The sequence below is a fragment of the Mobula hypostoma genome, chromosome 7 (assembly GCF_963921235.1).
Source record: "Mobula hypostoma chromosome 7, sMobHyp1.1, whole genome shotgun sequence".
In the NCBI taxonomy this organism is placed as follows: domain Eukaryota; kingdom Metazoa; phylum Chordata; class Chondrichthyes; order Myliobatiformes; family Myliobatidae; genus Mobula; species Mobula hypostoma.
The window spans coordinates 73,011,104-73,130,677 of record NC_086103.1 but is presented as its reverse complement, the minus strand read 5'-3'; the positions used below and the strand labels follow the sequence as shown (position 1 = coordinate 73,130,677).

General features: G+C 40.7%; 1 protein-coding gene across 3 annotated transcripts; it reads left to right on the top strand.

Moving 5' to 3' along the window:
* The first annotated feature begins 13,593 nt into the window (after positions 1–13,593).
* Positions 13,594–118,184, top strand: fam193b (family with sequence similarity 193 member B). Of its 3 annotated transcripts, none has more exons than XR_010018661.1 (11): positions 13,594–13,862; positions 43,822–44,058; positions 77,817–78,044; positions 81,806–81,911; positions 89,403–89,919; positions 93,245–93,437; positions 95,396–95,626; positions 98,548–99,691; positions 105,565–105,804; positions 105,906–105,983; positions 107,109–107,150. XR_010018661.1 is itself a non-coding variant. In XM_063053590.1 (11 exons), exons 1-11 carry the CDS (start codon positions 13,677–13,679, stop codon positions 113,516–113,518), a joined length of 3,090 nt encoding a protein of 1,029 aa, XP_062909660.1. In that variant the 5' UTR covers positions 13,594–13,676; the 3' UTR covers positions 113,519–118,184. The 3 variants fall into 3 exon arrangements, 2 of the variants coding, with proteins under 2 accessions (XP_062909660.1, XP_062909659.1); XM_063053590.1 differs by lacking the exon at positions 105,565–105,804 and adding an exon at positions 113,425–118,184 and having other exon boundaries at positions 43,822–44,052; positions 107,109–107,190; XM_063053589.1 differs by lacking the exon at positions 105,565–105,804 and adding an exon at positions 113,425–118,184 and having other exon boundaries at positions 107,109–107,190.
* The last annotated feature ends 1,390 nt before the right edge of the window (positions 118,185–119,574 follow it).

Sequence of the window (119,574 nt, the reverse complement as noted above, 5' to 3'; positions counted from 1 at the left end):
CGCGAAAAAAAAATCAAAATCAAAGTCCAAAACGTAAATTAAAGTACATCAAAATATTAAAAGTGCAAAAATGCACGGTCTAGTAGTAGCTAGAGATAATAAAACTCCTAAATGCAAAAACTAAATATCAAAATTAAAATTAAAAATGTGAAATTCCGCGGAGCTAATTTTGAATGCTGCGGCCTTCGTGGTCAGCTTATCAATTCGTTTTACTTTACTAATCACCTGTCTTTCTATTCTGTTGACTCTCCTTTTTTCTTCTTGAATTGGCTGCTGGCTCTTCCTCTTTTCCCCAAAGGTCACGATGAGGTCTGTGTGACTAGTTAATGGAAGAGTACAGCTTGCCAACAGCCCTGTCAGTGCCGTCATACCACAGGTCCAAGAGAGAAGCAAGGCCCGTTCTCCAATCCCACCCTTAATGATGGATGGCACCTTCTTGATGCATTGCCTCTTGAAGATGTCCTCAATGATGGTGAGGGTTGTACTTGTGATGAAGCTGGGATGAAACTATAGCCCTCTGGAGCCTCCTGTGCAATCCTGTGCTTTAGAAGCTCCCTACGAGTCTGTGATGTAACCAATTGAAATGCTCTCCACTGTACAACTATAGAAAGCGTCTTCCGTGATATACCAAATCTCCTCAACGTCCCAATGAAGTAGAGCTGCTGACGTGCCTTCTTCGTGATTGTGCCAATGTGATAATGGGCCTAGGATAGCTCTCCCAAGATGCTGACACCCAGGAACATAAAACTGCCTTTCCACTGCTGACCCCTCTGTGAGGATGTGTGTTTTCTGCTAGTTTTCCCCCCTTTGCAGTCCACGGTCAGGTCCTTGGTCTTGCTGACATTGATTGTGTGGCTGTTGTTGCAATACCACTCAACCAAACAATTTATCTCACTCCTGTGCCTCTCCTCATTGCCATCAGAGATTTTACCAACAGCACAGGTGTCAAATGTAAACTTATGGATAGCATTTGAGCTGTGCTTAGCCACACAGGTATAAATGTGGAGAGGCAGGAGCAGTGGGCTAGGTTTAGAAGCTTGGTGATTAACACTGAGGGGATAATGATATTGAACACCAAGCTGTAATCAATAAATATAGATATTGCTGTTGTCTATGTGCTCTGAAGCCCAGTGGAACGCCAATGAGATTGAATCCACTATAAACCTGGTATGGCGGGAGGCAAACTACAACACGTTTTGACCATAACCAAACTCTTGAGGGACTTCATTATGGTAGATGTGAGTGCAACTGGTCAATAATCATTTAGGCAGCTCTTCATGCTTTTTTTGGGCACCGGTATAATTGATGTCTTTTTGAAGAAGCTGGGAACCTCACATCACAGCAGTGAGAGGTCAACAATATTCTTGAACTCTCCAGCCAGTTGGTCACCACAGGTTTTCAGTATTGAGGCCTGACATCTTGTGAGGGTTAGTGCTTAAAAGGTTTTTCTTTTATTTTTATTGGATAATATTTGCTGTGAATTTATGATTAACAATTTCTTGAAATTCCTGGTCATTCCCAACCAGCTCTGGGATTTTCTTTCAAAGGTGCCAAGAATCTTGAACTTTAGAGCAGGCCTGTCACTGAATATTCTACAACTACTGTTAGTTGGAAATCATCAAGTAGTCTCTGGACTGACTGGAATTTTCTCTGCAATTACTTAATATTGCTCCTCCTATGTAGTTGTTCCTGTTGCTTTACCATTTTGGGGCCAATTTGATGGAGCTATCTGAACAGATAATATAGAGAATGACCCAGCAGTCTCTAGTCCTATTAATAAGTCCTTGCTTCAAAATGACAATGAACAATCTGTAAGGTACAAATGCCTGAACTGACGGAGTTGCTCTGAAGCCAAGACTTGTTTCTCTAACTGAAGTTAGTCCACTTCAATGTCTTCCCTCTTCCATATTAAAATTATTCTTTCTCTGAGGTACAGATTGAATTACACTGTGACTTTTTAAGGGCTCTCTAAGGTCATACCTGCTGGAAAGATATGACTAACATGGAAAGTGTGATGAAAACTTCATTGTTTCTGAAACTATAAGTGCTGTTACAAGAAGCAATCTCAAGATGGCGCCAATAAGTGGTGATGGTTTATGTGCAGCTCCAATGGGAATCATCAAGTATTCCCATTTCAGACTACTACAACTGAAACACCCAGTCACAGGCAAGGGTACTGCAGTTATAAACATAAATTGAAGATGTATCGATCCTCAAAATCAGAAACCCCAAATGGCAGATTCGGTTTGTGAACGTAGTTCCCCTTTAAGAGGAAGGCATGTTGGTCTACAGGTACGATTGAAACACAGAGGCCTTACACCCCCACCCCCAATGTACAATGAATGTACAGTCTCTGAAAAATAAAATTGAAGAAAACAGATCAGGATTCCAGTATCAGAGAGACATCAGGGGCTGCTGCACTTTGCTTCATGGAAACATGGTCACCTCCACCATTTCAGATGAGTGCTGCAGCCTGCAAACTTCACCATCCACTGAAGAGACAGGACAGCTGACCCCTTAAAAGGTAGATGAGGTGGAGTACGTTTCATAATTAACTCATCATGGTGCAGATACATGGCAGTTCTGTCTCAATCCTGCTCAGATAACCTGGACCATCCAGTCAAGTGCCATCCATTTTATCTGCTGAGCGAGTTTTCCACCATCATCCTGGTAGCGATGTACATTGCACCTCATTCTAACGTTGGCCAGGCATTGGGGGAGCTGAGCACTGTGATCAGCAGTCGCAGAACAATGCACCCTGAAGCCTCCCCAGTAATTACAGGAATTTCAACCAGGCCGACTTGAAGAAGTCTCTGAACATCTACCACCAACATATCACCTGTGGAACTAGAGGGGCCAGCACTAGTATAACCACTGTTATACTCCCATCAAGGACACTGAGTCCCTCGCACTTTGGAAAATCCTATCACCTGGCTGGACTTCTGCTCCTGGTACAGTATACAGTCAAAGACCAAAGACTGCAGCACAAGTGGAGAGGACCATAAAGGTATAATTAAGGAGGGTGGAGGAGCACATACAGGACTGCTTTGAGTTGGTGGACTGGACAATATTCAAGGATTCATCTTCAAATTTAAATTAATACGCCAGAGGTGTCACTGACTTCATGAAGACCTATGTGGATGAGCATGTACCTTCGAGAACATATTGGTCATACCCAAACCAGAAGACATGGATGAACCAGGAGATTTGTAGTCTGCTGACGGCTAGGTCTGTGGCATTCAAGACTGGTGATCCAGACTATACAAGACCAGGTATGACTTATAGAAGGCTATTTTAAGAGCGATAAACAACTCTGATTGAAACTAGAGATGGAATTGGGTACATGTTAGTTCTGGTAGGTTTGCAGGCCATTTTTTACAAGGTGAAACCAAACATATCTGTGATGTTTCACTCCCAGATGAGCATAACACCTTTTGTGCATACTTTGAAAAGGAGAATAAAACCACACCTGCCTGAATCCCTGCTGCATCTGGTGACCTGTCTCCAAGGCCGACGTCAGAACATATTTCATGAGGGTGAACCCTTGCGAGGTATCAGGCCCTGATGGTGTACCTGGTAGGGTGCTGAAAACCTGTGCCAACCAACTAGTGGGAGTGTTCAAGGACATCTTCAATCTCTCACTGCTGCAATCAGAGATTCCCACTGCTTCAAAAGGGTGACAAACGTATCAGTGCCCAAGAAGAGGAGGTAAGCTGCCTCAATGATTATTGCCCAGTTGCACTCATATCTGTTGTGATGAAGTGCTTTGTGAGATTGGTCATGGTCAGAATCAATACCTGCCTGAGCCCGGACCTGGACTCGATTTGCCTAAAGTCACAATAAGTCTGCAGTGGATGCAATCGCACTGGCTCTCCACTTGGTCTTGGATCATCTGGACAATAGTAATACCTACATCAAGTTGTTGTTTGTTGATTACAGCTTAGTGTTCACTAGCATCATACCCTCAGTACTAATCAGCAAGCTGGAAAACCTGGGCCTCTGTACCTTCTTCTGCAACTGGATACTTGACTTCCTCATTAGGAAACCACAGTCAGTAGATTGGAAATAACATCTCCTCCTTGCTGACCATCCACACTAACTCACCTCAAGAATGCATGCTTAGCCCACTGCTCTACTCTCTCGACACTCACAACTCTGTGGCTAGGCACAGCTCAAATGCCATCTATAAATTTGGCAGTGACACAACTATTGCTGGCAGATTTATTATTGTTTCAGATGGTGATGAGATGTGAGATAGATCAGCTGTTTGAGCCCTGCTGAAACAACAACCTTGCACTCAATGTCAGTAAGTCCAAGGAATTGATTGTGGACTTCAGGAAAGTTAAGTCAAGGGACCAGCCGTGGAAAGGGTGAGCAGTTTCAAATTCCTGGGTGTCAACATCTCTGAAGATCTATCCTGTGTCCAACATATTGATGCAATTACAAAGAAGGCACAACAGCAGCTATATTTCATAACCCGTTTGTGGAGACTTTGTATGACACCAAAGATTCTTGCAAATGATCTGTGGAGAGCATTGTCATTGCTTGCATCACCATCTGGTATGGGTGGGGTGACTGCACCAGATTGGAGAAAGCTGCAGGAAGTTGTGAACACAGTGAGCTCCATCTTGGGCACTTGAACTCCCCAGCATCAAGGACATCTTCAAAAGACGATGCTTTCAAGAAGGCAGCAGCTATCATTAAGGACCCCACTCACCCCAGACATGCCCTCTTCTCATTGCTACCATCAAGGAGGAGATATGTGAAGCTGAAGACACAGACTCAACTCTTTAAAACAGCTCCTTCCCTCCTGGCACTTATCCGTGTAAGCGGAACAAGTGCTACACATGCCCTTACACTTCCTCCCTTACCACCATTCCGGGCCCCAAACAGTCCTTCCAGGTGAGGCATCACTTCACCTGTGAGTCGACTGGGGTGATATACTGCGTCCGGTGCTCCCGATGTGGCCTTTTATATATTGGTGAGACCCGACGCAGACTGGGAGACCGCTTTGCTGAACATCTACGCTCTGTCCGCCAGAGAAAGCAGGATCTCCCAGTGGCCACACATTTTAATTCCACATCCCATTCCCATTCTGACATGTCTATCCACGGCCTCCTCTACTGTAAAGATGAAGCCACACTCAGGTTGGAGGAACAACACCTTATATTCCGTATGGGCAGCCTCCAACCTGATGGCATGAACATTGACTTCTCTAACTTCCGCTAGGCCCCACCTCCCCCTCGTACCCCATCTGTTACTCTTTTTAATGCACACATTCTTTCTCTCACTCTCCTTTTTCTCCCTCTGTCCCTCTGAATATACCTCTTGCCCATCCTCTGGGTCACCCCCCCCCCCGTCTTTCTTCCCGGACCTCCTGTCCCATGATCCTCTCGTATCCCCTTCTGCCTATCACCCGTCCAGCTCTCGGCTCCATCCCTCCCCCTCCTGTCTTCTCCTATCATTTTGCATCTCCCCCTCCCCCTCCAGCTTTCAAATCCCTTACTCACTCTTCCTTCAGTTAGTCCTGACGAAGGGTCTCGGCCTGAAACGTCGACTGCGCTTCTTCCTATAGATGCTGCCTGGCCTGCTGCGTTCACCAGCAACTTTGATGTATGTTCCTTCCCCATTACGATCAGATTTCCAAATGAACAATGAACTAATGTACACTGCCTCAACTTTGCGCTACTCAATTAATTTAATTTTTAAAAATATATTTCTTATTGTCAGTTATAGTTTTAAAAAATTACAATGTATTGCAGTGTATGGCGGCCACAAAGAAACAAGTTTCATGACATATGTCAATGATATTAAACTTGATTCTGAGGAAATTGTTGGCTCATATATGGAACTGAAGCTAATAAATGTTGTCACTTTATTTTAGAAGCAGAGTACTGGAGGCTGCTACTGCTGTTATGGCAGATGAATATTTTAGGACACAATGCTTATTGGCATTATTTGCATCGCTTCTTTCTGCTAATTGTTGATTGCTCATGGCTGCTTGTTCTATTGTTTTGTAAGTTGTTGGTTGCTATTATGTTGTCTGTTATGGTATTGTCCTGTGTTTTATGTTTGGCACCAAACCACAATCAATTCCGGTAAGTTTCACATACTGTCAATAAAGCGATTCTGATTCTGAAGAAGTTAGTTTAAGTTAGATGCCTAGAACACAGATAAAACAAATCCAAATTACATGTTTTTGAATGGGGATTTCACCCTGAGGTAGCACTGGGAGCTAATGTTTTTGAATGGAAATCGTAAGTGCAGATTTAGAGTACAGGGGTTCAAGAAAAATTCAATCAAATTAATGAAATCTACCAGAGCAATGTAACATCAGATAGTCTGAAATTTCCTAGAGGGCTGTGGAACTGTGGAACTAGTTTTTAGCTTGTCTGGTGAATCCTGAATCTTTCAATGAGCTTGCTGTCTCCCATATTGGAAATCTGTTTGAAGAGGTAACTAATCTGTATCATTGAACAGTTATCTCTTAGCTCAGCTGACTTCCTTGGGGGATTAGAAAAGAATTACGTTTTTTTTAAATCTCTTATTGGTCTTGATGTTCTTTGTTTTTACTTCAATATGTTCAGAACTTTTAGTCAGGAGCAATGTGATCGTGTTTGCCATCGGTTTGAAAAAAAAACACTGATCTAGATCATAGATCTAGTGATGTTCGATGAAAATTCATTGACCTGAAACATTCACTTTGTTAGCACAAGAGATTCAGTGGGCGCTGGCAATCCAGAGCGACGTATACAAAATGCTGGAGGAGCTCAGCAGATCAGGCAACATCTACGGAAATGAATAAACAATTGACATTTCAGGCTGAAACTCTTCATGAGGACTGGAAAGGAAGAGTGAAGAAGCCAAAATAAGAAGGTGAGGGCAGGGGAAGGAGAACAAGCTAGAAGGTGATAGGTGAAGCTAGGTGAGTGGGGAGGGGGAATGAAGTAAGAAGCCTGGAGGTGATAGGTTGAAAAGGTAAAGGACTTTAAAGATTTTGCATTAAGAGCACTTATTGGTTTAGTGAAGCTCGAGCTGATTATATCTCATACGATCTCAACAATTGCCACGTGAACGGTTAGAGACATTCTTTAATTTTTGCAGTTTTGAAGTTCTACTAACATGCCAAATTGGGGGGAGAAAAGCAAATCTGCTTTGTCAAATTTAATTTGCAAGATTTTGTTTTAAAATATGCAGAATTGTAAACACAATCTTCTGCTGATGGCCACATTTGGATTAGCTGCATCATAAATTTCATGCCTACGACATATATAATTAACATGACAATAAGGAAAATCTTCGATGTTTTCCATTACAATTTATGAAAATTATACTGGGAATAGCTTCTAATCTAAAGCAAGCTTGATGGAAATGCTTCGTGCCAGCTTGGTTAACCCAGGGGAGCTAATACAATGTCTTCAAAACAGTCATCAATATTAGTGTGACATGCCACACTTGAACGGCTGACAGAAAGCATTTGGTTCAGAACGTTGAACACGTTCACCTTGATTCTGCGGTTGGTCCAGAGCAATTGTACCTACTGCTGACTGTGAAGAAAGTTAATTGTGAAAATCCTGCTGCTGACTGTGAAGAAAGCTGCCTTTGAATTTCCAGACATTTCGACAGTAAGGACCTCCAGTTGAAGTGCCACATCCAGAAATGGGAAAATAGCACAGAGGATTCAGAGATTCCAAGTACATTTATTATCAAAATATGTACAGTATGCAGTATACAATCCTAAGAACATAAGAAATAGGAGCAGGAGTAGGCCATCGGGCCTGTTGAGCCTGTTCTGTCATTCAATTAGATCATGGTTGATCTGACCCATGGACTCATCTCCAACTACCTGCCTTTTCCTCATAACCTTTAATTCCCCTACTATGGGCAACGATGGACCAGTAGGGAACTCAGGAGTCCAAAGGGCCACTGGTTGGAGGAAATGGACGGGGTTCATTGAGGGCAGGTAGTGTTGAATTGACGTACACCTGCGATAATGGTGGGTCCCCAGAACCGTGTCGCTGAAAATCCAAAGTCTATCGTGCTCCTGGATGGCTGGAGAGGGATGAGGAGTGGGCCCATTAGAGTGCACGGCCATAGGCACGTATGTGTGGTTGTTAAATGTGCTGGCTGGAGCAGCTGGTGCTATAGGGCCTGGTTCTCAAGATCCCAGGAGACCAGGGTGAGGATGGAATGACAGGCTGAGTGTCGATCTCCGTTTCGTCTGCCTGGAACTGTTGCAACAGGTTGTCTGCCTTGATGTTCTTGGAGCCAGGTCGGTAGGAGATGGTGAAGTTGAAATGCTGGAAGTACAGGGCTCAGCAATTCTGATGTGGGTTGAGTTGTTGGGTCTGTTGTATGGATATGAGGTTCCCGTGGTCAGTCCAGATCAGGAAGGACTCGATGTTTCCCCCATCAGCCAACGTCTCCATTCCTCTAAGGCCCATTTAATGAGTAGCTCCCTGCCTCATTCTCCATAATGGTGCTGTATAGAGTTGAGTTTGTGCCAGAACGCACAAGATTGTGTCTCTCTGTCCGGTCCTTGCTGGGAGAGAATGGTCTTGGTGCTCACATCAGATGCGTCCACTTCTACTACCGAAGGTCCGATGGGCTTCGGAGGGTGAAGAATGAGAGCGGTGGTGAAGTGTCTCTTGAGCATTTTGAAAGCCCGGTCTGCGGCTATAGACCAGCTTATTATTGAGGTGGGAGATTTAGTGCAGGAGATGAGAGGAGTGTCGATTTGGCTGTAGTTCCTGATGAAACAGCGTTGGAGAAGCCCAAAAAACGCTGTATCTGCTGGAGGGAGTACAGTCGGGGCCATTCAGCAACGCATGTATTTTCTCTAGGTCCATTGCCTTAAGTTGAAAGGACGCAATCCAGGAAGGAAATGACTGGGATGTGGAACTGCTATTTTTCTAGTCTGCAGTACAGTTGGTTTCCAAGGAGACACTGAAAGACCGAACGGACGTGACAGACTTGGTCTTGGCTGCCTGTGGAGAAGATAGGGATGTTGACGAGATAAATGAAATTGACCTGTGTGGCATGTCTTGGAGGATCCCATTAATGAAGATTTGGAAAATGGGTAGACTGTTGTAAAGTCCAAAAGGCATCACTAAGGATTCCTGAAGGAGAGTGGGCCTTTCGCTCACCCCCCACCCCCGTTATGGATACGAATCAGGTTGTCTGTGCTTCATAGATCCAGTTTGGTGAAGATCTGGGCCCTGCTGAGTGGTTTAAATGTGCTAGCCAACAACGAGAGTGGGTAGCTGTTCTTAATGGTGACATTGTTGAGTTCTCAGTGGTTGAAGCAGGGATAGAGACCCTCAACTTTCTGCACCGGCTGGGGACAGAGGTAGTTGGACGAAGCAGTGCTGGAGCACTTTGTCACTGCAGCCATTCAGGAGGAGAGAGGGAGAACAGACAACATCGGTGAGGGGTGGTACCCAGGTGGAGATCGATCGTGCAGTCTTCTGGTCTGTGATGGCTTCCCAAGTCGTGGTATCCCTGTGTGAGTTTGGTGAGGTTGAGGGTTTCCTCTGTCTCTGTGGATTTATGGGGTGAAATCAACTGAGGTTACGGACAGGTGCGTCACCAACTCAATAGTAAACCAGATGACTACGTGAAGTGAGGGTCCTGAATGGAGAGCCAGGGGAACTCAAGATGAGAGGAGTGTTGGAAAAGGAGGAATCGGATGGACTAGCGGTGCTCACACACAGACTGTGTGCATGCTCTCGCCATCCCAGGCCCCAAGGGACGTCCGTTGATGGCCGTGATGTAGAAGGGATGAGAGATAGGTTCGGTAGGGAGTCCAAGGTGCATACAGAGCAAGTCCAGAAATTTGTCTGCTGCGCTGAAATCCAACAGAGTCTCCTGTGCACGTGGAGCCGTCAGCGTGTGAAGGAGGACAGGGAGAGTGAGTAGGACTATGGCGGTGGAACGAGGGGCGGGGGTAGCGTACAAGATTGAAGACCGCTCCTCTCTACCTGGGGGTGCTGCTTCCCGAACACAGAGGACATCTGATGCCTGAGTGATTGGCTACTTGGCAGAGAGCCCGCAAGTGGCTTCAGCACTGACGCTCACGCTCTTTGGGGTGTAAGAGAACTCTCCCTAACTGCTTGGGCTCTGGGGGCATTGCTGATTAGGGTCCTGCAGCCTGGAACGGATCTGGGGCTCTGGCTTGTGATCTAGAGAGTACAGTAATTCCTTTAGATGCCTGTCAAAATGGTGATGAGGCTTTCAAAGTTGATGCTCATGTCCCGGGTGGACAGCTCGTCTTTCAATCGCTCCGACAGGCCCTGATAAAGTATCCGATCCGCTCTTCACCACACCCCCCCAACTTTCACTTCCCTGACAGTCAAAACCTGTGCGCATCTCCGCGGCCAATTCCTCATTTTACCTGAAATCAGTAAACTGGCAAAAGCTAAAGCTATTAATAATGTTCGCTGTGGTCGGTACCCTGAAAATGATATACGTTGTCTCTAAACATGTTGATGAGTGTTAAATTAAGTTGGTTAAGGTGTAAGAATTCAAACACAAAGGAGAATCTGAGATTATTGAACTACTGTGCTTGCAGAAAGCACCACAATGAGAGAATGCATTGCAGCAATTGAATTTTTCATCTGCCTTTTGAGAATTAAGGCAGTCAGATTATCATATGTGGAAAATGCTTCCTACAGCAGTGAGGTTAGATAGAGCGATCCAAGATATCATAAAATTTGATGTGATCTTCCTTATCATACAACAAGCTATCCCACTGGTCATCACTATCCCATCTTTGTCTATCTTAGAAGACAAAAGTGAAACCATCTTTGAGGCATCCATTAGTCTTGCAAGACCATGGATCTGTGCCTGGAAAGTCTTCACTCTCCAGGGCGCAGGCCTGGGCAAGGTTGTATGGAAGACCAGCAGTTGCCCATGCTGCAAGTCTCCCCTCTCCACGACACCAATGTTGTCCAAGGGAAGGACATTGGGACCCATGCAGCTTGGCACCAGTGTCGTCGCAGAGCAATGTGTGATTAAGTGCCTTGCTCAAGGACACAACATGTTCCCTCGGCTGGGGCTCGAACTCACGACCTTCAGGTCGCTAGTCCAATGCCTTAACCACTTAGCCACATGCCCACATGAAACCATCTTTACCAGATCTTAATTAAATAGAGGTTATTTAGGTAGGTCAGAGATTATTTAGGTAGCCTAGATTGGATCACATAGTCCATGGTATCTGAGTAAACAGTTGATGTTTTGGGCCGAGACCCTTCATCAGGGCACAATTAAATTCTGATGAAGGGTCTTGGCCTGAAACGTCAACTGCTTACTCTTTTTCATAGGTGCTGCTTGGCCTGTTGAGTTCCTCCAGCACTTTATGTGTGATGCTTTGGATTTCCAGCAACTACAGATGTCCTCACGTCCATGGTGTCTGTTTGAAATGTTGGTTGCATGGGTCGAGTAATGCTATTAACTCAAATAAAGGAATGAAAACATCAAAACTTCCGTGTTTAGCCAAGGAATGCTTCAATATGGAAGAGCCTCAAAGCATTTCACCAGAAACCAGTAAATTGACAAAAACTCAAGGTTTAATAATGCTCACTATGTTAAGTACCCTGAAAATTATACACTTTCTCTAAACATGTTAATGCATTTCAAATGAAGTTGGATAAGGTGTAAGAATAAATACATAAAGGAAAATCTAAGCTTATTGAACTGTTGTGCTTGTAGAAACCTGAATTAATGAGAAAATGTCAGCATTGGCATCGCAGCAATTGAATTTTTAGTCTGCCTTTTGAAAATTAAGACAGTCATATTATCATAGGTGGAAGATGCTACCTACAGCAGTGAGGTTAAATAGAGTGGTAATCTCTTGCCCTGTGCAATGTTGGCCATGTAACAATACATGTGATGAGCAAAGGCCTTGTGAGAAGATTTTTTATTCAAAGTATCTTGGAGTAGATGAAGGTGCTCTATGAAACTGAGTTTTCCAGCCAATCAAATGGGACCACAATTGCATGATTAAATCCATGACTGCCCATGCAAAGGGAAAGTCACCAACTATGGCCTCTCTCCCAACTCCTGCAACATCTCTGTCTCTCCCAAGTATATATAAATTTGCACCATTCTATTTTTCACCTTTACCTTGTCAAATGGAACTGTTTTTTGATTGCTAGGGAGCAAACCTGCTTCTCTCTCGGTCTCAATTCATGACTCTGGTGTCACTTTTGAATTTGAGATGTTTTTCCATCCATCTGTCATGCCACCACCAAGGCTGCTAGTTTTCACTTCCTTAACCTCTTCACCCCACATCAGTTCATCTGCTGATGCATCCCTCAATCTCCTCTTTGGCTATGCCATTACAATGCCATCTGTTCCCCCGTGTTCTGCATGGTATAAATTAAAAATAAACAATCTGTTGATTTTGTCCAAACAACAAACCTCACTCACATTTCACCTATCATGTCATGTTTGTTACAAACATTGGCCCCCTGTAGTGATTAAAAAGTAAAATGGGATTGATATGTGTGAGAGAACAAATTGCAGGGATTATGGGAAATATGAAGAGACTGCTTCCCTGACAGCCCACATGAACTCAAATGGCCTCCTGTATTCTTATAAGATGAGGTTGTGGTTGGGGCTTGCCTGGACTTGCACAGTAGTGTCCAGAAGATTTTGCACCGGCAATTGAATGACTCTATAACTCAAGGTATATACTGTGTAAATTAAAGTTATTGCTGTTGCTTCTCTCTGTGTTAAGTAATGACATCTCTTAATCACACAGTTTGGAGAGCAAGGTCACAGGAGTTGTAAAGCACAGAAACAGGATCTTTGGCCCGCCACGCACCCAATGCATAAAGTCGTTTATTCTACCCCTACTCCCGTTAACTGCTCCCACATTATACCACTCAGAGCATATCACTGTGACCAATTAACTGATCAATTCTCGTGTAGATAGAAGAGATTGTGGAATCTGGAGCAGAAATCGAACTGTCTGGGGAACTCGGGGCCAGTTGAGACTTTTCATTTGTACTGAAAGAGCAGAGGGGATATAGCGAGTACAAAGAGGTCAGGGGAAGAGATGAGGCAAGAGCAAGTGGACCAGACGTGTATTTGGGGTGTGGAAGAAAACCGAAGCACCCCGGGAAAACGCAAACAAAGAGAGAATGTGCAAACTGCACACAGAGAAGGTCGGAGGTCACGACTGCACTGCACAGTGGTTGTGAAGCAACAGTATTACTAGCACAATGTACCACTTCAGTGACTCAGTTCCAATGACCACTTGCGTGTATCGTTGAGTTCTGCCAGACTACTCTGTGTGCAAAGTGGCTGCAATTCTTGAAACGCAGTTGCAAATACGCCGCAAAAGTAGTCCATTGGGTTACAAAACAGGCCGGGAGGTTCTGAAAAGGATAGAACCGGACGCTACATTAACGTAGTTCTAACCAGGCGCCGATGAAGATTGCAGCTTGATGGAACCCTCGCCTTGGCCACTGCCAGCATGAAAGATGGTGGGCGCCGCTATGTGCATGTACCTGTGATAGATGAGGTGTTTTTTGCCTGCTTCCGGCTGACATCGTGCCCCCCCCCCCGGGCAGTCCCCGTTGTCGGCCATATTGGAGTGTGTTTCCCTGGAGCGCGAGCGGTTTGTGGCGGAGCGATTGGGAGCGGGTCGGGTCGGGTCGGAGCGGAGCGGAATGAACTGTGCCGAGGAGAAACGCGTGGCTGGCCGGAGGAAGAAGAACAAACGGGGATCTGGCAGCGCCAGTGCAGTCGCCGGAGAGAGCCGCAGCCCCAGTCCGGCGGAGGGGACGCCGAGCCCGGCGCACGGCGAGCAGCCGGAGTCGGGGACCGGGACAGGCCCTGGCGCGGTGAGGGAGCAGGTAAAGCCCGGAGATCCCGGTGTTGGGGAATCAGAGGACTGTACGCTTGCACGGGCGCTTCTTAACGGCGAGGGAGCAGACCCCTAGGCCATGTTTGAATTTCTTTCAGTGTTACTGAGCGTGTGGTGGGAGTGCGGAGCTTAGGCGGGCTGTCAGGTGCTGGCGAGAAGCGCGGGGTGGGGGGGGGGATCTCCATTAAGTTGCCTGCGGCAGGGGTCAAGCCCCGGGTTTTTCCGCTTCCCTGATAGAGATCTTGCAGCTTTCAGCCGTTTCGGCGTTTGCATCTGTTAGAGTATGTACTGCTTAAATGGCCTTTCGATTGTTAGCACAGTTTAAAAAAAGAGGATATGGTGCCGATGACTGGTGGCTGTCTGCTGTGTGTGTGAACTCGAGCTCTGTAAAGTATAAAAGAAACTGTCTCAGCTTCAAGTGCACCCTTGGTGTCTGTGCATCTTTTCAATATGTGAAAGGATGTCTTACAGAAAACATCAGAAATAAGACATCTATAATCACCCAATGATTATTTTCATTGCCTTTGCTTTTATGTGAAATTAATCAGATTTATTATCACTGGCATGTGACGTGAAATTTGTTAACTTAGCAGCAGCAGTTCAATGCAATACATAATCTAGCAGAGAGAAAAAAATAAAGTAAATCAATTACGTATATTGAATAGATTTAAAAAAGTGCAAAAACGGAAATACAGTACATTTTTAAAAAAGTGAGGTAGTGTCCAAAGATTCAAAGTCCGTTTAGGAATCGGATGGCAGAGGGGAAGAAGCTGTTCCTGAATCTCTGAGTGTGTGCCTTCAGACTTCTGTACCTCCTACCTGATGATAACAGTGAGAAAAGGGCATGCCCTGGGTGCTGGAGGTCCTTAATAATGGACGCTGTCTTTCTGAGACACTGCTCCTTGAAGATCTCCCTGAAAATGAGCAAGACTTGTGTTTTAAGCAACACACATCAAAGTTGCTGGTGAACGCAGCAGGCCAGGCAGCATCTTGGGTCTCGGCCTGAAACGTCGACTGTACCTCTTCCTAGAGATGCTGCCTGGCCTGCTGCGTTCACCAGCAACTTTGATGTGTGTTGCTTGAATTTCCAACATCTGCAGAATTCCTGTTGTTTAAGACTTGTGTTTTCTCATCTTTTCTTCTCATATAAAAAGGGACTTTTTGGCCTATCCAATTTCTGCCCGTGTTTCAGAATCCCTTCTTCAGTCCCATCTTTCAAATGGCAGTTTATTATTTCTCTCCCATCCTGGTTCACCTAGCAACTATCTGCACAAGAGATAACTTACAGTAACAAGTTAACCTTTCACAATTAACTCCTGAATGTAGGAGGAAATCAAACACACAGGGGTCTGACACTGTCAAGGGGAGAACGTGCAAACTGCACACTGTTAGGATTGAACCCAAACTGCTAGAACATCACTCCTGTCTGTTGGAGTAATTAGTTGTTGAAACAAATGTTGTTTGGTGAAATCTAGGTTAGTTAATGTTTTTATTTATTTTGATGTGTTTGATCCACTTGAGCATGGCTGCCAAAGATTGTTAGTTATCGGCTGAATTAGTGCGTTTGTAAATACTTCTTTGTATGTGCAAGGTGGAAACCGGAAAATAAAATCAGAATGCTGCAGATGATCAGATCAAGCAGTATCAGTTAGGGAGTCAGTAAATGACCTTTCATTAGAACAGTCGTTGCTTTGCAAGTTGTAGTCTATTTTTAATAGAAATGTGCATCTTGAGTTCAGCCTAAAATACTTCTTTGGTTCAATTGAACGTGATAATTCATGACAGAAGATATAAAACAGGTTAGAAATATTCACTAGGTTAATTAGCATCAGAAAATGTTGATGTTTTTTGATTTTGGAATCACCAATTGTATTCAAGTTCTTTGTAAAACTATTAAGGATTTGTGATCTTGGACACACTGGTTCCATTTTGTTGTGAAAGAGTATTTTTGTTTTACCTTTTCACATTTATTTGAATGTTGGACATTTAAACATAAAGAATATTTGGCAGATTATCAGTGGTCAAATACACATCTTTTTTATTGTTTGTGACAGTATCTAGTCTGTCAAAGTATCCCAGTACATTTATTGTAGATGAACTGTGCACAGAGTCACTGTTTAAAGGGGTAAGTTGCCACAGATGGCACCTTGTGCTGATCAGGTGTGCAGAAGACCCTCTGAAGCATATGCAGTCCGTTCTCCCTTCATGCACCATTCCTAAGCCTGCACAGCAGCATGTATTTACCATAATCGTTAGCACAAAGCTTTATAGTACCAGCAGCCTGGGTTAATTTCGCACTGCTGCCTGTAAGGAGTTTGTCCGTTCTCTCCTTGGTCACGTGGGTTTCCTCCCACAATCCAAGGATCTGTTGGTTGGTAGGTTAATTGGTCAAATTCTCCTGTGATGAGGGACAATTTACATTGCAGGGTGGACTGGTTTGAAGGACCTACTTCATGCTGTATCTCAATAAATTTTTAAAAAATTAATTTTTTTCCTCTTCATCTTTGCAAAGTGCAAATTTGTGTCTGAAATGTGGCTTTCCTAAGTGTTGTGTGAATGCATATTATTGATGTGATGTAGGACATAGAACAGTAAAGCATAGGAACAGGCCCTTTAACCTGTTCCTGTGCTGTGCCAAACCAATTAAGCTAATGACATTGAATCCCTTTGCACAAAGTCCATATGCATATTCTCTGCATATTCATTTACCTATCTAAGAGCATCTTAAATGCCTCCATCCGCCTCTGGCAGCACATTCTCAGCACCAACCTCTCTCTACGCAAAATAACTCTTGCCTCACATATCTCCTTTGAATTTTCCCTTCTCACCTTGAATGCACATTCTCTAGTATAGGATATTTTGATCCTGGGGTAGAAAGATAATGGCTGTCTATTTATGCCTTATAATTTTATAAACTTCTGTTTGGTTTTCCCTCAATCTGCTACTTCAGAGAAAGCAATCCTAGTTTGTCCAACCATAGTCTCTACTAATAGCACATGACTTCTAATCCAGTCAGCATCCTTATAAAAACCCTCTGAACCCTCTCCAAAGCCTCTGCATCCTTCCTACAATGGGGTGCAACCAAAACTGAAAGCAATACTTCAGCTGCAGGATGGTTTTGGTTTTCTTTTTTTCCCTCTGTTCATTTGGCTGGTTCACATTCTTGTCACCTTGGAAAAAAATCTGTTGTTTTTATTTTGTTTAACATTTTGTCATTCCTTTCTTTGTCATGGTCTCCACCATTTAATATTTTTATTTTATTTCGACCCTTCCGTCTGTCTGGAGTCTGTTTTACACAAAAATCTGGAAGTACTTATCAAGTCAGGCAACATATATGGGGGGGGGGTGGGGCAATGGATTGTTGATATTTTGGGTCAAGACTTCTTCATTGTCCAGATACTTGACCAACTGAGTTCCACTGTTCTTTGTGTGTTGCTTCCTTTTCCACGATCTGCACAAGAAAGTCTGCAGAATGTGGAAATCAAATCAACACACGCATACACAAGATGCTGCAGGAAGTCAGCAGGTCAGGCAGCATTTATGAAAATGAATAGCCAATCAATGATTCAGGCCAAGAAGTAGGGTCTTGGCCTGAAACATCGACTGTTTATTCACTTTCATAGATGCTGCCTGACCTGCTGGGTTCCTACAGTGTCTTGTGTCTACTTTTTTTGGAGTCTCTGTTCTATAACATCTATGTTGTGAATATAACATCCATGATGCGCCTTACTGTTAACTTTTTATGACCAAATTCAATTGGTAGCTGCAGATATCAGCAAAATGCTTCCATATTTTCTTATGACATAGGTGAAGGCTTTATGGCCCATTGAGTCTCTGCTAACCATAAGTTAATTACATCAATTCCATTTCTCTGCTCATTTTCCTGGACTTGTTCTCTCTCGCATGTCCATCAACTCCACCCTTATTCCCTTATCACCAAACTGAATTAGGGGTAATTAAAATAAAAGGTTAGCTTATTTGTCAAATGTACATTGAATATACAGTTTTTACAGTAATCAAGATGCTTACTTGTCAGCATAAATTTGGGGTGTGGAAGCAAACCTAGAGGTAACCCAAATGCTCACAGGAAATTCCATAGTGCTATAGGTCAGAATTGAAGGGAGTTGGAGAAGCTGTGAGGCAGCAGTACTACCAGACATGCCACTGAGCCGCCCAAACAAATGAGAGGAATGGTTGCCTTCCTTGTCACAGAAACACCACAAAGCTACTTGATGTGGTATTAATTGTCCAAAATTAAGTTAGAATGTGTAACACGGGGTGGGGGGGGCAACATTTGCCCCACCTGTTCAATGTGGATGGAATGCTTCACTTTCACTTAGATTTTCAGTGTAGCGCCTTCAGCATTTTGGGCATCGAGGGAGAGAGGAAGAGGAGAGCCATCCGCAGTACCACTGATGCGGCAGAGAGGGCCTCAAAATGGCTGTGGCTCAAAAGAGGGGAGCCATGGAGGCATAAGTAGCTAGCCATCTGGACACAGGCTAGGGTCTGATCAGCCCCGGGTGGGTCACCTGGAGGAGGTTGTATGATGTTGAAAGACCCGAAACACTCGATGATTCCAGGAACATCACTGAAGATGTGTCCAGAAGCATCAATAGATGTATGTACATAGCTCCTCTCCTGTTTACTTTAGAAAGCATCCAGACTGTTTTGACAACCAGAACGTAAAGAAAGAGTATCGTGGAAAATTCTGCTCATTCCCTCTGATAGAGAAAAAAATAAGAAAGCAGAGTAGTGATGAGAGATTGAGAAGTGTGATGTTTCGAGAGACCTGGGTATCTTGTACACATTGCATGTATAATTTCAGCAAGGAACTTGGAGGGTAGATGGTATGTTGGCTTTTTTTTTGCAAAAAGGGTTTGAGAACAAGAAGCAATTTGTTGTGCTACAGTTAGTTGGGATGTTAATAAAACTGAACTAAGAATATTCCGTCATGTCCAGCTTACCAACCTAAGGAAGGAATTCTGAGAATAAACATGGATTCACCCAGGAGGTAGTGGATCTTTGGGCTTCTTTCACCAAAGAGTTCTTAATGATTCAGTCTTTCAGTATATTCTTGATGGAGATTGATAAACTTTGGACCGGTGAGTAAAACTAAAGAACATTGGGTTGTTACAAGAAAGGTAGTATTGTAATTGATTCATTATTGAATCGTGGAATCGACTTTGGGGCTGAATGGCCTACTCCAGTTTCCTCTTGGGTTATTAACTAATCCTGTAGCACATTCCACATCCTAACCACTGAGAGTTTAAGAATCTAATTTCCCATTAGGTTTTCTTTTTAGTAAACCTAGTTTTCATGACTCCTGATTTTTTGAGTATCTTTCTCTACATCTGTTCTGAATGATCCACAGATCACCACTAAATCACGTTTCAGAAAGAAACAAAAACAAATTTTCCAAGTTTTCTAATGATTGAAAACTCAGCATGAATTTCAAACTTCCTTTGTGCTTCCCCTTTGTTCTCCTGTAGCTTCATTTATCTAATGTGTATTTGGTAGTTAGCTCTGCATTTTGTTACTTACCCCGTAACTGGGTTGCCAAACCAGCAGAAATGGATCACTCAGTTGGAGTCTGGATTACTAGAACTAAGAAAGTTTTATTAAAGAAACAAGCAACACAGTACTCTAATCAAAAGGATAATAAGTGCAACAGTTCAGCAATGATAAACACACATGTACACAGAATTAGAATAACAGGATCAGTCAAGCTCTATCGTCGTCTAGGGGTAAATGACCAGTTTCAAAGTGACGCAAAGTTCAGTTCAATTGAATTCAGTTTACTTCGCAGTAATCACTACCGTAGGAGATGGACAGTGGGGGGAAGGAGAGAGAGAGCAAAACGAATGAATATTCAAACGGCTTCCACACAGACCTTCGATATTCTTCGCAGTCAGCTTTCGGGCGAGCCCTTTGTGATATCTTCTGAGGTCACCGACCGTGACCCCTCCGTTTCCAGATACGATCGTTTCTCTGCGGTGAACCTGGCACACAGGCAAGGGCGGACACACACCAGGTTCCCACTGATCGTGCCTTGCCACCCTGTGCGTCTATGGCTTGGTCCCGCGACCAGCCTTCCAAAACTTCCCACCGACTTGTGGGAGACGCACTGCTTCCAGGGTCTTGTTACCTCGGGGTGTCGTGTGTGTTGCCTTAGCGAACATAGAAACATAGAAACATAGAAAATAGGTGCAGGAGTAGGCCATTCGGTCCTTCGAGCCTGCACCGCCATTTATTATGATCATGGCTGATCATCCAACTCAGAACCCAGCCTTCCCTCCATACCCCCTGACCCCTGTAGCCACAAGGGCCATATCTAACTTCCTTTTAAACATAGCTAATGAACTGGCCTCAACAGTTTGCTGTGGCAGAGAATTCCACAGATTCACCACTCTCTGTGTGAAGAAGTTTTTCCTAACCTCGGTCCTAAAAGGCTTCCCCTCTATCCTCAAACTGTGACCCCTCGTTCTAGACCTCCCCAACATCAGGAACAATCTTCCTGCATCTAGCCTGTCCAATCCCTTTAGGATCTTATACGTTTCAATCAGATCCCCCCTCAATCTTCTAAATTCCAACGAGTACAAGCCCAGTTCATCCAGTCTTTCTTCATATGAAAGACCTGCCATCCCAGGAATCAATCTGGTGAACCTTCTTTGTACTCCCTCTATGGCAAAGATGTCTTTCCTCAGATTAGGGGACCAAAACTGCACACAATACTCCAGGTGTGGTCTCACCAAGGCCTTGTACAACTGCAGTAGTACCTCCCTGCTCCTGTACTCGAATCCTCTCGCTATAACCTGTCCCTTTTTATCCCCCTGCTGGGGTATCGCCTGTCCATCACTTCAAACAGTTCAGGGTTCAAAGGGGGAGCCGATCTTGACAGCTCTCCTTCCGTTAAACTCTCCCATCCCTTCATTAACATCTTCAAATGCTGCTCCATTGTTTTCCTTATCTCTCTCTCTCCCGAAGACAGGTGGCAGACCAACTGCTGATCCCACTGGTGCCAGCACAGGACAGTTAACATCTTAATCTATGTGTATTCTCGTCACACCTCCCACCTTTAAGGGTTTTTACCGGGGTAAAAACTACAAACATGAATACATTATTTGATACACACAAATATACATCTTTATCAGTTATTTGGCTAATACAGCGAATTTGAAGTTGTCAACACCTGACAGACAGTCAGCCATCACATTTTCTATTCCTTTTATATGTGTTATTAAGAATCCCTTAGACCAGGCTCCAACATTGCAAACTTCATAGTGGCCAAAAACACTGATGAATTGCGATCAATGTAACCTCTCATTGGGTTTCGTCCCGGACCACAATAACAAGGGTCGTCCCATCCCGACTTAGTTTTCTCTCGCAAGGGCTTAGTAGGAGGGGGAGGGGTAGTAACCGCAGAGTTATTGCAAAACTTCCTACAGTACCCCACCATCTCCAAGAGCCTTCTGAGGGCCCTCTTGTCTGTCGGGGTTGAGATGTCAGAGATAGCCCGCACTTTAGCTTGCATCGCTGCCAGCTGCCCCTGTGTCACCACAATTCCCAGGTAAGTGACCTTCGTGTGGCCGAACTCATTTTTTTCAAGGTTCACTATCAAGCTGGCTTCAGCCAGCCGTATTACATCGCCAATACACACCTCTGTGTTCGTCAGCCCTTTTGTCACTGAATTACTCATTGTATAGGGGTGTTGCTCACTAGGCTGGCCTAGCGTAACAAACACCACCCAACGTCCCAGTTCTTTGCATCGCCTCGGGACAATCAAACACACGTGTGCGAGTCGTTTAATTACTTCTCCTAAAGAGTCGCTTTGTTCGGGGATTAAGGGAGAGACCTTATCAGCAGAGCTGGCCAAAACAATAGCCTTCTCCCATCTGGTCGGTACCATACTCATCTTTTCAAAATGTTTTTTTTTCTTATCGGGGGACCCTAGCTTCATTGATTTCCGCGCTAACACCAACTAGGTTTGTTAGCATATCAAAAGCCTGTGACCGTCTCAGTTCGCGTCTGCCATGATCAATAACATCCTTCCTCCCGGGCAGCTGGTAAACCTCTTTCATGATTCTACCAACTGTTTCCTCCAGCACTGCAAAATGTCCACCGGGGGGTACCTTGGGGCCAGGTTAAAAATCTCATCCCCATAGCTGTTTTGCACCACCCCCCATTCCTCATCTGCGGGTACGGTACTTAGTCTCCCTTTCTTCCTTAGCACTTCCTCCTCCACACAATAGCCTACTGGTTCCCTTGTTAATTCTGCGTCAGAGAGATCTGTCTCCGCCAAAACCATCAGCCCCTCGTCTCGCTCCTGCGCCTGCACAAATTCTTTCCTGGCTAATGCTAAGTCTGTCTCAGCTCCCTCACTACCTCTTGTTTCACTACACTCCTTCCTTTCACTTTCTACCCCCTTCTCGTACAAGGCTGGCAGAAATGTCTCAGCTAAATTTACTTCGGCAGTCCCGTGATGAACCTGTGAGTCCATGGGCGGGGCCTCAATGCTGGCAGGCTGACCTGTCAATCTCACGGCTGGGAACATGATTCCCCTGGCGAGGTCATTACCGAGCAAGACTTCCACGCCTTTCATCGGTAATTCGGGCCTCACTCCGATCGTGACTAGTCCAGAGACCAGGTTGCTTTGTAGGTGTATCTGGTGCAAAGGGACTGCCTCTGTCCCTTCCCCAATACCTTTGACCTTGACCTCCCCGGTCTGGGTCTCTGAGCTAAACTCTAATACACTCTTCAATATCAATGACTGACACGCTCCCGTGTCTCTCCAGATCCGCACTGGAACTGGGTTTACTCCCTCCTTCACTGACACCAATCCGGCCGAGATAAACCTCTCGCGCCCTTCCTGAACTTTGGCAGACCTTTCCTCTCCTAGTGGTTCGTTTACCAGCTCAATACAGCCAGTCAAAATCGCCGTTTTTCCTTTTCCCGTCTCCTTTGGGGCAAAGCACCTGGACGCAAAGTGTCCGACTTTCCCGCAATTATAACAGACGACCCCAGGAGACTTCCTACCAGACTGCTCCCGGTCTACCTTATCCTTCTCACTAGTCCCCGGCTTACTTTCTGACTTTTCTGGCGGACTCTTCCCGCCGTCCTGACTACCCTTCTGGTAGCCTTTACTTGGGGCAAACTTCATTTTATGCGTCAACGCATACTCATCCGCTAACTTAGCAGTTGCGGCTAACGTGGCTGCCTCTTTCTCATCTAGGTAGGGTCTCATACCCTCAGAGACACAACCTTTAAACTGCTCAATCAGGATCAGCTGTAGCAGTCTGTCATAATCCCCCTCTACCCCCTTCGAGGCGCACCAATGCTCACAATATGTCTGCATCTCACGGGCAAACTCTAAATACGTGCAGTCCCACTGCTTCCTCTCATTCCGGAACCTCTGCCGGTATGCCTCCGGGACCAACTCATAAATCCTGAGGATGGCCTCTTTCACCACCTCATACTTCTGGGCATCTTCCGCGGATAAAGCGGAGTAAGCTTGTTGGGCCTTCCCTTTCAGTACACTCTGAAGTAAGACAACCCACTTATCCCTCGGCCAGTCCTGACTTGTAACAACTTTTTCGAAATGGAGAAAGTACCGATCCACGTCGGTATCATCAAATGGGGGAACCAGCCTAACCTCCTGGGTCGCCCGGAACCCTCCACCTTGGTTCGGCACGGGCCCCTGCTCTGCCCTCATCTTTAACTTCTCCAGCTGGAATTCCCTTTCCCTCTGTTTCTCCTCTCGCTCCAACTGTCTCTCTCTCTCTCTCTCTCTCCTGCCTTTCTAACTGCTTCTCTTTCTCTCACCTTTCTAACTCTTCTCTCTCCAACTGTCTGTCCCTCTCTTTCTCTTTTTGCTCCAACTGCCTTACCCGGAACTCGTGCTCGAGTCTCAGTTTTTCAAACTGCACCTGTACCACGTCTCCAGCAGGTTTTTCAATAGACACCACCTCCAGCTCCCCTTGGGGAAATACACCTTTAGATACATAGTGCTCTACGATAACTCTGTGTATCTCCTCTCTCCTCATTGTCAACTTCCCCTTTGCAAGATTCAACCGTTTGGCCATAGCTACCAATTCCCCTTTCCTGGCATCCTCTAATGCCTCCAAGGTCGGTGCCTTTATAAATCCCTCAACCTCCATTTCTGCTATTTGTCTTTTCTTTCTTCCGGGAATTTTAACCCAATCAATTTACGCCGTCCCAAATTTAGCGTTCAAAATCCCGGAATAGCCCCCACTTATGTTACGTACCCCGTAACTGGGTTGCCAAACCAGCAGAAATGGATCACTCAGTTGGAGTCTGGATTACTAGAACTAAGAAAGTTTTATTAAAGAAACAAACAACACAGTACTCTAATCAAAAGGATAATAAATGCAACAGTTCAGCAATGATAAACACACATGTACACAGAATTAGGATAACAGGATCAGTCAAGCTCTATCGTCGTCTAGGGGTAAATGACCAGTTTCAAAGTGACGCAAAGTTCAGTTCAATTAAATTCAGTTCAGTTCACAGTAAGTCACTGCCGTGGGAGATGGACAGTGGGGGGAAGGAGAGAGAGAGCAAAACGAATGAATATTCAAACGGCTTCCACACAGACCTTCGATATTCTTCGCAGTCAAGCTTTCGGGCGAGCCCTTTGTGATGTCTTCTGAGGTCACCGACCGTGACCCCTCCGTTTCCAGATACGATCGTTTCTCTGCGGTGAACCTGGCACCCAGGCAAGGGCGGACACACACCAGGTTCCCGCTGATCGTGCCTTTCCACCCTGTGCGTCTATGGCTTGGTCCCGCGACCAGCCTTCTAAAACTTCCCACCGACTTGTGGGAGACGCACCGCTTCCAGGGTCTCGTTACCTCGGGGTGTCGTGTATCTCTTGCCTTAGCGAACCTGTCCCTTTTTATCCCCCTGCTGGGGTATCGCCTGTCCATCACTTCAAACAGTTCAGGGTTCAAAGGGGGAGCCGATCTTGACAGCTCTTCTTCCGTTAAACTCTCCCGTCCCTTCATTAACATCTCCAAACCTCCATTGTTTTCCTTATCTCTCTCTCTACTGAAGACAGGTGGCAGACCAACTGCTGATCCCACTGGTGCCAGCACAGGACAGTTAACATCTTAATCTATGTGTATTCTCGTCACAATTTGTTCAGTGTGACTGAGGGCAAGCAGGACCTGAGCTTGTAGGTAGTGACACTGCTGATTCTGTAACTGCTGGAACAATTGTTGATGGCTGTGAGGGACACTGGTTCTTTAGGTTGAAGCAGGTATTGGAAGTTTCAATGCACAATGTTTTGATATGTAAGAGTTTTAAATGTAGCATTTTATGGAGAAAAAGAAATATTTTCTTGATCTTAAAAACAAATTGCTGGAGAAACTCTCCAGGTCGAGCTGTATCTGTAGAGGGAAATGACACTAATGTTTGATCAAGAACCTTCACCTGGACTGATAGAGCAGAGTGGTGATAACTAGTATAAAAGGGTGAGGTGGATGGTTTTTCTTGTCCACCTCTCGTCCCTCACCTTTTCATTGTAGCAATCACTCCTCTGCTTTTTCATTCCAGAGCAAACATCTCAACCCAGATCATCAATTGTCCATTTCTCTTTACAGATGTTGTTCTGCGTTCTGTTGTCTCCAAGACAAATGGAGACCTTGTTATTCAAATGTTTTTTACAGCACAGAATATTCTGGAATGCCTCCATCTTTGAATGGACGAAATGCTCCCACCAAATAATACTCAGCAATGCCCATCATATGAGCTAAAATCTGGTTGTCAGTTTATCGTAACTTGGTTGTAGTTTAGCCATATACCAGAAGACCAAACATAACTCCTTTGCTTTTCAGAATTGTACCATTGGCTGGTTTGTGCCGATTTGGAAAGATATCGTGCAGTCTTGATATCCCACTGGAATATCAGAAAATATTTGGGGCATTGCTCTTTAGAGTGGAACTTAAACAATAAAACTAGTATTTGTATGTTGTCTTCACGAAGTTAAACATTTCAAGGTCCTTGCTAAGTAATTGCCATTCTTTTGGCCAAGTTAAGTAAGAACAATTTGGGAGATCACCAAAATATCTATCAAGAAGATAGGGAGGTGGTGAGCATTAACGAGGAAGTGATGGGCAAATAGAATTGATGAGACTTGGGATGTAGGGTTTGGATAAGCCTATGTTGATGGAAGCTGGAGAAGGATGGGTTAGATGAAGCCTATTGAAAAAATCTGAAGTATTTCAGCAGCAGATGAGCTAATGTAAGAATGGGATCAGTATGTTCAGGCTGTAAAGAGGCTTTGGAGTTGGGACACTAATCTCAGGATCAAATTTGGTTCTGGACTTTGCATAGTCTGGTTTAGCCATTGTTGATGGCCAGGGTTTGAGTTGCTCTTGGAGGCATTGGATTTGGTTTTCCCACCAGTTAATTGAAGGAAATTTCAGCTTCTTTACTATTGTATTTTTACAATAGTGGGGAGTGGGGTTCTTGAGTTACATTTGGCCTTGGCTGAAATTGCTGCCAGAGATGACTTAAAACCAATATATGATACATCAGTATTTGTGCATCTTTCTTTTTACCATCTTATTTATGCAAGGAAAAATAGCTGATTAGAACTGATAACTTGTGTTAATAGAATGTATAATGTGTAGATAAAAGGTCAGTCCATGGAAGGTTCGGCTGATAACCTCCAGCCTGCTCAACTGGAATCTAATTCCAAAATGAGGAATTCATGTAAGTCAGAGTTGCAGTTTCTATAAATATCAATTTGCAGTAACCGCATGAGGAGTCAAGATCTCGTACCCTTTCCACCCTAAAAAAAGTCATATGATTGTTGCTTTTAGGAATTAAATGTCCCCGAGCTACGTACTGAATGTGTGACACAAGGTATGATAGCTGGAATGACTGCAGTTAGGTACAAAATTATGGAGGAATTTTAATAGAATGGTGAGAATGTTAAAATTGAGGCAATGTTATAAAGAGGCTAATACTAAAGTGATTGGTGAATGGAATTTGATAAAATTTAGAATATAATAGGCAGCAGGATTTTGGGAAAACGTTCATAGGGGGTGCAAGTCAATTTATAAATCTTTCAGAATGATGTCATCAGAACTCTTTGTGTTATGGGGAATAGTCATTTAATGTGTCTGGTCATTGGTTCAGCAGTTACTTTAAAATTTCACTCAGGCTTTTCTCTTTTTGTTTGCAGTACACACTGAAATCAGCCAGATTACCATGTATATGGTTCCATATACACTCAGTGGCCATTTTATTAGGTAACCTGTGCACCTGCTCGATCATATCTAATCAGCCAGTCACGTGGCAGCAATTCAATGCATAAAAGCATATAGACATGGTCAAGAGGTTCAGTTGTAGTTCAGACCAAACATCAAAATGGGGAAGAAATGTCGTCTAAGAGTCTTTGACTGTGGAATGATTATTGATGCCGGATGGGGTAGTTTGAGTATCTCAGAAACTGCTGATCACCTGGGATTTTCATGCACAACAGTCTCTAGAGTTGGCAGAGAACGGGGAGCAAAAAACAAAAAAAAAACACATCCAGTGAGCGGCAGTTCTGTGGGTGGAAATGCCTTGTTAATGATGGAGTTCAGAAGAGAATGGCCAGACTGGTTCGAGCAGACAGAAAGGAGACTAACTCAAATAAGCATGTGTTACAAAGGTGATGTGTAGAACAGTGGTCCCCAACCACCGGGCTGCGGACCGGTACAGGGCCGCAAAGCGTGCTACCGGGCCGTGAGGAAATGATATGATTTGGCGATATGAGTCAGCTGCACCTTTCCTCATTCCCTGTCATGTGCTGTTGAATTTGAAATAACCTACTAAATTATACCAAATAACACATAAAACCTAAAGTAACACTGACCTATAGTAAAAGCAGGATTGATATGATAAGTGCACAGCCTATATAAAGTAGAAATAATGTATGTACAGTGTAGTTTCACTTAACAGAATCGGGAAGATTAAACCAAAACTGATTTGTGGGAAAAAGAATTGGCACGTACATGCATGCGCACACAGGTGCCCACGCAAGGCTTCATGGTCGCGGTAGTCTTTCTCGGGGTAAACACAAGTGTCCCGTATTTGACTGCTACTTTTGACCCTTATTTGGGAGTGAGAGAGTTGGCAATCCTACTTGAACACAACCCCCCCCCGCCCCCCCGCACCTCGGTCGGCCAGTCCGCAAGAATATTGTCAGTATTAAACTGGTCCGCGGTGCCCAAAAGGTTGGGGACCCCTGGTGTACAAAAGCATCTCATGATGAACCTTGAGGTGGGTGGGAGCACACTGGTATCTCATAAATAATACTGAGGCTCCTAATAAAGAGCCACAGAATGTATCAGCCAGTGTTCTGTATCTGGTTGCAAAGATGCATCGGCTAGCTGCATGGTGCTAATGTAGAAAAGATGTAGAATGGTGCACGATAGCTTCTGATGTGATCATCTTAATATTTCTAATTCCATAAAATATTGTAGGCTGTCTCCTTTTCCTGATCTTGAAGCATTTGATACCTCGCTTTAATGGAACTTAAACCCTTTGGGGTTTGGATAATTGTGAGTGGTGGTTCATATCCCAGGTAGAATACTGTGTACTTGTCTTCCTCATAATAAAATGATATTAGGAAATTGATGCCAATAGATAATTTGTGTTTTTTAACTTTAGTTGAAAAATGGTGAGGTAACATTTTAGAAAAAGATAAATATTATGGCTGCTAGAAATTAAAGCAGAATTACTGGAAGTATTCAGTATCTTTGGAAGAGAAACTGAGGGAATATTTCAAGTCAATGACCTTTCATCTAATCTCACTTCCGTTGTTCCAATTACTTTGGCTGCTTTCTTGTTTTATTATTGAACTTGAATGATTGGCTCACAACTTGGCATTATGGTTGTTTACAGTAGAAAAAGTCTGTTGTAATTACCTTTCTATGTGCTGATATTGCATAAACTGAACTGAAGGATGTGCTGGTTACTTGCCCAAAAGTTAGGGTGACTATTGCTTACAAATTTGGGTTTAGCTGAAGGGTGCTGTCCGTAGCTAAATAGAGCCAGCATTAATATATATTGATTTGGGAGAATCTGGTTTATAAATTATTTTGTGCATTAAATTAAGTATATTTCTCATCTTTTGATTTTTGAATCCTGCCTTAATAACCTAACTGGAACAACTTCTGGTACTGAGTTATAGTGTGTAGTTATTTGGCAATGCTATTGCTCTGACATTGAATCAGAAAACTTATCTGGTTCAGGTTGGGTATGTTTTTGTGAACTCTTTGGTAACTATCCATTAAATTAAGCTAGTGACAACACAGGTATTATTTCTATTTAACATAAAACCACTCTGCAGGTAGTAGAGTTGTTATTTCAGCTCCAGCAGTCCTAATCTTTGATGCTGTCTATGTCATTTATAAGTCTCCCTTTGATCATGTGGATTTCCTCCAGGAGCTCTGCTCTCTGCCCAATGAGGTGTGAGTTTGTAGGTAGAAATCTCATCGTGAGAGTTGAATTGAAGGGGGATTGATGAGAATATGGAGAGAATAAAAGGATGGGATTCATGTTCGTAGGTGCTTGATGATCAGTATGACTCAATGGGCCGAATGGTTATTCTGTTTGATAGCATTTGCATCAACTGTAATGAAGTACTCTGTACTGCTCTTTATGGTGTGAATTATCTCCGGCCTCAGAGATGACCTGGATAAACTCCAATTTGCCTTCCGTCACAGAGATCAACAGCAGTTGTGATTTCTCTGGCTCTTCAGTCTGCTCTGGACAACAGGAACTTTTATGTAAGACTGATGTTCATCACATACAGCTCGGCATTTAACACAATTATCCCATCCAAACTATCAAGCTTCAAAACATGGTTCCACTGCAGATAGATACTCAACTTTCTTATCATCAGACTTCAAACATAAGGGATCAGTAACAAAATCTTCTTGCTGACCATCAACGCAGGTGCATCTCAAGGCTGTGTGCTTAACCTCTGCTGTACTGTCTATGTATGTAACTGTGTGGCTAAACACGGCTTCAATGTCATCTTCAAATTTGCTGATGATTCTGTTGTTGGACGAGCGACAGGTGGCAATGAATCAGTTACTGGACTGAGATAGGTCACCTGGTAGAATGGTGCCACAAAAATGATCTCTCATTCAGTGTCAGCAAAACTGAAGAGATGATTGTTGACTTCAGAAACGGAAAGGAGGGTGATTAAGCACTCATCAACACTGGGGGATTAACAGCGGAGGGAATCAGTAGCTTTTAAATGACTGTCAATTAACATATATTAAACGACAGGTACTGGTCTCAGCATAGATGCAATAGTAAGGAAAGCATGCCAGTGTCTTTATTAGGAGGTTAAAAAGATTTGGCTTGTTACTGAACTCTACAACCTTGTACACTGGTAGTATCTACAGGAGGCACTATCTTAGGAAGTACGTGTTTATCACCAAAGATTCACACCACTTGGGCCTTGCCATCTTTTTCCAGCTACCATCGAGCAGGTGATACAGAAGCTTGAATTCACACACTGCCAGAACAGTTACTTTATTTCAATCACTCAGTTCTTGCACCAGCCATCAAAGCCCTGACCACTATAGCTAAGCAACACTATGACCACTTTGATGGCTTTGTACTAAAATGACTTTGACTTTTCTTGTTTCAAATTGTCTTGTGAAAATTGTGTATACACTGTTGAATTTGTTTTTCTTGTGATTGTTGCTATGTATCTGTAATGTGGCTGGAACTAAGTTTTGCATTGCACTTGTGTGTATGCAATTAAACTTGATTTAGATTTTGACTTTGACTTTTCATTGTGCTATGTAACACTAAATCTAGCCAATGCTGTAAATTTTCAGTAGGTTAGGCAGCTTCTGTGGAAGGAAAAAAAGGAGTATTCTATGTTCTAATGTTTTGAGACAGTGATCTCAAATCAGATTTCTGTACCTGTAGTCATTTGCTTTTATGCTCTGATTTTCTGTTCGAGCCTGTTGTCGTTATGGCGAGAGATTCTTTCCCGGTCTTCACACAACTGTGGAAATTTCATAGCACTTTTCCTCTGTCGCCCCCTCCTCTCTCTAATCACTGAGTGATAAGTGATGCAGTAGAGTGACTAAACACCAGCTGGTTAACACAGCAGCTGGGCTGGCAGACTCCACTCATTTTGCAACACAGTTTAATTCAGACTTCAGTTTTGAAATGCTGCACTGAGTTGAAATATCTAAAGGGCCTTGAAGTTTTTTTAAATTGATTGGAACTTGAATTCCAGCTACTGATTTTTGACAGTGCTGCAGTTTAGACTTTGCTGATTGTCAGCTCACTTCTTAATTGTAGCTAGCTGGTATTCTTTTCCTGCTTTGGTTGGCAGGGAGATCCAAAAGAGTGATGCTTTGGAACAAGCTTCTGATTAACATGATGATGCAAGTGATTGGAGAAACTGACTGATACTTAGTTATATCTACAGGAAATATCAGCTGCTTTTTAGGTTTTGTCTTATTCTGCTGTGTAAGTCATTTGGCCACCACATTGGCCTTCTTTCAGAACTTGGTGCTTGTCAGGACAGTCTGTTCAACAACATGGACAATAATCATTTGATTTATATAATTTAAAAAATCCTTTTGCTGTGACGTGGTGATCTATTTCTTTAGGAACTACTTCTTCCAGGTGCTGCAGTTTCCTCCCACAGGCCAAGACGTACCAGTTGGTAGGTTGATTGGTCGTTGTAAATTTTCCTGTGATTAGGCTCAGATTAAACCGGAGGATTGTTGGGTGGCTTGACTCGAAGGGCCAGAAGGGCCTACTCCGTGCTGTATCTCAATAAATAAATAAATAAAATTAGAAATCAACTGTTTTGCAAAACTTGTTTTAAAATATAAGCTACATTTATCTCGTCTCAAGTATGTGATTGAGCTATTACATTGAGGTTAAGAGGCCAGTCTCATCCTTAAATTTCTTCAGCATTGTTATATATGCAGTGCAATCCATGATATATTGGTCAGTTTTGGTTTTATGGAAAGTTTAAATTCTATCTTGTTGACAAATTGTATCATTTGTACTGAAAGCAAAGGAGATCCTTTTTCTTCTGCTGGGATTTAAAGAAACAAGAGAGCTATCTATGGTGACATCATTTTGTGAGTAAGCATCTTGTCTTTCTGTACTTCAGCTGAAACCAGACAGCTTCTTAGGTCCTCCTATCTGGTATAGCTTGATTCTCCTTCATTCTACTGTGCCTGATTCTGAAGGTGTATCTTGAATGCTAAATTTTGGAAAGTAATTATTGAATTATTATCTAACATTTGAGGACGGAAGTAACCTAGTTTGTGTTATTTCTGGTGTGTGGGTTTGATTTTGTGGTGGAAAATGTCCAATCATCTGTGGAGGAGGATTCAAATGGTAACTTTAGTACATTTATTTCTAGAGATTGAAACAAAAATTGGCTGTAGGTAATTGATTTGAGCCTGGTGAGTTTATTTTTTTGGGAAAAAAAAGCAGAATTTAAAGCAAAATTTGATCAAATTCTGAAATGACCCATTTGTTGACTGAGTGAAGGTTTCAGGGGAAAAAAATCAATACATAAGTTAGGTTTATATTGAAGGCTTTCCTCCAAAGTCAATATTATGAAATTATGTTTGTGTGTTGCAATTCAGAATATCTACAGCTTGGCTTGTTCCTTGCAGTCATAGTTTCTCTGTCACAAGGACTGGTGCAACCTGATCTTGAGTGTGACCACATTATTTTAAAGCTGTTGTACTTCTGAATAAACAGTGGGATAAGTCTATCTTGCAGAGAGCCTGTGGTTTCTTCCTGGGTAAAATAGACCACCTCACTTGTTGAATTTCAATTGCTGATTGAATACTCAATCTGCCTTGTATTTGTCACTGTTATCTATATAATTGTCTCCACATTGTAATTTGATGTTGTGCTTTTTTCTCTCTATTGAGGTTTTGATGTTAAAAATTTAGTCTGTGTGATCTCACTTCAATCTTTCACTTTTCAAAATCAGGTCCTTCCCTGGTTACGAATGCCCGACTTATGGACAGATTGTATGTACTTTGAGATGCTGGCAGGATGGATTTAATGGCAGCTGTGAGTTTGAAGACATCTGCAGTGTGGGAATGCTGTTTGCAGTAATATCAATTGTATCTTGCAGAGAACTCTGAATGATTAGAGTTAAGTGCTCTGGTTTTTGCTATGTCCTTGGCTTAGTTTGTTTAATATGTTGCCGGGGGGCTGAATATGTGTCTTGTGAGCTATTCGGTTTGTGAACAGTTCTCAGAATGGACCCCTCTCTAATCTGGGGAGGGTCTGTAGTCCACAGTGTGCTGTGTAATGAAGAATTTTGGTGAGACTTGAGTTTTCTTTTAACTTGTTGCAAAGCCAGTGGGGATACTTGTCTCATCTATTACCTATATAATGCCGGTTGGTGGTGTAGGGGCATCCACATCGGACATCGAGGTGGGTGGTCCTGGCTTTGAATCTGGTCGGCTCCTTGCACACTTTCCATCCATGCTGGGTTGAGCGTTGAACTAGCAGCTCGGCCTCATTTAAAAAACAGACAAAAATGCTAAAGAACCTCAAACGCAAGGAATTCTGCAGATGCTAGAAATTCAAGCAACACACATCAAAGTTGCTGGTGAAGGCAGCAGGCCAGGTAGCATCTCTAGGAAGAGGTACAGTCGACGTTTCGGGCCGAGACCCTTCGTCAGGACTAACTGAAAGAAGAGCTAGTAAGAGATTTGAGAGGGGGAGGGGGAGATCCAAAATGATAGAAGACAGGAGGGGGAGGGATGGAGTCAAGAGCTGGACAGTTGATGGCAAAAGGGATATGAGAGGATCATGGGACAGGAGGCCCAGGGAGAAAGAAAAGTGGGGGGGGGGACCCAGAGGATGGGCAAGGGGTATAGTGAGAGGGATAGAGGGAGAAAAAGGAGAGAGAGAGAAAGAATGTGTGTGTGTATATATATAAATAAATAACAGATGGGGTACGAGGGGGAGGTGGGGCACTAGCGGAAGTTTGAGAAGTCAATGTTCATGCCATCAAGTTGGAGGCTACCCAGACGGAATATAAGGTGTTGTTCCTTCAACCTGAGTGTGGCTTCATCTTGATAGTAGAGGAGGCTGTGGATAGACATATCCGAATGGGATCTCCCAGGGGCCGCACATTTTAATTCCACGTCCCATTCCCATTCTCCAAGGTTGTTGTCCGATGTGTCACAAGACACAGAAAGGAACAGTGACAAAATAAGTTCCCATGTAGTTTTAGCTATCCTGGCAAATGGTCTTGAGGATCACTGGTAATCTATTCCTTATTTTTGTGTTGGGTATTGCACAGCTTGTGGACAGGCCAGATCTTGCTGCTGGTTTTGAATCTTAATTGTGTTAACTATTGACTTGATCTGATCCTAAAGGATGAGGTTTTGCATGGAGACTAGGTCTTGAATAACATAGCCCTGTCGTGTAAATCAGCGGTCCCCAACCACCGGGCCGCAAAGCATGTGCTACTGGGCCGCGAGGAAACGATATGAGTCAGCTGCACCTTTCCTCATTCCCTGTCACGCACTGTTGAACTTGAATATAGGGTTGCCAACTGTCCCATATTTGCCGGGACATCCCGTATATTGAGCTAAATCAGTTTGTCCCATATGGGACTGCCCTTGTCCCGTATTTACCCCGCTAAGGTAGAGTGTTCCTATGAAACTGTTCGTGCCGAAATGGCGTGAAGCGAAGAAGCAATTATCGTTAATTTATATGGGTAAAATTTTTGAGCGTTCCCAGACCCAAAAAATAACCTACCAAATCATACCAAATAACACATAAAACTGAAAATTAACATATAGTAAAAGCAGGAATGATATGATAAATACACAGCCTATATAAAGTAGAAATAATGTATGTACAGTATAGTCGGGAAGATTAAGCCAAAACCCATTTGTGGGGAAAAAAATCGGCACGTACGCGTATGTGCACACAGGTGTCCGTGCAAGGCTTCATAGTTATGGTAGTCTTTCCTAGGGGTATACGCAAGTGTCCCGGGATTTGACCGCTAATTTTGTCCCTTATTTGGGAGAGAGAAAGTTGGCAAACCTTACTGTAAAACTGTAAAAGACATGTTGAGATGAGTTTAACCCTACTTGAACACACTCCCCGCCGCCCCCCCGGGGGTCGACCAGTCGGCAAGAATATTGTCAATATTAAACCGGTCCACGGTGCAAAAAAAGTTGGGGACCCCTGGTGTAAATGAATCAGATCAAGACATAAACAACAGGAATTCTGCAGATGCTGGAAATTCAAGCAACACACATAAAAGTTGCTGGTGAACGCAGCAGGCCAGGCAGTATCTCTAGGAAGAGGTGCAGTCGACGTTTCAGGCCGAGACCTTTCGTCAGGACTGCGTTCTCAGCCTGAAACGTCGACTGCACCTCTTCCTAGAGATGCTGCCTGGCCTGCTGCGTTCACCAGCAACTTTTATGTGTGTTGCAGATCAAGATATAAATTGCCCAAAAAAAGTTGACAACCATCAAAGCCATGCCACTAAGCTGTGCTGGCTGTCAAAGGTTTTGAATGTATCTGAATATTCTTGCTTCAAGATTTATCAATTTACAATAAATTAAATCACTTAAGCTACTTAAATTTTAAACATGTAATTAGAGCAGTAAAGTAAGTTATCTTAAACTCTGAAACTTGCCTTTCTGTGTACAACTGGCCTTTTGGCGTTTCAATGAGCAGATTCTCTAGTTCACGCAGAAGTGTTGGCACTTCCCACTAAGTTCTTGCCAATACCTTTAACTGCCCAGTTTCTGTTTGTCTCTATTTACTGAGAATTTCTTGGGTATTTAAGATGCTCAGAATTCTCAGCATATCTAAGTATTTGACTACTTGGACTGATTTTTACTTGCTTTCCATGATCATGTCACCGGAATGGAAAAAGAAATAACACGCTCATGCTAATCAGCCTTGCTATTATATTAGTATTGCTAATAGCCCTTTGTTTATTCTCAAACTGTTAGATATTTTACTTAAAGTGCAGAAATAATCTTTGTAAATAGTTTCATCCAGGTACCTAAATAGTTTAAAACAGGGGTTCCCGAACCCCGCGCTTAATGTCCATGGCATAACAAAGGTTAGGAACCCCTGGTTTAAAAGCATTAATAACATTAACTCAGATAGACATCTTTTTTCTTCTTTAATGACTTCACTGGCTGGCTGGCTGAGGGAATAGAGAAAAATAATAGCATCCTAGTTGTTGGCTGGACAGTTTGATCGTCAAAATAAAAATGGTAAGTTATGAAGGTAGCTCCAGTATATTTCGCAAACAGCAAAAGGAGTTTAGCCCCATAGTATTTCATCAAAGGCGAATTACACCCTGTACGTTGACTCTTTTTTTTGTTGAGGTTTGTTGAAGGAGACAACACTGCCATAATTTATGTGCCGACATTGCTTGGACTTCTTGGAATTAGATTTTAAAATTCTTTGCATTGCTAATTGCTGAAGATCCAAACCAAACCGTAGCAGGGAAAATTGGGACCAGGCTGAATATGGCAAGCAGCTCTGTGCTAAGCTCTTTCAAAAGTTGCGAACCTAACGACTGAAGGACTGGGAAGAAACTGCAAATTCTATTGTGTGGGCCGAGTGGCACTTTTAATGTAACAAATATCACATGATAATTCACAGTATTATCAAACAAAAACCGATGGTACATTTGATGGAAAAACTTAAAAGGTGAGGTGATTGAAAACTTGGAATGGAAATTTTGGAGTTTAAAGCATTCTTTCAGTGACAGAAGAATTAAATTATGTGATAACAAGAAGGCTGGATTTCTGAGAGTCTAGCATTCAGTCAGGCTGTGATTGAAGGGAGGGGCATAACCATAGATGAATATGAAGCTAAATGTATTAATTATTTAAAAAGTATGACATTGTCAGACCAGGAGCCATTGTGGATTGATGAACACCTCGATAATGGGTGAATGGATCTTGATGCAAACTACAACCAGCAGAGTTCTGATAAACTCAGGTTTATCATCAGTGGAGGGGCTGTCAGAATTAGTGGCTGCATATAAGATGGGAATGAAATGTTGAGCAGCAGGTGAGTTGACAGGGATGTAGAAGGTCATTGTTATGGAGGTGGCAGTAACTGAGTTTAGCAAGAGGATTGCTAGGTATGAGGATGATGTTGTCCAGAGGTTCTTCAGAAGTCAAGAATGAGGCATATATCTGTGGTTACAGCCATTTAATTCAAAGTTAATTGTAGTGCCAGCCTGTACCAGCAAGTTAGGCAAGTACCGAGACATATCACAAGAACTTGAACACATGCTTTCCTTTTATCTTGCAAACTGGTTCTGCCATGCAGACAAGGAAACTCATAGAAGTATAGAACCAAGTATGCTACAACTAAAAGTTTACAGCCAACAGTTAATTATGCAAACATGCAAGCATAAAAACAGTAAAACTGCGAAAAAAAAAGAAACAATGATCTGGACCCTAATCCAAATATTGGGTCTTTTGGAGCTGTTTTCTGGATGATTTATAGCTCTAAGTTTGTAAGCAGCCTGCTTCATCTGAAACAGTTGCCAGACAAAGGGATGAAATTGAAGGTTCTGTGCCAGATTTAGATATTGCTAAAGAAAATAAGGAGAAAGAGAGAATGAAAGAATTGAGTAAGTGGGGAAGAAAATTTAATTTTGTATTTGTACAATTAAAATATTAAAAAATACCAATTTTGAAGTGTATAGTCTTATTTTCTGTTTATATAGGTGCAGAATTAGGCCATTTGACTCGTTGAGCATGCTTCATCATTCCATCATTTCATTTCCCTCTCAGCTCCATTTTCCTGCCTTCCGTCACCTTTGCCCTTACTAATCAAGAACCTATCAATGTCTGCTTTAAATTTACCCAGTGACTTGGCTTTCTTAGCCATCTGTGGCAATGAATTTCATAGTTTATCACCGTATGACTAAAGAAATTCATCCTCATCTCTGTTCTAAAGGGTATTCTTCTATTCTGAGGATGTCCCATGATTGGAAACATCCTGTCCACATCCATTGCATCTAGACCTTACGATATTTAATAGGTTTCAATGAAATTCTCCCCCCCCCCACCCCATTGTTGTAAGCTAGTGGTCGTCAACCGGTCGATCTTTGAGACTTTCCCAGTAGATCCCGAAAAAAAAAAGAAAAATAAATACACAAATACTGTTGTAATGTGAGCATTATAAAAATAAATAATACTAATTAGGATAATGGTGATATAGCAATACTTCTGCTACTGAAAGCTGTTTGTGAAGAGAGATTGTTTCCAGGTTGCGGGATTTTTGTTCCGTTCTTTCTGACCAGTGCGCATGTCTGTAGCTTCCCCGCTATGCACCACGGTAGAAAAGACCGGAAGTAAAATCCCGCAACCCGGAAATACTACCATAATTAGTATTACTTAATTTTACAATGCTCACATTACAACACCTTTAATTCTATGTTTCATTATTTAGTTTTGTTTCAACACGAAAAATAAATGACTAAAAATTGACTGTTGCACTCAGTGTGATGACTGCGGTTGAATACTTTCTGCTAGTTCCCTGAAATTTGGCTCATAACTACAGACAGCCAGTCTGTGAGGTGACTGTCAGTAAGACAGCTCCTGTACTTAGATTTCATAATTTTCATCTGTTGCAGCAGATGAAAATAACCTACCAAATCATACCAAACAACACATAAAACCTAAAATAACACTAACATATGGTAAAAGCAGAAATGATGTGATAAATACACAGCCTATATAAAGTAGAAATAATGTATGTACAGTGTAGTTTCACTTAACAGAATTGGGAAGTTTAAGTCAAAACTGAGTTGTAGAAAAAAATTGGCACGTACACACATGCGCACACAGGCGCCTGTGCAAGGCTTCGTGCTCATGGTAGTCTTTCTCGGGGTAAACACAAATGTCCCTTATTTGACTGCTACTTTTGTCCCTTATTTGGGAGTGAGAAAGTTGGCAACCCTAGACACTAGTGTAAGTTTCAGAGGTACGCAAGATAATGACACTACTGTTTTTTGTTTCCCAGTTCTTTTACATTTGGGGAATGTTGGAATTTAAAGGGGGAGAAGTGTTGTAAAGTGAGCACTATAAAGTTAAGTTAATACCAATTAGGACAATGGTAATATAGCAATGCGCCTGCTACGGAAAGCTGTTTGTAGACATAGGTTGTTTCCGGGGTTGCGGGGTTTTACTTCTGGTCTTTTCTGCGCATGCGTGTATAAGCCCCTCCATTGGTTTTGCCGTCCCAGATAAAGTTGTTCCTTTGGACGTGAAGTTGTCGAGTGGTCCTTTTTCAAAGTAGAAGTTACTACAAAAGGTATGAAGTATTGTAATATTCTTAAAGAAAAACAGCTATGGCTTGTTTGATATGCTAGTTACAATGTTTTCTTGGTTGAATTAATTTGGAAGTTTGACAAAAGCATTTTATGTAATTCCAATACAATTAGCCCAAATAAAAGCCCTCAAGTTGGAAGTACAATCTGAGTTGTTTTTTCTCTAAACGATTTAGTGGGTAGATCTTGCCTTTCACTAAGGCCAAGTTAGGGGTTCTTGGGCTTAAAAAGGTTGGCGACCACTATTCTAAACTCTACTGAGTACAGGCTCAGAGCCATCAGACACTCCTCAAACATTAACATTTTCAATTCTGGGGTCATTCTTATAAACCTTTGAATGTTCTTCAATGCTAGCATTTGGCACCCGGAAAACTTTGGGGATTACTACCCTTGAGGTGCTGCTTCTTAACCCTCTATACTCATTCGTTTGTACTTCAACCCTTGTTCTTCCTTTGTAATTTGTACCAGCATGTGCAGTGACCTCCGGCTGTTCTCCCATCCCCCTTGAGTCTTCTGCACCCACTCAGTCTTATCCATGACCTTATCACCTAGGAAGTAGCACAGCATCCTGGTGTCTCTTCTGTGGCCTCTTTGTCTACTTCACTGTCGAGTCTCCTGTCAATATCACTCTATCTGAATGTTCCCTTTCACTATGAGCCTTACAGCCAGTTGTGCCAGAAATCTGACTGAACATCCCTTTAGCAGTATCCAAGGGATATCCCAGTTAGAGAGGGAAATAACCACAAGGCAACACTGCCTCCTTTCCTTACTTTTCTTGGTGGCCACCTGTATATCTGAAGCCTGTACGTTGGGTGTAACCACCTCAGTCTTATCTATGAGGTTCTCAGCCTGTCAGATGGACCTGAGTACATCTAATTACAGTTTCACTTCCTGGACCTGGTCTGTCAGGAGCTGCAGCTGGGTGCACTTTCCATACATGCAGTCATCAGCAAAACTGAGGCTCCCTGACTTCTCAGATGTTGCAGGATGTGAAGCATTTGTGAAGCTTAGGATAGCTTTTGCAAATTTTTCCCATTTTCATCTGTTTTCCTGGATGTCATTAGCTCACAAACATCTGTAAGTCTGTCTCATTCTTGAGAATTTATATTAATTTAGAATCCAAGAGTTCCAAGGTAGAGACAAGTGCTTTCTGATAATCTCACTTGAATGGCCAGGCTCTTATTTTAAAGTTGCTTCCTGGTTTAGTGTTCCTTTTTCTAGAGTGTATATTCGTATTTTATGAATTTTTTGTTATTGTTTTGGATGTTTTGACAGGATTATCCCTTGACCTAAGCTCACTGGTGAAGTTCTACAGCTTCTTGTGTTGAGGATTGTGATATTTATTGAAATTAAATGTTTTAATGCTTTTGGATAAGAAAAAGTACTTAAGGAGCAAAATTACACTGATTATTGAAGTAAGCAGCACAATACACAATAAATGGCCCTAAACATTACAAAAGGTGCTGTATTAGGGCTTTTAAAAATTTTATTTTGGGGCTTTTTTTTTATTATTAGTGCCTGTCAAAATTGGGAGTTTTAGTTATTAAGGTGTTTCCTGCAGGAAGTGCATCAGCTTTTCATCTCTGGGTTGTAACTGACTTGGAAATTGATAACAGCAGGAACAGCAGATTAGTTCATTGTCTACAGATTATCTCAGTTTTGTTTTAAATCATTTCTGCTTGTGCTTATACTGTTCTAGCCTTTTCCTGCAGAGTCCACCAGGACACAGAAGTAAACTGGATTGATGTTTGTATGTGCATTTTCAAACTCATATGCAGTTTTCTTATAGCAGAATATATTCTTAATTGATATTAATTGCAAGTACAGAGTTTAATTAATGGTAAGGAAGATTTTACCGGAGTGTAGCATTTTTCCCCCAGAGTGAGAAACTCAAATTCTAATTATCATTACACAGTCTATTTCAGGTGTGTCAGTGCTTCCTACAATATTTATTAGTTATTTAAAAAAAACATTTATAGGACATGGTGGGTGTTGTTGGTAAAGACACCATTTATTACTCATCGAGTTATTAGTGATACAGTGATAGTGAACCACCATTTTGAACTGCTTCAGCTTTGTATTAAAATATCATAACTTTTTAAATTTGAATTCTGGACCATATCTGTATGTTTTGGATTACATGGAACAGTACAGCACAGGCCCTTCGTCCCACAATGTTATACCAGACCAATTAAATTAGTAATCGCACAACACACTGGAGGAACTCAGCAGGTCGGGCAGCATCCGTGGAAATGAACAGTCAATGTTTTGGGCCAAGACCCTTGGTCAGGACTGAAGAGGGAGGAGGCAGGGGCCCTATAAAGAAGGTGGGGGGAGGGTGGGAAGGAGAAGGCTGGTAGGTGCCAGGTGAAAAACCAGAAGATAAAGGTGTAGGGGAAGGAGAAGCAGGGAGGTGATGGGCAGGAAAGGTGAAGAAGGAATAGGGGAAAACACAATGGGTAGTAGAAGGAAGTGGAACCATGAGGGAGGTGATAGGCAGCTGGGGGAGGGGGCAGAGTGAAATAGGGATAGAGGAAGGGAGGGGAGGGAATTACCGGAAGTTGGAGAAGTTGGTGTTCATGCCAAGGGGCTGGAGACTACCCATATGTTATATGAGGTGTTGCTCCTCCAACCTGAGTTTGGCTTCATCGTGGCAGTAGAGGAGGCCATGTATGGACATATCCGAATATATACATTATGCATAGACAGGGTCTCCCGGTTGCCCACAACAGACAGGATCTCCCGGTTGCCACTCAGTTCAACTCTGTTTCACATTCCCATTCAGATATGTCCATACATGGCCTCCTCTACTGCCATGATGAGGCCAAACTCAGGTCGGAGGAGCAACACCTCAGATACCGTCTGGGTAGTCTCCAGCCCCTGGGCATGAACATTGAATTCTCCAACTTCCAGTAATTCCCTCCCACTTCCTGCCCCCATCGCAGTTTCACTCTGCCCCCTCCTCCAGCTGCCTATCACCTCCCTCTTGGTTCCGCCTCCTTCTACTACCCATTGTGCTTTCCCCTATTCCTCCTTCACCTTTCCTGCCTATCCCCTCCCTGCTTCCCCTCCCCCACCCCTTGACCTTTCCCCTTACTGTTTTTTCACCTGGAACCTTCCAGTCTTCTCCTTCCCACCCTCCCCCCACCTTCTTTATAGAGCCCCTCCCCCCCCCACCTTCAGTCCTGACGAAGGGTTCCGGCCCGAAACGTTGACTGTTTGTTTCCAGAGATGCTGCCCGACCTGCTGAGTTCCTCCAGCGTGTTATGCGTGTTGCTTTGACCTCAGCATCTGCAGAGTATTTTGTGTTTAAATTAGTAATTGAATGGCTAATTAAACTAATCTCTTCTGCCTACACGATGTCCATATCCTTCCATTTCTCTCACTTTCATGTGCCTATCTCTTAGAAGTCCCTACTGTATCTGCTTTTACCACTATCCTAGGCAGTGCATTCCAGACATCTGCCACTCTCTGTGTGGGGCGAAAGAAACAAACTTGCCCCTCACATCTGCTTTGAAATTACCCCCCTCACCTTAAATACAAGCTCTCTGGTGTTAGACATTTCAACCCTGGGGAAAAAGACGCTGTCTACTGTATCTGTTGTCTTTTATAATCTTATAAACCTCAGCCCCCATCACTGCAGAGAAAACAGTCCAAGTTTGTTCAACCTTTCATTATAACACATGCCCTCTAATCTAAGCTGCATCCTGGTAAGCCTCTTCTGCACCGTTTCTAAAACCTTGATATCCTTCCTATAATGGGGCAACCAGAATTCTATGTAATATTCCGGATACAGCCTAACGAGAGTTTTATAAAGCTGCAACATAACTTCCTGACTTTTGAACTCAATGCCTCGACTAATGAAGGCAAGAATCCTATACACCTTCTCAACCACCCTATCAACTCGTGTGGCCACTTTCAGGGAGCTATGAACTTGGACCCCAATATCCCTCTGCTCATCAACACTGTTAAAGGTCTTGCCATTAAAGATGTACTGACTTTTTACCTTTGGTCTACTAAATTGCAGCACTTCGCATTTGGTCGGGTTAAACTCCATCTGTCATCTCTGTGCCCATAATCTGCAACTGATCTATATCCGGCTGTATTATTTGCCTGTTTTCTATGCTAGCCACAACACCATCAATCTTCATATTGGTGATTATTCAACCATTGTAGATGTGAAGAGAGTTACGAAATTTAGATCCTTGCAAGAATTCAGGGACTTGGGATGTTAGTGCCTAAGTAGGTCTTGATATGATAATTGCAGAGATCAGATGATATTTTGTTGGAAAAAACAACATTTTAAATATGTTTAGTATAGGTAAATGCCACAAAAAAAAAAGTTGATGGGTAGATTGAACATTTTGGCTATTGACATGAAATTGAATGATACAACTCTATACCAATTTAGCATGAATGTATGGTGCAGAAATGCAATAGAAAATTGTGTCAATAAGAAAAAGTATTTTCCTGTTGGTGGATAATCTAGTGAATTCTACAGCTATGATATAATTTTTAAAAAGTTCAATAGATAGAGGTTTTTAAAACTATTTGGTCACATATAACCATTTAATTTCAGGCCTCCCTTACTGTGCACCAGCTGGCAAAGGACTGTTGCTTGTTGTGTCATCATGAACGTAAAGAATGGGGGACTCAGCAGAATGGGATTGTGGATCTAAAGAAGCTGGCCAATTCCATGCCAGCATTGACTCATGGCCTTCTGGAGCATATGCCTCTCTGGATATGTCAGACCTGTCAAAGAAGAGTAGAGGAAGAAGAGCAACGTGCAATTATTGAACAGGCTCTAATGGTAAAAGTAAGCTTTCTTAATAATGTCTGCATTAACCTAAAATCTCTATAATTCTGTGCAAAAAGTAAATGGTTTTCGTCATTGTGTTCTTCATGAATTCTGAAATTCAGTGGATTTTGGTTAATTGGGACTCATTGGCTCAATTAAGCGGCTGTCCCAATTAGCTGAAGTTTCATGAAAATGGTCAAAAGGTGTAAAAAGACAAACTACCATTTAACTGAGTAACAATTTTTTAAATTAAATACAGAACAAATTGGAACACTTTCAATAGTACTACAATATTATAAAGCTGTGTATTAGTTCCTAATAGTTGTCGACGGAGGAATTCATCCTGCGTATGCTGCTGTGTTCTTTTGATTGACGTGAAATGAACAAAATCAGTGTAGGCACTTAATGCAGATAATGGACTGCCTTCATACAATTCCTTTAGATGATTGCATCCTCCAAATCTTAATTTTCATTGTAAGGTTCAAGATGATTGGAGTTTCCTTCAAATTCTTTGTATTTCCTAACTTGTTGAAGTAGTGAGATTGTTTCATTTGTTTCTGGCATCTCCAAGCCTGAATGCTTGAAACCACAGTGAGCACAACAGTTTTGAATTGTCTTACCGCTTATTTCTCACCAACAATCAGTTTTTTCAACTTTTTTTCAACACAAACATACACAACTGATGCTATTTAAAAACTGTCCTGAGGAAGGTGTCATGTTTAATGGCCATCCAAGTGCACCCAACTGACACTAGGCAACTTGGGCAACAGTTTCCTGTCCCAATTAAGTGGCATAATGTCCCAAATAATGAATGGATGTCCCAGTTATTTTCTTGATTCATTTTTGTTCTTTAAGATTTGTCCCAAGTAATTGGCTGCCCTGATTAACTGGTGGCCCAGTTAACTGGAATCCACTGTATTTCCACCCATAGCATCAATTTTTTTTTTGAATTACACAATTGTAGTCAAACTTGTAAACTTAATGATCATAGAAACATAGAAAACCGACAGCACAATACAGGCTCTTCAGCCCACAAAATTGTGCTGAACATATCCCTACCATAGAAATTACTAGGCTTACCCATAGCCCTCTATGTTTCTAAGCTCCATGTACCTATCCAAAAGTCTCTTAAAAGACCCCATCGTATCCGCCTCCACCACTATTGCCGGCAGCCCATTCCACGCACTACCACTCTGAGTAAAAAACTTACCCCTGACATCTCCTCTGTACCTACTCCCCAGCACCTTAAACCTGTGTTCTCTTGTGAAACCATTTCAGCCATGGGAAAAAGCCTCTGACTATCCACACAATCAATGCCTCTCACCATCTATCAGGTCACCTCTCATCCTCCATCACTCCAAGGAAAAAAGGCTGAGTTCACTCAACCTATTTTCATAAGGCATGCTCCCCAATTCAGGCAACATCCTTGTAAATTTCCTCTGCACCCTTTCTATGGCTTCCACATCCTTCCTGTAGTGAGGCAATCAGAACTGAGCACAGTACTCCAAGTGGGATCTGACCAGGGTCCTATATAGCTGCAACATTACCTCTCGACTCCCAAGTTCAGTTTCACGATTAATGAAGGCCAATAAACCATATGCCTTCTTAACCACAGAGTCAACCTGCGCAGCTGCTTTGTGCATCCTATGGACTTGGACCCCAAGATCCCTCTGCTCCTCCACACTGCCAAGAGTCTTACCATTAATTCTATATTCTGCATCATATTACCTACCAAAATGAACCAGTTCGCACTTATCTTGGTTGAACTCCACCTGCCACTTCTCAGCCGAGTTTTGCATCCTATCAATGTCTCGCTGTAACCTCTGATAGCCCTCCACACTATCCACAACATCTCCAACCTTTGTGTCTTCAGCAAGCTTACTAACCCATCCCTCCACTTCCTCATCCAGGTCATTTATAAAAATTACGAAGAATAAGGGTCCTGGAACAGATCCCTGAGGCACTCCACTGGTCACCGACCTCCATGCAGAATATGACCCGTCTACAACCACTCTTTGCCTTCTGTGGGCAAGCCAGTTCTGGATCCCCTTGGATCCTATGCCTCCTTACTTTCTGAGGTACCTTATCAAATGCCTTGCTGAAATCCATATACACTACATCTACTGCTCTTCCTTTATCAATATGTTAAGTCACATCCTCAAAAAAAACTTAATCAGGCTTGTAAGGCATGACTATTCCTAATTGTATTATACCTCTCCAAATGTTCATAAATCCTGCCTCTCAGGATCTCCTCCATCAACTTACCAACTATTGAAGGAAGACTATAATTTCTTGGACTATCTCTACTCCCTTTCTTAAATAAAGGAACAACATCCGCAACCCTCCAATCCTCCGGAACCACTCCCGTCCCCATTGATGATGCAAAGATCGTCGCCAGAGGCTCAGCACTCTCCTCTCTCGCCTCCCACAGTAGCTTGGGGTACATCTCATCCGGTCCCAGCGACTTATCCAACTTGATGCTTTCCAAAAGTTCCAGCACATCCTCTTTCTTAATATCTACATGCTCAAGCTTTTCAGTCTGCTGCAAGTCAGCACTACAATCACCAAGATCCTTTTTCATAGTGAATACTGGAGTAAAGTATTCATTAAGTACCTCTGCTGTTTCCTCCGCTTCCATACACACTCTCCCACTGTCACACTTGATAGGTCCTATTCTTTCACGTCTTATCCTCTTGCTCTTCACATACTTGTAGAATGCCTTGGTGTTTTCCTTTATCCTGCCCGCCAAGGCCTTCTCATGGCCCCTTCTGGCTCTCCAAATTTCCTTTTTAAGCTCCTTCCTGTTAGCCTTATAATCTTCTAGATTTCTAACATTACCTAGCTCTCTGAACCTTTTGTAAGCTTTTCTTGACTAGATTTATTACAGCCTTTGTACACCATGGTTCCTGTACCCTACCAGAACTTCACTGTCTCATTGGAATGTACCTATGCAGAACTCCACACAAATATCCCCTGAACATTTGCCACATTTCTTCCCAACTTTTCCCTGAGAACATCTGTTCCTAGCTTAAGCTTCCAATTTCCTGCCTGATAGCCTCATATTTCCCCTTACTCCAATTAAATGCTTTTCTAACTTGTCTGTTCCTATCTCTCTCCAATGCGATTGTAAAGGAGATAGAATTATGATCACTATCTCCAAAATGCTCTCTCACTGAGAGACCTGACACCTGACCAGGTTCATTTCCCAGTCAGTTAGGATATGTTAGCACATGTCATCTTAATTGTTGCTGTTTTGAGCTTGTGTCCATACCACCATTTTGCATAATTTTACAAAGCCACTGTGTTGAATTCATTGATACCAAATTGTTTTGTTGTGATAGGAAATGTTAACCACCATTTCACAGGAATAAGGGATGCATTAGGTTTCATTGAATCGTTGTGTTGCAAAATCTGTGTCTTGGTTGAAATGATGTTCTATTAAACTGGTGTTTGACAAGAAGGAGAGCATGAATGGGATCAACAATAGAAGGAATCATAATGTTTTACTGGCAGCACTGCTGTATGTGACCCTTGCCTTTCCTGGTGGTGTGCTGAGGACCTGATTGAGTTCTGGCACGGCCAATATTCCTGCAGCCATGAAGTGATTGAAGTGATCTTAATGCCTTGTGGCTCTGTGGAGTGAGTAAATGTGCAAAAGTTGCTTTGTGATGGTAGGTACTGGGTTGCTGGGTGAATACTGCTGTCAGTCCCGAGATTCAGGTTTGCATGCGAGACAGCACAGTGAGTATGTGGGGACAATGAATGCCCCTGAGATGGTTACTGTGTTTGGGTGAGCTGTGGAAAGAAGGGCGGAAACAGTTGTTTTCATTATATTAAATGGGGGTGATGAAAGCGAGACTTAAAGATGGCTGGTCTGTCAACACATCGTGCTGACTGGAGTGCATTCCTGAGCTGTGCACTTCAGTGCTGAGTGATTGTAAAGCTCACCCAAATCTGCTAACCACCAGCCTCCCCAGCGTCTGCTCATTGCTTTTGTGATTCATTCTACTTTGAGTTATGTGGTGATGCGATCACTGTTTCATTGTTGTAGAAATGCCAGATTCGTGGCACAGTAGAGAACAGACACTATTTTGAACCACAGTGGGCTATATAGCTGCAAATGTTAGCACGTGAGAATCAAGGGTGTTGTAACTAATCAGGTAACTGTCCTCAGGCCCAATTTAGGAAAATTAGGAAAATTGCAAACGAAGCTATGTTTAATTGTATTGTATAAATAATATTTTCTACTTTTCCCCCCACACTTGATTTGTTTATGGATTATGTCCATGTGAATGATTTGTTCTAAATTAGCTTCTCCAAAGAACTCCATTCGTAAGTGAGAGACACATAAAGTACCTTGTAAAAGTATTTGGCCCCAACCCTTTGTTCACTACCAGGGATTTTGATCAATTTAACTGAGATTTTTTTTATTTGTGAATCACATGCTCCTTTTTTTTCCAGTAGAAACCAAAAAATAGGGAAAATTGTAAAACGTGAAAAACTAAAACTGTAGGAATAGAATGAGTTGGAGGATAAATGCGTGGCTGAGGGATTGGAGCAGGGGGCAGGGATTCAGATTTCTGGATCATTGGGACCTCTTTTGGGACAGGTGTGACTTGTACATAAAGGATAGGTTGCACTTGAATCCCAGGGGGACCAATATCCTGTTGGGGAGGTTTGCTAAGGCTATTGGGGAGAGTTTAAACTAGAATTGCTGGGGGGTGGGAACCGAACTGAAGTGACAGAGGAAAGGGAGCTTGGCTCACAAATAGAGAAAGCTTGGAGAGAGTACGAAAGGGAGGTTAGGCAGGAGATAGAGAAGGGACGCGCTCAGACTGATGGTTTGAGATGTGTCTATTTTAATGTGAGGAGTATTATGAACAAAGCAGATGAGCTTAGAGCGTGGATCAGCACTTGGAGCTATGATTGGGGCCATTACCAGGACTTGGATGGTGTAGGGGCAGGAATGGCTACTTTAAGTGCCAGTCTTCAGATGTGTAAGGGGTTTCTTCTTTTATGTTACTGTGAAGGCTAAGAAAATGGCTTCTTTGTTATGTGATAATGAAAATGGCTTTTCTGTAATAATAACTGCAATGTAAGGAGTTCTCTCTCTCTGCTTGTTTGGGTTATATTATTGATAAGAGGGGAACGAACCAATTGGGATAGATGTTATTCTTTCTTATGTGTCTGTAAGCTTTTGTTTTCGCGGGCTTTGGCACATAAGGCGTGATGGGGACAGAGAGAGGAGATGCGATGCTGTGACCCTGGACGGCGGGACTGACCTCGAGCGGGAGTCCGAGGCCCAGGGTCTTCGGCGAGGAGAGGAGACGAAGACAGACTCATGTGGAGCGTCTGGTCGACCACCGTGGTTGGTCCCAGGCAGTGGGTCAAGGGGGTCGGAGGGGATCGAATGGTGGAAAGAAGACTCCGTTATTTGAGCTCCAACTGTTGTGCACAAAGTGGTTGAATTTTGATAAGTTTGGTGCCTTTTACTTTCCTTTTATATTTTATCTCTATTGATTACATAGTTCCAGTAATATCTGTAAATTGCAATCATTTAATCGCATATGATGTATTGTCTGTTATTTGGCGGGGTGGGGTACATCACACAGCATCCACCCAAATTTGATTACCCAGTTTGGCGGGGCCGAAGGCTGCTCCCCCAGATGAAAGCAAGCTGAGCGAGCCTGAGGCTCACCGGGGGCTACAGATGTTCAGAAAGGACAGGGAGGGAGGCAGAAGATGTGGGGGCGTGACAGGGATAGTGTTACGGCAGCAGAAAAGGAGGAAGTCATGGAGGGGTTGTCAACGGAGTCTCTGTGAGTGGAAGTCAGGAACAGGAAGGGGTCAATAACTCGATTGGGTGTTTTTTATAGACCACCTAATAGTAACAGGGACATTGAGGAGCAGATAGGGAGACAGATCCTGCAAAGGTAATAATAACAGGATTGTCGTGGTGGGAAATTATAATTTCCCAAATATTGATTGGCATCTCCCTAGAGTGAGATGTTTAGATGGGGTGGAGTTTGTTAGGTGTGTTCAGGAAGGTTTCTTGACACAATATGTAGATAAGCCTACAAGAGGAGAGGCTGTACTTGATCTGGTATTGGGAAATGAACTTGGTCAGGTGTCAGGTCTCTCAATGGAAGAGCATTCTGGAGATGATGATCACAATTCTATCTCCTTTACCATTGCATTGGAGAGGGATGGGAACAGACAAGTTCAGGAAGCGTTTAATTGGAGCAAGGGGAAATATGAGGCTTTCATGCAGGATCTTGGAAGCATAAGTTGGAAACAGATGTTCTCAGGGAAACGTACAGAAGAAATGTGGCAAATGTTCAGGGGGTATTTGCGTGGGGTTCTGCATATGTACGTTCCAGTGAGACAGGGAAAGTATGGTAGGGTACAGGAACCGTTGTGTACAAAGGCTATTGTAAATCTAGTCAAGAAGAAAAGAGCTTACGAAAGGTTAAAAAAAAGCTGATGATAGAGGTCTAAAAGATTATAAGGCTAGCAGGAAGGAGCTTAAGAAAGAAATTAGAGCCAGAAGGGGCCATGAGAAGGCCTTGGCGGGCAAGATTAAGGAAAACCCCAGGGCATTCTACAAGTATGTGAAGAGCAAGAGGATAAGATGTGAGAAAATAGAACCAATCAAGTATGACAGTGGAGATGGAACTGGAGGAGATAGCAGAGGTACTTAATGAATACTTTGCTTCAGTATTCACTACAGAAAAGGATCTTGGCGATTGTAGGGATGACTGCAGTGGACTGAAAAGTTTGAGCATATAGATATTAAGGAAGAGGATGTGCTGGAAGCTTTTGGAAAGCATCAAGTTGAATAAGTCGCCGGGATCGGATGTGATATACCCCAGGCTACTGTGGGAAGCGAGAGAGGAGATTGCTGAGCCTCTGGCCATGATCTTTGCACCATCAGTGAGGATGGGAGAGGTTCTTGAAGATTGGAGAGTTGCGGATATTGTTCCCCTATTTAAGAAAGGGAGTAGAGATAGCCCAGGAAATTATAGACCAGTGAGTCTTTCTTTAGTGGTTGGTAAGTTGATGAAGAAGATCCTGAGAGGCAGGATTAACGGACATTTGGAGAGGCATAATAAGATTAGGAATAGTCAACATTGTTTTGTCAAAGGCAGGTCGTGCCTTACGGGCCTGATTGAATTTTTTTTGAGGATGTGACTAAACACATTGATGAAGGTAGAGCCGTAGGTGCAGTGTATATGGATTTCAGCAAGGCATTTGACAAGGTACCCCATGCAAGGCTTATTGAGAAAGTAAGGAGGCATGGGATCCAAGGGGATCCTGAACTGGCTTGCCCACAGAAGGCAAAGAGTGGTTGTAGATGGGTCATATTCTGCATAGAGGTTGGTGACCAGTGGTGTGCCTCAGGGAACTGTTCTGGGACCCCTACTCTTTGTGATTTTTATAAATGACCTAGATGAGAAAGTGGAGGGATGGGTTCGTAGGTTTGCTGATGACATAAAGGTTGGAGGTGTTGTGGATAATGTGGAGGGCTAGCTGGGCTGAGAAGTAGCAGATGGAGTTCAATCCAGATAAGTGTGAAGTGGTTCATTTTGATAGGGCATATATGATGGCTATAATGACCAGCCTTAATTACAGGTGGCCCCCCGTTTTCCGAACGTTCGCTTTACAGCACCTCGCTGTTATGAAAGACCTATATTAGTTACCTGTTTCCGCTAACAGAAGGTGTTTTCACTGTTACAAAAAAAGGCAGCGTGTGAAAAAAGGCAGCATGTGCCTGAACAGCCAAGCTCCTTCCCCAGAACTGCATTCTAGCTGGCATTGCTTAAACATGTGCTTTATCTCGATTTATTTTGTGCATCCGTTAGCAAGATGAGTTCTAAGGTATCGGAAAAGCCTAAAAGGGTGTAAGGGTGTTACACTTAGAGTAAAACTAGACATAATTAAGTGTTTCGATCGTGGTGAACGAAATAAGGACGTTGTCCGTGCGTTGAACTTGCCTGTGTCCACCATTCACACTATTTATACGCAGAGAGAAAGAATTTTGAAAGCTGCCAATGTTACTGTTGGTTCTGCTCGTAGCAAAGTGGTCTCTCTTAGTCGGCATCCAATAATGGATAAAATTGAGTGAATTGATGGTTGTACAAAGCGTGGTGTTCCGTTAAGTATTCTTATACTTGAGAAATCAGTCAGTCTTTTTAATCAGCTGAAACAGAAAGCACTGGACGATGTTGATGAAAGTGTTGCGAAAGTGGAATGTAAAGGTAGTCGTGGGTGGTTTCATCGGTTTCTGAGGCGAGGGCAGCTTCATAGTTTAAGCAGTGGTCCCCAACCTCCGGGCCGCGGACTGATACATTGCTGCGAAGAGTGCAGTGGTAGTCGGAATGCACCCAGCACATCTTAAGAAAAAAGCTGAAATAAACAAGCTAATTAATTAGGTGCCGCCTGGCACGTAAATGTTGGCCCAGATCAGAGGCAATTGCCGATTGCGTCAGGTGGTTATTCATATAAGCAAGTGTTTAACTGTGAAGAAACGGCAGTTTATTGGAGTCTTCCCAATTCTGGTAACTGAAACTACACTGTACATACATTATTTCTACTTTATATAGGCTGTGTATTTTTATGTGTTATTTGGTATGATTTGGCAGCTTCATAACTTAAAGGTTACCGGAGAGAGTGTTTCTGCTGAGAGCGCTCCTGCGAGATTTTCGCTGCGCTATATAGTGCCGCAGAAAAGTATTTCTACTTTATGTAGGCTGTGTACTTATCCTATCATTCCTGCTTTTACTATATGTTGCTTTATTTTTGGTTTTATGTGTTATTTGGCATGATTTTGTAGGTTCTTTTTTGGGTCTGGGAATGCTCAAAATTTTTTGCCATATAAATAAATGGTAATTGCTTATTCACTTTACGATATTCCGGCTTATGAACTGTTTCATAGGAACGCTGTACCTTCGGATAGCGGGGGAAACCTGTACCTTGGTAGCTTTATATCACAAGATGCTAGAAATAAAGTAGAATTGAAAAGAAGAATTGCCGTTGCCAAAACCATCTTCCAAAAATTGAAACCCATTTTTACCAACAGACACATTTCTATAACAGCAAGGCTTAAGCTGCTAAAATGTTACATCTAGTCAATCTTGCTGTATGCTTCTGAACCCTGGACTAAAACACCAGAACTCCAAAGAAACTTAAAGCAGCAGAAATGTGGTTTCTTAGAAGAATGCCGAAAATGTCATATAGAGATAGGGTAACTAATGAGACGATGCTCCAACGTGCCCATACAAAAAGATCTTTAATGAGAACATTACATGAGAGGAAACTTAAATTCCTGGGCCATGTCATCAGAAAGGGAGAAATAGAATGCCTTGCATACCGCCTTACATTACAAGGCCGTATGCCAGGGAAACGCGGAAGAGGAAGGCAAAGAAGAAAATATATGAACACTGTGAAAGAACTAACAGATCTAAGTGTGCGACATATCATTGACGCTGCGTGGCATCGTTTGATGTAGAATGCCATGATTGCCCAAGCGTGCAACACTCAAGGCACATGAAGAAGAAAGTATATATGATTGCAGAATATAGCATTAATGGTAAGACTCTTGGCAGCGTGTAGGATCAGAGGGATCTTGGGGTCCGAGTCCACAGGACACTCAAAGCTGCTATGCAGGTTGACTCTGTGGTTAAGAAGGCATATGGTGCATTGGCCTTCATCAACTGTGGGATTGAGTTTAAGAGCTGAGAGGTAATGTTGCAGCTATATAGGACCCTGGTGAGACCCCACATAGACTACTGTGCTCAGTTCTGTTCACCTCACTACAGGAAGGACATGGAAGCAATAGAAAGGGTGCAGAGGAGATTTACAAGGACGTTGCCTGGATTGGGGAGCATCCCTTATGAAAACAGGTTGTGTGAACTTGGCTTTTTCTCCCTGGAGCGATGGAGGATGAGAGGTGACCTGATAGAGGTGTACAAGATAATGAGAGGCATTGATCATGTGGATAGTCAGAGGCTTTTTCCCAGGGCTGAATTGGTTAGCACGAGAGGGCATCATTTTAAGTTGCTTGGAAGTAGGTACAGAGGAGATGTCAGGGGTAAGTTTTTGACGCAGAGTTGTGAGTGCGTGGAATGGGCTGCCTACGGCGGCAGTGGAGGCGGAAATGATGGGGTCTTTTAAGAGACTCGTGAATAGGTACATGGAGCTTAGAAAAATAGGGAGCTATGGGTAAGTCTAGGTAGTTATAAAATAAGGACATGTTTGGCACAGCTTTATGTTTCTATGTAAAAATTCAAAAACTGAAATACAAAGGTTCAAACATATTCATCCCCCTTTGCTCCGTAATTAGTTTAAGCATCTCTTGTGGCTATTACAGCCAGTAGTCTTTTTGGACTATTATAGATTCTAATAGCTTTGTAAAGTGACGGAGCAAGATTTGCCCTTTCCTCCTTACAAATTGCTCAAGCTGTGCCTGATTTGTTAGGAAGCGGCGATGGACAGCAGTCTTGATCCTGATAGAGATGTTTCATCGGGTTAAGGTCAGGACTCTGACTGGGCCACTCAAGGACATCAGTTTTCTCCATTTGGAGCTACTCCATGGTTGCTCTGGCAGTGTGCTTTGGGGTCGTTGCCCTGCTGAAAGATGAACCTCCTTCCCAGTTAACAGCATTCATCTTCCCATCAGTTCTGACCAGATTTTTAGTCCCTGCTGCTGAAAGAATTCCCTGCAGTATAAATATTGGATGGGAGGTTAATTGCAATTATAGAAAGTCCATAGTGTCGATGAGTAGTAAGAAACTGCTGGATTGATGGGAATGTGATGAGAAGGAAATGGGATAGGATAGGATCAGTGGAAAAATAGATCTACGTAGACGGGCCTGTTTCTGTTGTATTCTATCCCCTCCCCTCCCCACCCCACCCCACCCCAGATTTAATGATGATGGAAGTCGTGATAAAAATATTTTTTCCCTTTTCCCCTCTCTCTGTTGGTCTCTAATACTTTCAGGTCAATTGCACCTTGTCATGTGAACACTGTAAAGCTCTTCCTTCTGTATCCTCAATACACTTGCCCCTACCTCAATCTTGACTGAATGTGATGCCTGACCATTTCTCACAGCTCTTGACATTTTTTTTTACCCCAATTTGACCCCAATTCTTTGTATTTGTGCTTTGATAACCATGTGCCAATGTTTGCTTTTCTCAACTGTTATTTATTCAATAAGATATCATTCATCCTAAAAGCTTTTGTTGTTTTGTCATGTAGTTTTGCATGGATTACCCTATGCTTATTAAACATATTACCAAACGTATTATTAAACGTATTACCATCTAATTTTTCTCCAAAACATCATTGTCTGTGGTGGTGCATCTTTCTGGAATCTTCTTTAATGTTTCTTTTCCAGTGGGAACAATTTCAAGGTATTTACTTGACTGGACCTGTCAAATGAATTAAATCTCCTCTGTTGGGCTTTATAGAGATCAATACCAGTTTTTTTTCCTCCAGCGTATTCCTGTAACCATTATAGAAAATCTTGCCTGAAAGCTGTCTGGGTGAGCTACTTTCTTAAAATCTTGTGCCCAGAATTGGACATAGTCCTCCATTTGTAGTCTAACCAGGATTGTAAAGGGGTTCATTATAATTTCCTTACTCTTGTATTTTGCACATCTGTTTTAAAACTTCCTGGAACCTGTGTTCTTTTTATTACAAGCTTTCTGAATGTGTTGAGCATTCTTCCTATCAAAATGATTCACTTTTAACTTCTGTGTCATGTCCACCATTTCTACCAGCCTATGAATATTATTGCCTATTATGAAGTGTTCCTTTGAATTCTGTTACTGTTTACTGTACTTCCAAGATTCATGTCAAGTGTAAACTTAGAAATTGTATCCCTGCCAAGTCCAAGTCACCAAATACATGAAGGAGGCAGCTCTCATTGATTCTTGGAAACCTTACCGTTGACCTTCTTATTTTAAAAGGAAACATATCCTGTTATTTTGTGCATTAAAGCCATGTTCCTATCATGCTGCTGCTTTCCTTTTTTTTATTTATTGGGTCAATTTTGTTGGTATGTATAATCTTACCAAATGTTGTTTGAGAGTCATCATACAATCTCCATTATCTCATCAAGAAACTCAGGTTGGTTAAACCCAATTTGCTTTTTGCACAACCGTATTGGCTTGTCATTCATTAATCCATACTTTGTATTGTAAGAGGATTTCCCCAGCCACCTCCCCAACCCCTACCCCACAATATGGTACTGCCCTTATTCTTACTCTTACTAGTTAGTAGATCCCCAAACTTTCCATCTTCACCTATTCATCTGGTCTTTTTTGTCAGTTCTTGCAGATTAGTTGCTCACTTCCATTGGTAGGCTGTATTGAAACTAGTTATATAAGGAGATTGCCTGCGTGCCACTGAGGGCAACAAAGTCAATTATGAACTGCCAGTTTTTTTTTAATGCTCTTGTAAATAAAATCAACAGCGAGTATCCCTTCACCTTATTTTTTGTCCACCTTTATCTATTTATAATCTTGGTCTATTGAAAATGTAGCCTTAAATGCATTCTTTTTCTAAAATTTTATCATGTCTTTGTCCAAAGTGAGAATATCACTTTTAAAGAATCAACTGAATAACCCTTCTCCATTTCTTCTCTTCCTCTCCCTTCTATAAGGTCAATATTCGAAAATATTACTTCATTTTTTTATGATGCTGTGTAGCAATTCTACACATTCCCTGTCTATATTTTCAGATCTTCAGTGTTTAAATTCGGGTTTGTCATAGATCTGTTTTTGTTATCTCTCCCTCCAATTTTGCCTTGTCAACTTCATTCATTTTTGAAGTATGGGATTTCCCCCTTTTGATTCATACAAAAAAAATCTCAGTTTCTCATTTGACTCATTAGTGAAAGTAATCAAGCTTTAGTTGTGCTCATTAGGAGCAAAGCTTAATGTTTTTATATCAAACTTTAAGAATCTTTTTGATAACTTGTATAGTTGTGCTTGAAACAACTGTTATTAACACTCTTTGAATACTGTATAAGACAAATGCTGGGGATACAAAATGACATGATATTCTGGTTAACACTCACAACACGCTGGAGGAACTCAGCAGGTCGGGCAGCATCCGTGGAAATGATCAGTCAACGTTTCGGGCCAGAACCCTTCATCAGGACTGAACAGGGAGGGGGCAGAGGCCCTATAAAGAAGGTGGGGGGAGGATGGGGGAGGGAATTGCTGGAATGAACATAATGGTATGATCATTGATTTCTCCAACTTCCGGTAATTCCCTCTCCCTCCCTTCTCCCATCCCAGTTTCACTCTGCCCCCTCCCCCAGCTGCTTATCACCTCCCTCGTGGTTCCGCCTCCTACTACCCATTGTGCTTTCCCCTATTCCTCCTTCACCTTTCCTGCCTATTACCTCCCTGCTTCCCCTCCCCCACCCCTTTGTCTTTCCCCTTACTGGTTTTTCACCTGGAAACTACCAGCCTTCTCCTTCCCACCCTCCCCCACCTTCTTTATAGGACCTCTGCCCCTCTCTCTTCAGTCCTGACGAAGGGTTCCAGCCCAAAATGTTGACTGTTCATTTCCACGGATGCTGCCCGACCTGCTGAGTTCCTCCAGCATGTTGTGAGTGTTGCTTTGATTCCAGCATCTGCAGAATATTTTGTTTATGATATTCTGGTTTATTTCCCATTTCAGAACTTGTTTAAAATAGAAGTTTGTTAAGAGTTTTTTTTCTTTAGGGCATCTATTTGATTGCATGAGAAATCAAACAAGTCTGTATTGCAAGTACTTCAGTTTTGTGAATTTGCTGCATGTACTCATTTCCCTGCTATTCTTGTCCGGTATAGAGAGAATTGGATAATTTCTCCATTTCTCATGCTTGGAGTGACTAGGATTCATTTTATTGTACGTGCTCTTGTCTTCCATTCACTATATTTTTCTGGAACGATCCTGCTGTTTACACATTTCATGTAAAGCCCTCATGAAGTCAGTTCATTACAAAGTGATCATGAAGGCTTCATTCTTCCATTCTCATGGAGGATAACAGAACTATACTGTGCAAACAGAATTTTGCCAAAATTTTACTGTAAATCATGCTGTACTTCAGTCATAGCTACAATACAGCTCATTAGGAGGTACAAAATGCCAGTGGATATTGGCATACATTTTAAACTAGTTTTGCAAGATAATCAGTTTAAATTTTAAAAGAAATTTTGATACTTTCATACCTTGAAGTCTTAAGAGATATATTGCGAAGTGTTTCATAGCCATTTAGTTGTTTCTTGTTCGGCTATTGTTTTGACATAAGGAGTGATCACTCAAGTTGGTTAGGCTGCAACTGGAATGTTAAGTGCAGTTCTGGTTACTGTTCTATAGGAATGGCTCTAGCTTAGCTCCCAGAGTACATGTTAAACATACAATTAAATTGTTATTTTGGCTAAGAGTAAATGTTGTCCTTGATATTAGGTGAGTTCACCTATTTGTCCCTGAAAAATGTAGAGAATTTTTTTTCAAAAAAATTCAGTCTTTGTGGGAGGACAAGACTTTAGTTTATTATCCTTAACTTAAGATGGTCCTTCAATCAGTACTATGTTCCTTTAGCTTTTGCAGTGCCTTGTAAAAGTATTCAGCCCTCAACCCCTTTTCACATAAATCAGTATTACAGCCAGAGATTTTGATCAATTTAACTGAGAATGTTTATTTGTGTATTACATGCTCCTTTTGTTATAGTAGAGCCCAAATAACAGGGAAAATTGTAGAACATGAAAAGCTAAACATTCAAAAACTGAAATGTCAACAGTTCAGAAGTATTTATCTCCTTTGGTTAGTACTTCATTGGACCACCTCTTGCAGCTATTACAATGACTAGTCTTTTTGCATAAGTCTCTGTTTGCACTGCATAATGTGATGGAGTAAGATTTGCCCAGTCTTCCTTGCAGAATTGCTCAAGCAGTGCCAGGTTATTTGGGGAGTGGTGGTGGACAGCAGATTTGAGGTCTTGCCAGAGATGTTCAGTCGGGTTAAAGTCAGGACTCTGGGCCACTCAAGGACCTCAATTTTCTTTATTTGAAGTCACTTCATGGTTGAGTTGGCAGCATGTTCTGGGTCATTGTCTGGCTGATAGACGAACATCCTCCTCAGTTCAAACTTTGGCAGAGGCTAGCAGGTTTTTTATGCAGGATCTCTCTGTATTTAGCAGCATTCATCTTCCCATCAATCCTAACCAGATTTTCAGTCCCTGCTGCCAAAAGGCATCCCCATAGCATTCTTTACATATGCACCCTATTAGATTTACACCACATATCCCACTTAGTGTTGAGGCCAAAAAGTTCTACCTTAGTCTCATCAGACCACAAGACCTTCTTCTGCATCTTTGCAGTATCTTTTAACTGATGCTTTGCAAAGTTTTTACGGGCAAGGATTTTTTTAAAGCCAGGGCTTCTTCCTTGTCACTTCCATAAATACCCTTTTGTGAAAAGCTTAGAGATTGTGGGACCGTGACCAGCCACTGACTTCTGTTCTCTGAGTGACTGTTGGCATCATAGTATTCTCTCTTACAAGTGCCATTCTTCTCCAGCGACTAAGTTTAGAGGGGTGGTCTGACCTAGGCAGTGTGGCTTTGATCTCTTAATTTTTCTCTTTTTCATGATGGACTACACTGAGCTCTGAGGTATGGCCAGTGCCTTTAAGATGGTCTGTACCCTTCCCCATATTTGTGCTTCTCTATTATTAGTTGCCTGACTTGTTATGAATGTTGCTTCGTCGTCATTTTGGTTTGTTCTGTTAAAAATCTGCCATACTGATGGATCTTAGAGAGCAGCTACTTATTCTTACGAATTCACTGAAAGCAGCTGATTTTTCAATTTTCTTCATCAACAAATTAAGTGAATTGGTAAGGCAATATTGGACCTGAGGAAAGTTAGCATAGTTATAAAGTATAATTATAAAGGGGATGAATACTTTTTCAATGACATAATTTTGGCTTTTAATTTTTAGTAAATTGTTGTCAGGTTTTGGAATTTTTCTTTTGATTTGACACGATGCACAATATTTTTTAGATTAGTTCAAAATCTTACTTCAATATATTTCAAATTTAGAAAATGAGACATTAATTTGTGAAAACAGTTGTGGGGACTGAATACATTGGACAACATTTTTTTGTAAGTGTTGCTTCCTGAGAATTTTTTTTTTGTTTTGTTAGACCACTTGAGGCTGAACACAAATGTAGTTTCAGATGACTGGTATCACATAGGAATTTGGAGAAACAAGGAATTAACTTTTATTGAATATAATGAGTTTAATTTCATAACAGTGTTGATACTTTGCAGTAGTTCAACTAAGCTAAAATGTTTTGATAATTTCAGAATCAGGTTTAATATCAGCATATATTGTGAAATTTGTTGACATTGCTGCAGCAGTACAATACAATACACAATAATAGAGTACAAGAAACATGAGTTATTACAGTACAGAGGAAGAAGTTATTCCTGAACTGTTAAGTGTGTGCCTTCATACTTCGGTACCTCCTTCCTGATGGTAGTAATGAGAGCAAGGCATGACCTGGGTGATGGAGGTCCTTAATGATGGACACCGCCTTTTTGAGGCATTACTCCTTGAAGATGTCCTGGATACTGCAGAGGCTAGTGCCCATGATGGAGCTGATGAAATTTACAGCTATCTGCAGCTTACTTTGATCCTGTGCAGTTGTCCCCCTCGAATACCAGACGATGACGTAGTCAGTTAGAATGTCCTCCATGGTACATCTGAAGAAATATTTGAGTGATTTTGGAGGCATACCAAATCTTCGCAAACTCCTAATGAAATATAGATGCTCTCAAGCCTACTTTGTAGCTGAACTGATATGTTGGGTCCAGGTGAGATCCTCGGGAATATTGACACACAGAAATTTGAAATTGCTCACTTCTGATTCCTCGATGAGGACTGGTGTGTATTCCTTCGTCTTACCCTTTTTGGAGCCCACAATCATTTCTTTGGTCTTGCTGATGTTGAGTGCACGTTTGTTGCTATGACACCACACCTGATATATCTCACTCATGTACACCCTGTCATCACCATCTGAAATTCTGCCAACGACGGTGTTTCATCGCCAAATTTATAGATGGCATTTGAGCTGTGCCCTGCCACGTAGTCATGGGTGTAGAGATAGTGGAGCAGTGGGCTAATCACACATCCCTGAGGTGTGCCATTGTTGATTGTAACGAGGTGGTGATGTTGTTTCCAATCTGCACAGATTATGATCTATCAGTTAGGAAGTCGAGGATCCATTTGCAGAGGGAGGTACAGAGGCCCAGGTTCTGGAGCTTTTCAGTCAGAATTGTAGGAATAATTGTGTTAAATGCTGTGTTGTAGTCAATAAACAGCATCCAGACATAGGTATTTGTATTTTTGTTTGTTCTCAGTGCTTGAGGACTCTCATTTAAGTGTCCAAAAATAATCAGCCGGCATTGAAGGATTCCAGTTGCCCTGATACCATTTCTCCATGTCTGCAATATCCTGGTGAAACCTTTCAACATGCTCGTTACTGACAGCACCAAGATTTGCAGGGAAGAAATCTAAATGGGAATGCAAATGTGAGGAGACCAGGCTTTGTCATGGTCGCCAATTTTACATCCAAAGTAGAGCTCATAGGCTTTCTTAATAAGAAGAGTCATGCTCTGTCTTTGAGGTTTAAGTGTGTACTTGTCAGAAATACATCTGAAAGTATTGCAGCTGTTGCAGCATTGGCAAGACATTTTGCTATCACAAATACTCCTGAAAATACAATTACTTTATTATAATAAGCACAAGCATTATGCCATGCACGTGGAGCATATACATCAACATGATTGCAAACCAATATGGATGTAAATGCAATGCATAGAACGGTGTGTGCATGATGCTTTTATAGCCTTTCTAAAGCCTGTCCTGCCATGAAGCATCTGCCCTGCTTCAACATGCTCAGGCATGCCTGGACAAGATAGAAAACTTTTTCCTCTTGCATTGTGGGCAACATTTTAATTGGCGAGTTATGAATTGTGTTACGTACCCCGTAACTGGGTTGCCAAACCAGCAGAAATGGATCACTCAGTTGGAGTCTGGAGTACTAGAACTAAGAAAGTTTTATTAAAGAAACGAGCAACACAGTAATCGAAAAGATAATAAATGCAACAGTTCAGCGATGATAAACGCACATGTGCACAGAATTAAGATAACAGCATCAATCAAGCTCTATCGTTGTCTAGGGGTAAATGACCAATTTCAAAATGACTCAAAGTTCAGTCCAGTTAGTAGTTCAGTTCGCAGTAATCGTTGCCATGGCGATGGACAAGGTGGGGGAAGAGAGACAGAATAGGAACAACTGATCATTCAGAACACTGCTTCACTCACAGACCAGCGAGATGGCTCACAGACCAGCGAGATGGCTCACAAACAGCTTTTGGGCGGGTCCTTGGTGATGTCACCTGAGGTCACCGACTGTGACCCCTCCTCCAGATGCGGTCGATCCTCTGCAGTGAACCCGGCACCCAGGCAAGGGCGGACACACACCGGGTTCCCGCTGATCGTACCTTTCCACCCTTGTCGTTGTCTGGTACTTCTCACCCACTCGTGAGAGGCGCACCGCTTCCAGGGTCTCGTTACCTCGGGTGGCGTGTGTGTCCCTGTCTTAGCGAACCTGTCCCTTTTTATCCCCCTGCTGGGGTATCGCCTGTCCATCACTTCAAACAGTTCAGGGTTCAAAGGGGGGAGCCGCTCCAGACAGCTCTCTCTCCCACATCCCTTCATTACACATCTCCAGACGCTGCTCCATTGTTCCTTATCTCTCCTTCCCCTGAGGGCAGGTGGCAGACCAACTGCTGATGCCACTGATGCTAGCCCAGGCCAGCAAACATCTTAATTTTATGTGTATTCTCGTAACAATTGAAATAACAAATATAGGTGATTACAGAAAATGTAGGTGATCAGCTTCTGATAAATCCAAAGATACACTCAGAACTATTCAGTAACAAAATCTTTGTTGTCTAGTGATATTGTCCTGCAACCTGTACAGTGGGCACTCACTGTATATCAAGCTGGTTGTACTTGGGCCCTGGAGTAGAATATGAACATATAACTCAGAAACTTTCATTAGACTAATATCCAAAATAAAATTACTTAAAAATAGAAAATTCTCATAGACAATGCACGTTACTGTTTTCAATTTCAAAGATTAAGCCTGAACTGCAGAAAATGACAAAGACCAACAAATTTATTTTTACCCTTTGCCGTCCTTATGGAAAGCTTTATGCCGGAGGGAAGGATTGATCTTAAGGACATTGAAGAACTGTTTTAATGAATTGTAAAAAGCATTGACTAAATGGTAACTATGATTGTTTAGACCAGCAGGATGCAACCAGAAAAGTGCCAGTTTCTAAGGTTTCTTAATGTGTTGAGAATGTTAGTGATGGTATGCTTGATGTATGGAGGAAGAATCAAAATCAAATGGAGAAAAGATACAGAGTTGTCAGCAGCAAAAAGGAAGAGAAGTAATTAGACCAGCATAAGAGTCTGAACCCAAGGTATTTCTTTCACTAATAAGTTTTAAATTTACAGCATCTTGTCTCAGTTGCTTGTCCTTTTCGCTATTGTCCCATATGCCCAGTTTTGTTAATTACCTAGTTACTGACAAGTACTTACAGCATTTTGTAAAGTAATTAAATAACCTAAATGTGGCCCCACCATTGGGGGCCTGTTACAGCAAAATGTTAACCTTTTATTGATTTTTCACCTATATTTAACGTGGATAGTTGATTTTGTGTTAACCGCCACCTTGTGTTAGTGGAGTTAATTTGAACTATGGAACAACAAAAGGTACTGAATTGATTAGATCTCATTATCTTCGACTCTACATTATTCAGTCTCGCAAGGTGAATTTCTGCTTAAGCACTTTATGGTAATTAAATTCCAAGCTGTATTCTGATATAACTGCCACCCAGAAACAACCAGGATCAGTTTGGAGGATGAGAAAAGATAAATTTGGGTGCAGTTTTTAACTGTAGGCGATTCAGAAAGGTTGTTTGTTGTTTTCAAGTGTTTTTGTGCTTAGTTGTCATGGGACAACTTGAAAGCAATAATGTGCCCAAGGCATCAATAATTGTCTCGCATTCTTTCTTTGATTCTTCTTTGGTTAATTTTGCTAAGAAAGAAAGGGACCTTAATGCACAGATAACAATGAAACAAAAAAGAAATTACACCCCATATTTCTTCTAGGTAGCTTCCAACCTGATGGCATGAACATCAATTTTTTTTCCTTCCGGTAAATTTTTTTTCCCTTCCCCTTTCCCTCTTCTATTCCCCACTTTGGCCTCTTACCTCTTCTCCTCACCTGCCTGTCACCTCCCCCTGGGTCCCCTCCTCCTTCCTTTTCTCTTGTGCTCCACCCTCCTCTCCTATTGAATTCCCTGTTCTCCAGCCCTTTACCTTTCCCACCCACCTGGCTTCATCTATCACCTTTTAGCTATCCTTCCCCTCTGCCTGCCTTTTTATTCTGGCATCTTCTTCCTTTCCAATCCTGAAGCAAGTTCTTGGACTGAAATATTGACTGTTTATTCTTTTCCATAGATGGTGCCTGACCTGCTGAGTTCCTCAGAATCCAGTTTAATTTCACTGGCAGATGTCATGAAATTTGTTGTTTTGTGGTAGCAGTACATTGCATGCAATACATAATAATAACTAAATTACAGTGAGTACAGCATATACAGTATAAAAATAAAATTTAAATAATTAGTGCAAAAATAGAGGAAAATGACTGAGAGTGTTCATGGGTTCATTGTCCATTTTGTGATCAGCATTTTACGTGTGTTGCCATTATTTCTCTGCTTTCTGCAACAACGCCATTCCATTCTCAACTTTCTCTGGTTCCTTTATATCTATGTGAATTTTAGTGCCTCTGAGATGTCTTCCTTTTTTAACAGAGGCCCAGGTTTTGAAGCTTGATTGGTAAAGGGGTTAAGGATTATGGAGAGAAGGTTGCAGGAAAAAAGCAGCCATGAACCATGGAGCAGACTTGATGGGTTGAGTGGGCTAATTCTGTACCTATACCTTAAGGTCTAAATGGGAAAGAATCTTTGATCATGGCTAAATGTAGTTGATAAGCATGTGAAGAAATAATTTAAAAGGGTATTGAAACTAAGTAGAAGGGGATTGGGAGTGATGGAAATTGCTATGCAGTTAACTGGAATGAGCCAAATGGGCCAAAATGGCTACTCTATCATTATGTAATTTTCTTAAATCTAGATTGTTCTTGCATTTTAGTAATGTATTGCCTATGGAGTTGGAATGTTGGTCTTTGCGAAACAATACTATTTGATAACATTATGAAAATGTTGGCCCTTCTTTTAAGTCTCTACCTTGTAAATATTACTTAATTTTATATGAACTCCCACATTTCTTCTCTTACCTGAACAGTATTCTTACCGAGCAGGCCTTGGTTATGTGGGCTGGTAAAATGGTGCACTGTGATGTAAATTATACTCCCATTCCAATTTTAAAAAAAGTTATGCATTTACAACTTTAGTACTAAATATGCTGAAATATTATAACTTGACTTGCAGGATAGCACTTTTGTGTATTAACAAAGTTTTGGTGTGTAATTTCTATTATACTGAACCGTACAGTTAATTATCATGCAGCTTGATCAAATGCAGATAAAACTAAGGAAGAATTCTGGGGTTCTTTCTATTAAATAAGTAATGAATGTTTGGCTATTGTCACAAAATGGTAATCTAGTCTTGCTTTAAGGCTATAATTTCAATTGTGAATTAAGATTATGGTGAAGAGTCTCCATTTGGCAGTGCATGGAGTAAAACGTCTTTTTGTCTCAGCTCCATTTTTTTAATAACTTACTTCTTCCACTGCTAGAGCTGTTTTAAGTTTGAAGATTTATTATACTTGCTGATGGATTTTACGGTTTAAATACGATGGCTGGAACTGAATTGCGTAGCAGCAAAACTCTTCCTGAACCTCAGCAAACGGAGAAATCGGAGGAAGTTTTTACTCTAGAAAAAATGTTCTCTTTAATGGAAGCTATGAATGTGAAGATCAGTATGTTGGATACCAAAATGGATAAACTGACAAAAGCTAATGTATTGTTTGAAAAAACCATCATTGTTATTCAGGAGTCTTTGAAGAGTCTGGAAGATCAATGTCAGACACTTAAGCAGAGCAATCACAGAATTGAAAGAGATTTTGAATTAATGGATGAATTTATTAAGGAACAGGATCTGAAGATATCTTTTATGGAAAAGAAAATTAATGAGAATACTTCGGAACTATCAAGGATTAAGAAGAAAATGATTAATTTGGAAAGCAGAAGTCGCAGGACGAATATACGTATACTGGGTTTACCTGAAGATATGGAAACCGGTGAACCACTTAAGTTTTTTTCGAACATGTTATATTCACTTCTTGGTGACATTCTTGAAGCTCATCTGATATTGCACAGAGCCCACCGAATTGGACGTCTTACATCATCAGTCAAAATTAAATCACCGGCCGGAATTAAACCACGTCTTGTTATTCTCTGTGTGCATTATTTTTCAGCCAAAGAAGCTATTCTTCGGAATGCAAGGAGAGGGGATAAGCTAATCTCTAATGAAGTCCAGATTTGTATAGTGGAAGACTATGCCCCAGAGATTTATGCTGAAAGAATCAAATATTGCGAAGTGATGGCGGAATTTTTAAAAATGAATCTCCGTCCGTCCCTGCGCTATCCCACACGTTTGATGCTTACTCCACCAGATGCTTGTCTAAGATGGATTGATTCTCCAGAATATGGTTGGAAATTTATAAAAGAGTTTGTCTACTCTGCAAGCAATTTGAAAAGTTGATCCTTAGCTGGGAGTGGTTTGTAATCCCGTTGATGAAAGTTTGCTTTTCGTTTTATCAATGTTCAGATACAGACTTGGTTAACTTACTTAGATCTGTTGTTTGCTTGCTTTAACGGCTAATGTAGTTTTGAGCTTAATACATATATATTTACTTTTCCTTGATTTGTAAGTCTTTAATATTAGTTGTAGTATATATTAGTACTTAGCCTTCCTTTTTTTGAGTACATGGCTGTGTATTTTAAATATATTTAAGATGGCCGTCGTTAACTCGGTTTTAGTTACTGTAAGACACAATATGAAAATATTTGGAATTTGTTTACTTTATGTATTCTTTGTTATGTCTTGGTGGTGTTTTTTTTACTTTGTAAATGGGGCTGCCATCTCGAGACAGGTTAAAGGTCAGTAGTTCAGCTTGCCGTTTGCTTATTGGATGACTTTCGGGCTTTTGGGAGAGGTGGGTGGGGCTATTAGGTTAGTTTTTTTTTCGACTGGGCGGTCCTGAGGGGTTTTTCTTTGTCAATCATCTTGCTGCTTTCTGATCGAGTCAAGCTTCGACCTTTCTTCCAGTTTAGGCTGCGCCTGCGCGTTAGAATACTTTATAGAACTTTCAAATTAAATTTTAAATAAGGATCTCAATAAAATCAATATAATATCTTGGAATTTAAATGGTATGAACCAACCTATTAAGTGTAGAAAGATTTTTAAGAAATTAAAAACACTTCATGCAGATATTATTTTTGCACGGGAGATGCATATTCGTAAACAAGATGAAAGTCGTTTTTTTAAATTTTGGAGGGGACCCTTATTTCATTCTATCAGTAAATAAAAAAAGAGGGGTATCTATTTTTATTAACTCTAAAATCCCTTTTGTCCATTTTAATACTGTTACTGATTTGATTGGAAGATATTTGATTGTTACTGGTTTGTTGTGTGGTCAAAAGGTGGCTTTAGTTTGTGTATACGCTCCTAATACAGACAGCCCTGATTTTTTTTAAGAAGCTATTTTCTGTATTGCCGAATTTAAATGAATATAAATTGATTATGGGTGGTGACTTTAACCCGTTGATGGATAGGTCGTCCACCAATCCGTCACTTCCTAATAAAGCTGCGACTTGTATTAATTTTTTATCAGAATATGGTTTGGTCGGTATTTGGAGATTTAAATTTCTTAAAGAAAAAGATTTTTCTTTTTTTCACATGTATATCATAAATATTCAAGAATTGATTTTTTTTTGGATACACGATTGGTGTCCTCTGTTGTTGAATGTACTTGTGATTGCATTGTTAGGTCACGCACCTATGAAACTAACTTTGGAACTTTATGATAATATTTACAGACCTCAGTGGAGATTTAACATTTCATTGTTGCAAGATTCAACTTCTGTAAATTTTATTAACGAACAAATTCCTCTGTTTTTTGAATTGAATACAACTGAGGGAATGTCAAATTTGGTTATTTGGGATACTATAGAATCTTTTCTTAGGGGACAGATAATTTCATATTCAGCAGGTTTAAGAAGGAAAACTAAGGCGGAACTTTTGCTGATTACTAATAGGATTAAAGAAATAGATAAACTTTATTCAGTAACGCCTAGTGAAGATCTCTTTAAGGAAAGGGTGGAACTCCAAGCCCAACATGATTTGCTGTTGACTTTTCCTATTGAACAGCAACTTTTTAAATCCAAAAGCCAATTTTATATACATGGAGACAAATCAGGCAAATTATTAGCTGGTCAGTTAAAAACAAGTATGGCTAGAAGACAGATTCTAAAAATAAGAAGACCTGACAGAACTACAATGGTAGATCCTCATGAAATTATTAAGACATTTATGGATTTCTACTCTAATCTTTATGAGTCTGAATTTTCAGATAATATTACTTTTATGAATAGTTTTTTGCAAAAATTGAATTTACCTAAAAGTTCTATTCAAGATATGAATATATTAGATGCACCTATTAAACAAGAGGAAATAGCAAGAGCTATATCCTCTTTTCAATCAGCTAAAGCTCCAGGACCAGATGGATATACAGTGGAATTTTATAAGACTTTTACTGATATACCTTATTTATGTCAAATTTTCACTGACTCTATATCCTCTGGGGCTCTCCCGAAGACTTTCTACGAAGCTTCAATATCTTTAATTCCAAAAAAAAGATAAAGATTTATCTGAAAGCGCCTCTGATAGACCAATTTCTTTATTGAACGTGGATTTTAAAATTCTCTCCAAGATTTTGGCTAATAGATTTGAGAATATCTTACCTACTGTTAATTTTAATGATCAAACTGGATTTATTAAAAATAGATATTCACATTTTAATATTCAAAGATTATTAAATATTATTCACTCTTCACCATCTAAAGAATCTGAATGTGTTGTTTCTCTTGATGCAGAGAAAGCTTTTGATAGGGTGGAGTGGTCTTGCTTATTTGAGGTTTTGGCCCAGGATTTATTTCCTGGATCAAACTGATCTATCATGTTCCCATGGCTGCTGTTATAACTAATAATCAAAAATCCCCATATTTTAGATTACATAGGGGTACCCGACAGGGATGCCCTCTTAGCTCTTTATTATTCAATTTGGCCTTAGAACCCCTTGCTATCGCTCTTAGAGATTCTAACACAGTTCAGGGTATACAGAGAGGACAAAATACATAAGGTTTTGTTATATGCAGATGACCTGTTAGTTTTCATTTCAGATCCTAGGAAATCTATTCCTTCTATGTTATTTATACTTTCTGCATTTAGTAGTTTTTCTGGTTTATAAATTAAATTTACGTAAAAGTGAGTTATTTTCTATTAATAATTACTCGGATCAAAAACATCAAATACCTTTTACTATTGCTAAAAATTACTTTACCTATCTTGGTATTAAAATTATATTTTAAGGATCTATATACATATAATTTTCTTTCCATTAATTGACTACACCAAACAAATGCTTTCTAAATGGTCTCCTATGATATTATCATTAATAGGTCAAATTAATGCTATTAAAATGATAGTTTTACCGAAATTTTTATATATATATTTCAGGCAGTTCCCTCTTTTGTTCCTAAAAAGTTCTTTGGTAGAATAGATTCTATAATTTCATTTTACATCTGGAACAATAAAAATCCTAGATTGAGTAAACTTTTTTTGCAGAAATTAAAAAAGGATGGTGGTATGGCTTTGCCTAATTTTAGAATGTACTATTGGGCAATCAATATTCGATATGTTACTTTTTGGGTTCACTATTTAGATATACATGCATGACCTTCATGGTTGGATCTAGAGGCAAACTCGGTGAAAGGTTTCTCTTTGGCCTCTTTACTGGGAGTTCCTCTTCCTGTTTTGCTTTCTAAGATTAGCAGACAAGAACTTAATCCTGTTATTAAACATGCATTAAGGATTTGGTTCCAGTTTCGTAGATTTTTTGAGTTTAATAATTTTATTCTTTCTAGTAATATTTATCTGAATTATTTTTTTTAAACCGTCAGCTTTGGATAAGGCCTTTTTAATTTGGAAAACCAAGGGAATAATAACTTCTTCAGATTTAGTTTTAGGGGACTGTTTAATGTCTTTTTCTCAGTAGCGGACAAATATGATTTATCTAATGTACACTTTTTTAGATATTTACAAATTAGGAAATTTTTACTTGGTTTGTTACCAAACTACCCTTCTGTTTATCCACTTAATATGATAGATGTTCTCTTTCAGTTTAAACCATTTCAAAAAGGGTTGATAGCTATAATCTATAAGCGGTTACTGAGTTTACAAATGATATCTAATGATAAAATTAAACGCGCTTGGGAATTGGAACTTCGAGTCATTTACAGATAATCAATGGACTAACATTTTTCATTTGGTTAACAACTCATCTATTTGTGCCCGTCATTCCTAAGGATAAATTAGCGCGTATCTTCCCTAATATTAATCCGATTTGTGACAAATATAATACTGAGTTGGCAACTTTAACTCATATGTATTGGTCTTGTATAAAGCTAGGTAACTTTTGGAGAAGTGTTTTTAAAACACTATCAAGAGCTTTGGATCTGGATATACAACCTCACTTGCTTACGGCAATTTTTGGGATTATCCCATCAGAAGCAGGAAGTATTCCTGTTTCCACTCAACGTATGATAGCCTTTTCGACATTACTGACTAGGAGAGCCATTCTGTTGAAGTGGAAGGATTCTAATCGGCCTACGGTCATTTACTGGCTTTCCTCCATTATGTCCTGTTTAAGTTTAGAGAAAATAAGAAGTCGGACATTTGATACATCCTTTAAATTTGAGCAAATATGGCGACCTTTTATCCAATATTTTCATTTAATTTGATTTATTACGCTTTCAATCTTTTTTTTGAAGGCTTAGATTTGATCAGAAAGTATTTCTCTCTTTTTTTGTCATACCCTCAAAATGGACTGCCCAGTCCCTTTTTTTGTTTTATTATGGTGTAGTGTTTTTTTTTCTTTTTATTTAAAATCCAATGTTTTTCCCTTTCTTTTCATAAGCTGGTAAGAGGAGAATTGTTGTCGTCTTCTTTTTATTATATATTTTCCACTAGTTTAACATTATCTATGATTTTGACAACATTTATCTTAATCTTGGTTTATAATGTAACTGATATATGTATTTGAACGAATTCACCTCTTGACTGTATATTTGCCTTATTAAAAAATCAATAAAAAGATTAATAAAGAAAGAAAGATTATGGCCTTGAAATCGCTATAGGACATATTTTAGTAATACATTTATAGTACATTTATGGTCTAGTGATTTATATTTTTTCCTAATGCATTTTATCTTCCTTTCTGGGAGTATAGCATTGATGTAAATTTGAGTAATGCAAAATTACTCAAGATTTGGATTTAAAAAAAAGCATGCTTATCAGCGCTAGAAGTTAAGAAAAGCATGAAGTAAGACTTTAGTGAATGGAGCAGGAAAAGAAAAAACTAATCGTGACTTATTTTAGATATGATATTTGTTAAAATCAATCCATCTTCATTCATGATTGTTTTATCTTTGGTAGATTTCTGTAATTGGAAACTGGGTAATTTTGAACAGTAAGGAGTACTTTTCTCAACTACTTCATTCTCACCCTCACTGCCCCCTCTCCATTTTAAGCAAAACATGTCAGTTGTTGCACAGAACTATTAATGTCATGAAACTGTTCCAAGTTCAGATAATGGTCACTGAATTGCCTCGCTGCAAATGCTACAATGACAAAAGTTGACATGACATTTATGATCCTGACTTGATTTGAACATCCATCTTTCTGAACAAGAATTGGACCTGCTACTGTTGCGCCATGAGATTTGAGTCCCTCCAGTGTTTCTTTAAATTCTAGATTCAAGCTGCTTTTGTTTTCACAAACTTTCTATTGCAATTAAAACATTTTGTTTCTTTATGGACTACTACTTCCTTGTATTGGCTGTATCAAAAAAAAAGTTAATCAGTAAGGTATTCATTGGGTTTTTAAAATTGACAGTTATTCCCATGTGGTGTTGAATGCAGTGAAACTGGTTAAATTTTCAGTGTGTTGTTTGATTGGCAAGTGAATATAAGATGCATTCTTACAAGAAGTATCATTGGCTAAGTTGAATAAATAAGTTTCCTTGCCGACTTGGTCGCCAAACTTTTTTTATTTCTGCAAAGCAGACAAGAGATTCATTTGCGTCGTTTTCAGTACATTTATTCCTATGAGCATGAGAGCAAGGTAAGTGATTAATTCACCCTCTTACTCTTTCATCATGTGCTAATTTCTAATTTAATTTTTAAATTATTTGCAATTTTTAACTTGATAAAATTAAAACATTTTCCCTCTTAAGTATTTTATCTGGCTGTAAGTACAATTGGTTCTGGTTAATTGGGACGCATCAGGACTAGTACACTTCAGCCCAATTAAGCGGCTACCCAAATTAGCCAACGTTTCACGGATATACTTAAAAAGGTATATAAAAAAAACAAACTACTGAATAACAAATTATGTATTTAAATAAAATACAGAACAAAATTAGAACACTAACAATACTACTACAGTACTATATAAACTGTAGTTCCTTATAGTTATTGACAGAGGAATTCATCCATTGTAAGCTGCCGTGTTCTTCAGATTGACTGTAAATGAACAAGTCAGCGTAGAAACCTAGTGCAGGTGATGGACTGCCTTCAAACAATGCTTTCGTTGACTGCATCTTCCAAATCTTCATTTTTGTTGTAACGTTCAAGACGATTGTCAATACCTTCAAATTCTTCTAGTGCGTGTCTTGTTGAAGTAGTGAAATTGTTTTGTTTTAACTCTTGGCTGTTTCTGGCATCTGTAAGCCTGAATGATTGATACAGCAGTGAACAAAATGGTGCTGAATTGTCTTACTGCTTATTTCTTGTCAACTATAAGCGACAAAAATCACTGCTTCTGAACTGAAGTGTACACAATTGACACTATATAAAAACTGTTCGCTCTAAGCACAGTGTAGGGTTTAATGGCCACACAAGTACATGTGAGAGACACTAGTTAGAAATTTCAGCAAAAGTCTCCTGTCCCAATTAGGTGACATAGTGTCCGAAATAAAGGAGAGGAATCCCAACAGTTTTCTTAATTAGGGTTTGTTCTGTAAGAGTTGGTCTAAATAAGCAGCTGCCCTGATTAAGCAATTAACCAGATTCCACTGTACATAGCAATCTGTACAGGCCATGTGACCTCTCATTCTTTTGACTTCAGTGAAATCCTGGCTTTTATGTCATAAATACTCGTCCAACCTGTCTACAATTCTGTTGACTTTCATAATGCTGAAAAACCTGTCTTGAGCATATATATTGACTGACCGAAACAGACATTTGAGGTAGAGGATTCTAGAAAGAGAGCATTGAACAATTTCTTCCCACTTTGATCCTATTTGCCTTAATCCTTAACGTGAAACAATGGTTTCAAGTGTGGACTCTTCCTTAATGATACAGTTTTGTTCTTCTGCATTCGTTATTGTCAGTGATGAAACTAGTTGCATCCTTTGAAAATAAGCTTATCCACTAGTTAAGAGCTGCTTGTAGCTGTAACAATTTACTCTAAATTCTGAACTACGTCAGTGCGCTGTTGTAACGAAATAATCCATATGGACAGATAAGATTTTTCAGTATGTGGGAGAAAGTAAACCCATTTACCAAATTTAGTTGTGGAAATGCTGAAATGGTCAGGCAACTGTGGAAAGAGTTAATTTTGCAGTTTGAAGACTTGTGCTCAGTGGTAGTCTGTTTACCTTATTTTAGAAGCTTGTGGGCTCGCTACTCCTGAAGAGAAGATGCTCCAGGCTGGTGGTTGATTGGAATACTGGAAGTATGCTTCACTGCAGGCATATAATAATAGAAAGTTTATGCCACAAAACCTTTTGCTTGTCTCAATGTGGTGAATGGAAAAATGTTCCTAGTCCTGTTTTACCATCCATGGTTTGTACTTCTGCAGGCCAGACTTTTCAAGCTACACAAGGTACTTTACAATGTGATCAAGAGATGTCCTTGCAGGCAGGTTTGCTAGAGCTGTTGGGAGTGGTTTAAACTAATATGGCAGGGGTATGGGAACCAGTATAACCGAGCTGATGATGTGCTGGTAGGTTTACAAGTAGGTGATGTTATATGAATGTAAGGAAGGACAAGTCAATGAAATGTAGATGAGCTTCTCTTCCTTTAAATGATGGGAAGACACCAAGAAATTACATCCAGCTCCTACCAAAAACTCCCTATTCCTTCGGGTTTCTTTATTGTCCCCAATGGTCTTTCAAGCTGAATTTCCTGAAGATTTTCTTTGCTTCGCTGTCTTAACCCTGAACTGAATATTAGTAGAAAGACCGTGTACGTCAGTTTCCACCCTTCACTTTTTTTTTGACGTATTTTGAATATGGCTTTTACTAGTGTCTTAAAGTACTGCGGTGTGTACTTGGGCATTTGCAAAAGCACCTATCTATGCAAAATTTCTGCTACCTTTTATTTCTGTTCTTATTCACAAATCCATCCATAACTTTACAGCCGCCACCTTCAGATCTGAGCTATGCTCTGCAGCCTTTTGTGTCTGTGACCACTGTATGACATTCAGGCTTCAGTACCTTAACTTTTGAACTTTTTTCTTTCCAATTAGACCCACCCCTAAACTGTTGATCTTTCTGCTAGCCAAATCTCAAAACTGGCTTGTTTGTTCTTTTCTGTTACATGGACAGGTTGCATAATTGGTGCTGTAGATTGGTGTTTTGAGGCTTTATTTTTTAAGTTTGAAGCTCAAATATTTTGCTTTGTGTGTTTTACCTTGATGCTGACACTGCTTCTAAAATAAGTGTTGGCACTTTTCAGTACTGACATTGATCACCTTAATGAGCATATAAAATGCACAAATAGCAAGTTTTATTTGCAGTAATTGCATCCAACAGGTGGCTCATTGCGTCCCAAGCCTCCATAAATCCTTTCAATATCAAATACTGTGTCAATGTTGCATCAGCAGCTGAATTGGCTGGCTTCTCAATTTTCATTTGGCAATCACAGCTTCTATTTATAGAATAGCTTTAGCACCACAAAGAGCACTATCAACCAAAAATTAATTAAAAACTACATAAGGAGCAATAATGAGAAATGGCCGAAGACTAGATCACAGTGGTGGATTTTGAGGAAGTCTTAAGTGAGGAAAATGAAGCTGAGCTGTAGTGACATATGGAGAAATTCCAGAGTTGCAAAAGATGGAATAATTAAATTGGGGACAACTATAAATCTAAAATTAGAGGAATCTTGATATTATTAGAAAGTTAGTATTCAAAGGAATCAGGGTAGGGGCACAAAGATTTAAAAATATAAGTGAAATTTTGAAATTGAAGCCATTGCTTGTTGTCAATACCATTCTTAGAATAAATACGTCTAGTTATTTCGTTATCAATTGGCAACCTGCTGATTGCCAGCATTTTCTTTTGGTTTGTATTTCTAGGTCGCTTGATCAACCTGTAGCTTCTGATCTAAAATGCAAAGAGCCAGTCATTTGTATTTTTTTGAGACAATCTGTGGCACAGAATAATGTAGTATATATGGATTCTTCTTCTTGCGCCCTTAGCTCCCAATGGACCATAGGCCATCAATGACCTCCCGTTTGGAGTTCATCAGTGTTTCTGTAATCCATTGCATCCACTGTATAGGGGTTGGCCTAACAACTTCACCAGAGTCCTGGTGGCCGGCCGTACCTGCTTCCAACTCTCACGATGGGAAGGTAGGGTTGGACTTTGAGAGGCAGTAGATGTGGATTACTATGGTTAATGACTTTTTCTGGCAATTATCATCTGTTTTTTAAGCCAGCTGACCTATTAGAGAGTTTAATGGCTTGTGCTGTCATTTGGTAATGGAGTGAATGGTTTGTGTTTTTAAATGTATGATAACAGAATCAAAGGTAGCCATATTTCTAGTCTCAGTCAGTCATTTATCTTTCCCAGTATTATTGAAAGTTGAGCTAAATGCTGAATGGAGCAAGTACTGTTAGCATTTAAAGCTCCAACTCTGTACATTTGCTGAATATAGATAAAGTAGGTGAGAACAGATTGCAGACTGCTTGCTTTTCCAGAAATAGCACAGTGTTAGCTGAATGAAGAAGGAAATTAAGTATTTTAAATGCAAAGAAGTAATGTAGCATGAGCATTAACTACCTCTAAACAGAGACTTATTAACATACACTGCTGTATGCTAATTGAAATACATTTAATTTTTAAAATCTCAGTAAGGAAGCTAATTTAATACTGAGTGAACAATACTGAAAATGTAATGCAGTTCTCAGATTTTTTTAGCACTCAGTTTTATTTGAGGATATTTGAATTAGCACCATTTAACTATTTCTGCAGAAATGTGTGTAATCTGTTGTACTCTATAAATGCCAGATTCTGTATTTGCTTTTAGTACTTAATAATATATCTCTACACTCATAATAAGGTCCTTTTTTTAAAAAGACTAATTTCACGTGTGGTTGAGACCCTCAGCTGGTTGGGGTCGACCATGGATATTGAGTACTAACTGTCTGCGTGATACCTGAGCCAGGACAGTAAGATAAGGAGAGCAAGTTGTTGCCCATCCTGGAGGCGCCCCCTCTCCTCATACCTGATGAATCCAAAGGAAGGGCAGAGACCGATACAGTTTAGCACCAGTGGTCTCACAGGAGTTGCCACTCAGTGTTGAACTCGATGTAGGACTACCTTAGAGACTCCAGCTTTAGATTTTTCCTTGGGGTTTGCTCCCAAAGCTTTCCCCCAGACTGGGAATGGCTGTAAGGTGGCAAAGGTTAGAGATCTGAGTTTTCCTTCTAGATGAGCTGCCAACCACAGCTGAAGAGCCACATCTGTCCGAAGTGACTGGTTTTGAGGCACCGGTAACCCGCTTTTGCCCATTCTCCTGTTAGTAAAAACGGTTCCATCGGGCTTAGTAGCTCATCTAGCAGGTCTTGGTTGTCAGAGGCTATCTGAGGTGCACGCCATTGGGACCATTTAATAGGTAATGGGAGCTCGTCCCCATGACCTCCCCTGGTATAACAACCTTAAGGAGCCATGTGTGGTTCGTCTTTCAGAATAAGGACAAATGAACATGTTTTCATTTTCAGGAGTTACCAGAGTTGTGTCTGTTTGCAGGCAGGGCCTCAGACTATGAATTATAAAACTGATGCTGTTTATTTTTGGTTCGGTTGCTTTCTGTAGAGGTGTTTTCTGCTGTTCAAGTTGGAGGAGAGAATTAGAAAGGACAATTTTATCTCTCCTTATTTCTAACATTTGGAAAAATAATGTGCTGGTTTAGTATGTTAAGTTTATAAGAGTAATTAGTTTGACAGTTGTACATAATTTTGTGAATGTATTCTTGCAGAAATCTGCTGTGCACTTGAGATATGTGGTAGGAAATGAGTAATTGAAAGTGCACCTTATTTTATTTCAGGTAGGACAAAGTGAATGTCAGGCACATAAAGAAATGACTGATGAGTCAATGAGAACACTGATGGAAGGAGATGGAGTTTCCATTCTCCACAGGTTACCGACAGAAAAATGTCATCACTCTGCAATCCACTGCTGCCATCAATTGCATAGACAGACATTGGCATCCAGTGCTCCTCATCCACAGCAACTTCAGTCGTGTGCAACCACTCCTAATGGCATACATACAAAGGTATGAACAGATCTTGGAACTAGGAGGGAGGGAAATGCAGGAAAATGGAGTTGAGGCAAAAAGAGAACAGCTTAAAACTTAAATCCAATGCTCTTCTCATGAATTAAAGGAAGAGATTTGGTTCTGAAATATTTAAATCAAATCAAAAATCTTTACTGAGAATCCAATTGATGCTTGCCTTCAAAGAAATTATGCAGGAAACTGAATCTGTTTGATGGGAAAGGTTAAAGATCTGAATGCATCTTTTTCAATGCTGTTTAATCTCCTGAAATCCAAATTCTGGTGACTGTACTGTTCTTGGCAACGAGCACTATTCCAGCAACGCATTTTAAATACTTAGTAAGAGTTTTATGCATGGCTACCTTACCACTTCTCAGAGGCACTAGAGCTTATTTAACTTTTAAAATCAAATCTTGCTATCTTTCCCAACCCCTTTGAGTCCTGTTCATATTGGAAATCCTACAAATTTGCTCTGCAGTTAAGTTGTTGTCCAAAACCAGGTTTTAGTTGACAAGACCCCTGTGCCTCGTGGTTAGACCTATCAAGAAGTCTGCATCTGCATCTCAAGAACCACAGATTAATTTAAAACAAAAATGAGTGACGACGGGCTGGGTGAGACGTTTATGCTGTGACAAGAATTGAATTCTTAATTGTAATGGCAAGATTTAGTTTGTGTGTGGCCAACTTGTTGGCAACTCGTATCCAGTTGAATCAAACACCTGTCCTTTGCATCAACAATCAAAGGTAACTTTGTTTTGTTGTGCCTGGATTTATTTGAATGATTGGAAAATCATCTTGGGTTTATTTGAGTTGATTAGTTGATTGGTATTTGATGTAAATTTAGAATTCAGGCTTGTGATAATATGCCTGTGCTACACATTAACTATGTCCTTACGATGGTGACAACTGTTTTGTCCATCAAATCCAAACAAATTAATATTCATGATATTGATGTGACAAATTAAAGGACCTCGATTTGCATGCAAATCATGCTGACATCCATCAGTTTGTGTGAACGGTTCCTGTGTAAAATCGATTTATTTAAAAAAAAGTCAGTTTATAGAGAAAATAATTGAGAAATGACATGGTTTTAAGCAACGTAAGAAGAGTAACAAATTTAGTACAAATAGTAGTCATTATTGGCTTCTGCACACAAGATGTTGATTAATTCCTACAGATTATTTAGTTTGAAAAAAAATACTTGCAACCTCCAAAAGCAAAATGAAATCTCAGAATTCCTAGTGTTTATATATCATTTAATTGCTTTTCATTTTTAGGTAGAAATTACAGCACAGCAGGACTCTTGGCCCACAATGTTGTACTGAACTAATTAAATGAGTAATCTAATGCAAAACGGAACTAATCTCTTCTGCCTACACAATGTTGATATCCTTCCATTTCCTGCACATTCATGTGCCTATCTGAGCCCTTTGAATGCCTCTGTTGTATTTTCCTGTAGCACCACATCAGGCAACACATTACAAGCACTCTGTGTCCAAACAATACTTGCCCTGTACATCTCCTTTGAATTTACCTCCCCCCCCCCCCCCCACTTCATGCCCTCTGGTATTAGACAATATTCAGCTCTGGGAGAAGGATACTGCTGTCTACTCAGTCCATGCCTCTCATAATCTTATAAACCTTTATCGTATCTCCCGTCAGCCTTTGTTGTTCCAGAGGAAAGAAGTCAAGTTTGTCAAAGCTCTCCTTATAACACGTCCTCTAATCCAGGCATCATCTTGATAGATCTCTTTTGTACCCTCTACAAAGCCTTGACCTCATTCCTATAATGGGGTGACCATAACTGAATGCAATACAGCAGATGCCTTGAGATTCTCTATAATCCTAGTTATCTACTACAACAGGCCTGTTGTTTTAATACTTTTCCCTAATCTACCTGCATATCAGTTCCTCAAGGTTCCAATGGATTTTGGGAGATCTGTAATATAATTCCATTAGGGATTACACCTTTTTAAACTTTGATTTTTATGCATAGTCTCTGTGAGTAAGTCTATATTGTTGCTGATTAATAGCACATCTTAATCATTCCCCTTTCTCCACTCTTCTGCCGCCTGTATCTTTTCTAAAACATCAAAAGCTTGGAACATCAGCATCCATTTCTCCCCTTCTCTCAACCAAGCTTCTGGAACTGGAACATGAGCTTTGTGCCAGTGTTAATGTCTCTCAGTTTGTTTTGACCTTTAACTTCAGGCATGATGGTGTGCAGTGGTTTACATAAGGTCTGTACATGAGATAGAATTTGGTCTCTGCTGAATCAAACATTAGAATTTGGCTTCTACACCATGCATCTTTAAGATTAAGCTTCCAGACTAATTCAGGAAAGATAGAGTAATTTCTTTAGTTATTCCAGTACTACTAGGAAGTGTTAAGAAAACTGGAAGAAAATTCTAGATTCTTCTCTATTCAATATTGTTTGTTTATCAGCTATTCATAAAGTGATCTTTTCTATCTCCTTACTAAATGCAGGATGAGATTCAGCTCTGAGATAAAGAGATCAAAAACTCAGTCAAGGCTTACATGTGAATCATAGCTCCATGAGTGAAAAGCTGGAATTTAATTACAAAATCACACCTTGGGAAATAGAAAAAAAATGATGCGAGCTAAAGTGGCAAGAAAATATGCCATTCTTTTATTAATGCATCCTGAATTCAGTGAACAAAATGTGTTTCACTATGAAAATGTATTTGAACTTAAATCTTAGAAAAGGAGGTGAATTAAAAAAGAAACCTCCAGATGCTGGAAATCTGACCTGAAAAAGACAGGATGCTGGAGGGTCTGAGCAGGTTGATCAGCATCTGTGGAAAGATGTTGCCTCGTCTGCTGGATGCTTCCTGCTCTTTTCATTTTATCACAGAAAGAGGCCATTCAGCCTGTCAATCCTATTTTGGTCCTACATCCCTGAATTTTTTCTTTCAAATTAATTAATCTTTTTCTGAAATTCAACAATAGTTCTAGAGGAATTGGCTTTTAATTGTTTGTTTTGAAAACTGTTGTTGAATTTATTTCAAAATTTAGACACAAAAATTCAGCACATCACATAGCAAGTTTGCTTGAGACTAAAGGGGGAAAGTAGTGGTAGTAATTTATTGCTCTATCAGATATTACACTGATCCATTTTCATTCATAAGTTTTTCTTTGCCAAAACAATATCGGTCAGTGGGAGAGACTCTATTGTTGCCTTAACCAAATCTCATAATGTCTTGGCCCCTCTTCAGCAGGAAGAAATTGAATACTTTCTGGAAATGTTGAGGTTGAACATCGACTAATTTCTGCATCATCTGCAAGTTGTTTAAAAAAATTGGAAATAGAAGTTAAAAATTAGAAATTCTGATTTTGTGATGGTTGGACTTTGTCACTGTTGCACAATTGGCAGGCATATGATCATTAGATTTTAATTTGGAAGCTAAGTAATTTAAATTTATTCTGAATATATAGCTATGCTTATGGACCTTTTCCAGTCCTTTAATTTGAAATGCATTATAACAGCTAACTCTGTACATCGGTGGAAAAAGTGATTCTGGTCTTGAAGAATTGCAAATTTGGCATTGCAGTCATTATAGTGTTACAGATGTTGACTGGCCATTGTGATTTCTATGCATTGTTTACAAGGTGAAACTTTACTTTTGTTGTATCTCACAGTTTCAGAATAATTAAATATTGTTTAAATTTGATTAAATTGCAAGTTTAGCAGTGCTATTCCTGATCTTCCTCCCTCCCCCACCCCATTTCTGCCATGCCAGGAATCCAACAGGATAACTAGTGATTGTTCAAGATCGCCCTCCTGTGTATCGGCAAAAAACGGTTCTGTGCAATGTAAGAACATGTCCAGAAGGCCGCCACCACCAGGTAATGTCCTGCAAACTTGTCAATGCAGTCTACTTGGAGCTCACATAAAGATGAAGTTAAGAGTTGCTGGTAGTTACCATGCACAATATACAGTATAATGGGTTGCTTTGTGAAAAGAATCCTGAATTTGCATGTGAATGCACAGCCAATTGGAAAAATTAAGTTTATCATTTATTTCTATTAAAAAAGATCTGTTGAACATTTGAAGATTGTCATTGGCATGATGGTATAGGTACACGTGAACTTTGGCAATGATGACTCTAAAGTCTTCTCATTTTGACATGGTTTTATTTCTTGGTTTTATTTGAAGAACAGCGGTAGTGTAGTGGTTAGCACAATGCTATTACAGCCCGGGGCATCAGAGTTCAATCCCAGCACAATTTGTAAGGAGTTTGTACATTTTCCCTGTGACCTTGTGGGTTTCCCCTGGGTGCCCCAGTTTCCTCCCACAGTCCAAAGAAGCACTGGTTAGTAAGTTAATAAGACATAGTAATTTGTCCTTTGATTAGGCTGGGGGTATATAGGTAGGTTGCTAAGTAATGTGGCTAGTTGGGCCAGAAGGGGCCGTTCCATGCTGCAGCTCTAAATAAATAAATATTACCCCTTCTCTGTTTATAGATTCAGAGTTATACAACATGTAAGCAAGCCCTTCGACTTAACTAGTCTACAGTGACTACCATCCTCTGTATGAGCAACCTTGCCCATCAGATACTCTTTAAATCTTTTCTTTCACACCTAAAGCCTATACCCTTTAGTTTTTATTTCCCCTATCCTGAAGAAAAGACATACTATACCCTTATTATGCCTCTCAGACTTTTATAAACCACCAAGGCCATCCTTTGGCCTCTGTTGCTTCAGGGAGAAACAATCCCAGCCTATCCAGTATCCTTGTAGCTCAAACCCTCTACTGCAGGCAACATCTTGTACATCTTTCCTGTACTTAATTGCATCCTTCCTAAACTGGGCAACAGTACTCCCAAGTACAGTGTGGCCAACAATTTACACAGCTGTAGCATGACTTCCTGTCTTCTCATATGCTGTGTCTTGGCCAATGAAAGCTAGCATGCCATATATCTTCACCACTGTGTCATCACTTTCAGGGAACTACAAACGTTTGTACATACTTGTACCCCAGAGTCGCACTGTTCAATAACACTTTCTAGGCCTGCTGCTGCTTGTACTCTTTCTGAGTACTGGGACCAATATCCCTCTCAAGCGTGCTTTGGGAAAAGTATCTTGAACTTGCATGTGAATGCATAGCTATTTCAAAATATTTCATGTTCATCGATTATTTCCATTAGAAGGATCTGTTGAATATTTTAGGTGCTTTGTACTTCCAAGGTAAACAAAGGATGATTTTGTGTGTTGAATTACATCTAGGACAAAAATATTAAAGCTATCAAAATCAAAAACTGAATTAAAGGGTTTTCATTGTGTTTACAATTGATAGTTTTGATTGTGAATATTATGGATGTGATTATATTATGATTTTGGTTATTGATAACTTGATTATAACATCCAAAACAAGAAAGTGCTTGTCGAGAGTTGCAAAAATAGATTGTATGAACAGGTATGGTCTCTGGCACTGAGTGTGGCTCTGTGATTCAGATGGCGAGGTGGGAGAAGAGGCGAGCTGTGGTGATAGGGGATTGGTTAGGATCTCAGGATTGTTACCCATGCCATGTGCTAAGGAGGCCAGAAATAGGAAGATTATACAGTTTAACACGTGGCTAAGGAGTTGCTGCAGGAGGGAAGGCATATGACTTTTGGATCATTGGGCTCTATTCCAGGGAAGGTGGGACCCGTACAGAAGAGACTGTTTGCATCTGAACTGGAAGGGTTCTGATATCTTGGTGGGAAAGTTTGCTTGTGCTACATGGTGGGGGTAAAACTAGAGATGCGGAGGGGACAGGAACCAGAGTTCTAGAACAGTTAGTGGAGAGGTTCTGGAGACAGGTGTTGGTAAGACCTCAGACAAAGTCAGGAGTCAAAAGGTTGAGCATGGTGTGACTAGTGTCCTGAGCTGCATATACTTCAATGCAAGAAGTATTGTAGGAAAGCTGGATGAGCTCAGGGCATAGATCAGCATATGGAATTATGATATTGTAGTAATTAGACTTGGTTGCACCTGGCAAGTATAGATTGGGACAGGCTGTTTTCTGGCAAAGGTGTATTTGGTAAGTGAATAACAAGTGCAGGGAACCTTGGTTTTCAAGAGATATTGAGGTGCTGGTTGAAAATAAAAGTGCATAACAGGTATAGGCAGGAAGGAACAAGTTGAGGTACTTAAATGCAAGAGAACACTTAAGAAAGAAATCAGAAGGTCTAAAAGAAGACAAGAAGTTGCCCTAGCAGACAAAATGAAGGAGAATACTCAGGGATTTTACAAAAATGTTAAGAGCAAAAGGATTGCAAGGGGCAAAATTGGTCCTCTGGAAGATCAGAATGGTAATCTTTGTGTGGAGACAAAAGAGATGGGGGAGGTCTTAAATAAATTTTCTGCATCTGTATTTACTCAGGAAATGGACACAGTCTGTAGAAGTGAGGCATAGTGGTATCAACTTCATGGATTCTGTACAGATTACAGAGGAGGAGGTGCTTGCTGTCCTGAAGCAAATCAGGGTGGTTAAATCTCTAGGGCCTGGCAAACTGTTCGTTTGGACCCCACAGGAAGCAAGTGCAGAAATTTCCGGGGCCCTAGCAGATGTGTGGGAGAACAAAGGGACCTGGGAATAGAGGCCTATAATTCATTTGAAAGTGGCATCAAAGGTAGAAAGGGTTGAAAGGAAAGCTTTTGGTACATATGCCTTCATAAATCAAAGTATTGAGTACAGGAGATTGGATGTTATGTTGAAGTTGTATAAGATGTTGGTGAGGCCCAATTTGGTGTATTGTGATCAGTTTTGGTCACCTACCTGCAGGAAAGTTGTAAACAAGGTTGAAAGAGTACAGAAAAAATTTACAAGGATGTTGCAAGGTCTGGAGGACCTGAGTTATAAGGAAAGATTAAATGGGTTAGGACTTTATCCACTAGAACGTAAAAGACTGAGAGGAGATTTGATAGTGGTATTACAAAATTATGAGGCCTCTTGATAGGGTAAATGCAAGCAGGCTTGTACAGCTGAAGTTGGGTGAGACTACAACCAGAGGTCATGGGTTAAGAGTGAAAGGTGAATCTTTCAAGAGGAACACGGAAACTTCTTCATTCTCAGGACTGTGAGAGTGTGGAATGAACTGCGATCACAAGAGGTACGTGTGAGCTCAATTTCAACGTTTAAGAGAAGTTTGGTTAGATACATGGATGGTAGGTGTATGGAAGGCTATGGTGCCGGTGCAGGTTGATGGAAGTAGGCACTTTACATGGTTTCAGCATGGGCTAGATGGGCTGAAGGGCCCGTTTCGGTGCTGTACTTTTCTATGACACTGTGACTAAAGGAAATCGCTTAGTATGAATAGAGTACTGAAATAATTATTCATGAAACATTACACAAAAAAGTTCAAGTTAATTTAATTCTTTCTACCATTGCAATAATGTGATTTGGAAATAGAGCTGATGACTAATTACATTGGTTGGCTCTGAATTAATAACCAACAGACTGATGGCCTGAGGGATTGCTATGGGGAAACGAAGTTAAAGTTATAAAATCTATATAAAGACAAACTTGCAACATTAAAAGTAAAATGGGCTTGACATTTAGCTTTCATGGGAGGCATCATTGCATTATGACAATAGCTGGATACTTTAGAAAAGCAGAATGGAAAATTAAGAAGTTAAGCAGCTTAGTTATCTGAGGTAACATATGACTTGAATTTAGAATTGGTGAATGATCTTGGCCCAGAAAAACAGGAACAAGATTTGGTATGGATGGAGGAAAATAAAAGTGCTGTACCAATTATATCCCTAAAAACTGCGACCTATTTGGGGTGCGATTAAATCCAGGAATAAGAAGAGCTCAACAAAGGCTAGAAGAGGACTGTTAAAATTCATATTGCTTTGGAAAATCAATTCACAGGGTTCATCTTGGGACAAAGGGTGTCCATATAATTCCAAAGTGAGGAGGAATTTTTTCTCTTGGAGTATTGTGCAACTTCTGAATTTTCTAACTCTGAACAATGGGTGCTGAGACATGAAGTTGAATAGTTCAAATTGCAAAATTCTAGTTGTATTCAGATTAGCCTTTAGAGAAAAGGTGATCACAGTGACTTCTGCATGTAGTGCATTGTAAAGGAGGTTGAAGATTTCATTAGATTAAAAGGATTATGCCGTTTATAGGAGTGTAGCAACCAAGTCAAATTAGCAGTAATAATGTTGAGGCTGATTGTATATGAAGTATATAAAACATGGTTTTCTTGACAAGTATTTTAGTGAACTCATGAAAGGGTAGTTTTGAGATCCGGTATTGTGTAAAGAGGAGGTTAATTTATGATTAGGTAGCTAAAAGTCTTGGGAAAAATGATATTAAAGAACTTTATATATATATATTAAAAAAAACAAAACCATGAATTGGCTATAATAGCACAGGAAACTATGTTAAGATGTATTGCCATAACTAAACAGTGGCTAATTTTTAAGTAATTAATTTACAAGTCATGTATGTTCATTTTTAAGCAAGGAAAGACCAGCAGTTAAGGTATTGAATGAAGTTAAAGGTAATATTAGATGAAAGGAGAAGGTTTACAATCTTGCCAAAAAAACAAAGTTAGCTGATTTGGAAAGTTTTAGGTCAGCAATGAGGATCAAGGCATTGATAAGAAAAGGAGAAGTCGTATATGAGAATTATCGGACAAGAAATATGTTAAAGTATTGCTAATGTGGGTACCTTGCAGACCAAGATGGGAGAAAATTTACTGGGAAGTAACTAACTGGCAGAGAATTTAAAGAAATATTTGCATCTGTGTTCAAAGACAATGACATAGAAACTAGCCGGATAGATTGGAGGATTGGAAGTTTAGAGTGAACAAGGAGCTCAAGAAGTTAGTATGAATTTTAAAAGAAAGTATTGGGAAATGATTAAATTTCCGGGAGCTGCATGCCAGGCTTATGAATGATATGTCCATGCAGCCAATGGATGCATCGGTCATCATTTCCAGAGTTTCTCAAAGGATTTCCATGTGTTAGGAGGTAGTAAATATAACTACAGCTTAAGAAGGGGGGAAGGGGCAGAGCAGGAGAGAAATTGGACCTGAAACCAATTACAGAAAATGTTGGTGTTTATTATTCAGGAAGAGGTAGCAGGACAATAATAGGCTGGAGCAAGCTCAAGATGAATTGTGAAAGGTTATTCAAGTCTGACACATCTGCTAAAACTCTTTTTGAGGTTGTAATTGGAAGAGTAGATGAGAGTGCACCAGCTAAGTATACTATGATCACCAGATTGACTCCTTAGTGATGGTGAGTTTATTCTATGATGAGAATAAACATATTGGGCCTCTACTCTAGAGTTGAGAGAAATGATCTCACTGAATCACAGAAAATTCTAACAGGACATGAGAGAGTAGATGTGAGATTTCTCTTGGCTAGAATCAGATCAAATAAGGGGTCGGCCGTACACGACAAGAGATATATATTTCTCCACTGTCTAACTAGGAAATCCTTTCCATTAATTAAGCTATTTGCTAATCAAAATACTAGTCTACAGATTGAATTTAATCCCCTTCAAGTTCTATGTGTATTCTTTGGTTCAACATATCCATATTATTTTCCCTGCGCTTTTGGAAATTCTAAAGCCTTCATTTCAAAATCTCTTTTCCTGTGCAAAGTATTGAATTTTCATCAACTAATGTCCTAGGAGACTTGCCTTTCTTATTTAGTGACTCCATGTAACCTCCGGTTGATTATTAACTACCTTTTGAACTGACCAAGTAAGCCATTTATTTCAAAGGGAATAATGAGAAGGTTCCTTGGCATGCTGCGAATAGTTGAAGTGCATTGCTCAAACCTGGACTCCAGAATCCGAATCAGATTTAATATCACCAGTATATGTTGTGAAATATATTAACTTCATGGCAGCAGTACAATGAAATGCATGATAAATAAATACAGAGAAAAAAATGGAGTTACATTAAGTATATATAAGTCTGTTAAATAGTTAAGTTAAAATAGTGCAAAATAACAGAAGTAAACCAAGTAGTGCGATAGAGTTCATGGGTTCATTCCCCATTTAGAAATTAGATGGCAGAGGGGAAGAAGCTGTTCCTGAATCACTGAGTGCATGCCTTCAGGCTTCTGTACCTCCTTCCCAATGGTAACAGTGTGAAGAAGGCGTGTCCTGGTGGCGGGGATCCTAAATGATGGATGCCGCCTTTTCAAGGCACTGCTCCTTGAAGATGTATTGGATATTACAAAGGCTGGTATCCATGATAGAGCTGACTAAGTTTAGAAGTTTCTGCAACTTATTTCGACCTTTTTCAGTCGCATCCCCCGCCCCCACTGCCCCCCAACCAGGCAGTGATGCAGCCAGTGAGAATGCTCTTCGCGGTATATTTGAAGAAGTTTTCGACTGTTTTAATCGACAAACCAAATCTCTTGAAACTCCTAAGATGGTTGCTGCAACACTGCTCAACTAACTGGTATATCTCACTCCTTGTATGTTTTTTCGTCACCACCTGAGATTCTGCCAACAATGATTGTACCACAGGCAAATTTATAGATGCTGTTTGAGCTATGCCTGGCCATACAGTCATGGGCGTAGAGAGAGTAGAACAGTGGCTAAGCATACATCCCTGTGGAGTGCCAGTGTTAATTGGCAGTGAGGTGGAGATGTTATTTCCAATCTGCACGTTGTGATCTTCTGGTTAGGAAGTGGTTAAATGATGTAGATATAGTGGGCTCAAGTTAAGCAAATCCTGCTGTGGATCCAAAATGGAATACCTGATTCTTTGCATTTTGTTCCACTTGGGCACTATATGGCCATACATTACCCATGGAAATACATCTTTCTACTCCTGAGCATAGCATTCTTATAGAGATACTGCTGTCTTTCACTTGAAGGCAAGCAGTGGCTCAGATTCATCTGCTCTGTAATCTAAATAGGGATGTGGGGAAGATGCAGGTCACAGTAGCAGCTAAAATTTGGAAATTAGATTTCAAGTGAGTTAATGTTCTTCATAAACACGAGAAAATCTGCAGATGCTGGAAATTCAAGCAACGAACACAAAATGCTGGTGGAACGCAGCAGGCCAGGTAGCATTTATAGGAAGAAGTACAGTCGCCGTTTTGGGCCAAGACCTTTCGACAGGATTTCTTCGTTATTTTTCATTTTAAAAACTGAGATTTGATTCTATTTACCAGTATGTTTTTTGAGTCTTGTCTCTTTGCAAGGTTAGCTTGTTTTAAATCTGTTCACAAAGAGATAAAAGATATCTCTATTTTAATTTCAGTGATATGGTTCACCAATATTAGCATATGGCGATGAAAATACTGGATTTTCCCATTCTCATGTTAAACAGAGCTTGGTATTTCTTTATAACCTGCAGGATTTTGTCTTCTAGGTGGCGAGTTTCACTGCACAGAAGATCACAGGTATTCTGTCCTTGCAGCACCTCCTAACAGTCCCACAGGCTTGTCCTCTCATCAACATCCTCTTACAGCACCAAAGTCTCCTGAAGTTGCAAATGAGTCAGCGGTTACCATCCAACAGTATGGACACCCAACTTCTACAACCCAATGTACTGTACCACATAGCACTGTATCCTCTACCAATTCAAATAGGAAAACGCCTGTGGCATCTGGTGTCCCACAAGTTTTGCCTCATGTTCACAAGACCTCTGCAGTTTCCCTGACTAATAATCTGTCTCCGGATGTGTCCTTGATTTCAAAAAACTCTGTTGCTGCTTCTACAGGTGTGCTTGTGACCCCAGTGCCTCCAAGTGCTAACTCTCATATTCCAAACAATGGGTTATTCCCAAAGACTACAGCAGCTGCCCCTATTTGCACCAGCCATTATAATGGAGCTTGCCCAGTAACAACTACACCAAATCCAGCTGCTTCAAGCAGTGGAATCTGCAGGTTAGTATTTGTTTTCCAAACTTTGTTTCTTAGGTAATATGATTAGAGATTTTATAAAAAGTTTGGATGCTGCATTTTGGACTGAAGGGCTGTTTAGAATATAAACACAAAACACCAAATGTCAGAAAAGAAACTGCAGATTCCAGAAACCTGGAGCAAAAAACATGAAATACTGGAAATACTCAGCAGGTTGGGCATCTGTAGGCAGAGAAAGAAACTTCAACACAATTTCTCTTTCCGTAGAGACTCTCTGACTTGCTGAGTGTTTCTTGCATTTTCTGTTTATGTGAAGGTCTTGCCTCTTCCGATAAAAGTAGAACACAATAGGGAAAGTTTGTAATTTCCTTCCAGCCTTGTTGAACCCCTGCTAAGTACTTGGGGTTCTCTTTTAAATACTTGGATTAAATATCTGCAGCTATGAATTGTACAACTTGTGAAAGAGTTTAGCCCTCTCCAGAGATGTGAGTCTTGAGTGAGTGGATTGCCTGTGATTAAATCTGCCAGGGTTGGGCATGATTAAACACCATGCTCATTATGGACCTTGTCCCAATAATATTAGTTACAGTTTCCCAATTTATTCGAGATTTTTCTTTACAATGCCTACAATGACTTTTGTAATTATTTCAGTTCTGTGATTTAATTTGATTTGTGTTAATGTACGGAAGGAGAAATGTAATCATGTGGAGAGCAAAGTTTTGAATTTGCCAAAAGTATTTGTGAAAAAATTTGATCCGCAATGCAAACAAAAATCAAAACCTTGCTTTACTGCTGATCACTTCTCAATTTGGTCTGGCTGGTTCTTTAGTTTCTATGGCCTGTATTGATCTGGTCCTTTTTTCTTTGAGAAGCTCCCTGTTCTAGCTTCTCATCAGCTACCTGTTCTCGTAAACCATTCTCTGAAACATTTTCTTACTCATTATACCTTGATGTGCAGTATAGGGTACTTCATAATTAGTAAACAAAATTGTTTTAATTACATATGTGAGAGAATAACTTATTGTTACCCTCATGTGATTTAAAAAAGAACGTCATGGATTTGATGATAGGGAGCATCTTAATAGGCTTCTTTGGATGTCCTGCACAAGTTGACGAGACAAAGGGAATACCATTGATGGGGTTGAGGTCATGCTTGCCTTGAGTTGTCTGGTCAGATTGGTTAGAGGTGTTTTGTGCTATTTGTTTTTTTTTGTTATTTGTTGCTAATGGCAGTGCTGTGGGACATGTCCAGCAAGTTGGGCTTTGTATGTATGTATGTTTGTGGGGGAACTGATTGGATTTTTGCTCAAGAAAGAATTTGAGGGCCCTCCTAGCCTCCTGATATGGGATGGAAGTATGGAGGGATGGTACATCCATGGTGAGATAATCTGATTGGGGCAGAGGTATTGGAAACTGTTCAGGTAGTGGAGGGCACCTGAAGCATCATTGACGTAAGTGTGAAGAAACTGTACCAGAGGAAAAAGATAGACTCATGGTAGAAAGAAACAAGTTCAGTGGAGCAACAGTTGAGTGTCCAACAGAAAACAATCTTAACTGATCATTTAAAAAATTGATTTTGCATAATTCCCTCTCTAACAATTTAAATCTGCCTACTCAGGATCGGGAGCACTAAATTTTATGATGTAAGGTGGTTCTAGTTAATTGGTACTCTAAGTGATAATGCAAAAAAATTAAATACAGTTTTTTTGTTAAATTCAGTTCTTTGACTTGTTTATCCCGTTATTTTGACTTTGTTGCAAGGTTGCCACATGTCATTTGTTTAAAAAAAGAAAGTGTTGCATACTGGAAGGGGGAGGGAAATGTTTTGAAACAACGACACTTAAAGGTGAAAATGTCTACAGATGTGCAGAAAAAAATTGTACCTGGAATGAACTGCGGAGCATAAAATGGAAATTATAAAACATAGAAGCAAAATCCGGCCTTTTTGCCCTTTCAGTCTGCTTAACCCTCTCAACCCCATTCTTCTGCTTTCTCCCTGCAATCTTAGACGTCCTTACCAATCAGGAACCTTAGAACTTCTCGTTTAAATATACCCAATGACTCGATGTCCGTCTGTGGCAATGGATTCTACAGATTGACCACCCTCTAGCTAAAGATATTCCTCCTCATCCTATTCTAACTAGACTTCCCCACTATAGGAATTATACTGAATTCAATCAGTCACTTATTTGCCATTCTCCTAAACTGTTCAAGTCCTTCTGCAAACTTCCTGCTTCTTCAACAGTAACTGCCTCTTCATCTGTCTTTGTATTGTCTGCAAACCTGGCCGCAAAGCCATCAATTCCATCATCCAAATCATTAAAATATAACAAGAAATGTAGCGGACGCAAGACCGACCCTTACAGAATATCAGTAATCACTGGTAGCCAACCAGAAAAGGCCCCTTTTATTCCCACTCTTTGTCTCCTGCCAGTCAGCCATTCTCCTATCCATACTCGTATCTCTTTTGTAACATCATGGGCTCTTATCTTGTTTAGCAGCCTCATGAGTGGTACCTCGCCGAAGGTTTTCTGAAAATCCAAGTCAACAACATCCACTGGCTCTCCTTTGTCTACTATCCTGCCTTTATTTTTTCAAAGAATTGCACCAGCTTTGTCAGACAAAATTCTGAATATCAGTCTGATATCCACTCTTGCCTCACTTTTACTTTTTATATATTTGCTATAAACTTTTGCTATCCTCTTTTATATTATTGGCTAGATTACCTACGTATTTCATCTTTTCTCTTGTTACTTTCAGTTGGTTTTCTGTTGGTTCTTAAAAGCTTCCCAATCCTCTAGCTTCCCACTAAGTTTTGCTACATTATATGCCATCTCTTTCTTTCATGTTGCCTTGTCAGCCATGGTTGCCTCATACTCCCTGTAGAATACTTCTACTTCGGAATGAACCTATCCTGCATCTGCTGACAGAAACTCCAGCCATTGTTTCTCTGCCATCATCCCTGCTAGTGCCCCCTTCCAATCAACTTTGTGCAGGTCCTCTCTAGTTCACTTTCTCCACTGTAATATCGATACATTGGATTTTAGTTTCTCCCTCTCAAGCTGCATTGTGAATTTCATACTATGATCACTGGCTCCTAAGGGCTCCTTTACCTTGAGCTCCCTAATCAAATCTGCATCATTATATAACACCCAATCCTGAAGCCTTTTCCCTAGTGGGCTCAACCACGAATTGCTCTAAAAAGCTGCCTTGTAGGCATTCTTCAAATTCCTCTTGAGATCCAGCACCAACCTGATTTTCCCTGATAAGGAGTGACCTTTATGGAGTGTGCTGGGAGAGTTCAAAGGTAATATTTAATTTTCAAAATTTTTTGGTTGCCTCTTTCCAGGGACCAGTCATGCAAAAGTCGTTTGTGCACAAATGAAACCGCCTATAGTCCTACACGGATGCACAATGCAGATGAAAGTCTGGAAGAAGATGATAGCTGCTCAGAGCATAGCTCATGTACATCTCATTCTGCCAATCAAAAAGAAGGAAAATACTGTGATTGTTGCTATTGTGAATTCTTTGGTCACGGACCGGTGAGTGCAACCTCGTTAGAGAGTTAACATTTGGTTGTAGGGAAGCTACTAGAAGGAATTCTGAGGGAGAAGATCTACTATTGCTTGGATAATCAATGCCCAGTCAGAAATAGCATGGTTTTGTGAGTGCGCTGTGGAGTCTGACAAAGCCTTTGGAGTCTTCAAAGAAGTAACTAAGGGGATAGATGAAGTGAATGTTGTCTTCATGGACTTTAGTTTGAAGAAGTCCCGCATGGCAGGCAGATCTGAAAGATTAGGTCATGAATTTGGGGGAGCTTCTGGGGTAGGTTCAAAATTGACTTGAAGAAGAGAGTGATGGTTGAAGGTTGATTCTCTGACTGGGACATCCTCCTAGTCACAGAATCCAGAGGTCAATGTTAGGACCTCTTTTATACAATATTTATGTAAATGATTTGGATATAAATCTACATGATGAGATTAGCAAGCTTGCTGATAATACTAAATTAGAGGATCTTGTTGATAGTGAAGCAGGTTACAATGAATTGCAAAAAGATCTTGATCAGTTAGAAAAATGAGCCGAGGAATGTTAAATGGATTTCAACTTAGATAAATGTGAGGTGATGCATTTTGAACATTTATACCAGAGTAGTACCTAGGCGATAAATGGCAGGACACCGATGGGAGTTGTAGAACAGGGAGACCTTCGAGCTCACTAAAAGAGGCTGCACAAGGAGTCAGAATGGTGAAGGCAGCGTTTAGCATGCTGGCCTTCGTCGTCAAGACATCAAGTTTAGGAGTAGGGATATTATGCTGCAGTTATACAAGTCATTGGTGAGGCTGTACTTGGAGTAATGTGTACAGATTTGGTCACCCTGTTATATATAAAAAAACATTATGAAACAGGAGAGGGTGTAGAAGAGACTTACAAGGATGCTATCTGGACTGGAGGGGTTGAGCTGCATGGAGCATTTGCCCACGCTGAATCTTTATTCCATGGAGCATAAGAGAATGAGGAGCAACCTCATTGCAGTTATAAAATCATGAGGATTATGAATAAAGTGGATGATCATCGTCTTTTCCTCAGGGTTGGGAGAGTTTAATCCTGGAAGGTGCAGATACACAATAAGAGGGGATATATTTAAAAGAAACCTAATTGTTAACTTCTTTAAGCAGAGGGTAGTGAGAATCTGAAGCAAGCTGCCACACGAAGTGGTGGAGGCAGGTACAGCGGCAACTTTTAAGAGATATTCAGATTGGTACATGAAGGGGGAAGGGCTTGGAGGATTATGGGCTGAATGGGAGTAGCAGGGAGGATCGTGTGGTTGGCATGTTCCATTGGAGAAAAAGGGCTTGTTTCCATGCTGTATTACTCTGACTCTGTGCTGAAAGGGGATTGGCTACGGAATTTGTCTGTGGAACTCAAAGGCAATTTATGAAGTTTGAAGCATTTTAAATGACCCAAAATTGTCAAGGCCAAATATGATTGTTGCATCCTCCTCTTCATTTGGATAAATTGGATCACAAGATTGAATCTTGCGATAGCTGTTTTGCTAAAAATTCAGTAAAATTCAAGCAATATTCTTGATTGCTCTACCACTGTCATCATTTTCATAATGTTTTCAGTTATTTGTCAAAACAGTTTTTCGCCAACCCCTCATTCTAAATCTGATTGTAGTGATGGTATGATGAGGCCAAACTACTGAATTGCTTTTCAAAAAATGATGTATTGGAACCATGACTGCATTTCTAATTTTTATACTCTGTGTGACATGCACCATTCATATGTGCCAACAGTTAAGGCTGAAGCTATCAAAATTATACACTGGAAGAGTAATATATAATGTAAATAGTGAAGAATACAAAGGTTCAGTGTATCATTGACGTTCGTAGTCTCAAAAGTCAGGAATACATATCAAAAAGACAATTTAGCATTGGTGTAAAGCATTATCAGTTTCTTGACATCCAGGCAAATAGTTGCATTTATAATTCTATTTAAGCCTCCTGCAGCTCCTACAAGTAGGAACTACACTGAAATCCGGGAGAAGCTGAGAACACGGCTGACAAAGCGCAAGGAAGAGCTCCCACAAAAAGCAAGCAATGGGTCAATCCGGGAACCACCTGTGGATGAAAGAAATGTTGAGGATCTGTTAAACTACATCAACAGCTCAGAGCAGAAACCAGCCAACAGCACCAAGGCAGCTAAAAGAGCACGGCACAAGCAGAAAAAAGTACGTTTTATAATTATGTAAGAGGAGCTTAAGGAAGGGACAGTTAGTTTCAGATGCCAAGAATAATTTGCTTTGTTTGTTCTTTGGAGCTCTTTGATAAGAGCACTTGCATGATGAGGCTGTGTCAGCTTCATCACTAACTTGAGCTAGATAGACTGAAATACATTAAGATACAGTACTGTGCCAAAGTCTTGGGTACATACATATAGCCAAGGTGCCCAAGACTTCTGCACAGCCCTGTATTAATTTTATGCATTGCACTGTACTGCTGCTGCAAAAAAAAGAAACAAATTTCATGACGTATGTGAGTGATGATAAACCTGATTCTGACATGGATCTCTATTGTGGATTGCTAGTGAGAAGGGGGCAGGGAGAGGGGAGTCATGGTTGGGAAAAGGAGAAGGGGGTGGGAAGCACCAGAGAGACATTCTGTAATGATCAATAAACCAATGGTTTTGAATCAAATGACCTTGCTTGGTGTCTCAGGGCTGGGTGTGTCTGCAACCACGCTCCTTCTCTGCCACCTGTCCCACAGCGCTCCACCCTTGTCATTCCCAGCATTCTTTGCTCCCAAAAGATCTACAAAGCCTGTCTCCGTTCCAAGTTGATAAATAGAGTTCTATGCAAAAGTCTTGGGCACCCTAGCTATAGATATGTGCTTAAGACTCTTGCACAGTACTGTACATTCTGTCAATACTTGAGACTTAGCACTGCTGGAAAATTGCAGCCTGGATTTGATTCGGGAAATCCCTTGGATATGAAAAAAAATATTTCCTGCCTGTCTTGATTGAATTGTAGTCAGGACTTAGTAGTTTGAACCAGCATTAATACTGCTGAATATAGCCCTTCTGTCTGTTTTAAGGATGGTTAATTCAGTTGTCATTTTAAAACAGAACACCAATTTTTTCTCCACTTAAGACATAATTGACTTTGGAAGTATCAGGACCATACTGTAAAAGCAGTAATCTACTATAGATTAAACTTCTGCTTTTATTTCATGTTTGGTTGTACTGTGAACCAAGTTGCGTTTTATTCTGTATAAATTGAGATTAAACTCATTTATGTCAATCTATATGATAAATGGTGATGTTTTAATTTTAGCAAATGGTAATTTGATTCCTGAAGTTATTCTCATGGTTAAATATTTTCCAAACCAATTTTAAATACTTTTCCCAAGTAAAGCTATCCTTGCCCATCTCATAGTCCTCAGTAACTGATATTAGTCTGCAAACTCTGCTTCAAATCTAAACTTTTGGTTTGTATGTATTTTCATGTTAGTTTTTCCTTCTTAAGAAAATAAATAGCCCTGACTGTCTCTATCCTTTGTACTTGGGTACATCAGTCTCTTATCGCCATGCTTTCTATGCTCCCAAACCCTTACCATGACTCTTCTTCACTCCAACATCTGGCAATCTTACTTCAGTTATCTAGGTCAGCGGTCCCCAACCACCGGGCTCCAGAGCATGCGCTACCGGGCCGCGAGGAAACGATATGAGTTGGCGATATGAGTCAGCTGCACCTTTCCTCATTCCCTGTCACGCCCACCGTTGAGCCATTACCCGTGCATCGTCCATGTCAGCGCAGGAAGGAGAGCAACTCCTCGAGTTCGCAAATGACGGTGGGCTGAAAAGTCTGTTTGACATAACATCTCTGCCGGCATTCTGGATCAAAGTCAAGGCTCAATATCCTGAGATAGCCATGAAAGCACTGAAAACGCTGCTTCCATTTCCAACATATCTCTGCGATGAATGTAACAAAAACTAAATTGCAGATTAGACTGGACATAAGGAACCCCGTTCGAGTATCGCTGTCTCCAATCACCCCTCGATAGGACCGTCTTGTTGCAGGAAAGCAAGCCCAGGGCTCCCACTGATTCAGCGATATTGGTGTGTTGCAATGATTTTATATATTTATACGGGGAAAATATGTGCTGCGTGTTTAATATCCAAACGTTACATAAAATGTTATGATGCTATTGACTTGTATAACCATATAACAATTACAGCACGGAAACAGGCGATCTCTGCCCTTCTAGTCCGTGCCGAACACTACTCTCACCTCGTCCCACCGACCTGCACTCAGCCCATAACCCTCCATTTACTTTCCTGTCCATATACCTATTCAATTTTTCTTTAAATGATAATATTGAACCTGCTTCTGACACTTCTATTGGAAGTTCGTTCAACACTTAGCTCCCCTGTCCTCCCCTGATAATTAACTTGTCGCTATATTCATGCGAGGAAAATGCGCTGTGTGTTTAATATTAAATTCGTTAGATAAAGCCTTTTAGAAACGAAATTGAGTGTATTAGCCACTTATCACCGATATTCCGGTCGTGATTAACACCACCCTCCGAACAGAATCGCCAAACACGATTTGTAGAAAAATAATCGGCAGGTGCACGCATGCGCAAATCACGCATGCGCACTGGTGCCTGTGCAAGGCTTCATGGTCATTGTAGTCTTTCTCTGGGTAAATGCAACGTATTTGACTGCTACTCTTGTCCGTTGGCAACCATCCCGCCGCCCCCCCCCCGGTCGGCCGGTCCGCAAGAATATTGTCAACATGAAACCGGTCTGCACTGCAAAAAAGGTTGGGGACCCCTGATCTAGGTAGTACCCTGGAATCTTCTCCAGATCTTCTCTAGCTCCCTTGCCTTAAAAGCCAGAGTCTTTGACCAAGCTTTTGTTTGTCCCTTCATTCATCTTCAATATTTTTAAATCATCTCTAAAAGGTCTTGCCTTTTCTCTGTCTTTCCACACAAGGGTTCATTAATTCAGAAGGATAAAAATTATTAATCTTACATTATCACAAATGTATTGTCTGTGGAAATTCCAGCCTGCTTGGATGACTGGAACTGGTGTCTAAATTTATTAGATACAGCACCCGTTTAATTTTACTGCTCTGTTTCTGTACTGTAGCAGGAGAAAGCTCGTTCTGAGTTATTCGATCAAAGGCTTGAGAAACCATGCCCTTCTTCAATGCGTATTCAAGACTTGGAGAAAGTTTCTGTGATAAATCAACATTTACAAGAGGGCATAGAAGAGAAGGTATTGATATTCAACCAGCATGTTCAGGATAATATCGAGGAGAAAGTTTCAAAGCTGAACCAGCACTTACAGGATGATATAGAAGAAAAACTTAATCAGCGAGAGCTGTGGCACCAAGTGGAGTTGCAGCGTGTAAGTAGCATCTTAACCAGCAGGTTGGAACAGCTTAAAGACAGGATTAGGGATTCCATCAAAGCAAACTTTAATATAAGTGATTTGCCCAGAGATGATTTTTCAGAGTTACCACCAATTGGGAAGGACTTCCTGATAGACAGTAATTCCACCATGGACAAAGAAGAGGCAAAAATAATAGAACATCAGAAACTGAATTTGAACTTGTCCTTGACAACAATGCCAGGGATTGTGCAGAACCATTTGTTGACTGGAAATAAGCACACAGTTATCGCAGATCAAGATAACAGTGGTTCTAATATGCTTGTACTTGAAAATTCATTAGGAAAGAAATCAACAGGCAACACTCCATTATCTTCAAAGGTGGAAAGCACTTCAGCATCTGAACTAGAAGGTGACGTTGCAGTGGTGTTGCATAAATCTTCATCAGAGCAGAAAGTGATAGATCAAGTATCAAAAAGTGGAAAGCAACCAAGGCAATCTAAGCAACAGGTTTCAGAGGTGACCAAGAGTAAATCTGTGCTTTCAAAAAAGGAGCAAGAGCAACCTCTAATTCCGAAAGTACAGGGTTCCAAGCAGTCCACTGCCAAACATAAGGCAAACCAGAATCATGATGGCAAGTCAGCAGATGCTGTGAAGACAATGATTGCCAAATGTGAAGAGCCCCGACAAGGCAAAATAAAGGGAGTCTGTGTTCTTAGCAACTCTGAAGCTGGTGAGGTCAGGAAATGCAACACTAAAAACTCATGCACCGAAAAGCTGGACGGCGCCGAAATTAAGGGAGTTAAAGAAGAGCAACAGGCATTATCTGAAATGTCTCAGTCGAAGGGAAAGAACAGGAAAGGCAAAAAGAAGAAACATGACAAGACCAACAACTCTGTTGGTAAGTTTTAATTGGTACATATTTTATTTCCTATTGAGTCCCTGAAAGATGTTTGTGACTGACCAAGCAATTAGACTGTCAGAGAAGTTCTTTAAGCAGACAGGGCTTGGTTTTTGTCCCTTGTCTGAAGTGATAGAATGTAATGGCCCTTCCATTTTATCATTTAGATTGGGTAAAAGGCAGTAATTTTTGTTCGAAGTAGTGAACAATAATAGGGCATTTTGAACCTGTAATAGGAACAAATGGAAAGACTGGAATCTGTCCTGTGCATGAAGGATATAATAATGCATGCAGTTATCATATTGAAGCTAGATTATGCCCTTGAAATCATTCTCATTTGCAGATAACCTATATTACAATATTAATATGGTGAGAACGATTGTTTGCAAAACTTAGTTTGCCGGTGAAACTATGTATGGGTTGGTTTCCCATGCTTGTTATGGTGCTCCTCAGTTGTACCAGTTTTTGGTCTCAACCAAAAATTTGAATGGAAAGGGCTAAAGGATTACACCTTGATTTTAGAATTGGATTCATTAAAATGGAACCTCTGGGTCTCCTATTTTTTTAACTTTTAGAAACATTCCTTTAGTAGTGGACGTGTATTCCTGCATTAGTGGAAAGAACATTTATATATATTTTTTTTTAAATAACTACTTGCCAAACTAAGAGTTCATGGAGTTAGTTGGGAGAAAAATTGATTGTTTCTGTTACTTTGATGTTGTTGGAACTTAAAGTTGCTTTCACTTATGTGACAAAGGTGACCCTCACAGAATTAGCATTTATTTCAGCTACCTTATTCCCTTGCCTGTCAAGATAAAGCTTTACTACTTGTTGCTAAGTGTGTGTATGTGTGTACCTTCACAGTTCAAAGTAAGTTTATTATTAATATACAAATGTCACATTGTTCAACTCTCAGATTCATTTTCTTGCAGGCATACTCAATAAATCGAATAAGCATAGTAGAGTCAATGAAAGGGACCGCACCAGCTGGGTGGACAGCCAGTGTGCAAAAGACAATAAACTATGCAAATAGAAAAGGAAATAAATAAACAAACAATAAATATCAAGAGCATTTGATGAAAAGTCCTTAAAAGTGAGGCGATAGGTTGTGCTAACATTTCAGTGATGGGGCAAGTGAAGTTGAGTGAAATTATCCCCTTTGTTCAAGAGCCTGATGGCTGTGGGGTCGTATCTTCCTGAACCTGGTGGTGTGAGTCCTGAGGCTCATATATCTTTTTGCCTCTGTGATCTTCGTTCCTTGCCTTTTCTGATTATACCCTGTAAAATGCATTGGGTGAATAGCATTCCAGCAGATGTGATTTGTCCCTGGAAGCAGAGGGAAGTAAGGGAGGGGGAGATCGTTGGAACCTGACAGAGAGTTTTCCCTCTTGGTCATTCTCTGAGATAGAGAATCGCTAATGGTGTTTCCGTAAATAAGATTTAAAAAAAGAGTAAATAAAAAGGTTTCCTGACACAATATGTAGATAAGTCTACAAGAGGAGAGGCTGTGCTTGATCTGGTATTGGGAAATGAACCTGGTCAGGTATCAGGCCTCTTAAGTGGGAGAGCATTTCGGAAACAGTGATCACAATTCTATCTCCTTTACCATAGCATTGGAGAGGGATAGGAACAGACAAGTTAGGAAAGCGTTTAACTGGAGTAAGGGGAAATATGAAGCTATCAGGCAGGAACTTGGAAGCATAAATTGGGAACAGATATTCTCAGGGAAATGTACGGCAGAAATGTGGCAAATGTTCGGTGGATATTTGCTTGGAGTTCTGCATAGGTATGTTGCATAGTGAGACAGGGAAAGTTCGGTGGGGTACAGGAACCATGGTGTATAAAGGCTGTTGAAAATCTAGTTAAGAAGAAAAGAAAAGCTTATGAAAGGTTCAAAAAAACTAGGTAATGATGGAGATCTAGAGAATTATAGGCTAGCAGGAAGGACCTTAAGAATGAAATTAGGAGAACCAGAAGGGGCCATGAGAAGGCCTTGGAGAGCAGGATTAAGGAGAACCCCAAGGCATTCTACAGGTATGTGAAGAGCAAGAGTGTAAGATGTGAGAGAATAGAACCAATCAAGTGTGACAGTGGAAAAGTGTATATGGAACCATAGTGGAGGTACTTAATGAATACTTTGCTTCAATATTCACGACAGAAAAAAGAGCTTGGTGATTGTATGGATGACTTACAGCAGACTGAAAAGCTTGAGCATATAGATATTAAGAAAGAAGATGTACTGGAGCTTTTGGAAAGCATCAAGTTGGATGTCACAGGGACCAGATGAGATGTACCTCAGGCTACTGTGGGAGGCGAGGGAGGAGATTGCTGAGCCTCTGGCAATGATCTTTGAATCATCAATGGGGTCAGGAGAGGTTCCGGAGGATTGGAGGGTTAAAGATGTTGTTCCCTTATTGAAGAAAGGGAGTAGAGATAGCCCAGGAAATTATAGGCCAGTGAATCTTACTTCAGTGGTTGGTAAGTTGATGGAGAAGATCCTGAGAGGCAGGATTTATGAACATTTGGAGAGGCATAATCTGATTAGGAGTAGTCAGCCTGGCTTTGTTAAAGGCAGGTTGTGCCTTATGAGCCTGATTGAATTTTTTGAGGATGTGACTAAACACATTGATGAAGGTAGAGCAGTAGATGTAGTGTATATGGATTTCAGCAAGGCATTTGTTAAGGTACTCCATGCAAGGCTTATTGAGGAAGTAAGGAGGCATGGGATCCAAGGGGACCTTGCTTTGTGGATCCAGATTTAGCTTGCCCACAGAAGGCAAAGAGTGGTTGTAGACAGGTCATATTCTGCATGGAGGTCGGTGACTCAGGGATCTGTTCTGGGACCTTTACTCTTCGTGATTTTTATAAATGACCTGGATGAGGAAGTGGAGGGATGGGTAGTAAATTTGCTGATGACCCAAAGGTTAGGGGTGTTGTGTATAGAGTGGAGGGCTGTCAGAGGTTACAGTGGGACAGCGATAGGATGTAAAACTGGGCTGAGAAGTGGCAGATGGAGATCAACCCAGAAAAGTTGTGAGGTGGTTCATTTTGGTAGGTCAAATATGATGGCAGAATATAGTATTAATGGCAAGATCCTTGGTAGTGTGGAGGATCAGAGGGATCTTGAGGTCCATGTCTATAGGACACTCAAAGCTGCTGCGCAGGTTGACTCTATGGTTAAGAAAGCATATGGCACATTGGCTTTCATTAACCGTGGGATTGAGTTCAACAGCCGAGAGGTAATGTTACAGCTGTATTGGACCCTGTTCAGACCCCACTTGGAGCACTATGCTCAGTTCTATTCATCTCATTACAGAAAAGATGTGGAAACTATAGAAAGGGTGCAGAGGAGATTTAAAAGGATGTTGCCTGGATTGGGGAGCATACCTTATGAGAATTAGTTGTGTGAACTTGGCTTTTTGCCTTAGAGCAACGGAGGATGAGAGGTGACCTGATGGAGATGTGTAAGATGATGAGACGCATTGATTGTGTGGATAGTCAGAAGCTTTTTCCCAGAGCTGAAATGGCTAACACGAGAGGGCACAGTTTTAAGTTACTTGGAAGTAGGTACAGAGGGGATGTCAGGGGTAAGTTTACGCAGAGAGTTGTAAGTGCCTGGAATGGGCTGCTGGCAACTGTGGTGGAGGTGGATACAATAGGGTCTTTTAAGAGATTCCTGGATCGGTACATGGAACTTAGAAAAATAGAGGGCTATGGGTAACCCTATGAATCACTGGCCTCTTCAGTGCCTGTGACATGACTTCTGGGATCGTTGATGTTTGATTGCACAGTGCCTTCGACCTGAACTCAAACTGCTGCCCGGACTCTTCATTTACTACCCCCGACTTTTAACTCCCTCCCCCCCATCCTTACCCCTAAACCCTAACCAGACCTTTCTCTCTGACACAAAACATCCCTAGAAGCCTAAAATAAACAACCAAGTCTGAGCTAAGACACTGCCGAGATATCACGGCTTGGCGTCATTTTGTCTGATAGTTAACGTTTAGAGAAGCCTGCACTCCCAACTCGCAAGTCTCTGTGCACCTCTGATTTCTGAATTAATTCCCCATTTAGAAGATATTCTACACTTTTATTCCTTCTTCCAAAACGCATGACCATACACTTCCCTACACTGTATTCCATTTGCCACTTCTTTGTCCTTTTTCCTATTCTGACCAAGTTATTCTGCATGCTGCCTGCTTCCTCAACACTATTTTTGCATCATCCGCAAACTTCTGAAAATCCAAGTAAACAGCATCCACCAACTCGTCGTTTTCTATCCTGTCTGTTATTTCCTCAAAAAATTACAAAAGATTTGCCAGACAAGATTTTTCCCTTAAGGAAAACGTGCTGACTTCGGCCTATTTTATTGTGTGCCTCCAAGTACCCCAAACCCTCATCCTTAATAATGGACTCGCATCTTTCCAACCACTGAAGTCAGGCAACTGGCCAATAATTTCCTGTTTTTTTTGCTCCCTTGTTTCTTAAGGAGTGGAGTGACATTAGCGATTTTCCAGTCCTCTGAAACCATTCCAGAATATAGTGATTCTTGAAAGATCACTACTAATACCACCATAATCTCTTCAGCTACCTCTTTCAGAACCCTGGGGTGTAATCCATTTGGTCCAGGTGACTTGCTTACCTTCATACCTTGCACCCAAGCACCTTCATAGTCATAGCGACCACAATCACTTCTGCCCCTGACACTCTTGAATTTCTGGTTTCTGTCTTCTGAATCACTCCCATAAACTCCAGCCTTGCTGCTCTACTGTCTTCTCTGCTTGTGTCTTCTTCCAGTCATCTTTAGCCAGCTCTTTTCGTATGCCTCTATAGTTGCCTTCAGTCAACTGTAGTACTGATGCATCTAATTTTAACTTCACTTTCAAATTGCAAGGTGAATTCTACCGTATTATAGTCACTGCCTTCTAAAAGTTCCTTTACCTTAAGCTCCCTAATCAAATCTGCCTCATTACACAATACCCAATCTGGAATTGCCTTTTCCCTCATGGACTCGAGCCCAAGCTGCTCTAAAAATCCATCTTGTAGGCATTCTACAAATTGTTTCTGTTGGGACTCAGCACCATCCTGACTTTTTTAGTATACCTACATATTGAGAAATCCCCCATGACCACCGTAACATTGCTCTTTTTACATGCCTTTTCTATCTCCCATTATAATTTGTACCCCACATCCTGGCTACTGTTTGGACGCCTGTATGTAACTCCCATCAGGATCTTTTTACCCTCGCAATTTCTCAACTCTATCCCAAAGATCAAAATGGCCTTTGCTTCTTCTCGTCTAAGCCTCTTGAGCCGAAGCCTTAATTCCCCACTCAAATCCTCTTAAGCCAAAGCCTCTGTTCCTCACTGTTAACTCCTTTGGCAAAAGCCTCAGTTCCCCACTCTAATTCTGTGCATTCCAACAATGGCCATTCCCACAATGGCTACTCCCCTTAAACCCAACTTCTCTTTATTTGCCCCTTGCCAGTCACCTCTTGCCTAATAACCCAATTGGTCTCATTCTCAGCAGAATGTCCTGGCAGGCTCCACTTGCCTTTTAAATCTGGTGCTACACACAACAAGTAACAGCATGCATGTTACACATCAGTTCTATTGACAGGTGGAATGGATATTTAATTATCTTCTCTTTGTACTCAAGATTAATGAAGAGAATCAACCAACCAAGCCCATTAGTGCACTAAGCATGCACTTAATATCTACCATCAACTTGTACTCATGCTGCATTAATTCCATTTTCTTTATTCTTAGGTTTTCATCAACCACCCCTCCTCCCCAGATTCTACTATTCGCTTACACACCAGACCCCATTTTAAGATGCTAATTAATCTACCACCCTGTTTTTCTTTATGGAAGGAAACCAGAGTACCCAGAGGAAACCCAAACAATCACAGGGAGAATGTGCTAACTCTGTAGACAGTACCCTCAGCCCAAGCTAAACTGGAGCCTTGTGAGATAGCAGCTTTCACTGCTGTGCCATTGTGCTGCCAAAGAAGTTTGGATCCTGGTTGTCAGCAAATGGCGTTTTTCAGAGAGCTATAATCTTGTATTTGTACTGGTATGGGCCAGGTATCAGCCTGCTTCTGAAGGTGCAAGGTACGAAGAAATAATCAAAGAAGACTAGTAACAGAGTATTTTCATGATTTCTTGGTGAAATAATGTAATGAATTTTCCTACTCTTTTAATCATATCCCCAGTACAGAGAACTGCTGAGTGCACTGAAAAGCAAGATGGTGTTCAGGCATCCTCTGGTGTAACAAGACCTAAACAAAGTGGTAAGGAATCATCAGTAGAAAGAAACTCTTGATATTGTTACTCCTTTTACTTTAAAATTTAAAACCCATCTTTCTAGTCCTTTCTTGACCAAGTGGGTGTTCTTTTTTCTTGAAATGATAACTTAGATTACCAAATTTTCATAACAGATTTTCATTGAGACTCCACATTCACATTTAAATGAAATTCAATAAAAACTGCAGATGCTGCAATCGGGTATATAAATGGAACAATTCAGCAGGTCAGGAGAAGGGAATGTTGGGGGACAGATGGGTAGAACAAAGGGAATATCTCAGACCATGTAAGAACAAAATGGGCTAATGTGGCATTTAGAGACACATTATTGTACTTTGCTCAGCGTTCCTAATTGCAGGGTTGTGAGATATGCCTTATAGGTCAGGATGTACTAATGAAGAAAGAAAAACTGAGCCAAAATCATAGATGGATGAGTAGGAATGCCATGTTCTGATGTGGGCAGAAAAAATAAGTGAGTTACTTAAATCTGGAGAAAAGTGCAGTATATCCAGACAGATGATCTGTTGTTCTTCAGGCTTACATTTGGTGTCAATTCCACAAAGACCATAAAACATAGAAGTAGAACAAGGCCATTTGGCCCATCAAGCCTGCTTTGCCATTCAATCATGGCTGATTTATTTAACATCTCAACCCCATTCTGCCTTCTCCCCCGACATCTTTGGTGCCCTTACTAATTAAGAACCTATGAACAGATTTCAATATACCCAATGACTTGGCCTCCAGAGCCATCAGTGGTAATGAATTACACAGAATCACCACCCTCTGGCTAAAGAAATTCCCCCTCATCTCCGTTCTGAAGGGATATCCCTCTATTCTCAGACTATGCTATCTCGTCCTGAACTCTCCCACTACTGGAAGCATCCTCTGCATGTTACTATCTCTTAATGTTCACACCATTTAAACTTGTATTAGCAATTTAAGACATATTTATGAGCATTGACAGTTGTTTGTGATGTCAGCATTCTATTTTTGATAATCCCAATCTTAAAATTAGAGCTCCTGATTTGCTTGAATTTAACTGATGCATGTAACACTTATTAAATACAAGATGAATATTATATCCTTACTAAGTTGCCCTTTTTGTTTCTCAGATGATGTATTTCTTCCTAAAGACATTGATTTAGACAGTGTGGAGATGGATGAAACTGACCGTGAGGTGGAACATTTTAAGAGGCAAGTGAAAAGAGGAATTAATTGCTATAAGAGTTCCAGCACAGATGAGGGAAGGCACTGGTTTTCCATGTGTGTCAAGGAGATGATCCCTGTCAGCAGAAGCTTCCAGTTAAACTGATTTTTCTTTATTTTCAATGAGTAATGTCATCTTATTTTCTTCCATTCATGGTACAGCTCTCTGGCTCAATCTCTTGTTGATATTTGCATGCTCCAGTTTGCTCCCTCTTGTGCTCAAGCCCTACTCTTCTTTATTTCTTTATCTCTTTAGCTGAATATCATTTGCTGTATTGATCTTTGTCTCTCAATATCGTTTTTTAATACTCTTTTTTTTTCCTGTTGTTCTCACTCTATAAGTATCATCACTTGACCACACTGTGCTATCTGTTACCCCTCATTTCATTCCCCTGTGATGGAGGGTGGCTCGGTAAACAAACACACACCGACACATACTCTGTATATACACCCCCCCCCCACACCCCTTACACCCCCACCCCCCCCCACACTCCTACACCCCTGTTATTCTGCTTTCGCTGCACTGAGTGTGCACACTGGTCTTCACCTGGTATGTTCTCATGATGGGTCCTAAAGGGTTGGCTTTATGTCGCCTTTTCCGCCATACACGTCGAATATTCTATTTCTTTAGTGATGGAGATGTGAATATATTGTTTATATACTGTATTTAAGGTAGATACTTCTGTATTTTGTAATATGATTGTAACTACGTTGTGGGGTGCATCATATTCTAATTCATGTGTGTGTCCTGGTGTCTAATAAATGAGGCTCATTGCTCCCAGTGGAGTGGGGGGGGGGGTGAAGAGAGAGAGAGAAAGAAAGAAGCTGCCTGGAGCTCACACTGGACAAAGTATAGAGCCACTACTCTGTTTTCCGGTAGATATCTTTTTGTAAATATTGGTAGTTTTCTTTTCACTATTTTCACTAATTATTGTAAATTTGTTTTTGACGCACCCAATGAACACCTGTGCACTAAATGCTGAGCACTTTTTCCCTTTGGACATATCCACGTATTTAAGCAGGGGTGTACCATTTGAAAAACGGTGTGTTTAACTCGGAGTAGAGTGGGGTTGTGGTCCCGGGTCAGAAAACCCACTGAGGCTGAAAGTGAAGCAGATACCTGGGGAACAGTGGAGATATTAGAGGAGGACGAACTTCAGTCCAGGGCCAAACTCAGGCCGGAAGCAGAAGGGCCTTCAAGTGGCACCACCTCCGAACTCTCCCTGGAAAATCTGTTCAGTGACTTTTTGTCTGCCCAGCAGAGGAGAGATGATGCTTTTAGGGAGGAACTCTAAAGCTTGCAGAAGGATCCCAAGATGCCCTCACCGACAGTTTTGCGAACTGTCTCCTCAGTATCGAGAGGATTATCCAGATATGGCAATGGCACGATAAGGAGTGGACCTGTCAGCTAGTACCACTGCTGACAGGTATAGCTCTCGAGGCCTAAACTGCTATGGATGAAGAGAGGTCACGACAACTATCTTGACCTGAAGGAGGTGCTGCTGGCTAAATTTGATAATTTGGCAGAAACCTTTCGCCAACACTTCTGTTCCAGTACTGTATCACCAGGGAAGTCCCCCACTAAAAAATTTCATTGCCTGAAGGGTCTTTACTGCCAAAGTATTCAAGGAGAGCAGAAGTCCAGGGAGGAGACTGGTGAGGCCATTTTCCTGCAGCAGCTACTGCAGATTCTTCCTCCAGGCACCAGAACATGAGCTCACTGTGGCCTGACTTACCTTGCAGTACCTCAATGCCCACAAGGGGGCACCATCACAGCAATTATTCTGAAGCAACTGAGACTCTTAACACTTCAAGGGACTGTAGGGGTAACTTTGGAATTGGGAAGTGGGAGAAACAAGGGTAAAGAACCTGTGGTTGTTTCTTCTACGACTTTTATTTGCTACCATTGTGAGCAGCCAGGTCATAAGTCCTCTCAAGAAGCTCAAATTGCCAGGTGTGTGCTATGTATCAAGAGAAGGAGAATATGATGTGCGTAATATCTGTAATGATTGTGAGTATGGTAATAAAAAACGAGCAGACTGTGAGGAGAAAGGGCCCAGGTTTATAATAGTCAAAGTTAATGGAAAACCTATTAAAGCTCTTTTACATTCTGGTAGCTCACTGTCAGTTAATAAGAAAAGCTATGCCCCTGCCTTTGGTATTGACTACAGTTGCCAAACACTTATCCAATGTCTTCATGTCTGAACCACTGGCAGAACTTACTAATGAGCTGGATGACCGCAAGCATTTGATGGAAGTGGGGGTGCTGGAGAAATTACCAGTTGACAAGAGTTCTGGAAAGAAATTTGCCTGTGTTACTTAAATTACGGAGGAAGAGAAAGAGTCGTTCATGTTCATCAGGAGTAGATGGTGCTGCTTCGTATTTTGGCATGACTTGTGCAAAAACCAAAGCAGTGGCTGGCTTCCAATCTCTGTCTGACTTGAATGGTAGTCTGTGTCAGGAGAAACCAAAAACTCTAGAAAGTCACTCAGGCAGCAGTGTCGTGGGAAATATGCTGGTTCTCCGGCCTCTGTTGATGTTTGTACAGATGATGTACCCATTGATGTTGACTCAGAAGGGCTCTGGGAAAGTTGACCTCTCTATCTTGATGGCCGCCAATCAGGGGAGCTGTGGATGGTGTTTTTACTGACTATCCACAGCTGCTCCATTCGAGACCAGGGCTGACAAAGGCCCTAAGACATTCCATCAGGCTCAGACCTGACCAGTTTTCAGTACGTTAACATTGCTGTGGAGTGCCAGAGTGACTTGTGGGAGCCCTGAAGGATGAGATATTTGAGCCTTCAAATAGTGAGTGGAGTCGTCCTACTGTTATCGTCCCCAAGAAGGATGGCACCTGAGGGTATGCATTGATTTCTGGAAGTTGAATGTCATTTCTTGTTTTGATGCTTATCTTGTACCCTGCATTGATAATACTAGAGAGGATTGGACAGGCAAACTACATTGCTATACTGTACCTTTGCAAAAGCTACTGGCAAGTTTTCCATCTGATGACCAATCAAAATCCCTAACTGCCTTTGCACACCCCAGGGCCTGTTTCAATTCACCATGATGCCCTTTGGTCTTGGTGCATCAGCAACTTTCTGGTGGCTCACGGACCGGGTGCTCCATGGCTGAGAGGACTGCAGTGTAGCCTACCTAGATCACGTGGTTGTCTACAGCCAGACATGGTCAGAGCATCTGAACCATCTGTGCAGCAGGATCCTGGGGCATATTCATGCTGCCGGTCTCACCCTCAGGTGCCACAAAAGACACGAGTGGGCAAAAGGGGAAGCCAGGTACCTTGGACACCAGCTAGGACATGGAGAGGTTCAAGTACGGGGCGGGGGGGGGGGGGGACAAAGTGGAAGCGATCAGCAACTGTCCTCAACCTCACACCAAGAAAAAACTGAAGGTCCTCCTGTGTCTGATAGGGTGGTATCGCAGTTTCATTCCCCAATTCAAAACTCTGGCCGCACCTCTGACTAATCTTACTGGGAATCTAGTAAGCAACGCAGTGACATGGACAAGTGAGTGAGAAAACACTTTTCAAGCCCTTAAAGCTCACATGTTCTTCACCTGTCCTTCAGAGCCCAGACTTTGACAAACAGTTCCTTGTCCAGGTAGTTGCCTCCGGAGTAGGCGTTGGAGCAGTGTTGGGCCAAGGAGAACCTAGAGAAGAGTAACCTATTCTTCACCTATTGTGTAAATGTCTGTAACAGCGGCGTTTACTCCACACGCTGCACCCGCAAAGCTAACAGCATTGTAAAGGACCTCACGCACCCCTCATACAAACTCTTCTCCCTCCTGCCATCTGGCAAAAGGCACCAAAGCAACTGAGCTCTCATGACCAGACTGTGCAACAGTTTCTTCCCCCAAGCCATCAGACTCCTCAATACCCAGAGTCTAGTCTGACATCCACATCATGTATTATTATATTGTAATTTGTCCTCTACTGTGCCTATTGTCTTGTTTATTATTTATTGTACTGCCCTGCACTGTTTTGTGCACTTTATGTAGTCCTGTGTAGGTCTGTAGTCTAGTGTAATTTTTGTGTTGTCTTACGTAGTCTAGTGTAGCCTTGTGTTGTCTTACTTAGTCTAGTGTAGTTTTGTGTTGCTTCATGTAGCACCATGGTCCTGGAGGAACGATGTTTTGTTTTTACTGTGCACTGTACCAGCAGTTTATGGTCAAAATGACAATAAAAGCGATTTGACTTGACTTGACTACCTGAGCTGAAAACTCCTCCCAAGGGAAATCAGGTAGTCTACTATTGAAAAGGAGTGTCTTGCCATGAAGTGGGGCCTTGACAGCCTCTGGCACTACACAGACCACAGAGAGAGAGTGCTGGCATGGATTCAGACAATGAAGGACCCCAATGCCAGGGTGACACGGTGGTACCTGAAGTTTCAACCCTTCAGTTCTGTGTCCATCATAAAGAAGTGAAAGGAAATGTGACTGCGGACCACCTGTCTTGTCTGCCAAGCTTCGTTGCTGCAGGAGAGGAGGGTGTTGATGTGATGGAGAGCAGTCAGTAAATTGCACTTCACTGTCACTCTCACTGTCTTGTCATTTTGCTGGCCCTGCACTGTGTGTACATGCTTCCATACTTTACCCCTGTATGTTCTCATAATGGGCCCTAAAGGGTTGGCATTACAGTGCCTTTCCTGCCGTACATGGTGGAATGTTCCGTTTCTGTAGTGATGGGGATGTGTATATGTTGTTTGTGTACTGTATTTAAGTTAGATACCTCTGTTTATTTTGTAATGATTGGAACTACATTGTGGGGTGCATCATATTTTAATTCATGTGTAGTCATGGGTAAATAACGATGGTATGTCCTGGTGTCTAATAAATGGGGCTCATCTCTCGCAGTAGGAGGGAGAGATTGGAGCTGCCAGGAGCTATCATTGTGTTTTCTGCTAGATATCTTTTTGTAAAGATGAAGCCACACTCAGGTTGGAGGAACAACACCTTATAATCCGTCTGGGTAGCCTCCAACCTGATGGCATGAACATTGACTTCTCTAACTTCCGCTAGGCCCCACCTCCCCCTCGTACCCCATCTGTTACTCATTTTTATGCACACATTCTTTCTCTCACTCTCCTTTTTCTCCCTCTGTCCCTCTGAATATACCTCTTGCCCATCCTCTGGGTCACCCCCCCCCCCGTCTTTCTTCCCGGACCTCCTGTCCCATGATCCTCTCGTATCCCCTTTTGCCTATCACCTGTCCAGCTCTCGGCTCCATCCCTCCCCCTCCTGTCTTCTCCTATCATTTTGCATCTCCCCCTCCCCCTCCAGCTTTCAAATCCCTTACTCACTCTTCCTTCAGTTAGTCCTGACGAAGGGTCTCGGCCTGAAACGTCGACTGCGCCTCTTCCTGTAGATGCTGCTTGGCCTGCTGCGTTCACCAGCAACTTTGATGTGTGTTGCTTTTTTTTTTGTAAATATTGGCAGTTTTCATTATTTTCAGTAATTTTTGTAAATTTGTCTTTGCTGTACCTAATAAACACCTCTTACACTTAAAGTGCTAGGCGACTCCAGCCATTATTTCATTTGGACATAACCCACATATCTAACACTCTCCCTTGCCCTTGCCTTTCAGCTCTTCTCTGTCCCGGTCGTAAGCTCACTTGCTCACATCATATATCAGACTTAAGAGGACGGGTTGATCTGATGGCCAGCCACCAGTTGTATGGGTAACTGAGTGTTAGCATCAGTGTGATCCCCCTGCTGTTGTATCCACATTGCAGCATGAAAGTCGGATACCAGTGTATTCTACCCCCGAACTACCTCAAAGTCGAAGGGTGACTCTGTCCAAACTGAGTGGTTAGAGGCATGGTATCTGGCCCATCATCTTTCTGTCAGTCACTGAGGCCCTGAGGTTTTTTGGATTTGGGAATAGTATGGGGGTTGGCTTGAATCATGGCCCAGGTCAAGCAAGATCTGGCTCATTATTAGACATTTTTATTAAAATGTTTAGTAATATTTATTTATGGTGTGTAATTATTTTAGATATAAAGAGAAACCAAGATTAATCACCATTGTGTACATTTGAAAGCCTATGTAATGTTGATATTCATGTCTTTATGTTTGAAGTTTTCTCCATTTGTAGTATTTTTTTGTGAATATTTAAGTGGTATAGCAAAGCAGGAATAACCATGTTGGTCAATATATTTTCTCATCCTTTTGTTCTGACACAATTATTTTCTTTCCACTTGTAGGTTTTGCCTTGATTCTGCCAAACAGACAAGGCCAAAGGTCTCTGTAAACTGGTCTAACTTCAGTCTGAAAAAGGGTCCAAATACAGCTCATTGAAGAGGACACCCAGCACTTGCCTAACAAAAACTGGAATTGCCCTGCGGTTATCATTCCTTACTGTGACGGATATCGGCCTGCTCTCACAGCTCAAATCAATTTGCTGTGATGTACGAACAACTTGCTATGATGTCATCCACATCCAGTGCCTTAGCAGAAGAAGTGCACGTTTCTAAGTGGGTGGCAGAATAGTTTCTTGGGTTTGTTTGTTGTGCTTTACAGTCATTGTGAGAAATCTTGTCAGTAGTGTTGACACCAGTGGAGCAAATTGAAATTTCAATAGAAATCAGTAACATAATTGTAAGGTTTGAAAGTTGCCTAAATGTTTTTTGAGCGGACAAGTCGAATGAAATATGGAATAGGATAGTTGTTTGGTCATTAAAGTGACAGTAAGGCAGGGCAGTCACATTTCATGGCACTTGAGAATAGTCTCTTGCGCAGTGAACTGCAAATGGGACTAACTTTTAAGAGAATATCTTGCTCTTAAATCTAAATAAAATCAACCAGCATAAAAATCAAATAAATATTTAACATTTTGGACTTCGCACCACCTTGAGTATAGCTTTTATTAGCCCCTTTGATGAGATGTATTTAGTAACTACAGTCCTAATAATGTGTCCATAGAACTGCAGCAAAGGAACATTACCCATAGTCATCTCTGGGAATGTAATTCATTGATAAAGCAAAGACTGCTATGAAAATTACAGTACTATTATGTGTTTTGTCAATCGGGAGGATACACCATGTGCCTTTTTGGATTTTCATTTCTCTTCCCAGTTCTAATGCTGAGACCTTTGAACTTAACATTTATAAAATTGGAGGAAAAGTTGAATTGATTACTTTTAAAATTGATATCTATGTTAGTGCAGTCTGATTTCCCCTTCCTGATTTGAATTTAGAAGGCATTCAAAACAGAGGAAAGGTTATGGGGAAATTGCTGAGGTCATTTGAAATTGGCTTTGAAGGAAAATAATCTAATTTTTGTATGTTGTAAATTAGCTAGCTAAATTTTTGACAGCATTAGATGAAAGCTCGTACAATGCTATACAGAAAATGGCTCAAGGCAGTTAATTGTGTGCAGGCAACTGCATTGGTGCTTATTTTAAACACTACCAGGTAGTGGTAATCTGCCCATTAAAGGAGGTGCTTTGTTGCAATGGAAGCCTTATTTCAGCATTTTTGATCCTGTTAAAATTTTTCTTTTTTCTCAGTGATGCCATACAAGCTCAGAAATACATAGCCCCTATCTTCACAATAGCCTTTTTTTAAATAGAAACAGTTTTGACACCAAACCAATACTGGCAGTCTTGTTGAAGTACAAACTTTAGACTATAAAATCTATGACATAAAGTTCCAGTACTGATGTCACATAACATGGTCTGAAAATCTGGTGTTGCCTCTATAGTGGTTGGAAATAAGAGCAACTGCTGAGCTGCAAGCTCTTTAAGGTGACAAGTTAGATTTACATTTTGGCTGTAGGTTGTATGTAGGGCTTGATCACCAAACAATTGCAATCCTTTGCTGACTCCGTACAGCAAATTAACCACGCAAAGATCAGACTCTTTGATCATGAGCCCAGTGATACTGTATTCAACCCAAGTACAACCAACAATTAGGCACACAAAACATGATCTCCTTGGTTATTTCTATTAAATACACTGTTGCAACTAAATTGATTCTTTCTCCTTTGATAATTATTTTCTATTCCTTGAATTGCTGCCACATCATAGCCAAGAATAAGATTATAATTGCCAGAAAGAAAAAAAATGAATTGGCCATGTGGTATCTTCATGGTGCATAAGTATTAATGGTTGAACTGATGGTGATAACCAGCTGGTTGGTATCTTCTATAAATCACGGAGTAGACCGCATTTTGCAGTATATTATACTGTATGTTAAAGACTTCCTACTGCGCCACCATATTGGAGTGTGTAGTGGTGACAAGATATAAAACTGTAGTGGCCGACCCACTTTCATATCGTGATCAGTTTCAAGCTTGAATGCTAATTGATCATTTATGATAAACTTTATATATGTGTTTAGAACCACATTGTAAATATCCTGTGTATAGTGGTGTCGGTGCAGATGGTGCTAATGCACATCTGCACATTGCAGAATGACAAAATAACTTTATATTCAAGTGTTTTTATCTACTTCAGTAATTCTTAGTACAGTAAATTGGCTATAATTGTTGTAAAGCGCATTTTACGTGAAGATTTAATAAAGTCCTCACCAATGTGATGGAAACTGAATGAGAACTTTTCTGTTGTGTATTAGTGACTGTAGCTGGATTTGCAGTGTAACATATGATCCTTGTTGCATCCTTTATTTTTCATTGCTGTAACAGGTTACTCTTGTTGCATCTCCATGATGTATGAGCCAACAAAGCAGCAGTCTATTCCCATGAAGTGGCATTATATATTGTAGTATTTGCTTTATTTGTTTTGTTTTTTATACAATCAGCTTAGCCTATGTCCTGTTTTTACTTGTCCTGTTTATACTGTCTTTAAATTCTGTTTTTCTTTTAATTTGGAAGAAAAAAAGTACAGTAAATTCTGGTTAATTGGGACACATCAGGAACAGTATATTTTGGCCCAATTAAATGGCAGTCCTGATTACCCAGTTTCATGGAAATAGTTTTAAAAGAAGTTTTAACAAAGACAAACTACCATTTAAATGAGTTAACAAATTATGTATTTGCCTGAAATACAGAACAAATTAGAACACTACCAATACAATACTATAAAACTGTGTATTAGTTCTTACTAGTTTCGACAGGATTTCAACCAGAATATGTTGCCGTGTTCTTTTGATTGACTGTAAATGAACAAAATTAGTGCAGACACCTAGGGCAGATAATGGCCTGCCTTCATATAATGCTTTAGATGATTACACCCTCCATATCTTAATTTTAATTGTGACATTCAATTATGACATTTAATTTTAATTCTTTGTAGTTCCCAACTTTTTGAAGTAGTTAAATTGGTAACTGATTAAGTCACCATCTTAAATTTTCATCATATGTTCATTTCTAATTTTTGAAAATTATTGTTAATTTTTTACTTAATAAAATTAAAACATTTTTCCATTTTAATTACTTCATCTAGCTGGAAATACAGTGGATTCCAGTTTACTGGAACACATTGGGACCAGTACATTTTGGCACTGAGTAGCAAATTATGTATTAAATAAAATACAGAACAAATTAGAACACTAACAATACTGCTACAGTACTATAAAACTGTAGTTCCTAATAGTTATTGACAGTCAAAATAATCCAGTGTACGCTGCCGTGTTCTTTTAATTGACTGTAAATGAAAAAATCAGCACAGGCTCCTAGTACAGATAATGGACTGCCTTCATACAATGCTTTCAACGATTGCATCCTCCAAACCTTCATTTTCATTGTAACGTTCAAGATGACTTTTGATAACTTCAAATGTTTGAAACCACGATGAGCATAACAGTTACAAATTGTCTTACTGCTTATTTCTCGCCAACTGCCAATGACAAAAATCAGCTTAAAAACTTTATGCTCAAAACACTTTGTTATGTCGAGCAGCTGTGCAAGTGCATGTGACTGACACTAGTTAGAAACTGTTCAGCAACAGTCTCCTGTCCTAATTAAGTGGCAGAGTGTCTCAATCAAACAAACAAAGGGAATCCCGGCTATTTTCTCAATTTTTCTTCTTGAAGTATTGTTCTAAATAAGTAGCTGCCCTGATTAACCAATGGCTCAATTAACCAGAATCCACTGTACCTGTGCTGTTTGTAATGGATGCTGCAATGATATGAATTTTGCCTGAATCTGATAACCAGCTCCAGAACTCTCAGCAAGTTTTAAATTGGAACACATTTCACATTTCATATTGTATGTTGAACTAAGCCCTCTGGAAGAAATGTTTTTTAAAATTTGAAATAGGTGTATAATTGCAGAATAATTGTAGGACAAAGTAAATTATGGTATGAAAATCCATTGTGTGTGGCATGCTTCTTCTCACACCTGCAGCAAATCCCAGAAATGTTTGGGAAAGTGATGCCTGTCTACTGACATTTTTTTCATGTATACATCACAATGTTAAAGCAATGTGTTTGAAGTAGCCCGGTGCAGTTTCCAAAATGTGACATATTATCACTTTATAATCTTGCATTTGGTTGTTTAATTTGTATTTGTAAGGTTTTTGTTCCATTATATGTATCTTTATTTTGTATTGTAACAAGAGCATTTTTATCGACTTCAAACCAAAAATTGTTAGTTTTATATGATTTTCTGGCAACCGCCAGCCTGAACTTAAAGATAGTGGTGTAAGCCAATGCTCTGACTGTTAATTCTGAAAAGAATGTAGGTTTCTATTATGCCGGCCAAGACTTTTTGATATCCTTTTTTAAATTATGTACTGTGAATTGTCTTTCATTTGAAAGATAAATACAATGTCTTGATGAAGATATGTGTGCTTATTTTCTTAGATGTTCGTTCTGCACGCATTTGCAAGTCCAGAAAGACACAAGAGGTATTGGTAGGATTTGACAAGAAGTGACAGTCATCAAACAGATCTTTTTAAGAAATACACCAGCACAGAATTTGCTTGTCATAAATTTCAGTATTTAGCCATGAGAGTAACACGGTAGTGCAGAATTGCCTACTGTTTGGTCTATTCAGTCAGAAAATTACATGGAGTAAAAGCATTTTGTTTGTCCTGGATCCACTTTTAATTTTTAAGAAGTGTTAATGTGAGATTTGGAAATAATTCTTTGCACTACATACTGTACCAGTTTATTGTTTTATGTTCCTGAGAAAGCAGTTGGACACAGTTGACAACAACTTGTAACAAAGAGTCCACTTTTTCCCACTCAGAGCAGCAGTGTTTGATAGAGTACCTCCTGAACTGTACTCTTCATAATCAAAGAATTTCTTTCTGGAGTAGCATTAAGGAAGTACAGTATAACAAGTATCTTTTTTCTAGTTAGATGGTGGAAATTATACGGACGTTCATACAGTCTTTAAATTTCTGAGAATCATTTCGATAACAAATCGGCTTCAGGAAGTGAAAATAAAAGAAAATAATTTTTCTATTGGAATTTGAATCCAAGCTTGATTAATTTTATGTCCAAGTTAAACAAACTTGTGTCTTTATGATCCTGATTATTCGAATGATCCAAATTACTGGAAGAATTGATCTGAAACCTAAATTATTACATTGTTGATTAATATAAGATGCTTCATCGTTGAGCCAGATTAGTAACAAGGATGAAGCAAAAGTCCTTTCTAGTTATGATATGGCCATTTCTCAGCAGGGTTTGTGAGGTTGCATTGACTTTTATTTTGAGCATTCTTATCTTAATTTAGATCTAGTGTTTAAGATTTCATAACCTTACCAACATTTATGAAGTTTTTTCAGTATTAATTTGACTCTTCAGACTTAATTGCTGATGAACTCTTTGGATGTAGATGCAGCCTATTTTACAGTTTATTTCCTCAGCTAAAAATCTATTTGGTACAATATTTAAATTTACCATGAGAAATATATCCAACAATGTTGCATGCCACTTTAAATACAATATCAAATAACAGGATAAATTTAATTAACAACCTAATATTTATTAAAGTAAAGAAAACATTATTCACAGTATTGCATTAACAAAGGAGGACTGCAAAATACCCACCACGATTGTGGATGTGAGTAAAGTCAACCTTTGTGCCACTAAGACTGTTACAGACTGGGAAAAATACTGATGGGTAAAATCATATTAGTGATGGCCAGAAATTTCAGTGATAAAGAATCAGGTATAATGCAATGGAAGAGGGACAGGAGCTCCAAATCCCAAACTGAAACGATGAGGGACAAGGTAAAGGGCAAATAAAAAGGAAGCAAGATGACAAAAATGGTGCATATTCATGGAAGAGATACAAATCTAGCAAAAGATGACATGCAGAACCTATAACAAATAGAAGACATCATTTTAACATAATGAGAACCGTAAAACAGATAATCAGCTGATTTAAGCTGAGTTGTGCACATAGATTGAATCTGATTATTTCTTCTGAAGTGATTTGA

Bases quoted from the DNA above. Each gene is read 5' to 3' on its own strand.
- fam193b (XM_063053589.1), top strand. From the start codon at position 13,677: ATGAACTGTGCCGAGGAGAAACGCGTGGCTGGCCGGAGGAAGAAGAAC. The intron at 93,438-95,395 runs GTGAGTGCAACC...ATTCTATTTAAG, and splicing joins AATTCTTTGGTCACGGACCG to CCTCCTGCAGCTCCTACAAG. The intron at 99,692-105,905 runs GTAAGTTTTAAT...TCATATCCCCAG, and splicing joins CAAGACCAACAACTCTGTTG to TACAGAGAACTGCTGAGTGC.